The sequence below is a fragment of the Manacus candei genome, unplaced genomic scaffold (assembly GCF_025592945.1).
Source record: "Manacus candei isolate 608988 ecotype Guabito, Panama unplaced genomic scaffold, ASM2559294v1 h1tg000014l, whole genome shotgun sequence".
NCBI lineage: Eukaryota > Metazoa > Chordata > Aves > Passeriformes > Pipridae > Manacus > Manacus candei.
In genome coordinates this window covers 3,502,105-3,624,000 of record NW_026138062.1, presented here as the reverse complement: position 1 = coordinate 3,624,000, position 121,896 = coordinate 3,502,105, and the positions used below count along the sequence as shown (strand labels likewise).

The following is a 121,896-nucleotide window of genomic DNA, read 5'->3' as shown; positions in this document are numbered from 1 at the left end:
CGCTCCTCATACAGCTTCCCCTCAACACCCTTCACCACCTTCAAGGTAGAGGAATATTACCATAGTTTTGCTCATTGGATGTATTCAAACATATTTAACCACGGGGTCTCCTTGAACAGACTGGTTAGAACTGGTTTCTAATTAGCCTTAAAATATTAATTCATCACTCTGCTCATTACTTAAAAAAAAAAAAAAAAACAAAGGGATTTTCTTTTTGTCTCTTTTTCAGCCCCCTAACACCAAAAGTACGTGACTAAGTTGGAAGGGTCAGTTTCTTTCTCAAAATGTAACACATTTTTCAGTAGCAGAAATCTGAATGTTCAGTTGCTGATTCTTGTGGAAGACCTCAGGGACAAACTAAAGGAATTTAGTTGAAATTGAAGTGCAACTGCTTTTTCATTTCTTTTCTGCTCCGCTGCCCTTACATTGGGATGCTGCAGCAGTTAAGACCCACTGAGGACGGGGTAGCTGTAGCCTCACCCCTGGATGTTGCCTGGCTTTCTGGAGAGCCTGTCCAGACTTGGCAATGAATTGTGGGGTTTGTCAGATGAGGTTCCAGCCCTTCAGGCCCGCAGGGTAGGGGTTTGCTGAGATTGTGGGGGGCCAGAGGTCGCTAGGGACACACGGCCGGAGTTGTCAGTGCTCCAACAGCTCCTCTGAACCCCACCTTTAGCTTGATCTGGCAGAAGAGCACAAGCACAGTTCGATCGGCTGGAGGAAAACAGGGAATCAGAGGAGCTGCTCCTCTTTCTGGCTGAGGAATATTCCATGGTTTTTAGGGAAAGGTGTCAAACCATGTTCCAGGGACTGGGAGAAGGGGGCCAGAAGGTTACCCGGGGCCTGCGCTAGCTGCTGTGGGTGGGAGAAGAGAGTCCTTTTTGCCTTTGAACGACACTTCACGGGGACAGAAACTGCTCACGACTTCGGGCCAAAATGCGTGAAGAATGAACCCTGAGAGCCAAGTCACGCGTTTGTTTCCTCCAGAAAACCGTCCACGATAACGGTGACACGCCATGGCTCCAGCAGGCAAAAGGAAGCCGAGCAACACGATGCAAAACCAGGATTTTGGCTGCTCTGAAGCACCGCCCGGCGCTGCCCTCGTTGTTTTGCGGAGGAGACGCTCAGTAGGCAAAACACCGCGGGACCGGCCCGCACTCCCGCCGGCCCGGAGCCCCAGCTCCTCTGATGCCCTTGTGCTGCCGCTTCTGCTCCGGCCCCGGCAGGCAGCAGGACGGTACGGGCTGCGGCGGGCGGGACCGGCCCGGCCCCGGGGCGGTGCGAGCGGCGCTCGGCCCCGGCAGGGAGGGGCCGGACCGCCCCTACGCGAGGAGCCGCCGCCGTCGCGGTCGCGGCGGGAGAGGTGACAAGCCGCCGCTGCGCGGAGCCGCCTCCGCCCGGGTGGGAGAACCGGGTGTCCCCTGCTCCGCGCCCCGCTCCGAGGTAAGGCAGCCGCCCGCGCCGCCTCCAGGTCCTCCCGCGCCGCCGCCAGCCCAGCCCTGCCCCGGGGCTGCTGCGGGGCCGGGGCGCGGGGACAGCCCGTGTCCTCTCGCCGCGGGGCCGGGCCGCGCGGGGACGCGGCGGGTGCGCGGCGGTGGCGGCGGGTCCTTGTCGTGCCCGGCGCCCCGCGGAGGAGCCGCGGCGGCGATGCCGCCGGTCCCGGGGGAGCCTGACGGCGGCGGCGGCCCGCGCCGCCTCCCTGCGCGGGGAGCTGCCGCCGCTGCCCGTCCCGCCACACCTGGTCCCTCGGTCCCTCCTGCCGCCGCCGCCCCGCCGCCGAGGGCGCAGGAAGGCGCCCCGAGCCCCCAGCAGCTCGGGTGCCCCCTGCCCCCGCCGCTCGCCTCCCCTTCGTTTTCCGAGGGGAGCCGCCGCGGCGTGGGACGGGGCGGGAGGCGGCGGGCGCTGCTGCCGGGCCGTCGCGTCTGGTTCAGCGGTGATTTATGGTTTTGTTAACTCAGCATTTGGCACGGGGTGCGAGCGGGGAGAGCGGCGAGCGGGAGTCATAACTTTGTGTTACTTCTGGAAGGGAAATGGAAAGGGCCCTGTGGGGCCGTGGCCGCCCCAGCGGCTTCCTCCAAACCCTCCCTCCCCGCTCCATGCCCGCCCGCTCCAGCCCTGCGGCCGGGGGCTCGCTGCGTCCAGCCGGGAATAGCGCTGGGCACACTGGGGGTCTGGGGGGGGGCACGACACGGGATTGTCACCCGTGAAGGTGAGTGTGACAGGGGGAAAAAACTGTCAGAAATGAAATGTTTTTCTTACTACTAGTTTTGCGTGGAAACACGGTGTATTTATTCCTTGTACGTACGTGTATTTGTCTACATATACACAGAACGTACACACGTATTTTCTGAGCTATGAGAACATTGCCTATAGGCTTCTGTTTCCAGATGTTTTGCTTTCTGTTTCTTTTGGGCATATTTGTATTTCTGCTGGAAGGAGAACAGGCAGCAGTAACGTGGCTGAATATGTATTTGAACGGTAGCATGGAACAACTTGTGTGCCTTTAATTCAGCTGCAGAGGATATCCATGTGGGATTAATATACTTAAGTGATCATGTCACACTGACGTATCTTGTTCAGACTTGTAGATTTTTAAAGCAGTGTGGACTTGTAGGTAGTAGTGGAAGTGTAATTAATTTTAAACATGTGACTTGGCCTAGTACGTATGATTTTAACATGGTATTCGTACCTTGGTAAATATGCACAGATTTAACCATCTGTCCTGTATTTTCCCTTTGTGAGTGCACATACCACACTGCACAAATGAAAAAGGTACCTGTGGTAGGCTTTAGGGCCAAATACATATTTAAACTCTTCTGGGAAATGCTCTAAAGTTACTCTCGAGGAAAACATCTTTCATACAGTTTTTGAGTATGTTTAAAATAAATAAATAATAATAATAATAAAAGATGCTCCAGCATCAATTGTATCAAATATGTCAATTCGTAACTTGTATTTGGTATTAATACTATTTGCATTCATCTGGTATAGCTGATACTGCTGCTGGAAGGCATGTAATTTTTCTCGCTATGGACAAGGCCCTTTTGTGTGGCATCAATCTCATATTTTTAGAGGGTACATGAACCCCTGGGTAGACCCCTGCAGTTTTTCTCTCCCTGTGGTGAGAGAAAAGTAGTGGTGGGGTGCCAGCTAGGGTTGCTCAATTGGATGTCTTAGCAACAGAACTTCTGACACAGGCTGGAGCTCCCAGTTGGGGCACATCAGTCTTTGGCACTTGCCATAGTTGCTGGCTGGCATATGCTATGGCTGATCTACATGTGAGTGCAATTTGGAATAGCAGTGGGCCACAGTAGTGTTTTGCACTAGTGTAAGGGTGTGTTTGTCTGTCTGTGCAAGGTAACCTGCAGCACAGTGCCTGTACAGTAATGTTTTCCTGCAGCTGAAGAGATGGGCTGTTTTGTTGTGGTATCCCTGCTGTCACCACAGGAGTGGTACTTCTGCATAGTGCAGATAGGTGGGTGGATGACATAACATGTGTCACTTCAACATACTTTCCCTCTGCAACTTATCTCCTTTATTATTTACGGCCCCCTCTCTGAAGAAATGGCCTGGTTTTAGTCCACAGAAAACCTGCCAAAATCTCAAATCTTTGGCATTGGTATGTTTGGGTTTGTGATGATGAAATCTTCATTTGAGCATCATTTTCTTAAATTTGGCTTTTACAGAATAACAGTTGTCATAAGAAGATTAAAAATAAAGTCTACTTGCTGCTAACACTTGGTGGGTGAAATTTCCATCTCTTATACTCCAGATGCTCTGCAGTTTCTCTGCTGGTTGCAGAATGTCTAGAATTGTAGTGTGCAGTACTAAACAAACTACTTTTTCTTCTAATCTAAGAATTCTTAAACTGTAGTATACCTGCCATAGCAAAAGTAGTACATGAATCCTGCCACCAGTGGCACATGATTGCTATGTGGAGAACCTTCTTAGTCTTGCTTTTCCTTGGGTTAAAAGCTTGATTACAAGACACTGGAAAAAGATCTGTTAACAATTTATGTTAGGAAGGAAAAAAAGTGTATTAAATTGGTATTCCCATTGCTGCCTGATGGTGTTAGATTTTTTGCATCCTATGGGTAGTTCTTGGAATCTCAGTAACACTGCATGATTATTTTACTCCTTAAGCTGCTGAGTAAAATTATAGAACCTAATTTATTTTTAGGTTTGGCATGTCCACACTGAAACTCATGCCGTGCAAGGTGAATGAACAGTTTGCTTGTTTATATTGCCTTCACTCCCCTCACCCCCCTTTTAATAGGCACTCACAGGTCTTGCTGTAACTCTACTGGAAGGTTTCAGAATTTGGTCCAACTTGACAATAAAAATAGAAATAAAGAACCATGAACCATATTAAACTTGTTATCAAAGAAGGTATTTTTGTGCTGTCAGTCATCAGGGTAGAGATCTCACTCACATGGCTCCAGCCAGTCCTACAATCACATTTATTGCTCTTCTGTAATTTTTTTTTTCTGGCAGTTTATTGTTAGCTCTCTGTGGCTGAACTACGCAGCACAGATGTGAACATGCTCCCTTGGTCTTTGAAGAATTACAAAGTAACCTAGTTGGCTTCCAGATCACACTGTATCTTTCTTGACATCCCTCTATCTTAATTCAGACTTTTCAGTCTACTTATTATTCCTTTCCAGAGGTCTTTTAGCAATTGAATCTTTGCTGGATCACTTTTCCCCTGATGAATTATTATTTATTTCCTTAGAGGCATCCAAGAGATAAAATGACTGATGGATTATTTTTTTCCCCTCCCATTACCTTACTTCAGTATTCTCCCACGTTCATTTGCAAGCAGAGCTACTTAGAAAATGTTCATTAAAATGTCACTGAAGTGAAAGTCAGGCAGAGTGTTAATCCAAAATGCTTTTCAGTTTCAAGTCACTCATTTCTGGTGAATAAACCTTTGAAAACAAAAACAATTTCTTTCTTTTCTGCTGCTGATACTTCCCCTGTGCGTTTTGCTGTCTTGATCATTGTGGTCGGATTATTTGTGATAACTGGGTCTGACACAATTGATTCACTTGTGGCTTTGGAGAAACACAGTATCAAAACACTCAGCTAACTTTGGAATAAAAGTGTAGGGCTCAATCAACTACAGGAGAAGTAGACCTCTTCAAAAATCTTACTATTGAAGAACTCAACAGTTTCTCTTGCCTTGCAGCTACACACCAATGTTTTTAGCTCACATTAGGTGACTAATGGCGATCACGACTGTCAGGGACCATTCCTCTGCGGAGCACAAAGTAGCCCTGTTGCTGCCCAGGGCTGGGGCCACAGAGAGCTGTAAGATTGTGGGTAGGTGTTTGAGCACCGTGAAGATGCAGCCAGGATAATGGTGTGCAGCTGTGTTACTGGGGAAGGACATAACACATTCTGGAGTAATCAGATTTCTGAGATTGGAAGGCTTCATGGGCTGCCTGCAGCGCACTGGGGACGCAGATCACTCTTTGTCTAGATAGAGCTGAGGCAGCAATGCTGTTATTGAGTAGCATTTCACTATGAAAGTATAATGTCAGTGTAAAGTCCAGAAATACTTCTGACCTATGACCCGTTGGGATCATGTATCTTAAAGCAACAAAACCAGGGTCTGTCTGTCTGCAAACTCTTGACTGTTTTCCTCTGCTCACCACTGAATTCCAGGTTTAGGTTTGACTTCTCCTACTCCTCCTTGTTTGGATGGTGCTGCAGCTGTTTGTAATGAAGGGTAAATAGGTCTGTTGTGTCTCCACATTGAGAAAATTTGAGTCTGTTCTAGCTGATTAACCTGATGGTTTGACACTGATATTAGAATGCAGTGTATACAGAAATTGAGCTTTGTAGGTCTTTACAGGGGAAGGATCAAGTGATGGGGGAGCAGCTTCCCACTGCTACCTGTTTCTCCATTGCCCTTAATTTATCCAGGAAGGACCCAAACTGTTCATAATATTTTTATGGTTCCTTTTGAGGTGTCCCCCCCTCCCTGATGTGAGACAAATATTTCATGCCTGATGGTATCAAAAAGGAGGTCTGGGAGGTTGACTGTATATCAGCCCATACCTCCTCTGATAGAAAATAATTTGTAGTATGGGAAGATCCCTCTCCTCTCTTAAGTTTGATGTCCCTGGTCTATAGCACTACGCTTATTTAAGTGCGCCAACAGTTGGCTTTATTACTTATCTTTTTCATGAACAGGGGACTTGGCACTAGCCAGTGGTTGCTCAGGACAGTATATCCATGGTGAGTTTCTTCAGCAATGGTAGGACTGTCACATTTTCAAGGAGAAAGAAGACTTCCATTTTGTTAATGATTTAAGACTGGAAGGAGTATGGATTGAGTTCACAGGTCTCAGAGAGAAAAAAAAAACACCCTGTTTTAAGGTGCCACCATGTCTAAATGTACTCGACTTGAGCAGTGTAAGCTGGCTGGTGGATATGGGTGAGGCGTGTTTTTGTTTCCTGAGGGGGCTTTCCAAGTGAGCACAAGGTTTTCACAAAGTAGAGTATTTACCTGCTGTCCAGTATGTCTGTATGGACATCATAGGCCCTGATCATGGAAGGCCCTATCATAGGCTTTGATGCATAGTTATTTCAGCATTTACCTGCCATTCTCAATTTGGGAATTTCTGTCCTATGTGTGTGTATAGTGAGATACCAAAAACATCAGAGTGATTTTGGGGTGTCTTACTGCAGTAATGGTTGTCAGAAGTTGACTGTGGTTTTGATCACTACTAATGTGTGGGCCCTTACCCTGCTGTTGTTTGCAAGTGCTAAAAGATTTTGGAGTTTCTCACTCTTTGCTGAGGCTTTCTGGTTCCTAGGAAACTGGTCATGCTTTCACTTGCTCGAATGAGGCGCTGCTCTTTCCGTAACTGCAATAGTGTTGTGATATCCATAATGTTCAACTCCTCTGTCAAGCATTAGGTCAAAAATATGATCAGCTCTGCAGGTGGGACCAGATGTGACCTGTGAAGGTGCCAAGGGGACTATGAGGAAACTGGCATTTTATTAAAAAACAGAAGAATGTGAGTTTGGGGGACTTCAGCATGTTCAACCTTGTCAATATATCCATTGAAATTCCCAAGATTGATAATTCTGGGACATTTTGCTACCTTCTATTGCAAGATATTAATGCTAGCCTTCCTCAAACTGTTTGTTTATTGTAGTTTTTAAGTGAATAACTGTTAGCTTTGGCTTTTCAGGTTAATGAAATCTAATAAAAGTTCATTACTATAGGTACCTTAGATTTAATGTTTGCAAAACAGGTGAATTAAGTACTACTTCTGTCTGCTTGTGCCTGGGTTTTGGACTCTGTATTCTGAGAAGGGGGAAAAAAAGACATGGGATATATATGTCATCTAGACATCTCTGGGTGATGCAATGTACATCAGGTATTTCACTCTTGGGATTCTGTATTGCCTGTTGGCAGTTCAGAGGTATGTCTTATGTTACTCAATTCGTTCATTTAATTTCATAATGCTTTATGCTCTTTACTTCCTGTTTGTGGTGGAATGTATTTCTGCTGCTACTTGCAGCTATTAGAAAGTATCTGATTTCACTGGTTCTTTTCGTAATTCTTTGAAAAGCCCATTCCATTTTGTACCATGGCAGATGAAGTGGGCTGTGTCATTCACATTGCTGGGTGCTACAGAAGAGGGTTGTGATTCTTTTTGGAGGTGTAAGCTGTTGAATCCTGGGAATAGTTAGAACTGGATATGCCTCCTATGGGAGCAGTGGTGAGTGTGGACAGGAAGGATGAAGGCATAATGGTAAGATTAAGGCACATTCTGTCAGAAGGAGGTAGTGTTGGTGGCTTCAGTCAGTCTTTTTTTTTTTTTTTTTTTTTAAATAACCCGTCCTTGCTGTTGTGAATTAGAGGAAGGGAGAAGAAAAATCTATCCACTTCCTGAGCTGTAAAGAGGCCTCTTGACTAATGGTATGGCAATAACTGGAGGCCAGAGATGGGTGGAGCTCGGTACTCCTGCCTCACGAAGCAGCAGAGCAGTTTGGTCATCTGAATTGTGTCGATGGCCTTGGGGCTGACAGGAGGATTATTACAGCACCGTTCTTGCTTTCTAAAAGGCTTACATCATTTTTCTTTACAAATTTCAAAGATGACTGAAGTGTTTTTTCTTATGTGATACCAGCAGTTCTAAACCTGTTAGAGTTGGTCCCTGCTGCTGCTAAGTCCCTGATGGAGTTTGCTGCTGGAAACAAACTGGGATGGGGGAAAATGTCAGTCAGTGCAGAACTGTGCAGAAGGCTTTTAGGATTGAGATGATGAATTTTCTATACAGGAGGAATAACTTGAAACTGCTGTAGTTCCACTGTACTTACTTCCGCAAGTGGTTTCTTAGTTTCATGTTGCTTTCTGCATAATAGACTGAAGCAGAATAAATGGGATATCTTTAAAGATATCCCGTTTTTTGGTTGGTGGGTTGTTTGTTGTTTTTGTGGGTTTTTTTGAGCTGCCAGTACTTTGGAAGTTACCTTGTCTCAAAAGGAAATCTTAGGAGATGGCTACAATTAGAAGCATCTGCATGAAATTTTGGGTTCTTTGAAGGACCTATAAAGAACTCTTATAGATAAGCACAGGTAACTTCATTTTTTATTGTTAGGTGGCTTGGCATGTCTTTGTAAAATGGAGGTGCATTCACTACGCAAAATATCTGAGAGTACTGAAATAGAAAGGTCTAAAATTCTGTGGACATTTCTGTACAGGATCCAGAGCTTTTAACCTATCCCTTCTGTCAGCAGTACAAAGAGGAATCAAAAGAAGTAAATGCAAAACATCTGAGTGATAGTCCCTTATATATGCTGCCAGTAGTAAAGGGAAGAGAAAGCTAGAAGTCTCTCTAGTTCATCCATTATGAATTGAGCAAATGGTCACAGCTTTTGTTAAAGGCAGTTCTAGGTCAGATGAAGTCCTGTTGCCATGTCTAGATCCAGTGAGGAGCTACTTCTATGAACAGGGGTCTAGGCTGAGGGAGCTAGGCTTCTTTAGTTGGATGGAAAGTAGGGTGAGGGACAGTCCAGTAGCTGTTTACAGCTACTAGAGGATGATTATGAAGATAATAGGACCAGACTGTACTTAGTAGTGCCAGATGACAGCAAGGGACATTGACAACAAATTGTTTCTTTGGAGATTCAGGTTGGATGTTAGGAAAATCTTGTTACTAGGAGAGTAGTGCAGCACAGCAGCAGGTCATCCAGAGAACCAAGTATCTGCCCTCTGAGCTTTTCAGAACTCACCAAGGCAAAGCCACTCTTGATGATAGTTTTCTCTTGAGTCAGAGGCTGGACTAGGTAACCCCCTGAGGTTTCTTACAACCAAAGTTTCAAGTAGACTGGCTCAAGTGAAGAATTTTTTAGACAACTTTGGATTGAGCTGACCAGCTACTGTGGGATGCCTGGTGGTAAATTTAATTTCATATCCTCAATACAGCTTTTGTAGTTCATACAATAATGATTCAGTGAACTATACTGAGATTAGTATTGTTGACCAAAGTATTCATGACCTGAGGACCAGCAGAATGTTTTTGTCCACAGGTTTCTTTTGGTCTCACCTGTCCCAGAGGGAAGGGGCAGAACTCTGATGGTTAATACTGCCCAAACAGGCAAACCCGTGGGTCAGCTGAAAATAGCTTCAGGGGATGAGGTAGCACTACAATTGCCAAGAGGGCAGGTGGTCTGCAGTGAAATTTTACTTATGATCTTAAGTTCATAAGACTATATACCCCACAGCAAAAAAGCTGTGTAATCTTTATCTTTTACTTTTTCTCTGCAGACCTCTTTGCTTAGTACTACCTTAAAGTAAACCAAAGGTAGCAGATAGGATACCTTCTATTCTTGTTTTGGCTCCACTAATATGTACTAGTGGTCATATTTTATCGTTATTAGAGTTGGTATGAGGGGGGATAGCCAAATAAATGGCTTTGTCAATTTATAACACTTTTTTTTTTTTGAGAGCAAGGAAGAGGAGAGTCTGAGAAAAATTCAGAAGAGATGAAGTACACTGTGTTAGAAAGCTGGATGCTATCCCCTTACAGGCATTTCCCTACAAATAAACTCTCCCTTCCATCTTTGAATCTCTGGTGAATGAAGCCGTGTATGCATTTTGATTTTTGAGGCATTCTTTCTGTAATTTACTTAATTTTTTCTGGGATTAAATATTAATGTGCACTACTTGAAACATGCTGTCTTCAGAGGTCATGCTTTTGGATGCCATTTTATCCCACACAGTGCTTCTGCTAGAGGACCTTGTTTCTTACCCTGCATTACTCATACTTGTTTACTTATTTTTTTCAGAGTGAAAACAATTCTTGTTTCTCTTTGTATGTACAGCTACTTATTTCTTGGTTTCTGTTACATGACATTAGGGAAACTGAAGATTCATGTCCATGTATGTAGTATTATGTGGCAGAGTAATTAGGTAAAGATCCACGTGTAGTGTTTAAAAGCATTATACACCAAAGTATTTCTGACACTTCACAGTACTGAAGAGAGCAAGCTGAAACAAAGCAACCTGTTTTGAGGTACAAATGGAAATTTGGTGCAAAACTCATGACTGAATGCATGTAAGTCTGATGTTTAAAGAAAAGCTGGCTTGTATGAACACACACACAGACTTCACAAAACAGAGCTGCCTGCTAACCAAAAGACTACTTGCTTGCCAACAGTTCACTTGGCATAGCTTTCTCCTACCTGTCATCCATACTTCACAGAAAGAAATAAAACCCTGTACTTTTATAGTCCAGGCCTTCTCTTCTTGCCAAAGTAATGCTTTGTTAATTATATGGAGTCCTCTGCTCTTACATGTGCAGGTTATTAATTGCTGTAAAGGGGTGAGGGATTGAATCCTACTCTTACTGATTTTAAAAAACAAAAATTATCCAGTTGGCTCTTGTTTGCTGTAAAGTTTCCTGGAGCCTATTTTCTCTACTTACAGTGGAGATTGCTTGCTGATTTTTCCTGCTTGCCCCTGAGCATATACCCTACAGACAGGCTGTTAAGTGGCAGCTTGTAGGGAAATAGGAGGCAGCATCACCTGTTAAATAGCGTTGGGTTGTTTTACACCTGTATTGCAGTAGTGTGCAAAAACAATAGGGTAATTTTAATGAATTAGAAAGAGTGAATTGAATTATTTTTGTGCTAATCAAAGATGGGAAAATTCAAAATGTAGCTTGGTTTCAGTGGCATCTTTTCCCCTTTGGGTTTATAATGGAGTAATAAAATAGAGCTTCTGGATTTAAAGGATAATTAGAGATTCTCATTACATCACTGGTTGGAAGATGTATTATTTGGAGGCATTGCTGGATTTACATGCAGGATTTTGAATACAATTGAGGTTGATAACTGAAGCTTCATAGAAGATTTTAAAAATATTTTTTTTACCTGCAGAAAACTTAATTGGAATACATCTCTCATGTAGTTATGTGAAGTATTAATTTTGGTCATTTAGGAACATTTTGAAGGACAAATCTTGCTCCTGTTTCTTCCCAGTAGGTTGGAAATCCACAAGATAAGGGGCAGAAGTCTAATATTTGCATCCTCCACCTATGCTCCTTGAAACACAAAGAGGGTTTTACTATGCTCACGTCACTTTGTGGCTGAGGTTAGTAGGTTTTATGAAAAGGTGATTTATCAAATGGTTTCCTCCTGTTGTGGGTTTGAATAGGAACTACTCCAAATCTGAGGCCAGAACAATGGCTGTGGAGGAAATTAGTCATGGAAGGATCTGTGGAGGAAGGAGCATGTTTTTATCAGCAACAGAAGAACTTCTCAACACATGGGAGTCTTACTAAAGATGACTTATGCATCTGAGTAGTGACAATTTACACCTTTATATTGTTTCCAGTTGAGTTTTTAAGACGTAAAGGTACAACATGTTTTCTTCTTAATTTGACACATTTGGAAAATATTCTTCATAACCACTTGGTTTCAAAATACATTTTTATAAACGCTTAAGCATTTAGTGTTTATTTCAGCCAAAGTCAAAGGCTTGGGAGGCTTCCATCAGATAATTCCCTGGTTGCGGTAGATATTGTACAAACTAGGGGGGCATGAAGTCAGTTAGCAAAGAGAAGGATTTATCTTGAATTTATGATACGTGTTGCTGGCTAAATGATGCTTGTGCTTTTACCCTATGATTCCTTGTGATTTATAAAACAGATTCTGAGTAGGGTTCAGCAGCTGAAGGTAAAGGATTTCTCTTTTTTATATTTTACATTCTGCTAGATGATTTGGGAAGATTTATTCTGAAAAGAATATTTCTGAGGAAACAGTTACATTTTTGGATGGGTAAAAGTACCTAAATATATGGCATCTGAAATGGCACTAGACAATTTTATATCTGGGACATCTAGGTAGGGCTGGCAGATATAAGACATACCAGCAACCCAGTCCTTCCAGCAGTGGCCACTGGAGGCCAACAGAAATTCCCTGGGATATCTAGGAGGTACTAGATATCTGTGTTTGGATGACTGAAATTTAAATTTTAATGTTTTAACATTTCGGTATTTCAGATAAGCAAACTGCAAACACCTTTTTTACATCTGTCAGGAGAAATAATAGAATCACTTTCCTGAAAAAGCTTTTGTGCAATTCTGTGTTCTAAGAGTAAGGCAATTTAAATGCCAATTTATTTTACCTAGCTTATTATTTTGCTAGTTTATAGTACCTAGCTTACAGGTTATTTTACTGACCTTTCCTCTCCCCAGAAAGGTCCACGTCCAAAATGAAAAAGAAAATCAGGAGGAGAATCCCAGTCCAACTCCTCTTATGTTAATTTGGTGTCAATCAGTTATTCAGAGGAGGAAGGTGTGAGTGAGTGCAAGGACTGATGTTCAGTCAGGGGAAAAAAAAGCCCTGGAACATGTTCAGCATAGCTTAGAGAACAAGCTTATGTAGCTTATATAGCAACATAGCTGGAACATGCTTATGGCAAGCTGAGGATTTACACCAAAGCTGTAACTGTACATTGTCAAAATAGAGGTGTCCTTTAGCTATAGGATAATGTCTTCAGTTATTTGAAATTAATTTGAAAATCAAAAGGGCTATTGAGTGCATGTAACTAAAGTGTCTAAATATTTATATTCCTAATAAAGGTTGTTCTGTAGTAAGATTTTATCTCTTACATGTTTAATGAAGGACACGGTAGAAGAAGCCTAAGTGTGACCATCTCAGGTAACCAGTAGAGAAACACAGATGCTTTTAGGATATGATGGAATCTCTTAGAATAGCTGCTTTGGGATAGGATGAATCACAGCCCACAAATGCCTATTTCTCTTCAGTGACTATAAAGAGAGAGGGGGAGTAAAGTGACTCAGTAAAATGTAGTTGTGTATATTTGGTCAAATATAGTTCAAGCTAAATGCATGAGGCTAAAATCCAGAGGCAGCTCAGCTTTCCATGGCACCCAGTATATGTGTCTCAAACACTCAGCAACAAAAGTTTGGTTGGAGTGTACTGCAGTTCTCCTCTGGCTGATGCCTTCATCACCCTTCCTGACTAGAACCACCCTGTGAAGGAATGGTGCATGTGTACTTAGTTTTCATCCTGATGGGCAATTGGTGTCCCACTATAATAAAGTCAGGATGCAGACTGGATGTGTGTCTGAACCCATGTATTTGGATCTCACAATTTAGACATGGTTTAAATTCCTTGTGCAAGCGGCGGAAGGAGAGAGAGCATTTGGAAGTCCTCCAGGAGCCACCTTAATTTTGGTAAGATTGATTCCTAACATATAACTTGAATATTTGCTTGCTTCTATGGTGTGTTTTCATTTTATATTTCAGAATATATGATGAAAATAGAATAGTCTGGTTTCGTTTCTAAACACAATCTCCAGTTTTTCTAGATTAGGGAGATGTTGGGTTGTCTGGGTTCTTGGAAGTTAAAACAGTTGAAAAACTGGACGTAAAGTTCTTCTGATAAGCCTATTTTTAAAACCAAAATCAGACCAGCCCTTTCAGAACAACATACTTGTTTCCTGTTAGTAACTTGGAATTTTGACATTCGTCTTAATTTTTTTAATCTATAGTGATTTCTACCATCACTTCAGCTCTGATACAGAGATTGAGGTATTTTGCAAATGCCGGTATTATGCATGAGTGCCTAGTTTTAAAATCTTGGCAACTGCTTTGACTTTTCTTTATGCTGTCATTCAGACCATAGCTACCAAGGCTGAATTTTGCTCATAGTAACAGTTGTGGGAAGTTACTAAAGGAAGTGTCTATTACTGACACAGGAAATAGTTTTGCAGTTCTTTTTATCATTGCTGAACTTACCAAAATGTCACTGTTGCCATAGGTCATCTGTGCAAAGCTCAAAATCATCTATCTGTTACACTGAATGTCACTTAAATTGCTTGGTGACTTCAGTGTTAGTGTTACATATGCTCCACACTTCTTGCAAAACTCCCTTTAAATTGACAAGTTTTGTTGTTTCTGGAATTAGATCTAATCACTATGATTCAAGAGTAAAGAAGGAAAAACAACTGTGTGGGTTCTGCATTTTTCAGTTCTCCTCCTCTTTGTTACTTCCAAAAGTTATATCAACATCATTCAGAAAATTGTGCGTAATAGTCACCTTTAGCAGCATTTCCCCCTTGATTCATTAATTACAGGAGCACGTGAAGCAGAGCAGATGGCATTTTCTGAGTTGGGAATTTACCTTTGTTTGTTATTCTTTGTTGAGTTTGACATCTGAATTTCTCAGCTTCTCTAAGATGATGTTGTTTTGCAATGAAATATATAATATGGTTGTATAAATTGGCTTGAAAATTGAAATTTTGGCCTTTTTCTTTGTAACCGATGTGGAAAATGAATGGGTGCATGGGCATATCTCCACTTGGAATCAGTCACTTTGGAACAATTAACTGCTCAATGTACAGAGCAATTATTTTTAAAAATACCTTTTTCTTTAGTCCGTGAATTCATGCCTTGTTATGGCACTACTCAAGTGCCATTTTTGAGAAAGAGCATACATTTTCTCTTGAGCTTTTTGATGAGTCCTAGCTAAAAGGTCCACAAATGGGATGTGATATTTTTTTGGCATTCCCTATTGAGTTGAGGGGCTTCTGATCCTTTAGCATAAGAGGATCTAAAACATAATAACCCATAATAACAAGGATCTGTGTGGCTGCTAGTTTTGTGGTTTTGATTCAGGAATCCTAGGGATGGTATCTGGGAGCACCTCAACCCCGTTTGACTGCAGTTAAAGCTCTACAGTGGTTGAAGACCAGTGTATGTGCTGTGAAGCAGTGGCACTTGAAATAGGATTGCGGAGGCAGTGCTGAACCCTCACCTTTCGAGGGGTTGTGTTAGTGACTTGTCTTGGGTTTGGGGGGTTAGGGGTTGAGGTAACTTGCAAGTTTCCTCCCTCTTTAGAGGCAAACTAACAGACCACGGAAGATCTTGCCACATGTTGGGGTATGTGCATGTGGTCTGTGGAGAGGATGGATGGCTCCTGGTGGCTGGTGGTGCCTGTGCTGCTTACTCTTCCTTCTCTGGTTTGGGCATCATCTTCCTCTGTGTTGTAACCTCCTGCTTGACCAGATCCAGGATTTCCAGACTCTTGTCTCTTGCGTCTCCTCCTCCCTTTCCCTCTCATTGCTGTCTCTCCCCCTTCTGCCCAGCTTCATGCCATGCTTTGGCCCACCGGCCTTTTCTGACACCCCCTCTGCCGTGTGCTGGTCTCATGCATGTCCCTGGGGCACCAGCCGAAGGGTCATGAGAGCAACAGGCGAGATTGTCTTCCTGCTGTCAGCTCCAATGTCTGGTCTCTGGCAGATGGGAGCAGCAGTTACAGGGGAAATCCTGCTAATCTCCTGTAACTTGAGCCCATTACATGCTCAGTCACACTGTGGGGCTGGTGCCTTTCCAGCCGCATGCGGACGGATGGCTGAAGGAGACGGACGCTCACTGCAGAACATTTTCTGAGGTTTGCACTGTAGAGGTCAGAAACAAAAACCAAAAAGATGCCGTGAGTCAGCTGAATGCTTGCAGGTTTTAAAGCTTTGTCAAATAGGAAAATATTTTCATATGCATAGCAAAAAAGCAGCCTTGATTTTAACAAAAAAAAAAAAATCAAACCCCAAACCCAAAAAAAGCATGGGATCAGCTCTTTGCCAAATTTCAAGAATGCCCCAACATGGGCAGAGGAGCCAGAGTTCCTCAGTGAGTAAGTTACAAGGATAGCAGAGGAACATGGTTTTGTCTAGGCTAACTCAGAAATAGGCAAACTGTGTTTTGGCAGAAAAGTAAAAAAAATCCTGCAGCAGATGTCCAGCATGGAAAATTTTAACAAGGGTAGCTCGAGTTTGGCAAAGTCAAAAGAATGTGGAAAATCCCGACAAGATGCACCAAGCCATCTTAATAACGGATGGAGTTACCACCCTTGTCCCCAGGGTCTCCTGAACCCACTAGAATCAACTGTTTATGTGTTTGGGGTTTTTTGGGGGGGAGCAGAGGGTAGGGGCGTTGTTTGGGATTTTTTATATAGGGCAGAATAGAGCAGAATGGAGGGGGTGATTGAATTGAAAACAAGGGCTGGCTGGCAGGAGTCTTCTCAGCAGGAGCATGTTTCATCCGTGCCTGGAAGGGGAGGGTTTTCACAAATTGGGTGGGAGATGGTGGAGCCCAAAGGAGAGTTGTTGCTTACAGGATAGAGGAATAATGGATTTTTGGGAAGCTGTGTTTATAATATGCAAAATAGTCCATAGGAAACAATGGGGCCTTGGGACAGAGCTGCCAGTGAATGAGAGCTTTGTTTTCCTCTTGTCTATTCATATTTCTAAACTTTTAGTGGCATTTTAAACACGTTTTACACATTTTTTTGTGTAATGGTTTGAATTGCCTAAATTGCTGTCTAAAGTAGTGTTGCACTGAATCTTTATCCCCTTCTGGATAAAGACTGACTTTCAGCTTTAAGTTCCTTTCTGTATTTTTCTTAATTGCAGCTCTTATTCAATAATCCTTGGCTGCTTTGTTCTCGTGTTTTAAAACTTCAGTAAAATTTGTGGGAGAACTGATTGACAGCAGACCTTGTGTACGAAGTGTGTCGAGTTGCCCACAGCTTGACTTGAAAATGGCAACTGGTATCATAGTCCTTATGCCAGAACCTTGATACAAATGAACATTAGTTGCAAGCTAATTGCACGAACTGCAGTTTAGATGCTGCTGATGTGAATTGTCTGCTGCTGATATGAATTAAAGCACCATCATTTGGATGGTGTTTTCACTGAGAAGCATCCCATACCTGCAGTCCCCAACAACCGGTCTGAAATATTCAGTAAGATGTTACGCTTGTATTGCAGTTAATTGCAGGCGCTGCACATAAGATTATGCAGTATTAAAATGAGAATATTACTGCGTGAATTGGAGTGTGTTTTGGCTGCACGTTATGGTTTGATATATTATGGTGCACATCTTTACAGCCTAAACAGCATCATTGCAGTTTTGCAGTTTCAGAAACATTGTTTCTGCATGCATTTACAATTAACAAAAGCCTTGAAAATCCTTGTGCAAGAAAAGGTATAGCTGCTGTTGCAGTGGAGGGGAATTGTTTGTTTTTGCTGCGTATGTTATTTCATGGAGGTATCGCTTTACCTCACCAGTAAAACTCCTTCCCTGCGCGAGGGAAATTCCTGGTTCATTGGTATGGATGCATTGTTTTTACACATTAGAAGTGCTGTGTTGCTGTGTCAATCATCCCGTTAGGATCAGTTTAAGAGCAGTAGGGCTGACGAAGCTGGGTGTGATTGGCTACCATATGCTGGGAGGGCTCTGTGAGAAGGAAGGGCTGCAGTCTTTTAGCAACAGAGTTTAGGCTGTGTCTTTGCTTCATCATCTGAGGAAAAATCCCCAGATAAGGCACAAGGCTTTCTGAGGAAAAAAAAAAATATTACAGGCTGCTCATCGTTCACGTGAGAATTAGTTACCATGATGCGATGGGAAAGATATGGCTGTTTGTTTATATCAGATGTTCCTGTTGACGTTGGGAATGTGTCGAATAGACAGGGCTAAACAAGGTAGGAGGATCCTTGTCTTTTATCGAATGTTTAAAGAGTTTGCTGCAGTATGCTGCATACTGTATGTGTTGCTTGGGGGAGTCGGGGAAACAGTGCTACTCTGGTGAATAGATTCTGTTTGGGTGCAATAGGTGGACTTTATGGTAACTTGTTTTCGAAGGGTATTAATTTCCAGTGTAAATAGCTCTCTTCAGAAATAGAACATGAGTATATGCATATTAACACAAGTAAAAGAAGAAATAGGTCAGTATGTTTCAGAAATGCTGCTACCCTAATTGGATTTTTAGCTGGGTTGTTTTCTGGAAGTGCTGCCTAGCTTTAAGAAGGAGAAGGAGTCAGCCTGGAAATCTGTGAAGTTTATAGCAGCTATGTTTGAAGATTTAGCTGAATTAGACTGGCTGATCTAAATAATTCCCTATTGGAGGCTTTAACTAAAGCCAAGACTGCCTGTTTTAGACTTGAAGGGGCCATACGATGAGATTACAGTATTTTACCCTGTTGTAAAAGTATGAGCATTTTTGACTGCACTGTGATTCCTTGTGGTCTTGAAGGAAAGCTGGAAGAGTTTTTCATATTGTAGTTTAGCTGAGTGTTTCCCCTGTCCTTTCCAGGTCTTTGTCTTAGCAGCAAAACAGAACCTGTACATGAAAGGAAGGAAAACAAGGTTAATAATATGTGCTGCAATTATCTGATCTTTATACATTTTTAATGAGGGAACACACAGCTAGCAGAATAATTTAATGAGCAGGCTGGCTTTTAGAGCAATGATTTCACTGTGCTAAGGCATACCAACTTTCTTGCAGGGGAGGAGCCTCAAGGAGGAATGGTTAAGATTTATGTTAAATGCTCTTGAGAGAAGGAAGAGATGTTTAGGCAGAAGTCTGTGAAATTCTGGAAGAATAGTGTAGTTATTAGCTGTTATTATTTGTTAGATGGAAAGCAAACTTTACCATCATGTTGCAGGAGGGATCTGAGAACATTTCCTCATCCTGGGATGTGATGAAGCCTTTTCAGCTTTCTCAGACTGCCATATGCATTGATAGTGCTAGATACCTTTCAGGATTTCACCCAGTTAGAGACCTGAATTAACATGCTGACTTCAGCTGGATTATAGAAGCATCGTTTACATGTACAGTATGTAATAGAGTTTTTAGTTTTTTCTTTTTCCTAAGAGTAAAAGTTGGTGAGACAGCTAGAAAATGTTGTCATCTTATTTCTCCTGTAATAGCCATGAACCTTGCATATAGGTGTATTTATTCAAATAGGACATTGGTAGGAAAAAGAAAAGTGTATGAACTGAGGAAGACTAAAGATCAATGTCTTAAAGAGAAATTAGGTAAAAGAATGTTTTACTGCCTAGAAAACCTTTCATTGATGTAATTTTTGGGAAAGTTTCAAGACTTCTTTTATCCTAGGGATGAGTTACACTAGTTTTAAAAGTATTGCATTAAGTAGGCCCTTCTAGACCAAGTGTCCATCACCTCTCCTGTTTTTCAAGGAGAAATACAGGACAAGTGCTCAGAATGACGATGTCACCTCCTGACTCCTCACAACTGACTTTGCTCAAAGGAGGTTGATACAATTTCCCTGCTCCCTGGCCAGGTACTTGCTGAAGACCTGCAGCAAGGTTGTTGGCATGTATTCAGTTCATAAGCTGGTCATTTTTGAATGCTACATCTTCTAAATAAAATCAGCCTCATTTCTTCTGAGAATTTCAGGCTTTGCTAACGAGGAGAACACATGTCAGGATGCAGAGCATTATTATTATAAATCCATAGGATATGGATAAGTATATTTAGCTGTCTATCACTATTGATGCTTAAATACGTTGTTTGTGTGCACTCTGTTAAGCTTGTGAAGCAAAGACTAATAATTAGAAGCAAGTCAAATAATCTTTTTCAAGCTATAAAATGTGAGGCAAACAAACAATTTTTGAAAATAAAACAATTTTCACACAAAGCTTTCAGAGAAAACTTTTCAGTCTCCTGTTTTGAGGCAGTCTCTTACTTTCAAATGGTTTAAGTGGCTGTTTTTCATACCTTGGAGATCAAAATATATACAGTTATTCTTTTTATGCCTGACTACCAAAGTGCAAATTTGCATTCATCACTCAGACAAATAGTTTGAGTCAAACTACTGACAGACAATCAAGTGACAAAAGGATTTTAAAAAATACTTCCTGATTAAGGTGTATATATAGTAGTACTTTACATGGATAGGTAAGTGAACCTTCATCTTGGAGGGTAGAGGTAGTAGTAAACATTCTGTATTTACATTTATTATGTAAATAGTTGGTGTCAAAAGTGTTTTGGACCACATTCTGATACCTCTTTTCATTTAGCTTAATTGCTCTGTGGATTTCGTCAGAGCTATTAGTGTGATAACGTCTTACTGTGTGCAGTCTGTCTGTTTTCAAGGAATAATTACTTTGTTTAGAATTAGTCTCTTCATTTTTCTGAGGTAGAATTTTCTAATGAGTTACAGGTCCTGAAGTATGGTGCTTGACTATAGAGTGTTTATGAAGTCAAATCAAGTTCTTAATTTGTAAGTGTATATTTTACAGAAATGTAAGATAATTGTGTGCTACAATTTTTTTTTTTTTTTAAGCAAGAAAAATGGCTCTTAATGTTTCGTGGGATTTCAGGCACTCAGGTCTCACCTCTGCTGTGAATTCATCTTCTGTGTTGCTCACAAGTATGTTAGGAATAGTCTGTACTGTGTTTATTTGTAAAAGCTCTGTAAAATATTCAGTTTTTACAGCACTGAGAGATGAGAAAAAGACTTTGTGTTCAATTAGAATTCCTTACTAATGATTTTGCATACAGTTTTAATTTTCTAAATCATTAGACACATTGCTAAGATTTAAATTTCATGTGATAGCTATTAGTGATACCTTAATTCCTAATGTTACTAGAAATTTCTGACTTTGAGGATTTTTTTTTTCCTCTTCCAGACAAGAAACACCATTTTTTAAGCCAAATTATTTTTTCACTTTTTTTATGCATATGACTGTTACAAAATTATAGCAAAAGAGAATAAAATCACTTGCTTTAAAACTTACTAGTATGTATTTTCTTTTTAAAAGCTTTGATTGGGAAGCTAATTTGATATGTTTAATACAATGTGTTATGGTTAACTAATGTGAACCAGTGCAATGTAACTGGTCTGTAAACAGACTGAAACTATAGCCTGAGGAATATAAAACTAATTTCAAGAGAGTGTCAGTCCTGAAAACTAGTTCAAATAATAGCAGTATTAACTGCTTGACTAATTAAACTAATCTTCTTATACATTATTAGCAAATGCAGTGACAGTTGTTGGTTATTGATATACGGAGTCTTCTTTTTAAAAAGTCTTCTTTTAGAAGAAAACTTTTTGGCTCTATTTGGAATAGAGAGCACAGGAGGAGAAAGAAGTTATGCAGCCCCTTTCTAGAATCTGCCAACTTTTTAATTTCCACATTTTTTATTATTCTTTTGTAATAAGGCCGTTGAAACACCAAGCTCTCCCTCCAATAATGTCAAGTTCTTAGTTCAATATTTCAAGCATGCTAAAAAAGGAAAACTTCAGGGATGTGAAATTTGAAGAACATACCTCACAGGGGATTCAATGCAACATCCTTATAACTGACACAAAGAAATACTAATTTTTCGGGGACTGTGTGCTACTGATGATTACTAAAGCTGTTGAGAACTGCCAGTGTGCAGCTTGCTGCTTCTGCAGAAGATTTGCAGGATTCCTGGAGTCTTAGGTCTGGGAAAAGACCTGGGGGGCTTGTGATACCTGAAACTTTGCCAGTTAGAAGAGCTCTGCTGTAAACAAATTGATAAACACAGAGGTTCATACTCTTCTTTTTAAATTATTATTATTTTTCTTTTTTTTAAATTTCTTTTTTCTCCCCCCCCCTTTTTCTACCCAGATATATGTTGACAGATGCATATGCACATACATAATACATGTACACTCATAAAAATATTTTTTCATCTTCGTGATTTTTGTAAGACAGAAACAATAGCTAATAAAGACAGGGGGAGGGATTTAGTGGTACAATCGCTGCATAAAGAAATGGATCCAGAAATAGGAACAGATGGTTCATATCAGAGTCTATTAATTTTTTCTATTTAGATCAATGATTTATTTTTATCAGTTTCTGAGTGGATGATAAACAGCATTTTGGGAAGATTTGGGTGTTGCATATTGCTGAACTCATAAATAGAGACTAGGTCAGTCTGGAAGTTCATGTACTGTAAAATCTTCTCTCCTACGGGGAGTACAGTGCCTTTGACTATAGGCAGAATTAGAAAGTACGAGTAAGGAAAAATGCAGAAGTGTTTTCCCTTGGTAGTTTTATGGAAGGAGGAAGCTAGGACTTGGTTAGAGATGTTTTTTTGTTTTGTTTTGTTTTGGGTTTCTTGTGGGAATTCTGAAGGCAGCTTTTCAGTATGTTTTTTGTGTTTCATCACTTTTAAGACCTAGGCCTAACAAATAATTTAATTTTTTTTAACCCTCTAGCATTCTCTCCTATCCAGACTGAATACATTTTTCCTTGAGTTTCTGAGGAGTTTAATGTTGTTGGTGCTTTTTTACCAAAATGCTCTGTTATATATTCTTCAGATATACTGAATGGTGCAGTCCCCCACCCTCTAATTTCCTGAATCTGTCATGATTTTTGCACTTTATAGGTATTATGCGCAGTGTTTTGAACCTAGCCTAAAATTAACCTAAAATTGCCAAGTGGCAACATTTCCATTACTTTCAAGCACTCAGGATGATTTTTCAATGCAAGGTTTCAGCATGTCGGATTTGTGCCTTGACACTCTCTTTTGGCAGCTCTCTGTGGTACACTCCTCCTGAAATCAAGATGGGAAAAGTATATGCCTTGTTGGACGGAAAAGCCCAGTTTTAGTCCATTTTTATCTTTTTTTGGTATTTCTTTCCACTTTTCAGGCTGTCTGCAGTGCTGTTATCAGCAGTTATATGCATTTTTCAAGCTTAAAGCTGTACTGGTTTGTCAGCAGACACCTTTGGCTGTGCCTCTGGTGGGGCAGGGGGGCTCAGCACTGGCAGGAGTGTACCTCTGCACCCAGTTAATGATTCAGGACTTCAGCACTGTCTCACTCTTATTTACTTAAAAGGCTGCGATAACATATATGGGATTTCCCTGATGGCTGTGTTCGCCTGTGGTACCACATCCCCAGCTACAGCCTCTGTCTGCCATGAGGAGACCAATACCAGCTTTCCCACCTTCATCACCTCACCCTGTTAGCCAAAACTCAGTGGGGCCTGGGGCGCACCTCCTCCCACCGGCAAGAGTCTTTTGCAGAGAAGGATGCCGGTGCGTGGGCTGGTGGTGCTGGGGATTGCAGTGCTGCAGTCCTTATTGGCATGCTGAACATGCTCTGACAGCACGGCACGGCACTGTCCTGGAGTTCTAGTGCTTGTGTTTAAAAACTTTTTTGCTTCATGTGTATTTTTTTACAGTTCTGTTGTGTATTTTAGTTCCCCTCTGCTAACGCTGGGACAAGGTTGTTTTATTGCCCTAATTTTACGGAGGGTGTTGGGGGAGGTGGGGGGTGGAGCGTGGCTAAAAACCCCAAGATTTTCGTTGCCACATTAGAGAAGACATGAAAAGCTTTGAAAGTGGACCCACTAATGTGTTTATAAAGCCAGTGCACTTTCTCTTCTCCCTCCCCCCCACCCCTTTTTTTTTAAAGACCTCATTTAATGCTCAGGACTTTGTGCAGTGAGGCCACTTTCAAAGGCTTTAGTATCCACAGTAGCAGCTCTTTGAAGTAGAGATGCCAGCGGGGAACAAACCATCAGCTTAATCTTTGCTGTAAAAGGTCCTAAGTGGTAAGAAGCCACAACATCCATCTCTAGCGGAGAAGCTGGAGAGCAATACTTGGAACTGAATCCATCACCTGGACCTTGCCCTTGGAGCTGGAAGTCTTTGGACACTTCCATGGGGCATTAGGGGTGCAGTCCCTTTCATCTCTCTGGTTTTCCACTCTTGTTCTGTCCCAACTTCTTTCCTCAGTCTCTTGAAGAGAAGGACACAACCAAAAGGCGAGGGAATAAGGTCTGAGAATAAATGTGTTTCTGCAAGGGTTTGTTTGCCTTCCCAAGTTGGTAAATCATTCCTCTGGAATGCAGAGCAGGTGGCACAGTCGCTGGTGTTACCTGCCAGTCCTTGGGTGGCAGTGTGGCATATGTCCGTCCAGTTAGGTCAGACTAGATGGCTTCGTGGTGGCCCCAGGAGATAAAGCAGTGCCTTCATGTTCTGAATATCATCATCTGGAGGTGCCTGTCTCTCTAATGGCATGAGGACGGTGAAGGAGATCATGCTTTTTGGTCGCCAGTGATGCATTTAACTGCTCGAAGCTAGATAGGATGAGTCTGCCACCTGTGAAATCTGTTTGTTTGAAACAGGAGATGAAAGTGTTGAGTTTCTCACAGGAGGGCTTGAGGATCAGCGTGTCCCTATGGACCTGTAGCCATCTTTGGTTGCAGAACTACACTGCTTGTAAGGAGCTGCCATCCTGAGGTGGAGAAGGCAGAAGGGTAAGCTGAGGACAGCAGTGTGTGCCTTGACTGCCACATGGCTCAAGTCACCAGGGGTGAGAGGCTTACTGAGGAGGGCTTTCCTTCTCGAACATAGTAGCCAGTGTTGATTCTGATGACTATTTAAATAATCTGATTTTTAAGCCAAAAAGTTATTTTTTAACTTGTTCACGTTTTTGACCTTCAGCACATCACTTGCCATTTAACTTCACCCTCGTGCGGTTTGCTGTATGCAGAGATAGCTGTCTTTTGTGTGGCTTCCCCACTGGTAAAACACTGAGTGGCTCCCCACGTCCTAGTCAAAATCTAGTGGTTTTTGTCATCAGTCTGTATGAATTTCATATTCTTTCTGTTGTCAAAAGCCTCACTGTTGTCTCTTTGTATATGTAAGCCTTTCCGTAGTGCTGATGGTGCTATTGCTGTTCTCTTGCTCTTTTATCATTCCAGAGTTACATGCTCCATGACTATACACAGTAGTGTAGTTCTTTTCTGTTTTCCTTTGATAATGTCAAATGTTTTACTTGCTTTATGTTCCATCAACTGCTGAGTATTTTGCAGAAGTCTTCATCGAATTGCCTGTAATGTCCATATGATCTTTCCTCTGTAGCAGTGTCTTGTTTGAACCTAGTGTTGTGTATATACTATTCGTTGCTCGTCTGTTTTTCCCCTCATCTGCATTATTTTTGCCTATCATTATGTTAAACTGATGTCATTTTACCATCCAGTGTACTCATTATTATGAGATCCTTTTGTAACTCTTCCCAGTCGGCTTCTGGTATGACTTAGCAAAAATTTTATGTTAACTGCAAACTATCTTATTGTTTATGGTTATGTTGCAAAGCAGAGAAGGTAAGCTGTTGGCAAACTTAATTATGAAAATTACAGTAGATTATTAGAAGTAAAAACATATTTAATCTTGTGAGTTTGTTGGATTTGGGGGCTTTTGTAGAATTTGTTGACTCTGAACGTTTGCTCTGACTTCAGTCTTCATACTGTCTGCAAATGTTTAGCCCTTTTAGCTATCCTTTTAAAATAAATTTCTTTTAACATCCATAAGACCTATGTCATTACAGTAGCTAAGTTCCACAAAAATCATCAGGTTACAAAGATGAGATGATTCATTTGTTTTTATTTTGCTTAATTTTGAGCTTTTAGAATTTGTGTTTTCTAGCTTTTCCTTACCATTGTCAGAACTGTACTCCTTAATAAAAATTGACAGTTGCCTGTAAACACGTTTGTAGGTGATAAGGTTTTACGAAATGCACTTGATGTTTTCAGGCTTCCAGTGAAATGGACAAGAGGTAGCTGTGCTGCAGTAGGGTTCTGTAGTGGGTCATTAAACTTGAGGATTCTTGTCATATATAAGGTGGTTAGTGGTTTGGGTTTTTTTTCTTGGTTTTTGTCTTGTTTTGGTTTTTTTTTCGTTGTTCTTATTTTGGTTTGTTTGTTTCTTTTTTCTTAAATAGAAATGAAATTAAAACAGACAGTAGTAATATTCTGCTTTGATATCTCATCCCTCTGTGTCTCCAATCACCATGATATGGTTTGAAGCTGGCTCCCTGCCAAGTCTCCAAACCTTACCACAAGAAGTCCCCCCCCAAACCACAGGGAGAAGAGGGAGAAAAACAACCAAGAAAAACCGAAACGAGAGAGACAGCTAAAGCAATATATATATATCCCCATTAGTAGCCCAATATCTAGCAATTAAGAGTTAGCAAAGAAATATCTCACTACGCTCCTTGGGACAACCGAGAGTCACTCTGGAATGATCGCCGGCAACCTCCGCCTCCCAAGGTCAGCAAGGCCTTACCAGGCCTCGCTCCCCAACACGACAGACTCAACAGCAGGGAACCTGCACCTCCAAGCCACTGGAAGGAAAGAGAGCGAAGGCCTCTCCTCCTTTCTTCCTATACCCCGGCTTACGTAAAAATCGTAGGGAATACTGGGTAAATCTGGGCCCTTCCTTGGTTACAAACTGGTCACCAAGGAAGGCCCAGACCAAACTACCACACGCCGAAACAATACTTTTCACTTTACAGAAAGATAAATGTGATGATTGCTTCCCTCGAAGGTAGAATGATTACCCTGTAATAGGACTGATGAGCAAGTTTCTAGCTTTCTGATTTAAAAATACTAAAATTTCTGATTTAAAAAGATTAAAATTTTTTGTTTGTGTGGCTGTATTGACTCCAGTGCTGCAGTTAAGAAATTTAGGTTACATTGTGCCTTGTGCATCAACAGGATTGTTCTTTGATTGTTTTCCTGATGGACCTTGTTTGTTTGGTGAAAAACTTGGGACTTTAATTGTGGATTTCCATTCAGCTTTATAGAACCATAATAATTAAATTTTAAAAAAACAAACCCACTCTTCATTATGTAAATTGAGTGAACTTTTTCTATAAGAAATCCTAAAAGCATAGAGCTAGAATACCACTGCGTCTTTGTTGTCTCTTCCTTTTCTGTATTTTCAGGGAATAACAGTGCCTTTTTTATTTTTTTTGGTAGCAGACAAGCAGTTCTGCTCAGTTGCTATAAAGTGGTACCATGGTTACTACTGTTTCAGGTGATGGGCAGAGGGATAAATGTGGAGAAGGGCCTCTCAAGTAGGTTTTCAGGATTTCTAGACTCTACGCATTGTAATAAAGTGTGTATTTCTGTGAAAGCCAAATATTGGTAATATAAACTTTGCAGCCTGTAGAGTTGCAGAGGATTACTGGAGGGTATACTTTTGGGGGGGGCGGGTTAAAATTTATTTATTTATTTTGGTTTGGTTTTTATTTTCTGGTCTGTTGATTTTATGTCTCACCTGCTTTGTCCTGGAAATGTTGTATGAAATGGAAAAAAGTCCTATCAAGTGTCAGGGGCCACAGTGTGTACATAGGCTGAAGGTTAGAGGATGCTAAATCTCTTATTTACAAGCTAAACAAATATTGCATTAAGATGAGGCACATTCAACCCACACATTTAAGTCATTTTTGAAAAGTTGTTTTTGGAATAAAAATGTGTGTAAGCATAACAGCAGCAGTCCACTTCTTACATTTATACATGGACAGTTTTTTGTCTCTGAGTAGTGTTGTTAATGTTACTTATTTGACCAAATTCAAATTTTTTTTTCCTTTTTTGCTATTTATTACTTGTAACACAGCAAATTTGACATTGTCTTTAAAAATAGTGTTGTATATCAAGGTGATATCGGTACGTTGTTAAGGGAAGCTCCCGAATTATGATTTAACACAGAAATCATGCAAGACAATACATATTGTAAAGTGCAAAATAAAGTGCGACTTTAAATATCCTTTTGTGACTAAGCTTGAACTACAACAAATGAATTAAGCCTTTGAAAAGGACAAAAATGTCAAGACTTATTTTAATCAGTCCAAATTTTCCACTGCAATGTGAGCAGAAAGCTGTCTCTTGCCAAAAGCCAGTTGCTTGTGCTCGGTGTCAGATGAGTCTCCATTGCTTTGGAAGCGCTGGTGAATGCCAGGCTGTGCTTAGCAGTGCTGCTGTCCCCAGCAAGAGAAAGAAATCTCTGCAGTTAGAGGTAAGCAGAGAGAGTAGAAAAAGGTCTGAAAAAGTTCTCTGTCAAAACATTTATGGGAAACGTGTTCAGTGTTCACTGCAAAAACATTGCAATTCGTTGTGTCAAGGGATGAAAGAACTCGATTTTTCAACTTTCCTGTTGAAACACAATTTATGGTTCATTCCTGAATAACTGTGTGCTTATCCGTAATAACACTTAAGTTACAATAAAATGATTCAACCATATGAAAATAAAGTGTTGAGGTGGAATTCTTTCAATGTTGCTAAAATACTTCTACTTTCCCCCTCCAGTATTTTCACCTTTCAGTCAGAGAAGGCCTTGAGATGCTGAAATTTCCTTCAGGAAAAGTTTTCAACAACACTTGGTTGAGAGTAGGAAAGAGTTTTTTTCCTACTGCTCTATTTTCACATTAAATACCTTAGTTAAAATAGAGACACTGTAATTTAAATATTGAGAAAATTTTTTATTTAAGGCAGGGACATGACTGGGTCTGGGACATAGAAGTACTGGACTAACTCTGCCTAACCAGTTAGTATGGCTGCCTGAATCCATTCCCTTTTCAAATTATAAGCTAAGAGAAATTAAAAGGAATAGTCTGTATGCTGAAGTTGCTTTTCGAAGATACTGGCAGGGTTTTTATTGTGGTTTGGTTTGTGGGTTTTTTTCCCTTCCAGAAATATGAATGTAGTTCATGTCCCCCTTTAGTGTTGCAGACAACTGAACTATGCACATGTCAGAAAAATGATTATGAACTCATCCAATGTCCTTACTGTAGGCTAATAAACTTTCCGAGTTTGTGTCTTTGTAGCCTTTTTGTGTTTAAGTACTTTGTCTCCTTTTACTTAAAAATTAAAAAAAAGGCTATTTTCTAAAATGAAACTGAGTTAAAAAGTAACTTTCTTCAAATGGCAATGGCTGGTGAGCTTCTTGAACTGAGGGAGACATGTTACAGAAATGAAAACAACAGATCGATATGACCCATTTTTATTGGGTCAGCGCTTCTTAATTGGTGCTCAAGCAAAAAGGAAGGTCAGTAGCAGTACAGCACACCAAACCCAAAATTCATCGTCCTAGAGATCAGAAAAAAAATGTTTGCTCTGGTAGCAACATCTGCACACAGTTACTGTGCACTCCTTCCAGTTGTAACTCCATTATTTGCCTCAGGATTAAATACAAGTATTCAAGATTTCCAGGAAAACAGAAGTTCACCAGAAGTTACAAGTAGTTGGAAAAAAGCTCTTCTTTGCTTCTCTGCCACCAGTTGAAAAAACAATTTTAGAGGAAATGCATTTGCTTTCTGAATTTGTGATAGCTATTTGACAACAAAATAGTGGTTCACTAAATGCAAATTTATTTTATTCCAGAGAGAATGAATTTGCATCGTGTATTGTCAAATATAACATAGGTAGCCTCTGAAGTTTTAAATGTTGGGTTTGTTTGGATTCTGTGGTTTTTGTTGTTATTGTTGGTCGTGGTGTTTTGTGGTTTGGGGGGGGTTGCATACAAATAAATAGCATGAATTTTGGAAAAAAGGTCTCTTACTGTCATCTTCACTGTCATCTTAACTTAATTAAATATTTTCTGTATTTGCCTTGGTGGACCAAAGATAATCAGCCAGGAAGCCATGTCTGTTTACAACACGAAAAGGCAACCTACCTTCAGAAGAGAGCAATGATCAGTTAAGTACTACCTTTTTTTCTTCAGGGCCATGCCAAAAACCCCATTACTGGTTTCTTCTTGACTGACAAGAGTCTTTGAAGAAATGGCTTTTAGTGGGAGACTTCAGCTGCTGTTGTAGAAAATATTTGCACTCTGAATGTTAACCTAAAAACATTATTGAAAAAAATATAAAATTAAATTGGCTTTGAAGGTACTTGATAACTATCTGCTATTCTATAGGTTACTTTAAAGTTAGGTTGCTGTTCTTTCTTTTTAACTGCTGTAAGATATAAAGTATTCTGGCATAGGCGCTTAATCAGGCTTTGCAGTATGTCCCATGAGATATGTAAGAAGTAAAGCACTTGCATATGTTCTGCTTCACAAGGATATCTTTAGTTTTGGAAGTAAATAAAGCTGATGTTGTGTGTTGTGTGCATGCTACTAATGGAGCGAAAGGGGAATTGAATCCTTTTGATAAAATGGACTCTGATGAAGGCTTGGTTGGGCAACTCTGAGTGCTAAAGACACTATTGAGCTTTTTTCTTTGCCCTTCTGATAGCACTTTGCTGTTGTGATGTGTTGGTCCTTCCGAAATGTGTTTGAGATAGTTGTTAAATGCTTTGGGTTTGGCAGAATGTAAGAGTGCATTCTGGGCTCCTTTGGGCATAGTCTGAGGTTTTCTTGCTTCTCCGTTATATCGCTAAGGAAGTATTGTTTCTGGAAGTGTTCCTAGGTGATGCAGCTTGGGGTGCAGAAGAAGGGGTCTTGGTCTTTCTTCCTCTTGTGGTAGATTTCAAAAGTGCTTTTCTCCAAGCTCCATCTTTGCTGGAAGGAAAAGGAACATTCTCTCTTCTAGTTAATGCACTCAGAGGTAATGAAAAAGCAGTTACAACACAGGTTTTCTTAAGGGGTTTTGTAATCAGAAACCTTATTCCCCAGCTCCATTTATGGTTTTCAAATTTTTGTGAATCTCCAAAGAAGTCCTGAAATGTTTCCCTCCATATCTGCACTCCTCTCCTGAGAGTCTAGGCTTTTGTCAACAATTATGAGAACCAGTCAGCCTCCCTCTTGGTATCCTACCTGCCATGCACATGATAAAGGACATTTCTTACAGAGCAGCATTTAAAAAAGGGATTGGACAAATCCATGGAAGAAAAATCCAGTGAGACCTATTAAATACAAAGACATCAGTTACAGGTTGCTGGGAGAAAATTCATGGAAATTATCACACTCTGCCTGCCTTGGTTCTGTACTCTTCTGTGAATATCTGGTGTCAGCCATAGTTACAGACTGCGTTTTGGGCAAGATGGTATTTTTTGCTGACCTGCTCAGGTCATCCTTGTGCATTTGGTTATCCTGTTCTTAGGTAAAATGCAAATGGAGAAAAGGACACAGAAATGCAGGTATTTTATCTCAGAACAGTGATGCTGCTTAGATTCCATGCAGGGAATCTGTTCAGCAGAATGGATTTAGCACTTAAGAGGCAGTTGGAGTTAATAGCATTAGGTAGTGCTCTTGCTGCCCTCGCCTCAGGAGCTCGGTTTGGATGTGCCATGCAACTTCCTAGAACTGAGTAATTTATTGGAGTATATTATTAATAATACTGTTGGCTGTCTTAAAACACATGCAGCTTGTGATTTCAATATGTCTTAATTTACATGGAGTCCTTATTCAGACTTATCCTTATCTTTCAGTGCAAAAGAGATGCTGCTTGTCACATAAACAAATACTTCGGCAAGAGTTCTGCCTTCTTGGCTTAGTGCAAAACTGGAATAGAGAAAATAGAAAATTGACAACAGTCTGAGTTCTTTTAAATTGTGCTCCCGTGTAACATCATGTTATCGGTCCTTTGGCAGGTGAGAACAGTCATTTGATCATGCGTTCCCTCTGTCAGTCTATAAAAATTTCACAGTACATAAGCACACTTTTCTATAAATATTTTATAGTCCTAAAAAAAGTAAATACAATGCATGTCTGCAGCTGGGTGTGGGTAGAAGCTCTTAATGGACTGGGGTACCCTTTCCTGGGGAATTGGGTTTGATTAATAGCTATTATGTGCTGCACTCTGCCAAAAGCAAAACATTTGTGTCCACAAGAGGCCAAGTGATAACGTCATTGCTGCCGGGGATGATTAACTCTGCTTGCCGAGGCACAGAAACAGAAATTGCTTTTGCCCTTTTGTCAAGGTGGGAACAGAATTCTGTTTATGAAATTCATACACCTAGAGGATAAAATCAGGGTAATTTGAACTTAGAAACAGAAAGTTCTTAAGTTACAGATTGTGAAAGAAGGTACAAACCAAGAGAGGAGGAGAAGGTAAAGCGGAATAGGATGAAGATCATTGTAAAAAGAAAAAAAAAAAGAAGTTTGCTAGAAGAAGAAAAACTGTTTTCTGCAATTGCATTTTAACAGAAGCATAATAAGCATTAGTTTTTTCATCATGACTTTGAAGCACTTTGATGTTAGAAAATACTCTTGTGGGCTCCAGTCATCTACAGACCTAAAGTTCAGCAGAAATATTTCATGGTCCATTAGCAAAGTAGTATAGTGGGTTGCTGAAAAGGTCTCGGGCTGTGTCTGTTGTTTCATAGTCACCTTCCTCCTCACCTGCTTCCCCGGGGACAAAGGACATTAGTGTTATTATATTGTAAATCCAGCTTCAAAGTGAACCGGCAGGTTTTAACAAGAAGCTCATTGCCATACTGTAAATAGCGTGGGACATACTAAAAAGCCTGAACCTGGCACATTAGTGATCTCAACAAGGAAAATATGGCTCATTTAGCAAAACTGATTTGAAGGTCATGCTCAGTTTAAATAAAACAGACTGGTGTTTTCTAGTTTGTCCCCGGACTTCTGTCAGCTTAACTAAGGTAGTTAGGATCGTCTGTGAGTAAAGTATATATTTGAATCACAGTTTGCAGGTATTCATCTCTGGTTGTATAACAGGCAAAGAGAGATGTTGCAATAGTTAATCTCCAGGTCAAGCAAATAAAATAAATAATGGTTCTTTTGTAAGTCAGGACACTTTTGACTTCAGCTGGGTTCAGGTCGAATTAATACATGAACCAGGATTAGAATTTTAGTATTTTTGGCTCCTAGCCATCTGATCAAACCAGTGGGCTACTTTTCTCTGATAGGGCAGTTCTAGCTTCTTCCTTGTTTGAGTAATGCTAGTTTGCTTGATGCCAGATGGAAGCTGCTTAACATCTTAAACTGGAAAAACCTCTGAAAGTGATTAAAGAAATGTTCATAAGTTTCATTTGAAATTTATAGAAGAAAGTACATTCATCATGCTCTACTATAGTTGAATATTTTTTCTTACAAATGTTATGGTGACAGAAAGTTTTTCTGTTCATATTTGCCTTAAAAGAACGGATGATGTTTCATGGAAATCTCTCCTATTTTCTCTTGTTTCTTGAATTTAGGGAATATTATTTTCTGTGACTTCACAACAGTTCGGAGAAGAGCCAGAAGCCTGATTTTGATTTTAGTGCTGTCTTTTTACAGAACTATGCAAAGACACTACTATACTCTACTGTACATTGTCCAGTCTTACTAGATAGCTGGTATTAGGGTACATATAAAAAATATGAATATTAGAAATTGGTTTAAAGAGAAGAACACAAAGCTGATGTAATAATTGTACTCACTGATAAATGATACCTCTGTGCTATTGCATCACTTCTGGTCCTGTTTCCTATTCTGGAAAGCTGATGGAATGAGAAAAGCCTATCCACCACACAAAAATCTCTTGCATGTTTTTTCTTTAAGTTGTAATTTATTTAATGATTAACAAGCATGCCAGCTGTCACATTTGTCTGTAAAATTACTTTCTTTGTTATTTTATTTATGTTAGCATATTTTGATGCAAGATTCTCTCTGTATTGGCTAGTGGGGCACAGTGAGGCTTAAATTATCATATGATGCCTGAGAGCCAGCCCTGCTTTCCAGGTACAGGGAACGTGTCCCATGGAATATAGCATTCTAGTTAAAGGAGCTTGCAAAGCAGAGTCAGACCAACCACAAGGAGGGTGTCCTGTCATGCCTGCTCTGCTCTTTACTCCTTCAGGTGTGGGGCATGAGCAAGTGGCCATGTCTCTGTTGAGCTGGCTATCACATGTGATGCATGGTGCTTTATGCTGCTGTATTGGCTTTATTCTGCACCTGATGAGGCAGATCATAATGGATCCAGCTTTAGCCTGGGATTAAACTTGCTTTTCTCTGCAGGGGGTCTGAGGGAGGGCAAGAGAAAACTGCATAGTAGAGTCAAGGAGATGGCAGGTAGTTGGAATTTAAAGCGACAGTGGAGTGTGCTCATGGGGTTGTGGCTGTCCTTTGGTGTGCAGCTTCTTTTCTGTTTGAAGGCTATTTAAAGCTATTTAAATAGCTTTAAATTGGAATTTAAAGTTTGGAATGCTATTTAAAGCACAACAAGACATTTAGGAGTGTAAAAATGAGGTTTAGTTGAAAAACTGAAGCAAAGTCCCATCATCTTTTAGATTAAAGCACGTGCCAGTGTCTCCTAAATATATGGCTGTGTCCTGAGTGCTTTGAAAGTGGAGTCCACTGTGCAGCTGCAAACACAAGGTATGACTTAGTGGGATTTGGATGCCTTTTCCTTGCCTTAAGACTGGGGGTTTAGTAAATGTCAGTTTCAAATATCTGTATCTTAACTTGATCTGGTTATAGAAGGACTCCTACACGTTAAACTTATGCAAAGAATCTTTCCATTGTGTTTTGTCTATAAGCATAGTGAAATGCAAAGCAAGTTTCCTTTGCAAGTTATGGTCAATCACTGAAGGAGCAACAGCTTTTTGAAGGAACACAATGCTTGTCGGTAGTCTGAAGATGCACCTGGAGGAAGAGGCACATTGGTTAATCCTTGGTTTTGGATGTCCTAGGGCATCTGGAGATGGTTGTGTTTTGTCCTACATCACCTGACCCAGGAAAAAAAATCACTGATTCAAAACTAGTAAGTCCAAGCTGAAGGGAGTGGCTAAATTGAAGGTATTGTTTCTTATGGATCAGTTTATCTCCTGAACAAAAAGGGACATCATGAGAATCTGAGTTAAGTTACTATGTAGTTAAGATGTTGCTGGTTCATGAACTTACATTGTGGAGCATGAAAGTAGTAACGCTTATGACTAACCCTATCTAAGGGTAGAGAGCCTGTTTTCTGCTGCTTGCAGCTTCCAGCCAGACCTTAAAATTTTGACATGGAATCCTGGTGCATGGTGTCTGCTGAAGGGTGATTTGGGCAGCAATCTGTCAGGTTTCTGCCTTGCTAGTGACACAAAGAACATGGAACACTTTGCTTCCACAGCATAGTGAGTTTTTGTGGGTTTGGGTTGTTTGTTTGTTTGTTTTTCCTATTTATTTTCTTATTTTTAAAACAGAGCATTGTAAATGATCAAACTTGTAAAGCTAAGTCTATTTAGCACATCTCTTCTGGTTTGCTTGGAAAGAAGAGTTTATATACTTCAAACTGTATAGTCCCTCTTAGGTACAACTGAGGATTTTCTAACCTTTTAATTCTTGAGTTTCTGGTGTATTTATAGAAAAAATACATGGATCATGTTGACAAAATTTGACAGTAGGAGCAACAAATTGAGCCCCAGTGTTGGCACCTCTTACGAAGATTTTAATGTGATGAATAATAATACAGAGTGCTTAAATCTCAAAAAGTGTAAAACTTAACACCTTTTGAGTTAACTTAGTGGTTCCGCTAGATATCTGTGGTGGGACCACTGGAAGTCATCACTTGCAGAGTTGACTTTTTGAAGATGAGATCTTTACTCATTACTACATGTTATCTACTGAAGCATGAATAAAACATGTCCAGGAAGTCTCAGCTTCTCCATTAGGCAGATACTACATAATCCATTGCCACGTAACCTATCTGATAAGTAAAACTGCTGTACCAGAGCACCCCATATGTTGTAGATAGCAAGAGCTCCTATTTTCCAGCTGAGAGATTCAGCTGGTTTGTAATAGAGCAGGGCTTTGTGCTCATTTGCAATTCTTAAAGATGCTGGCTGCCTCATGTTCCTCAGAACGAGAACTTTTTCTGGGGGCTCCTTGTGTCTGTGTGCTTTGTCTAGTTTAATAATTTAAAGGATTTTTTTAAAACTGTCTACGCCTTTTTATAACTTTCTATGCCTTGCTAGCTTTCCGCAAAAGGGAAGTAATGCTTATCTGAAAAGAGGGATCTAAAGCTAAATAGTTTTTACAAATACATGTCCATGAATTTATTTAATTCAGCATACAAAAAACTGCATTCATAAGTGTGTATTCTGGAGCAATTCCATTAATCCAGATGTGTGAGAGACTGAAAATAAACAGTAATAGTTGTAAAAAAACCCAAACAATATTTGGTTTTTTATACTTACGTTGAGTACTTTCTTCAGCTTCAGTAAGAACATTTTGTATCTCAGTTGTCACTGTGTCAGTTTTGCTAGTTTGTTTAGCTCCAGGGCTTGAGTTGGGATGTTAATGATAGTAGCAACAGAACAACTAAACAAACCCCCCAAACAAACAAAAGAGCAAACCGTCTGCCTGGATAGGGAGCGGTGTTGGTACCGAGGCCTCTAGGCTGGTGAAGTTCCATTGGTTTTGGCAGGCCCACTAACTTTGGCTGATATGTTGGGACATAAATAGAAGCAGTGGAAGGAAGAGCAGAGTTTGCATTTGCTGGAGGCCCTGGTGTTCACCAGGGTGGGTGGGTTTTGCAACAGGATGAACTTTGATCTTAGTAATGGCCTGTGACCATTTTATTGAGGATTATTATTATTGTATTTTCTTATGTACATCTCATTTTAGTTCCCCTCATTTACTTCCCTGTTCACCCAAACTACTGGATTTTTTCCTGTAACCACAATCTCTTCTGCTTTCCTTTTGAAATTCCTTCTTGCTCTGCTCTCCCCCAGTGTTCACATCCTTCCTCCACCTTCCTTTCATACCCATTTTCTTTTTTACTCATTTCCTATGAAATCTCTCCCTTCCGTTCTCTTCCAGCTATTTCCTTTTCCTACCTTCCTCTCCCATTTTTTTCCTTTTCTTGAGTGCTTTCCTCATATGTTGAATTTTACTTTCCTTGACTCCTTCCATAATTTTATTTCCCAAACGTCTTTTTTCTCCCTTCTCCTTGTTTTGCTTCCCTCATGTTCAAGCTTTCAAGGTGTCATCTCTTCCTTCACCCTCCTGGTGCAGGTAATGGGCAGAGGAGGTATGACAGCTGCTTAGGATGTGGTCAAGAACCCGTAGGTCATGTGAATGGTAGGGATGAAGCACTCCAAATTATTCTAATCTGATCATGTTTGCACTTGCCTCCTGCTGAAGGCATGGCTTTCTTCAGAAGGGCCTCAGTTCTGGCACCAGTAGAAACTCCTGAAGCACTTGATGACTCTTGAGAAATCAGATAGTGCTGTTATGTTTGACAAGAAGTGAATTTTTGAGATGACCTTTTTGTACTTCCTTTTCTTTAGAAGATCTTAATATAGCAAGAAGATAAGAAATAGAATGGCACTGTATTTCACTCTTCTACCCTCCACCCTCAAATGCTTTTTGGTATGAATTCTTGCTGCAGTCTCACGAATCTCCTATGTGATCCTGCTGTGCACAATTTTTTTTTTTAAACCCTGCCTACTGCAATTTCTATATTGTGTGCTATTTGCTTTGCTGCCATGTGCGATGTCTGGTTTTTTTCAGTCTTAACACCTACTACTTGAGAAACAACTTTGTCAATTTTAGTGGTATGCAGCCCTGCAGTGTATTACTACTTGTGACTTTCAGCAGTGTGCTGTATAACATTTACCCTTCTTCCAAACTTTCAGTCTATCTCCTGCATCTGTTACTGAAAACCATTACTGACATTTCTGAATTGGAATGTGTGGCTCCAGGGAGAGTATTTTCTCTTTTACATTTAGCCAGCTAAATCATCAGCCCAACAAGCTATCAGCTCAACAAGCTCTTGTGGAGAGGCTCTCTTTGGTTTTCCTCCTCTCTTTCCTTTTCATCAGTTAGAAGTATTTTCTCACCTCTTTGTATGCTTTCAGCTTAATCTCACTCTTCATCGATGCTGTTGCACAACATTGATGGAATATTTAATTTGAGGAATTTTTAATTCATGTACTGTATGATAATTACATAGAATTATTTAAAATTGTACTAAATCTCTTACACCTCGTTATTCTTGGGTGAAGCTAGCTGAGTGTCATCTAGACCCATCTTATTGCACATTGGACTTGAAACTGAATTTTTGAGCAATTAGCATTGCATTTCCTTTATTCATGCTAGCAGTAGCAAATTTTGATGTAAGTATTGGTCACATAGTAAAACCCTTTCTGGTAGCATTGGTAAATAATAGAAAAGCCTTTTGATGTTAAGACCTAAAAGTCAGAACTGGGATCTGATCCTGAAACTGTATGTGAGTAATTCTTACTCACACTACTAGCAATGCTGACTTCAATTAAGACAGATGAATCCAAGCACAGAATGGTAATTGTTCTGGCACGGAAAAGCTGACAGTGTTTTTAGAGCTATTTTTATTGATTCATTTTAAAATCTCTCTTATTCCAGTCTGTCCCCCTTTCTTTTTTCTTGCTCAAAAATAATCTATCAACTGTTTCTGGCTGGTATCTGCAAAGTAGAAGTTGAGAAGTTGTGTTCCTTTGAAGTTGAATAGAAGGAAACACCATGTTCATGGCTTTACTGTCTGCATATAAAATAGAGTTAGTGATTAAAAATATTTATAATATCTAACTCTTTGATTTTCAGATCTGTTTATCTATGAAATACCCAAATAGCTTAAGTGCCATATTTAAGTCTTGAGTTTTGATGCTGAATGATATATCTGTAGAGCTACACAAAAATAAATTAAAGGAATATTTAGATAAAGACTACTTCATATTAGAAAGGACTCATTAGAGGATGATGACAGTGTTGAGCCTTTTCATGAAGCCTTTATGAAACAGCCTCTAGGTTAACAGGGAAACTAACTCTATTGTCTGAATATGGAAGTTTTTTTTCCCTGTAATTTTTGAATGACAGTTTTTTGTTTTGTTTTTTTTTCCCTTGAGGAATAGAGGGAGAGACAAAAAAATCTGAACAGAATACTACTATCCTCATTTCTAAGGAAGAACAAATAATGAGTAACAACTTATAATGTAGTAACACAATCTAAAGGGCCAAGGGATAAATTCATGGAAACAGGTTCTTGTATATTGTTTTGGAGTCTAAACACTTTAGATTGAATTGTTTCACAACCAGCGTGCCTAATTATTGTGTCTGCCACATTCATCTATTTAAATCATTCCAAACTTTTGGATTCCTGCCTAGAATACTACTGCAGTACATGTTTCAACTGGTTTTTCCCTAGTCTCATGTAACTTCATGAAGGAGGATGATTTTTTTTTTTTCCGAAGAAATACAAGTGAGCATTGGCTGTATGTTTATAATCTGATAAAAAGGGACGATAGGTTTCGTAATGTTGATTTGAATGAGTTGCACGTGAACTGATGCTGTATTTGTTTTGTCAGGTCAGTGACTTAAAAAGTGCCTTTGCCAAGTCACTTTTATGAGCGAGGACTGCTACGCCTGTGTTCTCAAAATCCTGTCTTTGCCAGCCAGACATTGCCTTCACCTTACACGTGGTGGAAGATACCTCAGCTGTCTCCATTTGCCAATTAGTTGATGGGAAACTGAAAGCAGAAAAAGAAGAATTATTATTATTCCTGGGACATGAACAAATGACTGCATTGCTTTTCTCGTGCAATCAATACTGGCAAGCAACCGTCAGAGAACTGCTATTCTATCAAGGAGTGCCGTTGCATTGATGGACCTTGGCTTAAAACTGGTGCATCCGTGATTACAATCAACAAACCCACGTGTTTTACGGACAGAAATGCAACTGAGCATGCATTTGCCCAGCCAAAAGTCTACAAGTGGGACTTAATGATTGATGAGTGACTGCTTGCTGATAAACTTTCTCTGCTTATTCTGCTTTGTGTGTGTTGGACATCATTAATCGTTCCCTACTGTTTTGTTTTGCATTTTTTAAACTTTCTTTTCAATTGGAATTGAAGGTTTTTTTTTTCTGATTTTTTTTCCCCCTCTCTCCTTCATTTGTTTTGGAAATTTCTTCAGCATAATTCACTTGACAGCAACTTACAAGTTCAAAATCAACTTTCCATCATGGCTTTGAATGTTACTCCAGTAAGAGACACAAAATGGCTGACGTTAGAAGTGTGCAGGCAGTTTCAGAGGGGAACTTGTTCACGCTCTGATGAAGAATGCAAATTTGCACACCCCCCTAAAAGTTGCCAGGTTGAAAATGGAAGAGTTATTGCCTGCTTTGATTCCTTAAAGGTAAGGAAAAGAAACTGCATGTGTCGTAAAAATGCTGCTACATCGTACTGAAAGTAAAATGTGAAATGATGAGTTACAACTAAACCAGGTTAATCAGAAAGTGGCTTGTTCTTGGTAAGATATATATTAAAACAAATGTTGTCTGTCATAGTGTTTGTTTATTTAAGTTTTTAAGATTTCTTTCTAAGGATTTCTTTTTTCAAGTGTCACTGTGTTGTTTACAGAAATTGCATATGACTGTGGAATACAGGATTGCTTCCAGCTGGTAGGACTATTGTATTCTCCTGAGTATGTTTTATGGATTATAATTGTTTCATGGCAAATGAAAATACACAGTGGCACAGTACTAGGCCATTCCCAGAGTCCTAATGAAACAAATCATATGTAAAGAGTGCAGATTCTTTCATTTAGATCAACAGAAATAAGAAAAGTCTATTACTTCAATTTTGACACAACTGATTGTTTACCTTTGGTTTTGGAGACTCAGATAAATTAGTAGCATTGGTAATTACATGTATGGGTAGTGCAGATAGGAGCATAAGTTTAGAATAGAGTGAAGGGATTCTCTACTTTGGAGGATATTTAGTAATTATGTTGTTAGGTCATCAGCTTCTTCTGATTTCCTAGTAACATCAGGCACACTTTGGAAAACTGTTTTAAAGATTCTGTGAAAATACTTCATGTACTGCATAAAAGAAGATTAATGACCCCATGGGATTTGAGGAGTACACAGTGTTTTTGATGACGATACATTTGTGTTCTTGTGTCAACAGAAAGAAAAAGCTTATTTGATATAAATAATTAAAGAGCAGAATTGAGCATTACAGATTTTATTTTGAAAGTTTTAGTTGTGGCTTTATCTTCTGGGCATGGGAGAATGTCTTGGCTTGCTTTTTAAATTTAGCTCTGAGGATCAAAATTTCAGTTAATAAGAACTCTTACTGTGAAAACATCACTGTGAAAGAGAAGAAAATTCAGGGTTGTTTATTTTCATTATAACTATTTTTTTTAACACAGTGCAAGATACTGTGCTAGATATCTTCCTTCTGCTTTTTCTCATTTCTTCTCTTCTTTTGAAGATTTAGAAGAAAGTATCTCAGGGGAAATGTTTGTGAGGGGGTTACGTTCTGTATGTCCTGTAAGCCAGAAGAGCACCTTTGCAGTCATGGCAGTATGTCATCAAGTGCTATTAATGACCTTAATCCATGGATTACTGCCGATAAACTGTAGCAGCTTCTTTGTAGATGTTCTCATATATTGGTTGTCTGCCAGTGGGATAATTTTTTTTTTAAACAGGCAGACTAGTGTCTGCAGCAAGTGGACAATACTCCACTTTTACAAAAAATAAGCAGGTCAGTAGAAGGTTTTATTTGTGTACTATTTTTATCTATTATAAAGACTCAGGGATGGGTTGGGAGGCAGGACACAGGTAGCAGGGCTCGATTATCCCTGGACTGGCAGGAAGATGGATCTGCTGCCACTACATCATCCTGGTTGAAGCAGTGATGCACCTGTCCTTGATGCCCAAGGACAGCACTGCTGTCCCTGGTAGCACTGACACTCACAGTGGAAGTGCCAGCTATTAAGCTTGGAGACTATTGTTCAGGGAGGGTTATTGCCTGCGAATAAAAACTGGAGTCATAGACTTAAGCTAATAATACCATGAAGAGAAATCCTGAGGGATCACAGTGGATAACTTACTGACAACCAGCATCATTACTGAGTGCAGAGAAGTCCAAAACCATGTAAAAAATGTAGTTAAAGCAAGCAGCCATGTTTTGTCCTAGTGTGGGAGGACATCTGCCCTGAGGGGCCAGCCCACTCTAGCCCAGCTCTGGTGGCTGAAGTGGTGCTGCTCTGTCCTGCTGCCCATCATCACCCTCTTCCCAGCTGGCAGAAGGGAGCATGGACCTGTGCCTTCTGTCTTGTGTCTTCTAGTTGGGTTTAATGGGTTAAATTGCTGGTAAAGATGGGATTATACCAAGAAGCCAAATTGTGGTTTGAAACAGCAGAGGTGGAGGTACAGGTTTCTTCCCACAAACCCTGCTGCCCGCATAGGGAGATCCGATAATGGGATGACAGAGCCTTCACCTGCAGCTCCTTGCTTCTAAGCATGAGTGGGAGCTGTTCGTTTTGGTGTGTTACCTGACCCTGCAGTACACAGGAAGCTGTCAGGGATCACTGAGAGTGCATGGCTCTGGGCTGTACTGACTGGTGCTCTCACAGCCATTATCTCAGTTATTTGGAAGAGTGTTTGTATGCACAGCAAGAATGTGCCTGGTTAGCTCAGTTTGTGTATTGCTGGTTGAGGGACTTAGGTCATTAGTCAAATAAACCTATTTGATGCGTAGCTTTTGGAAATACTGGTGTTAATCATACAGTTTCAGAGTAAGGCTTTGGCACTTAACAAGCGGGATACCTTTTCATGTAAATAAACAATCAGAATCGTCTAGAATTTTAGATAAAATCAGAATTTAATTTAAAAAAAAAACAAGAGCTGTTTTTCTTGCTGAACATTGAACCACAATTATTTAGCATTTATTTACATAGCATCTAGAGCATTGGAGACTTAGCCTTTTAACTGTCTTGATTTGGTGTCCCTGCTGTAAAAATAAATTATAACGAGTATGTTGAGTCTTTTTGAATAAACATCTACCCAGGGAAGACAGAAAATTTTTTGGTCTCTGATGGAGTTATTTTACATTTAGGTGGTGCCTGATAGTTAACAGCTGCTCCCTAAGAAGTCAGTCAAACACAAGATACAGCACTCTGAGACAGACTCTTCTTTACATGCTGATTGATCAAAAGAACTCCTGTTTTGGGTAGGGACATATGCTCCCCTGCATACCATCTTCTTTCCAGATTTCCAGAGCAGACAAGGGAGCATGGTATCATTATCTGCCAGCTGGATTAGGCTGCCAGAGCACCAGTATGAAGCTACAGTGACAGGACAAGAGGCGATGGGCACAAACTGAAACACAGGGGGCTCCCTCCGACCATCAGGGAACAATTTGTCACTGCGCACCAAGCACTGGCACAGGCTGCCCAGAGAGGTTGTAGGTTCTCCATCCTTGGCCATACTCAAAAACTGTCTGGAATATGGTCCTTGGACAGTTTTCTCTAGGTGACCTGCTTGAGCAAGGGGATAGACCAGATGACATTCAGAGAACTATTTTAACTATCCTGTGACTGTGTGACCAGAAGCATCTTCACACTGAGTTGCCCACAGCCTTAGGATTTTTCTAAGCTAGCAAAAGCTGGCTTCGAGACTGAAGGATATAATCCCAGCCAGGGACACCTACCTCTATGCTGTACCGTGTCCTCCTTTGTGCTCTCACTGCTGCCTTTGTGACTGTGTAGTGCCCCAGGTTGGGAACCTAAGTTGTTGCTGTAGTTGCTGCAGCAGGGAGAGGGACTGTGTGGCACAAGCAGAGCACTGAGTCACTTCTGCTGATGACAGTACTGTGGCCCTAGGCTGGGCTTCTGGAGTAACACAATTGCATCAGAATCCAAGTTTTCCTATATTAAAGAAGTATATTTGTAGGTCCAGTGGTTCCAAGTAAAAGGTCAACAGAATTTAACAGACCTTGTTTGTTTTTAACTGAGACAGGATTTTTGGCTCCCAATACCTGTCCTTGCAATACTTGACTTTTAACACAGCAAAAGTTGCAACAGCAACCCGTTGGACTGATTACAGTTTTAAGCATCCAAAATGCCATTGAAGACTGTCTGGACTCTGAATATCCTTCATCTGTGAGGTGCTCCAGGCTAGACAGAAATAGCTAAAGACTAATGAGCCTGGGTCAGATTCAGGCCAGAAACTTTCTGGTTTCAAGCCAGGTTCTGCTGCATAGGCTTCTGAGATGCAGCTCAGCGTTTGTTTCTCCCTCTTTGGTGAAAGATGGAGTCTAGTCTGTTCTGAGCAGGGCATTTTGGGGGTGAGTGTAGGTGGATCATCCCTGTGCACCCGGTGGATGATGGATGCAGCAGTCGGACAGATGCCTGCCTGTTAGCTGGCCACAACATCGCCTCCAGCAACAGGGCTCTGTCCAGCAGAAACCCCACGTGACTTGGCCAGCCAGTGTGGCCACACAGGCACACCCAAAACTGTACCAGGCAAGTGACCTTGCAGAGCTTAATGTGAGGATGAAAGTGTCTCCGGGCTAATCCGGTTGACTGTGCTTGAGGTGAATAAAGGGGAACTTTCATGGCAAGGCCCAGAGCTCTGATAGTGAATGGGAAGATACCGGGTGCTGAGGAAGCACTGCCAGAGCCAGAGCCTTGTCTGCTGCCTTAAACCCTCCTGAAACCTTTTTGGAGTCCTTACAGGCTCCCCTTTTGATGCCTTTGAAAGGGTCGGTCAAGTGACCTGGGGTCGGTCAAGTGACCTGGGGTCGGTCAAGTGACCTGTCTAACAGGAAAGTTTTAATTTCAGAAACTGCTTCATTTATATTTTTATACTTCTGCCTGGGTTCAAGTAGCTTAATTTAAAAGTGAAGAACATGGATATATAACACTTAATGTATAACATTTAGATCCCTCCAAGTTGGACACTATAAGCAAACGTGTTTTCAAGGCTTTCTTGTCCTGCTAGTAGTAAAGAACAAAATCCTTTCACAGGAATACTAATATATAACGTAATGTGTGCGGACAAGACCATGCAACACTTTGCTGTATTTGAATCAGAATTTTAAAAAGAAAAAACATTAAAATTAATGGTGATGTTTAGGAGGGGAAAGGGGAAAAGCTTGGCAGATAAGAACATATGGTCATGTGCATTTTGCTGGGAGTTAAGTCTTGTGCTCGTAGGTAAGTCTGGATTTTCAGTCCTGGTGTTATTTCTTGACTCAGATTTATAACCTTTCTGCAGGTTGTCTACTAGAAGAATATGTTGTGTAAGCTAATACAGATAACAGAGAAGGTATCTTGAAGATACTGTTGTTGCAAGTTTTATGGTGGTAACAAGGAAGCGAAAGCTTCTTTAGGGCTACAGGTAACTTTTTCTGTATTTTTCTTAGCTATTTGCTAGTGTCTAAACTCTTCAAACTCTTCTGTTTATTGAGCCAGCAGACTACTGTGAACTGTTCATTTGCATTTTCATGAAAGCCTTTTAAGACTATGCTTATCTGGTCTCATTTGGCAGCGCAAAATAAAAAGTATTTGAAAGCCGTACACAGAGACCTGCTTACCAAGTTAAAAGGATTACAGGGAAAAAAAAAAGAAATTTTAGGAATATCCACTTTGCTGAAATATCTGGAACTAAAAATAATCTGTTTAAGATGGTCTCAGCTTTATTTAGAAAAAGGAGGGGAAAAGTCTTTGTAAAGAAACAGGCTGTTTGTACAAGAGTGAGCTCAGAGCAGGTATTCATTTGCCTTCTGTGATTCCTTTTGTGGGTCTAAATGTTTTACAAATGTCAGGGACTCAGGATCATCTCACACTTGAAAGTAGATAATACCTGCTTGTATTTGGCAGGTAAGGCATTCTGGACAGACTATAGATGAGTATGGAAAGGGGATTGGCTAGTTTTGTCTACACTAGAAAGTATTTAAATGGGTGTTTATAGTGTCCTAGCTGGCTGAATTTGTGCCCATCACCTGGTTATGTGGTGTGACACTGTTCAAAGACAAGGTGAGTTCAAGTACTGTGCCTACAGCTGGTGGGAAAGAATGACCGAAATGGGCAAAGTGATTTCTCTTGGGCAGCAGAGCAGCTTATACCTTCTGGGCCCATGAATTTTGCCTACTTTGTTGCACAGTGACCCAGTTTCAGCAGAATATAGGCTGCCCTTTTCAACAGCTGTGGGCTCTGGGAATGTGGAAATTGTGGGGTGAAACCTTCCAGTGGAGGATGAAGAATCCAGATCTCACTCTTCTTGCAGAGCAAAACTTTCTTTTTCACCCACCTCTGTTTTTTCTTGTAAAAAGTCCAGTAAATTCCAGGTAGTTTGAGAACACTACCTGGCAGAAGTTTTCACGTGTCTGAGTTGCTGCAAGGTGTGGGCATGAAGAGAAAGTGTTAACCAAAGCCAGTTTTAGATGACTGAGAGTTAACTCTGTAGGCTCCATCTGTATTCAGAATATCAGTGGCCACCCTGTGGCAGTCCTAAGCCCCATTTAGACCAGTGACCAGTAATGGCCAGTAGTGGAGTTCTCGGATGTGGTCTGTAAACATGCAATAGCTTCCTGAAGTGTTCTACTGGCTCCTCGTGGTGTGCTGTCCAGGCATGATATTATACCTAATAGGTACTATAGGCATTGTACCTAATAGTGACCATCTTTCCACTGGATTTGTCCTGCTTTTTTTTTTTTTGAACCATGTACACCTCCAGCACCCACAGCATGTCACAGCAAGGACTTCCACAACTTTGTTATGTACCACGTGGAAACCAACTTCTGTTGTTCTTTCCAAACTTCCTTGTCTCATGGATGCCCCCAGTTCTTGCACTGGAAAAGCAGAAGAGAATCTCCTGTGCGTTGTCCTAAGGATGAATCTGGGTGGGTTTTTCCAACTGACACCTCTCTGGAGGAGACAGTGAGATCAAAGGAAGCCTCATGAGAGAAGGCTTATTGTTTTAAATCTGCTTTGTGAAAGGACTGTTCCCAGGACAGATATGATTCCCAAAGGCCCTGCTTTTTCAGGCTATGGCAATTTTTGGGCACAGAATAAAGTACAAGGTGTCAGATGCTACATGAAATTATGTCATCCTATTTCCTGAGACTCTATTTCTCCTATTCAACCCAACTTGTGCAACTGTGAGCAGCTGCTTAAAAGAGAGAGTTACATCCAGGCTTGTGTCCTATCACAGCTAGCCCCCTGTTTTTATCTCCGTTCAGGCAATCATGTAGACATGCAACTTGTTTGAACTGACTCAAAGGCAAGGGAAAAACTGCATTAAATGTAAGATGAAACTACAAACTACAAATTTAGGCAGCACCATCTTGCATAAATTGAGATAAAGGAAGTTTAAGAAGGGGCAATCTCTTTTTGAAGACCCCTCCCTTATTTCTGAGTTTGGGGACTCTTTAGTATTCTCTGTGTGTTCAGTCACCTGTTCTTGTTTGTTTTCTGAAAAAACTCTTTATTTTTATTTTCAAGTGTTCCCCTGTAGTCCTCCCAGCCGGCACAACACTTCCTCTTTCCTGTTTGTTTCCCTTCTGTCTATTCACGTAGCTATCTCCATGCCAGCTCTTCTGGCTTGGAAGGGTTAAAAGGGAGGTAAGATTAAAAACCAAGTAGCTGAACTGCTGGGCTGACACACTTCAAAATCCATAAGCTTGTCTTAAATTGGCAGGTGTTGTGTTACATGGTGTTTAGCTTTTTTTTTTTTAATTCTTTTTTTTTAATAATTTTTTTTTAAAAGGCTGTGGATGTTTGCTCATTGCAGAGGGGACCATGCTTCTCACTAGGGTTTGTCTCTCTTCTGAAAGGGTCACTTCTCATCTGTCTCAGAGCAAAGGCACAGCTCATCCCAGCTGCCTGTGACACTTAAGCTTCAAGAGCCCCTGTGGACTGCCAGGGCTGAGCCGAGGGCTGGGTTCTGTGGTAGAGGGGCACTAGTCATCAAGTCAGCTCAGAGGAGCAAGTCCTAACCTGCTGCCCATGTCTCTGTCCTCAAACTAGAGCTACAAAAAGCAGAGAAGTTGAACCAGCTGAAGTTCATTACAAAGCTGTTAGAAAAGCTGGGTGTCTCCTTCAAGGCCCTGTTTTGTTTCCTCATTTGTCTCTCAGCAGCAACACCAAGAACATGAAGCTCTCCTGGCTGTCACTAGTATCACCTGTCACCACCTAACCTGCCAGATATCAAAACTATACACCTTGCTCTAAGTTCCATTCTCAAAGGAGAATCTGTCTGGATACCTGATCACTGAGTTACCCAGATCCTCTGAAGTCATGTGAAGCCCCAGTTCCCCATGGTGCAGTTCAGTGGCAAAGCCTCTTAATGGTCAGAGCAGACAGTTTTCACGAGTAGATGTGTCACAGCAGCCTGTACCTCCTCTGGCCTGTTAGGGCTGCCCAGTGTGAGCAAGTGGGCACTACTAGCACTTCCTGCTGAGCAGGTCGCCTGGCCCCTGGCCTGGGGAGGAGGATGAGCACCAGGAGCAGAAACGATTGAAAGCAAAAGCAGTTAAAGAACAGTCACGGAAGGAGGTAATACAAATCTGTCTTCTTGTTCACTGAATCATGTTATCCTGAAAGACCAAAGGAATATTTAGTAGTTCCTGGGCAGTTGTCTCGCTGGGTTGAGTTAACTCTTGGAGCTTACTGCTTCCAGAAGAGACTTGTAAAGAGCATTCTGGTGTAGTCCGCCTACCCCTTCAGGTCAGATGCAGCTGCTACTTGGTTATCAGTCTAAGTTTAATTACATGAAGAAGAGCAGCAAGACAGATTAGTTAGAGCCACAGGAAACCTTGTATGAAAGGGCATGGTGTTTGGCAGATGTTCTTCAGATTTTTGGGCGCTTGGGGGTGCTTCATATCAATTCACTGTGTAGTTTTTGTTGCTGCACCAATCCATGCTCCCCTAAGCCTTATAATAACCAGTTTGTGGGTGTAGTGAAGGCAAAATTCAATCAGAGTCTCTGACTCATCCCATCACTAGGATTTTGAACACAAGAGCAATTGCTCACTGCCCACTCCTCCTCCACGCTCCCTATTAACTCAGGTCACTCACTGTTCCCACAGGCTTGCTCTCTCCAGGTCTCCCCACCTACTCCTTTATTTTTCTGGCAGGTGGTTCCTCTTTCATTCCAGGCGCTTTTTTTCCCTTGGCCCTGTGTGCGTAGCTTTCTCTCAGCTCAGGCGTCAGCTGTTCTTCCCAAGCTGTTATACTTTGACTGCATCATAAAATACAAAAGACAGGATTGTTCTGAGATGCAGAGAGCTTCCTGATGGAAAAACCTGGAAGAGACAAGATCTGTCTTCCTATTAGTCCACGTCACCCCCAGCATTGGAAAGATATTTTAAATCTAAAAATCAACACAACAAGGACTGGGGAGTTTATTTGCAAGTCTGTTTTACGACTGTACCCCTCTCCCAACTTCTGTCTCATATGAAGACTGGCACTTTATTTTTGAGGAGAGGGACTTTATTGGAAAGCTATTGCAATAAAAGGAAAGCTGGTTTTAGAGATGTTAGAACAGATCTTTGAAAGCTTGCTGTGAGGTACAAGCTCCACAACTGAAATGCAGGAGGAAATTATAAGCATCTCTTTTCTTCCACATTGATGTTTGCCTTGTGGCTGTGAGCATGCTCTGCCACTCAGGATTAGATTTCTGCAAGGTCTTGGTCACAATAAAGAAGAAGTTAAGAATGGTGAAAAGAAACTGTCTTCTTGTCTGCTTTGTTAATGAGTTGTATGGCAGGGTGTTGTGAGCAGTGCCTCAAAAGTCAGATAGCCCCAGTGCTTGAAAAGATCAAATCATGGAGCGGTAAAAACAAACAAGTAGAGAATAAGTGGAAAACTGCATGAATGCAGATGAGGAGCATAGCAGCTGTGGTGCAGCACCCTTGTGTGCACTCGGTGGTTCAAGGGGCCAAGGGAGCCATCCTGCTCCCTGTGGGCAGCTGTCACCCTGGGAGCTCATTCATTGCTCCACAGCATGGCACTGTGCAATGCCATGCTTCTGACTGGCAGGTGACCTGGTGCAGTCGCTGCAGTGTTGATGTACCCTTTTTCATGAGGCATTACAGGTTCTCAGCCCTTGCTTGCTGACAGGACTTCTTGGCTTGAATGTGAGGGGTTCTATTGTGTGCAGTGTCATGGTAGCTGCATGGATGGCCTGGGCTAGCAGTGCCTCAGATGTGCTGCTGCCACCTCATCTGCATGTCCCATAGGCCAGGCGACTTTTAAACTTTCTAAAAACTCTATTTATTTACTGTTGCTTGAAATTCATTTTGGGCCCTGAGCACTCCACAGTGAAGCTATGTGTCTGATGTTGTCAGGAGAGGAGCTTACCGAATGTCTGGTGGCGCCTGTAAAGATACACAGTGGCTGTAAGAACTGTCCAGCGGTCATTCAAAAGCTAACTGAGCTGCTGGAACCTTCTCTGTTGATTCCTCGTGAGCCAAAAAATAAAATTGAGCATGTCAGACACTATACCAAGCCCCGCTAGCTGTTATCAAACAGGCCTCTAGCCTTCAGCCACAGCCAAGTAAAACACTGAATAAAAGCCAACTTTTTAAGCTAGATATAACGTGTGAAGGTCAAGAGATGTATAATGCTTTTTTCTTTTTTTCCCTAAGATCACTTGCTTGATTAGGCCATCACTTTAAAATTAATATGTACTTATTTGTTGTGGATAGGACATAAGTCTTTGGGCTTCATTCATTGCCCAATCAGAAGCATCTGATTCTATTTAAGATTCCCTAGACTACTCTTGATGGCTTTTCAGTGACGTGTCAGTGGAGTGTGTCACGTCTGCTGGCACTATGCATCAGTCCAGGATATCCCAGAGTGCTCCAAATGGTCCTGCTGACTTCTCTGTGGCAACAGTGAAGCCCTTCTTGAGAAGTGGTGTTAGATCTTTTACTAACTGGAAACCCTGACATCAACTGCTTTGAATAAAAAGGTGGACAGTGCATTTGTCACAGTGATGACCTAGCTAAGAGGAAAGTTGGAGTATAGGTTTCCCAGGGAAAAAAACTATTTTCTGTAGCAGAAGAATGCCCTTGTGGAGATCAAGAAGGGGATGAACATTTTCAGCATGTAATTTACAGTTCACCATTAGTAACATGAACAGCTAATGCAAATTCATTGATTTGAAATAGCTGTGACCCATGTAATTGGGCTCTGTTTTGCTATCTGTGATAAAAAAGAAAATCTCTCTGGGCACAGGAATGTTATGATAGTGAACTCAGCCTATTTAAAAATAAAAAGATGGGCAACCTTTTGCAAATTTAAATTAAACAGCCACCACTGCTACTGCTTCATGAAGATTTTAAAGCTAGAAATTAACCAGAATATGCATTTGAAAAAACATGGAAGTTACAACAAAGAAATCCCGTTCCCCTGATATATAATTCTCCATTACTTTATTTGCGGATGTGAACATATGAACATATGTCAAGTGCCATCAAATACACATGTAGTCGATTTCTGATTCAAAAGGGGGAAAAATATTTGCTTTTCAAACAGAATCTCAATGGTGATTTTCCTAAAGTAGTGGATAATAATGAATGTCATGAAAATGCAGGCTATTCCTCAAATGCATTTTGCCTTACCTGTGTGCTTCAAAGCACTGGTGATACCATATATGTTAGTGTTACTAAAAATGGAGGCGTGGGATTTGCATGTGGAGAGTTGAAGGTGTGTAGATATAGCTGTGGAGATACTGTAAGCGTCCGTAAATTGCAGTGTTAGTATGAAAGTGATTGTGTGCTTCTTGATGAACGTGTTGATGCTGTTGAAGTTCTAGCCTGCCACAGTTCTCAGTATAAATCAATATAAATATTAATTTGCTGCAAAACTCTCATTCCCTCAGTGAGAGCTGTGTTAACTGATTAATATGCATGAACCAGTTTGTGTTTGAAGTGCAGGAAACATCTACGAGTCTCCTTCTTTAATTGAACCTTCTGGCTATAATTGTTTTTAGCCTGGATTCTTGAGGAAATGAAGCTTACACAGTCAGTCAGCTTCCCTGTCCTTCCATCCATGCTAACTTCTGAGCCCACTGGCCAGTTTCAACCATATTTGACAAAGAGATGACTGTCTCAAGGATAATTAAGTTCCTACAAGTTTTGTAAAAACAGGTAGCCTAATACTAGAGTGGAGAAAGAGAGAGAGTCCTATAAGCCCACCCAAATGGAGGAGAATCTTAGAGAATGCAGGCAAGAAGTGATCCTTGAAATACAGTTAACAACAAGGAATCTGAGGTTTGAGATTTGCAATCCAACGTGTAAAGCCCCTGCCTTCATTTGTGTCAATCCTTGCAGCACTACCCATTTAGTGATATTTAATGATATGCCCAGCACATTTAATGTGTTGGGCAGAGCTGTGGCACAGAGTGGCCTACAGCCATTCTCTCTTACCTTTACCCTCTGCTTGCTTGTTGAGCATAGTTTTCATTATATTTTCCATATTCAATCTTTTCAAATAGCAGATTTATCTTACTGAGTCGCTGGTATTTACCATGACTTCTTTTTCTTCAGGGAGAAGGAAATTTCCATTATAAATGCAGATTTAGGCCTTATTTTTGATGGGTGTGCAATGCAGTGAGAGGGTGATGGATGATAGGTGGAGAAGGTGACACCCCTCACTGAGGCTGGCTGTTGTCTAGAAAGCACCACAGAAATCACACAGGGAGTAAGATAGAGCAAGAGAAGGTGTAACACTCTAGAGTCTGTGGTGAAAGCTCATCTGGAAGGAGGGGGTTTGCAGTTGCCATCTCTGCTGCTAGTTTCTTGAGGCATTTTTTTCTTTAGGCAGCCACTTGAATTAAAAAAAAGAAAACTGTCCTGGAAATAAAGGTGACTACGTTTTATGTAAGAACCATATGCCATTTTATCCTGAGCTCATGGCATCTCATTTTGTTTTCAGGGCAGCAGCCCACAAGGCTCTTTCTGTGTCCTAGTGCAGGAGTAAGATGGTCTTTCGAATTACTCAAGGTTGGCCTTAGAGATATTCACTCTTACTTTCTTCACCCAAACTTGACATTGTTGCAGTATAATTAAGTTCTCCACTGTTCCGCGTGTAGGTATTTTAAACAGGTACTACTATTAAAAAAAACCAACATTTAGCCAGCTTTCCCTAAAGCACCAACAGTGCTATAAGCAGGTTTTCCTTTATCAGATATTTCAGTCTGCCAGCTGTTACAATATATATAATGTGTTTAATGAGCAAGGGAGTTTATTATTAGGTAATTGAATACGGCTGTTCTTTCTAATTAGTTATTTGCCTTTCATCCTGGACGTTGCAAAAAGATCCACTGTGATCTGTGTCAGCTGTATCATGGTGTGCTTTGATTTGCTATAAAGCAGCTGTGCATCTCAGCCAAGCTTGAGAGAATCATGGATGTGAAAGTAGCAAGGAAGATTTAATATGAAATGAGAAATGTTATCATGGGCTAATTAAGTAGCAACTGAAAGTTAATTAATTCATAACATATCTGTATACATGGCCAAATTCTATTTAGTTGGTTAACCTATTGCTATAGATGTGGAAATATCAAATGAAAAAGTGGTGCAGTAAGTTGTGCAGCATCTTTAGAGACCATAAAGAAATGGTGGCAAATTGATTTTGTTTCTGTTCAACAGAAGTTAATTAACTGATATACCTAATCAGTTTTGTTGATCCCAGCATCCTTGTGATCTTAGATGGCTTTATCACTTGAAATGATATGTGACTAGTGCAGCCTAAAAGAAGAGAGCATGACACTGGTGAGGTAGTAAACACCGGTGCCCTGCATCTCTGTAGATACCGGGAGGAAAGCACAGAGAGTACAACACAGTTTGGAAAAGTGTGCTGGGTTTTCAGACATTTCCTAGAATAAAACAGGCACATAGAAAGAGGAAAGCTGCAGACAAATGTGCTGGTGTTCCATGTAACATGAAGGAAGCTTCTTTCTAAACTCATTGTTTTCTGGTATGATAAAAACCCCAACAGGTACAGAGAGCATGGGAATACCAGTGTTGTTATGAGCATTGTTAGATGGTATTGCATGTTCTCTGGTTTGGCTGTTTAATTTAGACTGACTTGGAGAACAGCATTATCATATGGAAAAAAATTTACCCTGTAACTATAGACAAAGAAAAATTAAAAAAGCCCTTAAGTGATTTTGAACGAAGGCTGAAGCTTTTTGATATAGTATCTGCAGGATCGTTATTAAAATTTAGTTTGATTTTTTTTTACTGTGCATTTCTTATGTGGACACTGTGTCCAATTAAAACCCCAGTTTAAATAGATAACCATTATTTAGCAATATAAATACAGCAACTTTAACATGCTTTCCCTTCCACGAAGAACGTGGAGGAGATGTCCTTAAATTTTGTTTAATTTCAATTTCCTAAAGGTGATATTTTTCTCTGTTTTCTGTATAAGGCTGCATTTGTCTGACGATGCAGTACCAACCCCTTAAAAATTTATGTAAAATTTACAGTATTTGTAAATCTTAGTTATAATCTGAAATGACCATGGCTTTCTCTCAAACCAGTCTTAAAATTTGTGAATGGTAAATAGAAGATATCAATATAATATTTAAGCACACCTCTCTTGCAAAATACCTGAATCTGCCTGTTTTGAGCTGTAACAGTAATTCTTCAGTCTACAGGTCATAGTAACCACTTGCGTCATAGATAACCTTGGGTATTGGAAGATGTTTTTTTAAATGGTGGCTTTTGACATGATGTGCTGTGTTATTTGAAGTAAATTGCTTAACAACCATTGCTATTACTTTGTATTCCCCTTTGTGAAAGGGATGTAACTGGTTTTTTGTGTGGGTTTTTTTTTAACTTATACTCTCTTTTTCTTTCAGAAGGAGGGGACATTACTAAGCCGTTCAAGGTTAGCAGGGAGAGACAATACTTTCTATTAGACCTGCTGTCATAGCTGGGGAAAAAACAAACCAACTTTTGTACTCGCAAACCCTTCTTTGGGTCATATTTTTAGATATTTATAGAGTGCCTTGGAAATACAGAGTGTGCCTGTCAATACTCATAAAAAAAAAAGAGTATTTTAAAATATCTGGAAGAGGCTGCATCTCTGACACAGCTTATGCACCTAAGAGTCCATGAATGCGTAGATCACATACATATATATAGATACACACATGAAATATTTAGCACATGCTATGAACTAGAGGGGTGGGCCCAGAATGCTTTGGATGTGGAGTCACTCCTGCAGGGCAGTGGCAATTTGCCCATGGGTTCTTGACACCCAAAAAACTGGCAGAGTAGGGTGAAGCAGTAGAATTAAGAGGAATTGAGTGCACTGTAGATTGCTTCTGCAGCTCAGAGAAGAGATCCATCCCGAAAATTACGAAGGGACCTTTGTCTTCCTCGAGCAGCTTGGTGGTTGAAGTGGAATCCAGTGCTCAGGGGAAAAACAAGTCATTAATTTAGGTCCCCTGAATGTAGCACCTAAAGTCAGGTCTCCCTTTTGAACTTTTGTCCCAGTTGTTTAATTTGGGCTCCCCAAAGTGGAGGCAGATTGCATGAGAGCCCTTTGAGCAAGGGACCTAGTCACCTCACAGCGCACCCACAGCACGGTGCTACCCTGAGGGCTTTACAGAGAGCAGGTTACAAGTGCCAGTTTTCACTGGAAGAGACTAACGTTTACCTCCCACAGGGAGTGAGACTTCATTTCCAGCTTTTTTAAAAATAAGGCGTGCCAGAGATTCTCAAAATCTATCAAGCACACAGTGGTTTTGTTTTCACACTAGAATATCTACTGATACTTTATCTAATCTTCTCTGTTAACTTTTGAGTGGGAAAGTGTGCTCTTCTATTGAGGTTTTCTCTAGTCATCAAAACTGACTCTTGAAAGATATAAGGCAACATGTGAATACACTTTTTCCTCACCTTTTTTAATTTTTACCTGTAATACAGCTCTTCAGTGTGAGCTTGGAGGCTCAAAAATCCAATGAGGTTGATTTTTTTATTATTTTTTAAGTAATTATGACATATATATGATATATATATCATATCTATTTATATATATATGTGCTGCTCAGCAAAAGTTTTCCTTTAAGCGTCACTCTGCATTGTTTTACACTTTACTGAGACTGCAGGCACCTGAGCCCACTCGAGTGCTTTGCTTATTAGTGCTCTATTGAGCAAGACTTTCAGTTACTTTTTTGCCTTGGTCTTCACCAGTGAGTGCTCCAGCCACACCACCAGAGTCTCAGAAGGCAAAGGCAGGGACTGGGAGACCCACTGATGCAGAAGCTCAGGTTCAAGACTATGTAAGGAACCTGATGAGATGTATAAGTCCGTGAACCTGATGAGATGCATCTGTGGGTTCTGAGGGAGCTGGCAGGCAAGTTTGTAAGCCACTGTCCATCATTTTTGAGAAGTAGTGGCAGTCTGGTGAAGGTGCCACTGACTGGAAAAGGGGAACCACAACCCCCATTTTTAAAAAGGGAAAAAAGGAAGAGAAGACCCAGGGAAATACAGTCCAATCAGTCTCACTTCTGTGCCCGGCAGGGTCATGGAGCAGAGCCTCCTGGAAACTATGAGTGGAAAATAAGGAGGTGATTGGTGAAAGCCAATCTGACTTCACTAAAGGCAAATCATGACTGACGAATCTTGTGACCTTCTGCCATGGAGTTACAGCATTGGTGGATAAGGGATGAGCAGTTGATGTCATCTACCTGGACTTGTGCAAAGCATTTGGCACTGTTCTGCATGGCATCCTTGTCTCTAAATTGGAGAGACGTGGATTTGATGGATGGACTACTTAGTAAAAAAGGAATTGGCTAGGTGGTCGCACTAAAAAGAGTTGCAGTCAATGGCTCAGTGTCCAAGTGGGGACAAGTAGAGTTCCTCAGGGGTTGGTATTGTGATCGGTGTTGTTTAACATCTTTGTTGGTGACATGGACAGTGGGATTGAATGCACCCTTCAGCAAGTTTGCAGGTGACACCAAGCTGTGTGTGCAGAACACTCTGGAGGGAAGAGATGCCATCCAGAGGGACCTTGACAGGCTTGAGAGGTGGGTCTGTGTGACCCTCATGAAGTTCAACAAGGCCAAGTGCAAGGTTCTACCCCTGAGTTGGGGCACTGCCACACACGGATACAAGCTGGGCAGCAAATGGATTGAGACCAGCCCTGAGGAGAAGGACTTGAGGGTGTTGGTTGATGAGAAGCTCAACATGACCCAGCAATACTTGCTTGCAGCCCAGAAAGCCAACCATGAAACCCTACCTGGAGTACTGCTTCCAGCTCTGGATTTCCCAAGATAAAAAAGACATGGACCTGTTGGAGTGAGTCCAGAGGAGGGCCACAAAGAGCCTCTCCTAAGACAGGCTGAGAGAGTTGGGATTGTTCAGCCCGGAAAAGAAAAGGCTCAAAGGAGACCTTAGAGTGGCCTAAAGGGAGCCTAAAAGAAAGCTGGAAGAGAGACTATTTACAAGGGTCTGTAGTGATAGGACAAGGGGTGATGGCTTCAAACTGAAAGAGGGCAGATTTAGATTAGATATTAGGAAGAAATTCTTTACCCTGAGGGTAGTGAGACAATGGAACAGGTGGCCCAAAGAAGATGTTGATACCCCATCCCTGAAAGAGTTCAAGGCCAGGTTGGATGGGGCTTAGAGCAACCTGGTCTAGTGGAAGGTGTCCCTGCCCATGACAGGGGTGTTGGAACTAGATGATCTTTGAGTTCCCTTCCAACCCAAACCCAATTCCCTTCAAACACAGTTCTATCATTCTGTGATTCTGTTTTATCTATGCCTATTTTATTCATGAAATAGAAGATAGGTTTGAGGGATTTCCATACTGATTTTTATCATAGGCAATCATGTAACCTCCTTGCTAAAGTTATTTACTAATCTCCATACTAAACATGTGGGGTTTTTTGTGAGGATTTTTTTACTTACATCAGAAGACTTTACTGTAGTGTCTCTTCTCATGTGCATTCTTCTCATTTCCAGTGTGGACTTATTCACTGCCAGTTCACCTCCATTGAGCTGAATGCCACTGTTATTCTACAGCTGATACAACCACGTTCCTGCTTCCCATCACCCGTTCCTGCAACCACAGCTTCTTCTGGGACATTCACTGGAAACAGTCATACTCCTCCTTAGTCTTTGTTTTACTCAGTCAAAAAAGCCCTCCATGCTCAGTTTCTCTTTTTGTTAGACAGGCTTTCCTCTCCTTGTGTCACCTTGGCAGGCCTTGCCCATGCCTGCTTCTGGTCAGATCCAACTTATTTGGACACTGGTGACCAGAAACACGTGTAGCATTGCAAGTAGGGAGTTACCACAGGAGAGGAAGAGGCCTTGCCACAGCACCTTGCCTTTAGTAGGCAATCCTTATTTGATACATTCTTGAGGCTGTAATTGCTTTTTCCATGGTTTGTCACACCTGTATCTCCACTGTCAATCAGTAGTTGATAAAGCATCCATGATGTTCTCTTCTGCTGCGGCCAGTTCCATCTCCAGGTTATAGCCGAACACCTTCCGATCTGTGTCTGCACTGATGTATGGGGTTCATGTCACTGGCTAGAAGTACTCTGTTCTTTCATGATAGTTTTCATTCTCCAATTTCCAGTTCGTCATCTGCTGTCATACCCTGATGCTTCTCTCTTCCTATTCCCAAGTAAGCAAGAATCATCACCACTTTTCATTAGCTCGTCTGGAGCTTCTGAAAAACACGGATCTGGTGTCCCAGAGATATGAAGCTTAACAGTGTAATCAAAGCAGTTGTTTCTGCACCTGTGACATCTGAGCCGATGTCCCAATGGATGACTTTTCCTGCAACTGATCCCATATCCAACTAGTCGTAAACCTCCAGCTGATTTCATGGAGCACTTCACTGTTCCCACACTTTCTGTACTTTTCTAAGTGCAGTCTGTTTTGCCTGTTTCCAGTACAGTACCTCAATGGTATTTCCCCTACCTGGGAAATTAAAGTGCAACAGGCTTTCCCTCTGACTGAGGTATATACTTTTTGAAGCTGTATTTATAAATCCATTAATTTAAATACTTTGGGAGCTCTCAGCTATGGTATCACAACATGAATTCCTACCTGTACATTTCTTTAAGGACCCTTTCACAGGAGAAAAGCCATTGACACTCATAGTCAAGTGTTCTTCAAAATTATCTGACCAGTGGTGTGCATCAGTATGTACTTACACTGTTTCTGTGAACAGCAAGTGAGTTTCTGGTTTTTTTCTTGCTCCTGAGGGCTTCTTTAGAAAAAAAGAAAGAAAAATGGAAATCTATAAGATTTATCTTCCTCTCGTTTCTCTTTTTATTTTGAAAGGAATGTTTCATGCTTTTGTAATGTGTGTGTGTGTTGGACTCTGTTTTCTTTTGCTTTTTTCCTCTCTTCTGTCAAAATTCCATCTCTGTTTTCCGTCAAGGATATGTGAAAAATATTTTCAATATATACCATTAAATAGTTTTCTTGTTCTTATACTACTCCCTAGGCATCTGCTGCTGACTGCTTTTGGAAACAGGATACTGGGCTAGATGGACCTTGCTCTAACGCAGTACAGCTGTTTTATTTTCTTAAATGCTGAATCATTCATCAAAAAAAGTGACTTTTATTTATTTACTTGTATGCAGCTGCAGTGGCTCTTGAAAAGCAGAGTCTGTGGTTTGCTCTTGAGAATATGAAGACAAATTCAGAGGTGTACAACAGCTCATCTAAGTAATTACTGAAGTGTTCCTAATTGTAACCTTCTGTTGAGTACAGAAGCAATGAGCGTGTGTTGCAATGAAGTGTGCAACTTGCAGAAAGTCTCGATGTTTGAGAAGAGCTGGAGACTGCAACAGCAGGGAAAGAGAGGAGCTACCCCAGATTGCGTTCTGGAGGGAAATAAAGGGTCCCAGAGGGGAACAAAATCTGCACCAGCCTTGATAGCTCTTGTTGCCACTGCTCAGGAAGGGGAATAGGAGAGAACTGAGCGTGGGGAGGTGTCCAGATTCCATAATACCATATCAAAATTGTAGGTGGTAAATGTTTTATTAAATAGTTTAGCAAAACATTAAGGTCCCACAGCTAGAACCTTTCACATCTTCTTTTTGAAACTTCTGTTTTAATATAAATTTTGATCCTTAAATATAATAAAAAATTAGTAGATGTTTTTATTGTTGTTTGGTTCTTAAGAAGTAGACAGAGAAATGTGAGCTCTGTTGCCTTGTAGTGTTCATTCTTTTGGTATTCCAAATTCATATACCACTGAACTCAATAACAGGTTGTGGTATGCTGCAGAGAGCCCAAATGTGGCAGAGAATCATAGAAATACTGTTATTAGTGACACTGAACTGATGAAAATGGTCTTATAATGATAGCTTGAGAAACTTAGGAATCTTTTAGGATTCCTAGCTATTAATTTTACCTGTTTACGTGGCCATATGTAAATATGAAAGTTTTCTTGATATGAGGATTTGTGTTCATAGATTTTCAACCAATTTCTACATTTGGACATCAAAGTTAGATGTTTACTTTATTTTCACTGTACTTTTACCCATTTTATCATCATAATTGATTTTGTAATGCAGTACATTATCATCTGATTTAATTATTTTCCACAAGGTTAGTTTTTCACTTACTGAAGTTTTATTGTTTGATGCATTCACCTTCTACCTCTATGTTCTTTTATATTTTTTCGAAAGGAGCTAGAAGTTTTGTAAACCTTCACCCTTTTTTAATGTTATAAATTGTCAGAGCATTTACAGATACTGGGCTTTGTTGACTTGTTGCTCAGGAGTTAGTTGAAGTTGGCTGAATGTCTGTCCTAAATACTTCCTGGCTGTGGTGCTTGGAATAGCAGTTTTCACTTCTCCGGTGATGGTGAACTAGCCAACAGGCAATATATTTTTATCTGACTCTACTGTCCTTGAAGTACTTTCATTTTAAGGAACGCCTACGTGTATTTTTATTTCAGGTTTAAACAAAGAAAAATTAAACTTCTGGATTATGAATTTATTTTTTCTGAACTATAGGGCAGATAAGGAGACGTAGGAATATCAGTGTTAGCCCTTGATTTGTTTGTAAACATGATAAGAAGACAAGACCGGATGCAGTTTGTTTTGTATATAAATTACCTTTCTAAACAGAAGATGATGTTTATCTGAAGACCGTTAAATAGGTGCTTATGTGTAGCTAATTATCTGAACACAGAAGTTCAGGCTGGCTCACCTTTCGTCTTGTGGGATCTGCCAGTGCTAAGGTGAGGGAGGTTGGGTTAGGTTGGATAGGGTTCTTTGCTGGCTTTTTTGCTGGTTCCTCAGAGATGGGCATTAGTTTGCAGACACCACCGGCTAGCCCACACCTCCAGGTGCAGCTACTCAGAGCCATCCTGGATAATCCCTCTGTCTTGTGAGAAGAGGGAGTGAGAGCATTGAATATCTGTGCGGTGTCAAACAGCTGAGGGATTCTACCAACTTGCTACTTGGATCAAACCTGTTTGGGCCATGGAGAAATTTCACTAAATCTCATTCCCCGACTGGCAAATGCTCAATTACCTGTACTCTTCTACAACCTTAGGGGGTTTGTGGGGTTTCTAAGGGTGTTGGAGAGCAGTGGTAACTAACATGTTTCTGCCATAGTAGGGTTGTCATTGTCCACTTAGCTGCAGTCAGAGATCTGAAAAATACTTCACTGTACATCTAGGGTCTAGTGTGTATGTGTGAGTTTGTTTTTAATAACATGCATAAAAGGTAGACTCATGTTTTTGAGATCTTTATAGGTTATCAAGTCTTTGTGTGTCTGCAAGAAGTACATGATAAATTGGCAGACAGCTGTTTGATATATAAATTGTTGTCTAGTACTCAAATAGCTTAACATTTTCCAGCGTGATCAGATGCGTCTGAAATTGTTCAGCTTTACTCCAGGAGAGCTTCTGTTCCTCATTAATTCTAGTACTCCATGAGAAATTAACAAGTTTGTGTAAGGCTTTGCATTTCCAAAGAGCCATATTTAATTACCTAGTGATTGGCCTTTATGTTGGCGTTTTTATTAAATGCTGAGAAAAGTTCTTTGTATCAGACTCGCTGATGTTTTGGCATTGTTTTGCTGTAGTCTCCTAACTGGTAATTCCACTTGTTAAACTGGGTTGGCTTTTGCAATCTCCTTTGTTGTGGGATTCTCCCTTGCTTTCCCCAGTACATTCCAGAAATTGTTTGCTTGCAGGCAACTCTATTTATAAGCTTGTTTCATTTCTCTTTGATGTTTGAAAAGGTTTTTCATAGCTCTTACCTTTTCTTTAGTTTCTATGATATGCTAATCAAATGTTCTTTTGCTAGTTAAAACTGAACATTTTATTTGTTAAATACAGCCAACCAAGGGAGTCCTTCGGTCATGCATCCCCATTCTTAGCTATTTCTCTGTTTCATTGTTCTCAGGATTAGAGCATGGGAAAACTAATAAAGCATGATCTGCAGTATGGTGGATGGCTGTACATATGATGAACCCTTTACTGAGGCCTTCATACCTTTAAAATTCACTGTGTTTTTTCTTCTTAAAGCAGAGTTGGCATTTAAAGCTAATTTGTAATTTTCTATTCACTGAAACTTTAAGACTGGGACTACCATTGCTGAGAAGAGTTTGGATAAACACTTGCTGAAGAAACGTTGGGCTTTCAATGTGGGATGGTAAAGTAAAATAAATAAAAAGCCTGGTGACACCTACTGGAGGAGAAATTTTCTTTAAAAATGTTAACAGTACTTCTGTAATCTTAATGTCAATTTAAAATTAATTAAAAGACATTTTCCCCATTGGCAGTTTATTCCTTTCTACAGAAGTTACTTGTCAAGGAAGATTGAGATTATTTACTATATTCCACAAAATCTTCAGTAGAAGGGCAAGATGCTTCTAACCAGTCTGCTTTTAAGGTATCTAAAAAATCTACAAAAACAAACGGAACTCAATAATTGTAAGGCTAATAATGATGTGCTTGGGTTGCATTCACGTTTAACTCCTTTCCAAAGCAATCTCTGTGTCAGAGGCCCTATTTTTAGAGGTACAAAGGTACTCTTATAAAAATATAACTGTTTCTATGTGGTCTGCCTGTGTATATAATCTGTATATCCTGTAGCTGTGGCTTGCCTACCAATGAGGGGAAATAAGCACAGCCCTTCCAGATTCCTGTGTCGTTTACCTGTGTGCTTGCGCTCTATTCAGCAGTGCCTTGGGTCAGAGCTTTGCTCTTGTATGAAAATGCTCCCTCTGGCTCACAGGTCTTCTAGAGGATCCCTAATGAGTTTTATGTTGCCATACTGTGTTTTTTGGTATGCTGATACTTACCCTACAGAGCAGCTCGTGTGCCCCAAGACTGACCTGAAGACATGAAAATATCTTTGAAAATAGATCTTTTTTTGGCTTTCATTGCTTTGTTTATTTACTAAGTAGTATAGCATAGGGATTTAATAGCCTGAAGAGTGATACTTTGTAGGTTGCCTTGTGAATGGATAGTAGGAGGTTAACGATAACTTACATGATACTACAGAATCAGGAACTGTATCTTTTGGGCATGATTTTAGATTAAATTTAACAAAAAACCCTAGTTCTAGTCTTTGTCTTGCTGAAATGGCAATATAGCTTTTAGTGCTACATATGCCAGCCTTCATGCAGTCACTTTTGTTTGAGAGTCCCTCTCTGTTCTGTACTTGAAACCCATGATGAATTATGCTAGCTACTACAGGCTGATTAAAATGGTTATCATGTTTTAAAATGTTTTTCATATGTTAGTGTTAAATTTGTAGAATTGTCTGAACTTCCTCCTGCCTCTCTCCATCCAGACTCTGAATCCCCAGTGATTAAACAAGGGAGTTGACTAAACCTTGTCTAGTTTCTGGTTAGTGATCTCATATTTTGACTATTTCTCTTGATGAATGATACTCATGCATCACAAATTTTCTTCACTGGAATGCAGCAGGATGGGGAAAAACCACTGAATTGGCCATTTAAATACTTCTTTTCCAGACTGTCCAGGCTTTTTGAAAATCTGAATCAGGATGGTTTCAATTACAATTAGCATTTCTGAGCGTACTGCATTTTAACCTGTATATCCTTTAAGTTGAATTTGACATGCCACGGCAGTTGTAATCACTTTATGATGTGCATATCAGACAAATAAAAATATAAAATAAAAGCAAATACTTAATGGTTCCTGGCTGTGAAAGCATCACTCTCGTGAAAAGCATGAGCTCATTATGCATTTTTTTCTTCCATAAAACTTTGTTTTTGTTTGTAGAGTTTTAGTTTAATATGTTCTTCAGTCTTGTGACATTTATGAAGCATATTTAAACCAAAGTCCTGCAATGTAGCTGTGATGAATGGTTCTCCTGGGAATGATAAAGACATGGTTCAGCCGTGCTGCCAGGCCAGGTGATTGGCTGGGTACTTTCTCAAAGTCTGCATGCAGTTTAGAGGCCTTGCTGTTTGTGATCTTCTTCTCCTTCCTGCTCCAGAGAGGAAAGTTCTCAGCACTTCTGGACTCTCCATTTGTCCTCTGGAGCAGAGAGGGAGAAGGTTGTATAATTTTCTCCTAGAGTTTCTCACTGCATCATTGTTGCCATTTGGCATAAAAAGCAGCGATGGAAGCCTCGGCTGTAGGTTTGGCTTCTGACCGCATCCTGCTTCTTCCCCCTTGGCACCCAAACAAAAGGAAGCATTTGACAAAAAGATGTTTGATGGGAATCTCTTGTCTTGTAACTGCTGCTCAGATAAGGTGCAGCCAGTGAAAACACTTTACCCACAAAGGAAAGTCATAAATTATGTGGTACTTTGGTTCCTGTTTGGAGAACAGTATGTCAGACCCTGAGTTAGTTTCTCCTGAGAAACAAATGAGTGTGGTGCCAAACCTGTAAAAACTTCCAAGAGACAGACACTCAGAGCTATCTGTTTGTCACTGTTGCAGGGGAGCCTGCCGGTCTCCTGTAGAAACTTTAGGGGAAAGGAAAAACAAGTCACAAAACTGGTTCCTTTAACCATACTTGGTCTCCTTTTATTCTGTGCAGAGTGGGAATAATGCTGTCTAGTATCACAAGAACAAATCCATTAATAAATCCATTAATAAATCCACTAATAATTTTAATGGAGCCATTTGTAATGTGATCCTGTAGAACCAGCCCTATGCATAGGCCCAGAAGGGAGTGAGTAGCTTGCATTCAGGCCAGGAGATAGATGAACATGTGTTAGAGTATTATTACCAACTGACTGTCAGCGTTAAAAGAAATACCAGACTGCCTATTTGCTGTCTGGGAAAGAAGGCTGTGTAAAATAGTACATTAGTAGAAAAATAGTAGATAGTGGTCATATCATTGAGGTTGGTATCACTGCATCTACTCATGACACTGATAAAAACAGGTACCATGGATTGGAATACACTGACAGTGTCATTGCAATATCATAAATGGTAGGGAGTCTAGTGTGTGAGTTCCCCCCAAAGTGGATATATGGCTTAGAAAACCTAGAGGAAGTATTTTAATTTAAAATTAACCCAAAATTTTATTTAGTCAGCACAGAATCTGTCTTAAGGAAGATAATAATTTTCTGCTCCTTCAACACAGTTTTGAGAAGGTATAAGCACTCTCAAGACCACAATCCCATATTCTAGTTTTGGAATGAATATATCATTTAGGGAAGTTAATAAGACATCCTAATGTATCTTATCTTTTCTCATAAACTGACTTATTTGCCTAATTCCATAAGCTACCATTTGAGATAAATGTAACTGCATTATATTTCTTGTATTTTTGCTAGATCTTCTGGAAGCTTCCTAATACCAGGTGGAAGGGGATGGATAGCCCTTCAGCAAAAAGAAAAGGGTTTTTTTGGCTTACTGGGATGCCAGGGCTTCATTCATTCCTCTTCCTTGAATTTCTGGACCTTTTCCACTCTTCTCCCTCCCCTTTTTTTTAACCTGACTTAGTTTGTTGATTTTGTGAGTATTCTCACTGGTAACTCTTATGTCCTCCTGCTTCAGGGCAGGGGTCTCACTACCCCTCTTGCTGATAATGCTGGTTTCCCTGTTCTCTGAAGAGGAAAATTCAAAGTGTGTTACTCTGCAAAAAAAGATATAAACTAAAATTTTTCACTGATGTTAAGAAACCAATTCCCAGAAGAGGAGGAGCATGCTCTGGATACAGAAAAGGTGGGGAAAGATGACCTGTTTACCCTTTGCTTTTCAGGTCAGGCACAGTTGGTTGTTCTCTGTAAGCAGCCCCATAGTGATATGGTGTATTTTCATCTCAATAATTTGTTTGCTGCTTCTCAGGAGTTATATAAAGTAAAGGGGATTTTATGTGTGATTCTTCCTTGAAAATGCATATCTATTAATTTTTAGGAGTTTTTTCTGTAATTCCTGCTTTTTAGTGCAATTCCAAATACATGGCGTTTCTAAAACACCGAGAAGTTTCTGTTTGTTTTCAGCAACTTTCCGGTCAGCTGAGAGCTGGTGTCAAACTCCAGCCCTTGCTGGCTAGTCCTGGGAGCAAAGCCGATGATTTATTAATAACGCAGCTGCGGTTCCAGCGCTGCTGCTGAGAGCGGATAAACACTCCTCCTCTGCAGAGGGACAAGATTGTGTACTTTTCACCTCTGCAGTTACGTAAGGTGTCCTCGATGATTTATGTATTTAACTCGGCCCTTCCTTTTTCCTTTTGTTGGCAAGATGATTGACCGAGAAAGTGTGAAATCTGCAACAGGGAAGAGGCCCAGGAAGCCCCAGCTGGACTGGGAGCCCCAGAACACGGACGGGTGCAGAGTAGCCTGGCCAGGGTGAAAGCATCCCCATGAGAAGCAGCAGAGGAACTCTGAGTGGCACATCAGGTCACCCCCATAGCAGTTCATAGCTACTGGACATCCAGCTCAAGACCTGGGGACTGTGACACACTGGTGTCCAAGGTGACTTGTTCAAGGTGTGTTAGGTCTGCCCTTCTCTGTAGTACACCAGTGGGGTCCCATGGTACATAATGGACTTGCTGCATCATGCTGATGACCTTTTCCATATGGTGGGACTCTTCCAAATAATGAGTCTTTTCCAAATCTCCTTTAATGCACTGCAACTCTCAAATGAAACATCTTCTCAAGGCTCCCTTGGCCAGGTGAATTTCAGTAGGAAGCTTATGTGGCCAGTTTTGCAGCACTCTCCTCTCGCTTTCTTTCTGATCCAGTCAACCAGGCTCCTCACTGCTAAGGCACGTCTCCTGCTCTTTTTTGAAGACATACAGCTGATGTTATGTCTTTTCCTGAAGCATTCTGGTGTGTCATTGAGGGGACTGTTGCCAGCATACCAGCCTGTTGCCTGGTCCTTGCTGGGCTGTTCACCCTTTGGGCTCACGGACACCCCTGCAGCAAAGACCTCTCATTACTCACTCTTTCTTTTCTAACCTGGTTATGGTAGAGAACATGTGGTATGGACATTAGAGCATATATTCTATGTGCTGAGCCACAGTGATTTTCCTTTACAGGCCACCAAAAGGTGTCTCAGGGCTTGACTGTCAGTTCTAAAGTTGTCTTTGCTTACCTTTTCACTGCAAAGTGGTGTTTCCAAACCAAAGGAGTTTAATCTCAGTCCTATTCATATGGGCAAGCTTGCATTAAAGTCAGAATACTTGATGGCTTTTTATGGGAATTGTAAAGGAGACTCTGAGGTAAGAGGTAGGTCAGGAAGTGGTGCCACACCCTGCCCATCTTCTTGTTCGGTCTTTTGCCATTATGCTACACTGCTGTTGCCTTTTCTCTTGCCAGCTGACCTGCAGTCAAACAACTTTACTGGCATTACTTCTGGAATAGTTATTTTTGTCTACTCTGGAGATATTGAGAAAATTTGAAGAAAATTGCCTCTTCCGAAGGTCTTATCTTCTTTTATATTTCAGTTAGATTTAATGGTGGAGTATGTTTTTTACCAGCAGAAATCTGTGTCACCTTGACTTACAGTGTGGTCCCACCTGCAATTTTACACAGCTGTCATCTGTCTTCTACGAAAACACTCGATCCTTGAGATGAGCAGGTGTGTTAAAGCTGCCCAGCCGTCAGTTAACTGTGTGTAATGCTGTATTGTGAGACTCTATAAAGGTCTTAGACGTTTTTTCTATAATGCAGGAATCCGTGAATGCGTTGACTTCTCTGACTGGGCAGAGTTGGAGGGCTTAGATCACTGTTCTGCTATTGAAACCCATCTTGAGTCCCATGCTTGGCTGCATCTAGTCCTCCCACAGGAGGAGCTGTGTGTTTGTTGGAGCCCTACACCCTGCAACGAGTCTCACCACCCATGTAATAGAAATCAGACATTTCAGGAATTTTATCTACACAAAGTCATGTTTCCCTCTGCTTTATTTATGTTCATTCCATAGGGTTTTTCCCCCTATACTGCGTGTCGGCTGCCTCTTGTTCCATGAAAATTGTCTGTGTGCATTAGAGTAAAGATTTATTTCAAGGGTTGTCCATAGTTGCTTGTGATGTGCCGGTAGACAAACTTGAAGCTAAGATAAAAATAACTGGTTGATTTTGAGTGCCAGTATGTGGGGGAAATGGGAAAAGAAAAATAAAAGGAGCTACGTAATTGAGGAAGAAATAATCTTTATTGCCCTATTATTCTCAAATTATTTTCAAGGCAGTAAACACAGAAATAAAATAAATTGATATTAGTTTAAACTGTTGTTTCTCTGTCTGATTTTTCTTTTCTTATTTGTTAGGATAATCTCAAGGATGTTCGTCAAACGACTTACAATTTCATAAATGTCTTTTTTTTTGGCATCTGCAATATCTGCTTGAGTTCTTTCTCTTCTGAGCAATTTAATATTGAGTACACTCCCCTTGATATTCCAAGGCAAATTATTAAACCATTCTCTATAGCTATGCTCAACATTTGTTTGAAAGAGCATCTTGAGAGACTCAGAGCTCTTTGTGCATTGCAAATGTGCTCTTCAGTAGAACATTTTGTCTTTTTCCATTTAAATAAATATCTTCTATTAAGTCTTTAGTGGTAAGACTCTTATATCATTTAGACATTCCATCTTTTTGTAAGACTTCCATTTTTGTTCAATATTTTTCTATTTTTTTCTGTCAGTTACAGGCAGTTCTTGTTCTCTAACTTTATGAATAAAATGATTCATTTTTATTTTACCAGCTTTCAGTTTCTTGCAAAAAAAATTGAAGTCATTAAAAGAGTAGCTAATGGGTTTTCTTAGCTTATTGGAAACAGAATCAGACTGAAGTCACCTGAGAGTTTTTTGCCTTCTTTTCCATTTCTGCTTTAGAAAGTGAATTTGCCTTCTACTTTTCTTGAAACGGAAGTGTGTAGGTGCGTATAAATATGTATGCAAGCTCACTAACTTCAGTGGGTGGACTTGCAAGGTGGCCTTGGAAATACAGAACTAAATTCTCAGCAAAGTTTTTAAGTTGTTTTTGTTGGTGACTTTTGTTTGTGTCTTTTTCCAGGAAAACAGATCCAAGAGCTGAACTATTTCAAATGTAATATAAGAGATGCTTGTGTTTTTATGAAGTACATTTTTTCCTTCAGGTCTTTGTGTTTATAAAATGTATGGCAAATAGTGAAGTCTGAGGTATTCGAACTCTCCATCAAAAGCTCAATGTTTCTATTGCTAGTAAAGTTTGGTCCTTTTGAAATTATTTTTGCATTTCACAAATAGTTCAAACATGTCTCATTTGCAAGATAAGAGGTCTGATCTATGTTTCTTTCTATAAAATTAGATACAATTTTGCTTATTCTAGAGGAATTATGTTTTGATAAGCATGCTTATTTGCAAGTCAGCATACTCTAGATGTGAAATTATGCAAAATTTTAAAAAAATTTGAAAGTTTTTGTTATGCCTTAAGGAAGAAATAAAATGCTAAGTTATATTTTTTTTAAATCTATGACTAGTCATTCTTAAGGCTTAACTAAATCCCCTAAGTCTTTGCACATATGCATAACTCTAGAAGCATGTGTAGTCCTACAGATTGTGTGAGATGGTGCATGGTCACAGAAAGTACAAAGGGAATACTTTAATGGAGCTGTGATGTCTGGTTTTTTGCTTTCTGAGAGAAGTTAGGAAGCAGATTGACCTGCATAGGAAAATTGAATTCATGGATTGTGATGTTAGATGGAAAATACTTTTTAACTCAGTCCAAACTGAAGTCTTAGGGTTTTCCATGAATGATGAAAGTGCTGCTAATGATTGAGCTCTCATGTACTAAAATATATAGGGTAATGTATACATGCATGTCCTGTAGAACAAGAGGAATCATCCCTCTCTGCATATGAATACACAGTCAGTGTTTTCCTTAGTGGGGTTTTTTTTCCCTTTTTGGTATTTCTGCATTTGAAAAATAACTTTTGAACGGGATGTTTTGGGGTGGTAGAGTTAGTGTGGCTGTCAATGCACAGGAACAGAAGCTTAAGTACCTCAAAATACCTGCCGTCCCATTGACTGGGTCTGTTTTTAGCCTCAGGGAGTGCAGGATTATTGGAATTGAGAAGTTCCTGATTTATGCAATGGTGAAATTGTTAAATAGATTGGGTGAGGCCACACACGTTGCCAACCAGCGTTTGCTGAGGGACTGCTCTGGATGAATCCCAAAGGAGAAGAAACAGTTTTTGCTCTTGTCAGAAACTCTTCCAGAGAAGTATTTACAACTTAGGTACCTCCACCGCTGCTGACATTGCTGTCTCTGTGTCTATTCTTGCCATATGCTGCCACCACCCCAGACAGCAGCCTGTGCTAGCTCTTGCTCTGCCGAGGTTTGAACAGTATGTAATATGTTCAGGTATCTAATATCAACACCAAGCAGGTGATGTCTAGCTAAACAGCATGCCCACAGTTGCAAGTTTATTAAAATGTGTTCTGATCTTTACAGGCATGTGCAAGTTTGCTGATGCAGCATAATGCAGAAAATTGCAATATTTTTTTCCAGTAGGAGGGGTAGTTGTGGCATCAGGTGATTTTTACTTTTTAAAAATTTGTGTGTGTGTATGTGTGTGTCTTTTCTAATTCCAGCAGATGTTTGGATCTTAGAATGTCTAGCTGGAAACCAGAAAACCCTTTTTCCTTTGTATAACCGGTTACTCAGATGCCTTCTAAAACCATTCATGTCTTGGAAGTCATATACTTCCCCCCCCCCCCCTTAGACTGCATATTTAATCCTGAGAGATCATACAATTTCATCTACATTTGTTAATTTTAGCTTGTTTTCTTAAGGAAACAGGTTTTGCGTAATTGCACTATCTGTATTTTTGCCAGCACCATCCTCTCACCCTAATAACTTTTGAACATCCTAGCCAATTTCAAGCAAAGTTGCTAGAAGCAGACATCTCAAAGACATATCTTAAAGTTCTTACTGGTTATGCAAAAATCAGTGTCTGGGTACAAGAGAGAGATCCAAAGTACTACCCTATTAAGGAAAAGGCTGGAGTGGGCACTAAGCCACACCCAAGTGTGGTCTGCCAGCCACATTCACATCTTGGCTGGCTCTTCAGGACATGCAAGTCTCAAGCGAGTTATATTTATCGTATGAGTTGTTTCCTGGTCTATAGTTAGGAGGGGTGGGAGGGTGTTCTGGGGGAGAAGGAAGGATGGAGGTGGGGTACAGTAGGAAGCTGGGAGTTTTTGGAGAACAGAGGTGGGTAGAGGGAGCTGGAAACACCCTGGGGAGCGAGGTTCAGAACAAGAGACAAACATCTGCAAGGCAGCAGGCCTTCCTGTTTCTGCTTCTCATCAGATAACCTGTCTTTTAAAGGTGATGGGATGTCCTGTGTCATATGTTAGGTCGTGCTGTGAGGTAGGGGAGGCATGCTGTATTATTGCCTGCTAATAGCATCAATATATTGCCTGAAATCAGTACCTGAGTGAAATCGTTATGAATGCTTTAATTGATTCTTGGCTTAAGAAATAAAAGAAACATTGTTTTGCCTTTTTTTTTTCTATTCAAACATTTCTGTGAAAGATGAAGGTAATTTTGGTAAGTAAAAGCTAACTCATTATTAGGCATAAGGAATTCCCAAGCCTGGATGAATTATTATTATTGTTGTTACTATTAGAGCAATAGTAAAATACTGAAGAAAGCTGTGTATTTATAAAATATTCAAGACAGAGACATGGCTGTACAACTTGTAGACAGGAAATGGGTTCGTAGTATGTTAATATGCAAAGTTATGGGGTGTTACTTCTGAACTTAACTCATTTTGCTTATCTTAAAATTCAAAGCACGTACCTAGCTTTTTAATATACTCTAGTCTGTGGGCTGTCTTGTGCGATTGATCTTAGACAAACTATCTATTGTTCTTAATAGAAAAACTTATTGATTTAAAAAAAAAAAGTTAGTGGTGTGACATGGCTTGTGAAGGAATGTGTTTTTGAAATTAAGCCAGTCAGGTAGCAGCTCCCAAGACCATTGCCCTGGCAGAAGCAGAGCTTCTCCTTGCCATGCCCAAGTAATGGGCACTGAAGCCCTTTGAGTCCCCAGATCCTTGATGCACCCTTTCCCTTTCCCACTGCTTCACTGGAATGAAGCCTGTGGCACAGCCCAACACGAGCCACAACATGTTTCCAGTCTGGATAATTAGCAGTAGAAAAGTAATTTTTTTGCTAAAACTTTCCATTACCCAACTGAAATGTGGTGCTGTGCATTAGGCTAGCTGTAGACCACAAAGGCAGAGAAATGAAAGATCAGAGTTAGGTTCCATCCTTCCAGGATGAGGGGAGTAACAGACTGCTCGGAATTTAATCTGATGTCTGTTCATTGTTACTATCCATTGCAGGTAAGGAGGCAGCTCACTGAAAGTTAATTTTTCATGTGAACTCCCATGGGAAGTGCACAACCACTTATGATGTGCTTGTTGATAACCTTCACTTCATGGATGACAAGAGTTTCTAGGGGCCCAGTTTCAAACCAATCTGTCTGTGCCCTCAGTTTCAGGACTCTAATTTGTATCTGGGAGCAGGTGAAAAGTTGTAAGAAGCAATTATTTTTCCCTGCCACCTGCCCTGTCCTACTGAGTTTGTGCCATCGTGCGCCAGAGGGACTCAATGTCTGCGGAGCAGCTCTTAAACTGCAGTAGTTTTAAAAGCTGGGATGAACCTCTCTCCAGAGGCTTGATACTGATGCACCCTAAAGTTAAAGTACTCAGCTTTGTCTCATCTGTGATCATGTGACCTGCTAGCATAGTAGTTTTTTGCAATAATCCGAAGTGGACTCTTATTGATATTGACCCAAGCAATGTGTTGAATATACCTGTGTGTTGTGTACAGTTCTGCTGTTTGGTTGATATGTGCTGACATGTCCATTGGACTTCATATTTGACTTTCTAATAAACAAAAAAAAAAATCAGGATCCCGTTTGATTGAAATAATACTACAAGTTTGAATTTTTGTTTGTGCAGTGATTAGTAGTTGGGACATGAAGCATTTGGGAAAAAAGGAATGAAAATGCTTATAGGCGTTTTCCTGCTACCATTGTAGGTCCAAAAAGTAAAAGCTGATCTTAGAATTTATTTAATTTTGATAGTGAGGGCTGGATTAATCTCCTCACTATTTTCAGTGCTCATTCCACTGCAGTTTATTTTGGGTCATTTAATTTCAACAAGGCTTGATCTGTTTAGAGGGCTTTCTATAGCAGCATAGCAGGACCACACAGCTCTTTTATAGTACGTACGTTCATTGCTAACTGGGAGCTCAAAAAGCTAGTAAACGAGGCACAGACTTGAATAAGGTTAGAGAGGACACTACATTTTTGTATGGTTGGATTATTTAGAAAGTTTTCAGAAATAACCAATCTTTTGTGCACTGTGAGTTGCTTTGCAGATCTTGAAGTGGTGGTATACAGTAGTTGTGTGCTTTCAGAGGTAAGACTGGAGGCACTCTTCAGGTTTGAGGTACTTCAGAAGCCACTGTGGTGGAGAGTTGTTCTCAATCCTCATTTAAGGAGCATTTTAGTTTCGACAGGTAGATATTTCCATCAGGTACAGTAGTTTGATGTGATTTTGCTGTTTTAATTTTTAGATTTGCTGTATGAACCATTCATGTACAAAATAGATTAAGGTAGAATAGATCTCAGTTAAAAATGTCTGAATCAGTTAGCCTCATCAGCCAACACAGAAGTGTATGGTCATTGCCTGCGCTGAGCCTTCCCCAGTTTAACATTATGAAGGCAAAGGCCTTGTCCCTGCCAAATGAAAGAGCCAGCCTTCTTTTGTGTCCATCAAATCATGACTATTTCTGGTTCTGCTCATGCCAGCTGACAAAATAACATTACTTTTGTGGACTTCATTAAACCAGGTAGCATTAGTGATTTACTCAACAGAAGGAAAGGCGTGATGTCCTGAAAGTGGCTGCATCTATACTAACAGGTTAAAACAGCACTGAGACCATTGTTCCTGAGCATTGAGACCATTGTTTTTTCTTAAATTTTTAACTTTCTTGATGTTTTCTGGCCTCTGCTGTTTGGTATACTCCCAAGCAGTGGCCAGGGGCAGTTCAGGAAAGGGCTGTTCTCTATAGTTAAATAGCGTGGAAATAGCTGTTTGCATTCCTGTTAGCCTCAATGCACGAGAACCTTCCTGAACACGTTTAACTCATTCCTGTACAGCTAGTTATTACATCCTTATAGCAGATCAGAGGCAGAATCAGCAGTGTTTTGGTGTCTAAGTAAAAAGTGTGAAACTGTTGTTTGGGGACATTCAAAGCCTACTGAAAGGTCTGTAGCTGTATGTGTGTGGGCATGCATACACAGAGCCAGTGTATGTCTGTACTGTGTGATGTTCTTGTATAGGGATCTTGATGCTTTTTTGGCTATAGGAGGATATTCCTGCTTTGCTATGGATAGTAAAGCCAATGAATCGAAAGTCTAAAAAGCATTTCTTAAAAACATCTCAATTTGGAAACTTACCTTATACAAGTTGAGTGTATCAAATGCATTTTGACTAACGCTCTAGGTCCTCTGGTTACAGCTCTTAAAATTCTGTGATTGTTTGTGAGCCTTGTCATCAAGGAGCTTCTGATCTCAGCAGGTCCTGCCCTGCAGCTGCAAAACCTCCTGATGCACCCTGCAATTTACTTTTCTGAGGGAAAATGTATCAGTGCGTCTTATGCCACTCTACCTGCATTTGTGGTCAAGCATACACAGCTTGTAGAGCTGTCCATCTCCTCCAACACAAGCCACCTCAGAGATGACAGCCCACCTATATTTTTGTTGTCTCTTATTACCTCATTACTGTCTAAAAATTCCTACTTTCATGTTGATTGGGAGCTTTCCTTTTGCTGTGTACCTTCAGATTTAGCTCCATGCACTGCTTCTAAATTTAGTCTGTAAAAGTACCAGCTTTACCTCTTTTATACTTGAATGGAAATAGTTCAAACTTGTGCTTATGTAATAAAAACAGGAGGCTAGAAGGCAGTGAACTGGAATAAGGGTGGACGTATGAGAGAAGACAAGCAGAGTGGCCACTTTAGATCCTTACTGCCATGAACACACACAATTATTTTTAATATGATGTACTTAAAAGCTGCATTACTCTAAAAGAAGGTTTCAATTTGTTATTCATAATGTAATGTAATTTATAAAAAAACTTTTATGTTGCAATAACACCAGATACTCTAACAAAGATGCTATGAAAGGCAGTTCAGGTAGTCTGGATAATTCTCAGAGCATTAATTCTATGGTAGTGACCTGTACTTAACAATGAAAATGCTGATTCAAAGCCTTTCTGTTTTGTTTGGGTTTTTTACCTGTGGCTAATAGCCTAAATGATCAATCAGAGGTGGTGGGCTGAGGCAGAGCTCAAGGCCATCCGCTCCTCCCAGTCTGCTACAGGACAGTTCACGGGACACACCCTGCGTTTCATTAGCTCTTGCTTAGTTTATAGTATCATATTTTGCTCGCAGGCATTAAACTATCATCAAAAGCAGCAGGCCGATTAATGTGACTTCTTTTTCCAGGGTCGTTGTACAAGGGAGAACTGCAAGTACCTTCATCCACCAACACATTTAAAAACTCAACTGGAAATCAATGGCAGGAACAACTTAATCCAGCAAAAAACTGCAGCAGCAATGCTTGCCCAGCAAATGCAGTTCATGTTTCCAGGGACACCGCTACAGCCAGTGGTAAGTGTATTTCTCTGATGGTGTTAATGGTAAGTAAAGTTGAAGACTATATTGACCTGCAAAAGTTCTCTAAACTAGTAGCAATAAAAATAGTCCCTGTCTGTTGACTTAAGGAATTGCCGAGATGCTAGAGATATGTGCATTTATATTTGCATTTGAAGATAAAATGGAGTGTTGCTGTAGATTTGATTTATATTTCTTTTATCCCAAAACAATTTGCAATTTTTTTCCTCTTTTCCGCCTTCATTCAGTTCATGACAGGTTTGCAAGGCTTTTCCCTATAATCTTTCTGGAGGTGAAAATTTGAATAACAACAATAATTTGCTAGTAAGTCATTTGAGTAGAAATGCCAGGTTTCTCAGGAGTCTATGGGTTTGAATGGCTTTAAATATTATTTAGTGCCAATACCAGGAACCAAGGTTAATGTCATTCTGGATAGCATTTTCTTACTCTGTTGGAGTCTGAAGTGTCCCAGGATAAACAGAGAACTGGTGGTGTGTGCACATCACAAACTCAGTGATTTTGTCTCAAGATGATGCTCATGGTGCCTGGGACACTTCTAATCCAGAAGGTGGCATGGAACTCGAGTCTTGCATACATGAGCAGCATCAGTTGCTCTGGGCTGCCCTTGCAGTTGGGCTTCTCACTGTAGCAGACTTCCAAAGCATGGTTTGGCACGTAATCTGAATTAAACTTTGCACACATGGCTGCTGCTGATGTTTTTTCAATCTAAATGCCTAGTGTAAGGCATCCCACTGGAGTGGGATTTCTTTTCCAATTTGAGGCATCTGGAGTGTTGGCATCAACTTCTGTGTTGGACTTGCAAGGTCCATTTATAGTTTATCAAAAGACATAGGCACTCCTAATTACCATTTGCTTGGCTTTTTTCAAACATCTGCATTTGGTTTTCTAAGTGCCTTTGTCTTTCCATGGGCTACTGCAGAAGTCAAGTGTAAGCATTTCAGAAACAGATGTCTGTATTTGGTCACAGGAAGCTCACCCCAGATGCCTTTTTCAAATGTGTTTTTGTACTTGAAACATCTGCTGTCAGGTGTGATTGGGAATTGGGTGTCAGGACTCCTTGAATTTCACATGTTCATCAGATTGTATCTTGGTTATGTTTGCCTAATGTGTTTTGATATTTTGTGGGTTTTTACTGCTTGAGTTTTCATCCGAAAAAGTTTTGATGAATCAATAGATTCCACTGCTTAGTATTATGAGAAGAATTGAAGTGGAAAATTATACTTTTTTCTTCTTGCCCGTTTCGTCATTTGAACTTTACAATTTCATTGACGTAATGTCTTCTGTACTGATTACTGTGATAAAAATGCCAGGTTTTATTTCTCTGTCTTGCATAAATTGCCAGATTAAGATGACTCAGCCTTGACCAAATGGATAAAAAATGAAAGAAAATTCTATAGAAGTTATTTGACATGTGGATTTATTCATAAAATTATATCTGATACAAAGCTGTTATTTGTATTTCACATAACACATATTGTCCTCAACATAGTTGGGCCATTGTTTCATATAAATGTTCATTATTACGCCCTTAAGAATTTAACTCACATTTGACATATAAACTGGGTTGCTTGATATCAAGCAGTTTTGATCACTGATAAAACCAGAGCATCATACATTTTTAACTCTCTAGGGCTGGTAGATGCCATTTCCATACAGTTGTTTATCCTGGCTAATCTGTGTGCTCAAAACATCTTTGTACTAAGTTACCTTCACTTACAATTTAGTAATTGGTTCCAAAGGAAAAAAGAAACCCCAAACAAATTGAAACCCAAAACAAAACAGAAAAAAACCCCACCCTTCTAGCTCCTTTGCTGTCTCTTGCATATTTTTACATATTGTATATCCTGCAGGCCACCTAAATGAGAAGGCACTCCTCCCTTGTTAAAAACTGGTTTGACGTCTTAGTATTTTGCTGTTATGTTTCTAGCTGCTGGCTTATTTGGAAACTTAATTTCTGACAAAGCTAATCTGAGATGTGTCCTGTTTTTCTGCATGGTTTTTTCTCATTTATGATTATAGCTTCATTCTCTGGGGTAAACATCAGCTCTGCAGAACTAAAGCACTTTCCAGGTCTGAGTGTGATCTGACCATGGTGATGTTCTGCCTCCACCCCCTGTGGAGCTGGTGGTAACAAACCCACTATTCTGCCTCATCAGGGCTGCGTTTTAGCATCACACAAGTGTTCTTTCTTCTGGTCATGACTTCACTGACTCACTGTAGGAAGGCATGAAACAAGATTTTTAGACCCATATCATTTCCTCCAATCAAAGTTTTTCATATGATGAACTCTAGCAAAGCCTGAATAATCCCTTTCTAAATATTGTGTCCAGCTGAGATTATAGTATTTATTCTGCCTGCCACTGGTGACAGCTGAGCACACAAACATTTGCAAAGGTGAGTTTTTTAAATGTATGAGCCACAGTAACATATTGCAGGAGGTGGCAAAATACAGTATGCAAACAGATGGAAGTTATATGCCAAAGACCTCATTGTGTATACTCTTATTAGAAATATGACTTTAATATAGTTAATAACGCTTCACCTATGAAATCTGGTACTTTGAAAAATAACCTGTTTTCCCAAGGAAAACAGGTATTGAGAAAAAGCAAAAGTCTATGTTATTTCTACATTTAGATGTGTAAATAAGCCTGCAATGTAAGCTGGACCTCCACAGAGATTCAGGTTAAAAGTATGGCTTCCTTTGCATCAGGAGACTCTTTTCCAATAATAGTGTTAAAAAGGCAGTTCTTCGTGTGCTGCTCCAGTGTGTTACATGATTAAAAGAAGAGTATGCTGTGTGTTTTGCCAGCTGTTTGAAATTTTTTCATTAAGAAAATGAATCAGTGCCAGAAAGAACAAGCAAAAGACAACTAGTAAGCTATTGATTAAGGGCCTTTTTTTTCATCTTGGTCTGTGTTTTCCTTTTGCAGCCCACATTTCCAGTGGGTCCCACAATAGGAACGAACACGGCTATTAGCTTTGCTCCTTACCTAACGCCAGTAACACCGGGAGTTGGCTTAGTCCCGACTGAGATCCTACCCACACCGCCTGTCATTGTTCCTGGAAGTCCACCGGTTTCAGTCCCCAGTTCAACTGCTACCCAGAAGCTCCTCAGGACTGATAAACTGGAGGTACTGTAGACACCACTGTGACTAGAAATACATCCTCTGTTAGGCTGTGTGAAAGATCCCAGAGAGAAAAGCTGTTGGTTTAAATCTAGGCTTAAATTTAGTTGCTACAGGTAAAAAAATTTGTAACCAGGCAGGATTTCTGCACTTGCAGCCAGTGGTAATTAAACACTGTTATTTTTAAGGTAGTACATTTGCTTAAATTTAATAGACACCAACATGAATTTTCATCTTTTTTAAAGTTCATTACCTCCAAAATACCTCAGGTATACATGCCTTGATGAAATATCTAACAAGCATATTTTTCATTTCAGTATTAATTCTGTCTTGATTTTTCTGCACTGATAGTAAGGGAATTTTGTAACCTTATGGATCAGTATTAGGGGAGTGGTGTAGCCCTTCATGCTTCAGCTGCAAATAGACATGTTGAATGTTACCAACCTTGCAGCAGGTGGAAGGGACAAGCCCCCAGTTATGTGCAGAGCGTCCCAGGTGTTGATGGATCTCTGCATGGCTGGACTCAGTGGAATCTATGAGATCCAAGGACATAAGAAGGCCAAATGACTTGCAGAAATGAATGTCCTTTCCCAACAGCCTAAGCACTAGTCTCTACAGCACATTTCTTCCTAGGAAAAGAAGTTCATTCTCCTCATATTTGAAAATTATTTTTAAGAAGGCTCTCAGTTCTGTTTGCAGACTCCATAAAAAATACAGTGCATCTGACATGTATCTTCCCTGAGTTTCAGCAAGAGGAACTCCTTCCCTACCAGTCAGCCTGCAAGAATATAAAGTGTAGTTAGAAAGGGATGAAATATTTTGTCATTCCCAGCTAGTTTTGCAGGGGTAGTTACTTCAGTAAGTATCCTTTCCAGCTGTTTTCTAAACCGGAAAAAGGAAAGGCACTTGTGAATTCTTCTGTTGCATGTCAAGTTTATTTAGCCACTGTACTGCAGAGCTACCCGAGGAGCCAAGAACGTAAGGGTAAAATAGATGCATTTCCCTCTCCCACCAGAAGATGAAGGGTTTAATAAATTGAATTTTCTGTAAAACTTGAACTAACTGGGGAAAGCGGCAAATCTGTCTTTTGGGGGCACGGGGCTCTCCTTGCCCTTTCATCTTGCACGGAGCTCTACCCCTGCAACATGTGTTGTTTTGCACGTAGGTGTGCAGGGAGTTCCAGCGGGGAAACTGTGCACGTGGAGAGACTGATTGCCGCTTTGCGCATCCAGCAGACAGCACAATGATTGACACAAACGACAACACCGTAACCGTGTGTATGGATTACATAAAAGGTCGTTGCATGAGGGAGAAATGCAAGTATTTTCACCCTCCTGCACATTTGCAGGCCAAAATCAAAGCGGCGCAACACCAAGCCAACCAGGCTGCAGTGGCAGCCCAGGCAGCTGCGGCAGCTGCGACTGTGATGGTAAGTGCTGGCATATATGGCTGCCTTTTTTTGATGCCTATTTTGCTTGAATTTGATGCTATTTGCTTATACTTTCTTTTCTCTTTTGCCTCTTTTGGTAAAATTTTTCTTTTTTTTTTTTATTTTGGTAAAAGATACGAATTTTTAAAACTATTATTATTGCTTGATGGGAGGAAGCACTTTTTTTTCTTTATGCCCTTAATTTAATGCTGTATTTCTATTCAAGACAGTGAAGCAAATGACACTCTATACCACTTCTGTTCTCTGCCTTGATTATATATAAAATTTGCCCCTAGTATCTCCAAACAGAAACAAAACTGATAAGGTTCAGTGTTCCCAGGAGAACAGGGACACATATGCTGTTTTAGCTCTTTGATGACAGATATACATGTGGAAATTTGGAAGAAAAGGAAAGAGAGAGCATTTGCCTTGGAGATCAGTAGTAGAACAGAAACCTCCACTGAGATTCAACACACTCCACCTTAGCAGTCAGACAGTTAAATAGCTGGCCACCGTGGTCTCACCGTTTCGGAGTGGAGAAAAACTAGCACACTGCTCTATTCTACCATTAGTGCCTGTCTGAGGATGAGAAAGAACTGCCCTCTGTAGATACAAAACTATCCCAAAAGATGAAAAAGTGTTGCCTGTATCTTTTTGAACTTTGGTTAGATGAATCTCATGGCTAGAGACTTCTTGCCTCTCCCACTGTCATGGGCCAGTTACTTGAATCATGGGGTTTAAAAGTAGTAAAGTAAAAGGGAAATCATTAAGAAAAAACATTGTAGCTACACTCAGAAGAAAACAGATTGAGGGCTTTTATTTTCCGATATTTTAACCTCTTACTTAAAACTGTTCAGACAAGTCAACCCATCCATTTACCAGTATTGGATCCCTCTTATAGTTGCTACCAGGAAAGTTGATAAATTTAGATTGGTATTGATAAAGTTAAATAAATCAAGCATGCAAGATCTGAATTGGGAGACAAAACTGCTGGCAGCAAATCGAAGAATCATTGTCCTCGTTGCTGGCAGTGGACGAATAATTAAGCAGATGTGGTTTGTGGACTTGTGGGCAGTGCATACAATAGTTATAGACAATACAGTTATTCTCTGGGTAAAAAGCTTACCAGAAACACAATACAGTACAGTATATAACTACCCCAAGCTATTGTATTTAGCCAATAGCAAAGACCAGACTTTTTTGAGGGACAAAGGGTAAGTTATGCGAGAACATAAACCACCAAACAGAATAATATTTCTTAAGTTTTAATATTTTTTCTCTAATACTCTAACAGTCTCTGTTTCAAATTGGATGATTTTTAGTTAAAGTTTCCTGTGCTTGCAGAAATTGAATACCATCTGGAAATTAAAGCAAAGAAGGTTGGGTTTGTATTCTGATTAGCTTCTGTTGTGCAATATTTATTGTTCATTTAGAGAGTGTGGTATTTCTAGGCACTATACTGAAGAAGAAAGGAGAGAGATGAGTGGATTATGGGGTTTTTTTGCACTTCAGTAATGGTTGTATATATATTCTGTTATTTTAAATAAGCCTTAACTGGAGTTGCATTAGCCTCAAAGCAAGATGAAGCATCATTGGAAACACAGAATTGAAATATTAGCAGTCTAATGTCACTGGAGAAGGCAGCTGAACAGAGTAACTTTTTGCAGAAAAAATTGTACAAAATATTCTAATGGCACATTTAGGCTAGCAGACAAGATTCTTTGCAATTCAACTATTTTTTGCTTAATATAGACTTGAAATAATCAGATAAAGTGAATGAAAAATCACCAGAATGCCAATAACAACAAAAAAGTGGTAGAAATGGCCTTACATGACTGCAAGGCCACCCAAGAATGACTAAGAATACTCAGTTGGATCTGGAGAGCAAAAGGGAAAAATACATATGCTTGCCTATAGGGTTCACTTGCAGGTTGCTCACAGGTTGAAATTGTGTCCAAGAGGTTTTCCTTCCCAGGGGAGCCCAAGGTACTTATATAGATGGGAGTTGTGCATAGATAGGCCTGGAGCACTGTAGGCAAAGCTGGTAAGACTGTTGGAGGTCGATGAGTTCTGCATTCTGCCACTTTTCAGAACGTGCACTATCTGCGTTTCTGTACACTAAGGGTTAGAAATTTGTACTCAGATATACTAGGTCACCTAATCATGTAAAAAGAAAGGGGGAAGCCACCGTAAAAGAGGTACACATATAGGTTAAATGTGAAAATGCATTAGAAGAGAGTGTTACCTGTCATTGTGCTTGTGGAACTCCACATATTCATATGGTGCTTCAGAGAGCATAAAACATCACTGAAGACTGTACAGCCTAAATGAAAATGTGAATTCATAGTTGGTATTGGAAGGGACCTCTGGAGATCACCTAGCTCATTTCCCCTGCTCAAGCAGGGTGAGCTAGAGTAGATTGCCCAGTACATGCCTGTTTGGCTTAATAATGCCTCCAAGGATGGAGACTCCACAACTTCTCCTGACAACCTGCTCCATGCTACCAGTAAAAAGAAATACTTCCTTTATATAAAATCTTACATTTGAATGGAATTTCTTGTATCGACATTTGTTCCCTGCCCCATCTTTACCCTGCTGTCAGGTATTTGTATACATTGATGAGGTTTCGCCCTGTATCTTCTCCAGGCTAAAAGGTCTCTATTCTGTCAACCTTTCCCCAGGTAAGAGGTGCTCCAGGTCCCTTCATCATTTTTTGGGCTCTTTATGGGACTGTTTTCTAGTGTGTCCATACCTTTCTTGTGCTGGGGTGCCCAGACTTGGACATAGCACTCCATATGTGGCCTCACTAGTGCTGAGTAGAGGGGAGGGATCACCTCTCTGCACCTGTTGGTGATGCTCTTCCTAATGCAGCCCAGCATGCTGTCAGCTGCCTTTGCTGTGAGGGCACATTGCTGTCTTGGTGTCCACCAAGGTCTTGAGGGTCTTTTCTACCAAACCTTGGTGGCCGACAGTGTGTATTGGTGCTTGGGGCTGTTCCTCTCCAGGTATGAGACTTGGTATTTCTCTTTGTTGAACTTAGTGAAGTTCCTCTGTGCCCGTTTCTCCAGACTTTCTAGGTCCCTCTATGTGGCAGCACATCTATCTTCTGTATCAACCACTCCTCCGAGTTTTAGAGCACTGGAAGTCCACCTGTTTCCCATTTAACCCATACTAAATATGGCTGTCTATGAGGATGAAGTGGTGTTGAAAACCTTTTTGAAGTCAAGAGAAAGAACATCCATTGATCTCACTTCACCCACCAAGCCAGTCTCATCTTAGAAGGCTTTTAAGCACAATTTCCCTTTCACAAATATATGCTGACTACTTCCCATCACCATCTTGGCTTTCATATGTTTGCAGATGGCTTTCAGGAGGATTTGCTCGATTGCTTTCCCAGAGATGAGGTGAGGTTGACCAACCTGTGAGTCCTCAGACCTTCCTTCCTGCTCTTTTTGAAGATAGGAATACCATTTACTTTCTTGCAATCGTCGGGAACTTCCCCCAGTCGGTGGGATCTTTCAAAGATAATTAAGAGTAACTTTGCAGTGGCATTGGCCAACTCCCTCAGCACCCATCTGTTAGTGCATTCTGTTAGTTCCTATGGATTTGTGTACATCCGGCTTGTTTATATGTGCTCTAGCCTGATCATCCTCCTCCAAGGATAAATCTTCACTTCAGACTTTCCTACTGGTCTCCCACTGTCCTGAAGACAAGTCTTGCCAGTAAAGATGGAGATGGAAAGGATTGTCAGAACCTCAGCCTTCTCAATGTCCTGTGTCACCAGGTTGCCTGCCCCATTCAGCAGTGGAAACACATTTTCTCTAGTCTTCCTTTTGTTGCCGATGCACTTGGAGAAGCCCTTCTTGTTGGCTTTCACATCTCTTGCCAGATTCAACTCCAGGTGATCTTTGACTCTCCTGACATATCCCTGCATGTTCAGGCTGTGTCCCAGTTCCTCCTGAGCCATCTGTCCCTGCTCCTACCCCTTGTGTGCTTTCTTTCTCGTGTTTGAATTTAATCAGGAGCTCCTTGCATATCCATGGAGGCCACTGCTGTGTGGATCTTACTTGTATTCCAGGAGACATTATAATTTGCCAACGTGACATATGGCAGACAAATACTATGCCTTGGATCTTTGATAATTTTTATTATTATCTTTATTTCCTTTCCATAGCCTTTTTCTCTCCAGCCTGTAGCTATTGATTTTTTTGGTTGTTAGTTATGTAGGAGATCAAATGTTAAGAAGGAGATAACCTGATGGAACAGAAAGAGGCAAAGGAAATTTTACTATCAGGATGAAATAAAAGAAAATATGACTGTAGGGGAGAAAAATGAGCAGTTTGAAAGCCTGAAAAGAGTGGGAGACTATGTGGAAACGAGGTTGATGAGTAGGCTTAGAAACAGATCAAGTTAAAGCCTTTGGGTTGAGAAAACTGTGAGACTGAACTTGCTGTGAAAGTTGAGGGGAGAGCCAGCAAAAAACTTCAAAGTAGGGAGATGAGGTTAAGAAGAGCATGGAGAAAAATTGGAGAAAGGCGATAGTAAACAGATAATAAGTTCACAAGTGAGATTAGATAAGATCTGCATTTGGATAATAAATGTAATTAACTGAAATGCTTTACTCTTAGTGATGTTGATTTGAATTCGTGGACTTCATCATTGCATAATGCTGAATTCAGTTGTACTGCTTCACCTCTGTGTAGACTTGGGTCTGTGCTGAAGGCAGAGTGGATCTGAGGCTGTGCCCCATACAGGCAGAGTGATGCCTCTCAGTGGTACCTGTGGCAGGTATCACACCTTGGCTGCACAGTGCCCTGCTTAGACAGAAGTCTGTCCAGATCCTAATTTTGTACCAGGTGTTTCTTGTTATGTCTGGGTCTTGGACACAGACAGATGAGCAGATCCTACAGATCAGGGTATGTAATCCAGAAAAGGGCCAAAGGAGAGATGCAGATAATGTTGAGAAGACTCATGCAACAGAGACAGGAACAAGGAATAAGCAAAATGAGGACTATTCTGCAAAATACCCTGTTGACACTAGCTAACCTTGTGACCACAAGCTCTATGCAGGCATTTTGTGCCTTGTCCTTTTTTTCCCCCCCACTTTTGTTCCCTATTTCCACATACTGATTTCAAGGTCGACATAATCCGTATATTCTAAAAAGAGCTAAATACCAGCCTGTGTTTAAAAAACAAAAGCAAAAATTTTGATTTCTAAATAAATTTTTCTTTTCTTTCTAAATGTTTTTAAGAATTGTTTAAGTTATAAAACTTGAAAGTAATATTTTATATGAGAAAGATTTTTACAGAATGCCATCATATCAGCCATAAGTTTGATCTTATTATGAAAATATACATAAATGTATATGCCTATGTACTATGCCTAGATACTTTCTTTTAAAAAATTAATAATGCTGGACTAATATCGTAACTCTTAGGTTAATGTTCACTTATGAACAGGGAGCATTATTTTTACTCCCTGCTCCTGACCTGAAGCTAGTACTGAAGATTGTAGCAAAATTTAGAAAGTGTGTTTTCAAGTAGATTTTCCATTCTGAAAGCCTTTTTTCCCTCTCAATGTAATGTGGTAAGTTACAAGGAAAAAAATCTACAAAAATGACCCAGCTATAGGAGGAAAAAAAAGGAATTAATGATAAGTTAGTGTAACTAGACGTTGGCAAAGGAGAGCCTCTCATTTTGAATCCCAAATCCATTCAATGATTCACTTCTCTAAATTAAAATACCTTTGGCCTTGTAAGCACTGATTTTAATAGCATTCATAATACGTTACAACTTTCACTAGTGCTTTACATTTGAAAATGTAGCCTCCCAAATCAATTTTGCCACTTTGAAATGTGACTTAACTAACTTATCAGGAATTCCTATAGGCGTATCCTTAAAACTTTTTGCATCTCTGTGAAGTGTTTATATGATGCTTAATAGTGTCTGCAAGCTGCTGTTTTACTCAACTTTCCTGAATTTCAAACATCTATATTTTACTCTCTTATATGCTTTTAACTAAGGTATAGTAGATGCATTTTTGCTTCGGTACTAATTCAAAATGTAATATTCATTTCTTTAGAAGACATTTTTGTTGTTGTGCATGCCTAGTGTTTTGTATGTTGTATATTGCATTCAGAATATTTTTTTCCTTCTCACCTATCCACAAATGCAATGCCGTTCCCATGATGCACCTCTGCTTGCTGTTTACCTGTATGTTAATTCGCTTGACTCCCATTGGCCCACTGCCATCATGTGCTCGCTGCCTGTTATTAAAAGACTCAGTCGACTGCCAAAGCAATGAAGCGACCTCTCGAAGCAACTGTAGACCTGGTACTTTGACCTTTCACCTTTTGCTTTGCATGTAGCTTTTTTTTTTTGTTTTGTTTTGTTTTTGGTTTTTGGGTTTTTTTTCCTTCAGAGAAGCAACTAATGAAATTTGTATCGCTTTACTTTTCGAACATCAACCGGAAATGATTTCACATACTCGTTAATTTACCGGAAGCTCTATTTATCCATCTCATTCTCATACGTAATAAACCGCAGACTATTTAGTTTGGTTCCTAACACAGTTTCATCTTTTTTAAATCTCTCATGAAAAGTTGAATTGAGATAAAACTGCTTTTGTAATTAAAAACGTGTAACGTAATCCATTAATCTGTATAATAATAGGAAATGATATTTAAATTAAAAAAAAAAAGAAAATACTTGGCAATGAAACACAAGTGGTTTTTTCTCCCTGTAATATTTGAAAACCTACTTAAAGGCAATGCCATTTTCGTTGCTTTAAAGCAAACGTTTCTTTTCAGTAGTTGTGCTGCTACAGTTTTAGGTTAATAGTACCATGCTTTTGCTATCAATAACAAAATTTCACTCATTTTACATTGCTGTGCTTTGAGTTAATATGCATGGCAAGGCATCTTTAGCTGCTTTAAAAAATACTAAGTTTTCATATTTGTATATATGTTACAGACAACGTCTTAAAAATGGCGTCATTTTAACTAACTTTCTTATTTACAGGCCTTTCCTCCTGGTGTTCTTCACCCTTTACCAAAGAGACAAGCACTTGAAAAAAGCAATGGTGCCAGTGCCGTTTTCAATCCCAGTGTCTTGCACTATCAACAGGCTCTTGCCAATGCTCAGTTGCAGCAACATGCAGCGTTTATCCCAACAGGTATGTTGTACCCACATTGAACCAATATTGTGTTCCTTAGGTAGCTCCAAGTCAGGCAGTTGCACTTAACTGCTCCCTGCCCCACTTCAGGTGAAGTCTGCACAGATAATTACATGTTATTTTAATTCCTCTTGCACAGGATGACAATTCAAGGAGAAACTTCAGCATGCCGTTAAGCTGCATTTTTGCACATTCACAGCCTTGCTCATCATTATCCAGAGTTTGCCCCTTTTTTGCCTACCTTAAATTGGCTGGATTTTGACTCGTATCTGCCAGCACTCACCTAGATGACAAGAGGGCAAAGTTCCGCTAACAAAAACGCTGGGAAAAGCATCACACTCCAGAGATGCCACAGCATCCTCCTGCTCCCTTGGCTGCTGTTGTGCAGCCGTGGGGATTGCCCCAGCTGCACACGAGCAGCCTGAGAAGGGGAACACCAGCCATAACCTTCCAGTCAATACTGGCAAAACACATTGCTTCCTGTAACTGCACTAAAGGGCTTTGAGGCATCAGATGCATTTTTGTGGTTCTCGTTTTGGAACACCACCAGAACTTTTCCTAGCATTTGCAGCTCATAGCTGGGGTTACACTTCCTCATAAGGATGATCTGAAGATGAGTGAATGCAGTTTACATTTCAGTGCTCATAACTCTGTAAAAATCAGAGCACCATGGCTGGTGGCAGAGCTTCTCTTTAACACTGTGAGAAAAGGAATGTGCTAGGTGCTTGTGTAAACAGTAACAACATAACCCTTTAAATTATGTCAGTCACCCCCACTCCAAACTTCCCACAGGTAAATATCCTGCCTAAGGAATTCTGCAATTTCATTCAGAATTGACTAATAATATATTTTAGTATCAGAATGTTATCCAGTGTGAACTTCCAGAATGATTTAAAACTACGTGTTTACAAATGCGTTTGACATTTCAGCAATGTTATTTTAGTTTATAGAAAGAATGTCGGTAAAACAAGGAATGAAACACAACACATGATGATTTCCCAATCTATCAGCATTCCCATATGTTTTTAAAGATAAAAAGCAAACACAGATGGCTTTGACTTCATGGAATTTTTCTATAAGGCCTCAGTAACAACCTTGGAGCCTGCCCCCGTATTTGTAATAGTAAGTTATAGCATGCTGTATTTTTAGCACATTGGTGCACTAGAATATCTGTGGCAGAAAACACATTGACATTTATGGGAGTGTTTGGGGAAAAAAAAAAACAAACGTGAGACTGCCTATTTGGACATGAATGGAAGACTGCCCTGTGCTTACAAACATGCCGAAATTTCCACAAATTTATTTTACATTGAAACCCTGAGAATTTGTAGCACAATAGGTGTTTTTCCTTCTTAAGCACTCCCTTTTGGGGCTTATTGCTATTATTTGCAATTTGCAAGGACTTCAAATTAACTATGGAAAATACAGCAGTTTAAACCTTTTTCAGTGAAAGAGCATTTGGATATTTTCCAGACTTTTGGAGTGTTCATGCTTCCTTAAGTAGCTCACTTTTTGTACTTTTATTGTGTGTCCCTCTTTCCAGCTAATGGTTGTAATTATAGTTTTATCTGACAAATTTCTGATGGTAAGAAGTGTGGATCTTGGAAGTAAACCTTACAGGCCAGGTTGTTGGCAAGCCCCAAAACAAGTGCATGAAAAAAAAAAAAAAGAAACAGAAGCATAACATAACAGATGGAGCCCAAGCCCCAGAGTAGAAAACCTTTCTCAAAAGTGATGAACCTCCTGGTCTTCTCAAACACCATCAGCACCTAGAAAGGATATTAGAGAGAGAAGTGGGGTATGGGACAAGGTTAGGAAAGGGAAACCCCCTCTAGATGAGTGGGTGTCATGAGTTTTCCATTAAAGATGCTGCACTGATATTCCCACGTTTCCTGGGAAGGTTGGATTTGGCGGGTGTAAGGACTGTCATGCCACCCAGGTCTAAGGAGCAATGCATGACATTATCTGTTGCATTTTAAATGATTATGTGGTATTTTCTAAACTGGTATAATTTTCAAACGTGTTCCGTGTGTGTGTGTGTGTGTGTGTGTGTGTGTGTGTGTGTGTGTATGTGTATTAAATTTTAAAACAAGTTTTGCTGCTGGAATATATATAAAACTTAATTGTTTTATATAACTCCTCTGCTTTCTTAACCACTGGCTCCCCTAACAAAAAGTGTGGGGCTTGACTTAGCATGGCTTACCTCCAAAGTTCTGCACTTTGTTTGTTTTACATCAGTTTGATTGCTTTGTCACCTTCTCCTTATTGTTTGGTGAACGATCTTAAAAACAAGAGATCTTTTCTCTCTTTCCATTGCTGTTTGTTAGTGTTTCTATAGCCTCTAGAGGAGGAACTTTGTGTATTCTCTGGGAACTGTTCTTGGGTAAGGTCATTCATAGTTACGCCAGTACTGCAGAGTCCTGTAAGGTGCTGTGGTAGTAATTAAGCAGGAATACAGGAAGCATATTCGGCTTTGTGTCAAATATGCATGTATCTGGGACCAGTCTCCTTCCCTGCATACCTTCACCAGCTTGCTGTATGTACTCTACTGAATATGCTGATGTTTTTTTCCATTTGGTCTTTTCCAGAAAGGTTAAGCATTCCAGGCAAGCAGTGCTTCCACACTCTGAGGTGCACTGGGAGCCTTCTGCTGCAATGTTACACACTTTGAGGTGTTTAGCTTGGGGAATTGTCAAAGTAGTGTTTATTTTCTTCAGAAGCACCGCTCCACCTCCAATTGTGTTAAGAATGGGTACATTAACATCAAACGCAAATTTGGCAAAGCCCCTGCAGAATAATATTGTCTTAATTTCATTTTAACTTCTTTCTCTGATGCATGTCAGAAAGTTGGTGAATGTTGATCTGCGCAATATTGAGCTGTCTGAATTATGCAATGAGTTCTAAAATTCCCAAATACCATGACCTTTAATCAAAGATGTTTCTATAAACAAAAACTTGTTGCTACAAAAGTACTATGTGAAGTGATAAAATTAATAAGTAAAAAAGTTTATGAAGTATCCTGAATATGCACAGAAATATGCCAAAAATCACACAGTATATTTAGGATTTTAGTAAGAACACAATCACCTTTTTGTGTTAAAGCAAACCTATGAATGACCTTACAGTTTCATTTAACTAACTTACTTCTCTGTGGTTATGCTTGAATCTCAGTTTGAATGTTAACTCTAAACGGCTAACCTGTTTCTTCCCTTTATCCACTTTTTTCACCTATCATTGCATGACACGCAGGGTCAGTTTTGTGCATGACACCCGCTACCAGTATTGGTAGGTTCCAAATTTCTTTATTGATCTCTTTTTCATACTGTATATGATGTATATTCACTTGTTTCAAAAATCCTAGGCAAGATTTAGACACTGACTAGAATTAAAGGTTCGCTTGTCCTTCTGGTTGACTTCGCAGAGTGTTTAGATTTGTAGATGAAAGCTGCAGTTTAGACGTGATATCACCTGCTATAACAACTACACTGCAAAAGCATAATACCATGAATTCCAGTCTGCTTTTCAGTTTTCAAAGTTTTATTTCTCTTTATATTTTATATTGGCTAGTACTATAAAATCATAAAATACTGGAAAAAGCCAGCAAATTTTCATCAGTGTTTTAAAGTTTCATAGTGGTGTGCCTATTTCTCCTTTGCTGTGTGTTAGAAAGTTTTATCAGCGTTTCCCAGAAATGCCTACTTTGATCCAGAGAGGTTCTGTTGAAACTCGTGATCTGAATCTCACTCCTCCTTTAAATATATTTGCAGCTTGAAATTAACATTTTGGGCATGCAAGGGTGAAGTCCAATGCAACAGCCTCTAAGAGGCTATAGCCCTATCCCAGTGATTTTACTTTTGGGGTTTTTTGGGCCTACTCAGATAAAATGGTTAAAATATCAAGCCTTAAAACATCAAGTTAATAATTCCCCCATGAAGATGCTGATTAAAATTCATTTTTAAAATGAGCAAAAGCAGTGACTTTCACAAAATCGATCTTGCTTTTTTAGATCAAACAAAATAGTATTTATATCAGGAAAATTATCATCATCCCTCTCCTGATTTTTGCCTCAAAGCAGATGGTAATTTAACTCTGATAAAGTCAAACAGTTACGCAGTGCTAGTAGGAAAAAATGCGTAAATTGGATTATAAAGGAAGACAGTGAGTATCTGGCTTACTTCAAAATGAAGTTACATGAAAATAATTAATTTTTAATTGTGTTTAAAAATTAAGATAAACATTGATCAGTTTTCTTCCCAGTTCAAACCACTGTGCCTTTTTGTAGTAGAATTTTATTTTGAAGTGATTTCTATCTGTACTGGGGTAAAACAAATAACCCATGTAACAATACGCAGGTAACGGGCTATTTTGGTAAAGGCCTCATTTGTGCAAGTAATCTTCTTCTTAGAGACAACAGTCACATTTTCAGTGGTCCTTACTCTTTTTTTTTCTGGGAATCGCTGATTGTGTTGACAACCTTCCTTTAATTGTACTTGTAATAAGCTATTTTCCCCTTTTTTTTATTTCTCCGCCACGCTTTCTCGCTTTGCACTGTGATTGCATGCCATCTGCCGGTTTAACCCATGATGATGGCTTGCCGCTCTTGATATTCACCATGCCAAAAATACCACTTCTCTTACCATAATGCTGCACCCTCCTGTTCATTGCTTCCATGGTTCCCCTCCTGAAAGTACCCATGATGCACAACGCTACGGCCGCCACTGTCTCTGCAGCAACAACTCCTGCAACAAGTGTTCCCTTCGCCGCAACAGCCACAGCAAATCAGGTTTGCTCCTTTTAAAGCTTTCTTTCACAAGATCCTGAACTCTAAATGAGTGCTGAGATTTTTATTTTAATTTTTTTTTTAACAAAAAAAATTCTCCCGGAGAATTTTTTTTTATTTCTGTGTTTACCCCATCAAATTTTCGTTTATTTTTAAGTCGTTTATAGCAAGTGTTTGTGGGACAGGTTGCACTTATTTAGAGTTAACATTTGTTGCAAATAATGATGTAGCTGTGTTTTGTGTTGCGATGTTTGTACCTAATTATTGTGTAATTAACCCAGCTGGAGTTAGAATCACCGTAGTACTGGACTACTTACAAAAGTTTATTATTAACACCTAAGTTCAAAAGGAAGATCATCCCAGATTTCAAACATTCAGGTGTGTTCATGTAGCCTTCTCCATGAGGTGTGTGGAAGTGACTAATTTGTAAGCATGGAAGCTGTCAAAAATGACAACCAGGACAAGGCAGCTGGAAAAAAATTAAAAGAAAAAAATTGAATGTTTTCTATAAATGCTAGTGATCTAAACAGCACTCAAGATATTTATGACTATGCTTGCTTTCTGTTTGAAAGTGTATCTTTAACCTGGTAATTATATTTCCCCAAGGAAGGATGTTATTAGAAAGAACCCTGAGGGTTATTGGCTGAGGCAGGCTAGGAAAGATGATACTTTCTCCTCTTCTTCTGCAGTTTATGTTAATAACAGTTTTCATTTTGGTAAGGATTCCCCCTCCTCCTGTATGACCTGATTCCCACGGAAGACATATCTGTTGGAACCCATAGTGCGTAGCTTTGACTCCTCTGTTGGGGCTGTAGAGATTTCCACCCTAATGCACCTGGCATCTCTCAGGGAAAGGATTTGCACAGCTGTTGGGTCGCTCTGGCTTTTCCGTTGCTTTGGAACCATACTCCAGCACTTCCACCTGAGAGGTGTTTTCCCTCAGGTTCTGAGAGGTCAGATTGAAGAGGAAGCAAGCACATTTGCTCACCAAGAGAAAGCAAAGGGCTGTGTCCCCATCACCTTTCCTTGTGTTGCTCCTGGACAGACCAATAAGCTGTTGCAGACCCAGTGGATATTCTCACCTGTTGATTCATTCCCCTCCACTTGCCAAGGGCTTAGAAAGAAATCAGTGAAAACGTTTTGCTTAATAATGTTATACCAGCAGGTTTATTTTTTTTTTACTGTCATTCCCAAAACTATTTGAGTATCCCGTGGAAAAATAGAAGTTGTTGCAAGAGTTTATTTATAATAATTTATGAAAAATATACTACCTCTGAAATACACCCTACTTCCTTGAAGAAACACAAACCAGTACGTTTTCTCTTTTTTTTTTTTTTAAAGTTCATTTGCCAACATTGTGGCATTTGTGCTTCTAGCGTTTTCACCAAAAGTGTTGCTGTTTTGTGCGTACTTTTCTGAAGCTAGCTTGTAAAAAATGCTTGAAAGTGCAGCAGGCAAATGGTGTATTTCATGGTTCTTTCCAGAACAGTGTCTGCAGCAGAACAGTTTTTGGTGGTATCCAGTGTAGTTTTGTGGTCCCAAAGTGGTGACAAAGGGGCTTGAAGATGCCAAGGGACTATGAGAAAATGGGGTGGTTTGGGCAGGGTTTCAGCTAGGGACCCTCTCCAGCACAGAAATGCAGCTGGGGCAGGTCCACCACCCGCACTCCTGAGTGCCAGAGGGGCCAACTGTGGCTGAAGGTAGAATGTATGTATGCCTACAAAAGGACCAGTAAGCAGTCTTTTTTTTCAGTTAATAGGAACACTTTCACACAAGTAACTAGTGCCACAAAGACATAGGTGTGCCTTAATGCAATTTCTCATCTAGCAGGATGGCAGGCAGAGCCCCTCCTTTCCCAGTGCAGATTTTGTTTGCGTTGGACTATTAGAACATTTTAAATTTAACAGCACTTATAGAAACTGTCTGTTTTTTTAGTGGTATATATTTGTGTGTGTGTGTATACATACAACTCCATGCTGAAATTAATGGATGGTTTAACAGGAGGATGGGTTTTCACTTGTTTAACTTCAGCCATTTGGAAGTTTGGCATTCAGTCCATCTGCTTTTCTAGAAGTCTGTATGGGGGCAGGGTAAAATTGCCCTGGAGGGTCCTGCCTCTTTCTCTTGCCTGTGGAAGGAGTGTGGGTATGTTACCAAAGCTCTGCACTGCTGCCTGTGGAGGAAATGAGTCCCACTCTGGCAGCTGTTCTCATTGGCTTCTGTAGCACGCGCCGTCGCTGTCTTTTTTTCTCACTCTTGTTTTTGTGTTAGTCATTGTGAGTCTTTAAAAGCTACTGTAGAAAAACAATGTATTTCAAACTAGGGTAAGTAGTTAGTAGTTACTTCTTCTTTATAAGAGACAAAACTCCCAAATTTTCTGTTTATTTACAGCCTCCTAAGATTGGAGACAAACCTACAACACTAGGAAAGGTCTCATAGTAACTCTGTGGTCCTAACTCTCAGTATTTTTTTAGCCCAAGAAACACAACAGGAGTAGGTTATTAACTTGGTAATTAAGATGACTTTGTTCATGATCATAATGTTCTTTGTGTCCTCTGGTATGGTACTCCCAAGTATTTAATTTTACAACCTGAAGACTTCAACCTGTCCCATTTCAGCTCCCACAACTTCTACTCACAATGCTAGGCATGAAAAGAAGGTTTTAGCAGGGCTTAATCATTTAGCTTAGTATAATTTGGCTTAGTATTTTGACATGGGGAAAAATGTCTGGTCTTCCTTGGATTGACTGTGATGATCCTGGTGTCCTTGAAGCACCAGTGGAAAGGAAAAGTCGACATCCCAAAAGTTAGAGTCAGCTAATGGCTGGAAAAGCCTAAAAACTCTGTTGGGTCCAGTAAATTATTTAGTATGTGCTGTCAGCTTGTATTTTGAAAAAAAAAAGAACTCTGTCTCATGTCTTCTGTACGTCCTTTCTTTCAGAAAATAACACAGATAGCAGCTCAAAATGTATCTGCATTGACACACGCACAGTCAGTCATGCTTGGCCAGCAACTCTGGGCATTGTGTGTTCAATGTATGGCACAAGGCACATGAGGAGATTGTGTAGGATTAAAGGCTGTACTGTAGTACATCTGTACAGGGTGACATCAGTTAAGAATACATGGAAAATTGGGAGGAATCCCTTGCTTTTCCTGACTTACAAAGGGTAGGTTTTAAACCAAAATAATTTTCTTGCAGTGTACTTCAGAGGGCAAGAGCATCGCTTTGGCTCAGTGCAATGGAAACAGGATGCAGCAAAAATGCTGCAAACCCTGTTTTACAAAGCCTGATTAAAACCTGACTATGTTAATATAGGCACTGGTGGTCATGCTGTTCACTGTGTGAGGACATCCCTTGAGGGAGTGTCCCCGCTTACTCTTATCTGCCAGGCTGTGGTGAGAGGATATGGAGGGGGTGGACTTCAGCTCTTCAGTGAAAGGCAGGTGGGCTTCCAAAGGTATGTGAGGAGTCCAGGAGCATGTCTGGTCAGAGGTGAGAGGCCCTTCCCCTTTTCCTTCTTCCCCCCTTCACAGTTGCTCCAGCCATTCCCTTTAGAATGGGGCTTGAAACCTCAGCTGCTTAAATGTGCTTCAGAGGTAGATCCTTAATGACCTTCTGTTCAGGTGTTTTGGGATGCTGACAGCATTTTCTAGGAGCAAAGTTCCAAGTAGTGTGAAATGATCATGAGAAGCAGTGTTAGGGCATGTATATGGAGGGTTTGGTCCTAGCTCCCTCTAGTGCATGCATGTGGACAGAGTTATGTGAAAGTCTTATTTAAATATTAATATGGTCTTTATGTGTAAATATATACTTCAAAGAACTTTACCAAAGCTTTTAATTGTTACTTCTGTAGCTAGTGGACTAGCAATACTCCAGCAAGCAAAGAAACTTACCTGCTCAGCTTCTCCCACAGGTAGAATCACAGAATCATTTATGTTGGAAAAGACCTCTAAGATCGTAGAGTCCACCGTTAACCCAGGACTGCCAAGTCCACCACTAAACCATGTTCCAAAGTGCAGCACATTTTTAAATACCTCCAGGGATGGTGAATCCACCATCACCAGCCAGTGGTGAATCCACTTTGGACAGCCTGTTCCAGTATTTTAACAACCCTTTCCATGAAGAAACTGTCTAATATCGAGTCTAAGTCTTCCCTGGTGCAACTTGAGGCCATTTTCTGTCATCCTATCACTTGTTACTTGGGAGAAGAGACCAACCTCCACCTTGCTGTAACCTCCATTCACGTAGTTGTAGAGGGAAAGAGTAGTGTTTATTGATGATTTTGGGCCAAGAATGTACAGTGCTGTAATTTCAGGATGATAGAAAAGACATAGATCTTAAGGAAAATTATTTGGAAGTTAGTTTCTCTTCTTGTTTTACTATTTGCTTTGTAAGCAAGTACAGGATTAGAAACTTAGGGAAAGATTAAGTAGAGCCCTCTTGGAGGGGATGTTCATGTTAATGCAAATGCAGAAAGATGTGACTTCTCTACCCTGCACACCAAAGATGGTTTAACAGAGGATGATTTATCCTAACATTATTTGAGAGAGGTGTTATTCTGAATTTTGGGGTTGAAGTTCAATTTTAAATAATGGCAACACCTGCTTGGGAGGGCTTTAAATTTCTAAGTAGAAAGCCTTACTACCGTTTCATTTATATGTATGCCTTGGTGAGTCCTGCAAGAATTAAAACGTTAGGGCTTAGCCCAGAATTAAGACACTTAAGTGTTGGTGTCTGAGTGTCGGTGTCTACATGCAAGATACAAGTTTAAGTACTCATTGTAGACTGTGAAGTTTATCGGCCCAGTCAGATGAAGTCTAGAAAGCAGTCTGGCTTGTCCTTCAGAAGTCTCACAGGGCTTGGTTCAGTTGCCTAAACATGTTTCTAGTGACGTTTAAGATTATCCTAAGATAACCTTGGATGTCTAGGTTATCCAAGACATTTTCACAAGCTTGGCAGATGCAATACAGGACCTACAGGCAAATATGCACACTTACTTCTGAACTGGCAGCTGGGTGACAGGCAGGAGACCTTAGCCAAAATGGTACTAAAACCCTGGTGAGCAGATGACCTGAGCGTGCATTGGGTGATCACATGAAGGGATCTGCAGGCTTTGTTGGCTTACTGACTAGGTTTTATTACCTCACTGAGTGTCACAGGGGGTTAAGACAGCAATGTTTCTGTGTCCTAATCTGTGTCCTCAAGCTCAGTTGGTGCTTGCTTAGTTCCTGGTTATTAGATGACAATTACAAAATTCCAAATGATTCCAAATGATGTGAGTCTTGCTCACATTACATCAGTTCAGAACAGTACATGGCTTTATATTCTGTAGCAATGAAAATGGACCAGAGACTGACAGCATTAAAATAGCATTACAGAGAATGCTGCTTAAAGATGTTATTTAGTGACAACAGGTATTATGACCTTTTACCAGGAAGGAAAAATTAAAGGAGAGATCCAATAGAAGAGGGAAACATTCATAAGCTGTGTCTGAAAAGAAATATAAGATCAACAGGCTGTCTCATGCTAAGGCTTGTGATTATCTGGCACAGCTGTTTTAAATTATGCATCAGCATTCTCACTGAATTAGGTGGCAATTATGCAGATATTAATTATGAAATTATTCAGTAGCCTTCAGTTTTGTCAAAATCTGTTAGAACACAATGAAGCAAAAATAAAAATAGTTATGTTTGAGAAAAGGAAAATTAAAATATTTGCCCCAGCAAAAACTAGTTAACATATTGTAAAATACAAACATCCCAAATTTTTGCAATTCGAGGTACTGTATGTGGGTGACTCCCTCGGGAGGGAGCAGAGCCAGCACGTGCAGCAGCAGAACACCTCTCCTTGCCAAGGTGCCTGCAAAGGCAGCACCACTCCCAAGGGAGGCAGATTCTTCTTAGGCTGAAATGTTGGCCCCTACTCAAGTGGATCTCTCCTTCTGTGTAAAGCAGAAGTGCCAGTTGCTCCCTCTTGCAAATATTGCCTGGTGTTCCCCAAAAGGGCTTCCTCTCCAGTCTACCTCTCTAACCCTGGGAGGCCTTCTGGCAGGGCAGAGGGTTGCCCATAGCACTGCTGACAGGCTTTTACTCACTGTTCCCTTTGTTTCTCATGGAAACCTGCTGTACTTGTAAATGCAGAGAAGAGTAGCAACATACTGAGAAAATGAATTGAAAAATCTGGTAGACAGTAGCAAATGGATTTTTTTTTTGTCCTTTAAAAGCAAGCTTTTGAAAAGGAACGTGGGAAAGGAAAACAAATGTAAGAACTTTACAAATAAGAGCCTATACAAATTCTTATTAGTGGTTTGAAAATCTTTAATTGCAGTTTCTGAAAGAATGGGGCAACAGGTAGGAAAGCGCTTCTGCTGGGAATACTGAAGAATCTAAAGAATTTTTGTCTTTTTATGACTGAAAGTTTTGGTCTAAAAATTTCATAAAATCTCAAGATAAATACTTCTGTCATGGTTTGAACTTCTTTAGAAAATTTTGTTCAAACAACAGAAAGGATGATTTGAATCTGACGTTAAAAAGTCCAAAAAAGGAGACAGAGGAACAGGTTCCTTTCTGAGACACATTTTCTGAGGGAATGCTTGCAGGGAGCCAGCCTGTGGCAGAATTGGGCCTAGGAAGCCCATCTATGGTGCCTTGGCATGTGGAATGCAGTACTGGACATCTTACCTTGTACCTGTACCAAGATGGAGAAACCAAACTTAAACTGCTTACTGCCTCTTTCATGCTAGACAACCAGGAATCACAAGCCTCAATTCCATCAAGTTATCTTGTCTGACACTGAGTTATAGGTAAGTAGCTGTAACTTGCAGAATTAACAGTTTGCAGACTCAAGAGAGAGTTTCCAATCTTAAAGCCCACAAGAAAACTTTATTTTCTTAAACTGTAAGTTGGAAAGGAAGCAAAGCCAAAAGATTACCCTGGAAAATGCAAGGGAACTGTATTTTAGTCTCATGCAAACTTCAACCAAGTCTTTGTTTTACTTTTAATAATAGCTTTTGGTCTCTGATAGTGTGTTGTTTCTCTGTAGATGTTGCAGACTTCTGTGGGCTTGCATACAGAATTTTAGATCACGTGCTTATATGCAAGAAGCCAGTTGGAAGAAATGGAAAAATCTCTGATTTGTTTTTAGAAATTCTCCCATCATACCTCTCTCCCTAGTGTAGGATTAAGACCTGACTACTTCTGATAGCCTGCTAGATGGCAGTGTCACACAACATCAGCAGTAAGCAAAGGCAAACACTTCTTAGTTTAATATAAAAAAAATTCAAAACAGATTTCCCTTTCCTGTTCTAGACTTTTAGCTTTCATATCATTGAAATTTTTAAAAAAAGTGTTGATTACTGATATGATAACTTCCTTTTGTTTTCTTGCTTTCAATTATTCAATAAATGATAATTTGACAAGTGGAATAGAAGTCTTTTGGGGCATGTATTTATTATTTAAACATAGGAAAATTTTTCTAAGGTCATCTAATTTTGTAGGCATTTGAGTTTGTTTCATGGTGCATACACACAGCTCATGTGAGTCTGTGTTTTTCCATCATAAAATTTTAACAACATAGAGCAGTGCAAAGCTCCAGATGTACTTGTTTGGGATTTTGTTCTCTGAAATAATTGCATCTGCACATCTCTAGTTTCTCCAGTTATTTCCCCTTGAATCAAACAAAGACCATATTTTTATCTCAGTGTATGATTTATTTCCTACCAGAAATGCCAGTCTTTGGCTTTGAGTGTGCAGGAGGCTGCCCATGTAACCACAGTAGAAACATCTATATATTTATTAATTTGTTGGTTGGTTGGTTGTATCTGTCGTGACTTTCAGCTGAAGGCAGAAATTTGTTAACTTACCTGACTTCATTTTTTATGCAGTGTTATCTTCCATGACACACACTAACATGTATATCTGTTTATGTGAGAGCATTCAGATAGAAGAAAATTAAGGACGTGATAAGTAGTCAAAAGTCAGGAAGGTTAAGATTTCCTTGGAGAAGTTATAAATATAGTGAGTTTTATAAAACTGACGCAAGTGTTATAAGCAGGGTGTCTGATAAGTAACCTTGATGAACATAAATTGGGTACCTTTCTGTGTTTAAGTTCCGGATGTTGCAGTGGTCTGTTTCTTGCTTGGAAGGAAGTCTGAACTGGAATGCCAGGTTTTGGGAGAGGAGGACTTTCAGGATGGTGGTAACTGCAATGGAACCTGCAGAAGTGCTACCCGCGCTCTGTGTGCAGTGGTACATTTGCCTAAAAGGGATGCTGTAGTGGAAGCCTCATCTTGCATGATTTGGGCATGCACGGTGTGTAAGAGGAAAATGCAAAGCAGGTTTCGTTAAAAGGGAAAAAAAGCTAGGTGAGGATGCCTAGGAAAATGCAGGGTCAGAGAAGTAACACCCCTCTAAGAGGAATATGGGCACTTTCACAGATAATGCACAACTTGTGCTTGGCCTTTCACTCATTTGTGCTCTCAGTTCCTCTGCATAAGCCTTTTCTGGAAGTTTCTAAAATTCAAGAAGAGAAGGAAAATGACCTAAAAGTAGGAAGTGCAAAACACAGATGATTGCAGTACCTTGGACCTGTTGAAAGGTAAAATTGAGTAGCTGTTCAAAACAGTCACTGTATGGGTGCTCCCAGAATAATATAGCAGTGGTTTTCTCATTTCTATGTAGTCTATCTGCTGCCTGTGCAATTATTTAAAAATAGATTTTGATAGAATATATTAGAGTATGTTATGATCAATTTTTAGCACTGCATTATTTATTACTTTAAAGAAGAATAAATAAAGCCAGATTGCTTTCATTTTTAAAACAACTAATCCTGTTTCTCCAGAGTAAGTAAATACGTATTAAGTTGAACTTAAATATTATACATTATTACTTGAGTAAATACCTACTGAAGCTCATAAGTGAGCTAAGGGATTGGCAGCACAAGTGGCTTTAGACTCTCTTTCAGGACTTGGTGAATAATAAATGAGAAGAATGATGCTGCTGAACCCTTGAGCTCTTTGGAATCCCCATAATTGCCTTGATCTTTTTTTTAGATCATCATGAAGAGTTGGGATTCAGACAAGGTCTTTGTCAGCTTTATGACACCCTGATGGCCAACAGCTTGTACCTGATGGAATGAAAATGTGCTAGCAAATGTGTCCACTTCAGCATGGACATCTGACCGTCAGCCTTTTCCAGAGGCTTATTATCAGCACATGGGACAGGCAGAACTGGGCACTCTCAGATTTAGAGAAGAAAAGAGAGGATGGAGCAGGACACCAGAATTACCATGTGAGGGTATGGGCTATGAGAAAGCCAAGTAAAAAGGACCTTCAACCCTCAAGAAACACCTGATGCCCCCCATGTTAGGCACTGTATGGGCAGGTAACCAAAGAGGTCATCTGTGGTTGAGGCATCTTGCCCTTTATATACAAATCAGAGGTCACCTTATTGATGAGCAAAGTAGACCAATATATTGGGGTTGCATTGGTTTAACTGAGAAACAATAAGATAAAACCTCCTTCACCCGTGGATGGGTAGAGGACCATGGTTAGTGAGAGAAACAAAGCACATATACATTAAATGATAATATGCTGGAAATGAGAATGAAGTTTATGGCCATCAAGAGCAAAGGAAAGAAGCCAGACTGCATTTAATGCGAGTGAGAGTTGGAGCCAGCTCAGCTGTTAGCCAGTCGAGGACAGGGACAAAACCTATCCTTTGGGAGAGTGTCAGTGGGAGTCCTGAGGTGAGGGATTGGAACGTTTGGGATGGTGCTCCATGGAGATGCTGCTGCAGAAGCTATGGGAAAAGGAGCTGATAAAGACCATCTGTAAAGCTAAGTAAAAATTAAGTATGCCCAGGCATAACTGATACAATAGAGATTACTCTCAGTAAGTCTCTGAACATTTACTCATCTTTTTTTCACTTCTAATTTAAAAAACAAAACAAAACAAAAAACCAAGCCATCCTAATTTATTTTGAAGAAACAGGGCACATACCACAAAAGAACATTCTAAGAGTAAATGAAAAATAAAGAGCTGGAAGCATTTCCCAAAGGCATGAGGAAATATAAATAGTCTTCGGTTCCATGTCACAGGGAAGAAATACTTGGTGTTAGATTTATTTTTAGAAAGCAGGAGAAGTTATGAGGCAGCCTGATATGAGCCGGCTGTCTGAAAATATCTGTTGTTTTTAATGTATACCCCAGATATATCTGACCAGTCTGCTACTTGTGTGAAAAACATGAGAACAGAAAATGTCCCTGTGGAAGGATTCATCTGTCCCGATGCAGGTGTCCAAAAGTTAAATACCTCAGTGTGAACTGTTCACCACAAACTCTTACATTCGGTAGAGGGGAAAATGGCATCAGGAGCTGATAATCTGTCTCATGCTAAAATCAATTGCCTGAGGTAGGCTAGGAAGATGTAAAATGGGTGACCAGCTGAGGCATTCATGTCTGAAATCATCTGAGATGAATCTTGTCTACAAGAAACTCCTATTACTACTACACTGCTTTTAAAATGGAAGGCTGAGCAGTCCAAAATGTTTACTATGTATTTTTGGAGGGATAAGTGCTTTGCAATGCAGAGGTCAAATACTATCTTAATGCCCCTTAAAATATATTAAGGCTTATAGAGCACAGTGTGATTTAGAGTAATAATTTCAAAACTTCTGAAAGAGAAATGTGTCAGAGGTAGATGCAAAGTCATGTTTTCTGGCTGATCCACTGTGACAGGTCTTTAGTTGAACAAGAGTTCATGCACAATGATTCATGCAGAATGGTAAATTTTCTGTATTCATCGTTGTATAATAAATCTGGAACTGGAAAATGAATTTAACTCAGAGAGAATAAAGCTTTGTGAATTGTAGCTTCAAAGCAGAAAATCTCAAGTCAAACAGTGTTCTTGAAATTCCTAGTACCTAGTCATGATTCTCAGTAATTTGGTTAATTCAATGAACTGTTATCAAATAAAGCAGTAACCTGGGCATCGAAAAGAGTTTACAAAGGTGGAATTTCCACCTTAATTTAACAGACTCTCAATTTGTCTTTCTAAGTCTTGAGTCAATGACTGATCACAGCCACCTTTGGTGCATCTGAGGAAATCCCAGGCTGACATAGATTTGTCTGCTGACTACCATGTGCTGGTAGTCAGTGAGAAGCTGAAACCATTGGCAGTAACATCTCTCTTGGTTGTCATTCCCTTGGATGACACTGCAGAATTGTTACCATCCTTAGGAGCAATCCTATCTGGATTTAGGGATTTTCTGTGTTGCACAGAATGACCAGTGTGATCCCTCAGACGTCCTGAAGGTAAAGGTTTAAAAGAGCCATGCTCTGGTAGACAAGAAAGAAAGTCTTGGCATTTAGGAGCTGAAAATGCCACCTCTAAAGAGATGGAAAACTTGGAAGAGCAAATGCTTCTTGGTGGCTAGAAAGCAGCTTGCAGAAATTTAGGTTCACTCTATGTGTTACTAGTTTCAGTGAGGTCTGGTAACTATCATTGGCACAATTTTAGTAATTTTAGTCTAAAGGGTAGCCAGCTTTCTGCCACTTTAAACAGGTACCAAGCAAGAAGGCAACAGAGAAGGTACCCTATATCTGTGATTACCTCCAAAAAATGCCATTTCCTGTTATTAAATCTTCTGTGCATTACTGCTGCAGACTGTAAGAGCCAGGCCATTCTGCTTATGCTGGAAATAGTGTTCTTATTAGATCTCTCAGTGCAGCAGCAGAAGGTATGTTTTCTGGCACGTCTGTATCCACACCTGTGGGTCTTACAGAGCATGAGAAAATGCTTTCCCATGCTTGACCTGTAGACCTTTGTACATGGAACAATGCACACTCATTGTATAGTCTTGTTTTTTAGGGGTTTATGCTTATATATACTATGGTAAAAGTGTCAATACATTATATCCCGTTGCTGTGGAGTATAATGATATAATAGTATGGCAAATATGACATACATACATTTGAGATGTAATTCTTCAAAGCATAGTGAACATGAAGCTGGTTGAACCTACTTACAAGTAACGAGGGAATGCAGACTCTGTAGTAAGTGTTTGCAGGCATGTTCCTTCACCAGTATAATTCTTTACAGCTTCTTTTTCAGCATGCAAGTGATGGAGCAATTAGCAGCGATGCAGACTTAGATAGCCTCTGTCTTCCATCACAGTTTATTACTTTGTTTGTAGATTAAACAGAAGAGGTTCCAATGTGTTTTCCATGTAAAGTAGTTTAGCATTTTATGTTTCTCTGTCAGACACAGTTGCAGAAGCTGATGCCTGTGTATGTAGCTATGGCAGAGTTGTGATATCTTTTAAGAAGTAGGGTGTGAACATATAATTAAAGACTATGGGAGATGTTTTACACTTTGTGGCTAAGGTTAAAAAAGTAATGTAGCTCCTCAGTTCTGTGACTGCACTGGAGAAGCTTGTTCTGAAGGAGAGACTTGAGGCTTTTTTCCTAGGAGGACTCCTACGTGTACTAGAAATAGTCGGGTGCAACATGCCCTAGTTACATCCCCTGTCGAGGACTGTGTGGTGGGAACAAGCCAGATCTGTAGCCACTGGCAGTGGGAGAAGCATGGCAGTGAGGGCTCCAGCTGCTTCTCTGGCACCCACAACCCATAAACAGGACATGCTCGCACACAAAAGGAAAGTGTTTACATCATCTTTGCTGTTTCCTGAGTTTTGACAGGAGGAGAGAAACAGCAGGAATAGGGTCACAGCAGTGAAGTCCTTATCCTGGGCTTTGCCACTGCCACTCACCAGGGCAGGGAAGAGAAGGGATCCCTGCTCTTTCACACTGCCGAGGACCCCTCTGTCCTGCCTTGCACACAGCAGGGTGAGTGGCACTTGGGTTAATGACAGTGCCAGGAATAGTCCTGCCATTTTCCCATGAAACAGCCTGAGATTAGGCCCTCTGCATTCACTGTCACAGATTTTGGGGGAATTGGGAACATCAGTCTTGTGGGACTATTTGACCAAAGAAGACTTGGCATAAGGGGCAGTTATCTGTCTCCCTTTATAGGGAGAAGAAAAGCTATAGGAAAATGCAAGTTTATCCCCTCAAAAGTTGGCAGACAGTGTAGTCAGCTGCAGTGTCTGAAATTCTGGGGCTTTTTAGACTGAGTAGGTTTCAGGTTATGTCCCATTAAATGAGACCTTAGGAACCTTTAAATACACTTGTGTGATTATGGCTAACCCAGTATAGCTAAAGCTGCTTTATTAATTACATTGACATGTTGGGTTGTAACATGCTAAAAATATCAGTCCTGAAAATCTTGGTCACTTCTTATTTTCAGCACGGCTGCGTTCCTTGTACATACTGTCAAACCACCGTGCTGGAGCTGGACGAGAGTTACCACAGACAGGGCTTTATTATTTGAGCAAAGGTATTTCTTTGTTATTTCAATAGGAAACAGAAGATAGGCGATAAGCTAACAAGCTCACAATGGGTGGAAGTTCATTAAAAATATATGTCCTTGTTGTGTGTATGATGTATTTAGATGTTAAGCCCTTTGGAGCAGCAGGTGTTTGTACCGTGTCATTACAATGGGTCCTCGCGTGTCACCAGATTTTCAGTGCTGATGGTAATCAAAGATGGCTTTTTGGCATGCTGGCAAGTTCAGCAGGGTCAGGGAGACAGTAGTTGTGTACAGAGAGCAAGGCAGTGGAGTTGTGAGGTGTAGGGAGGTTGACTGGGCAGGGGACTAGAACAAGTGCCTTGCACAGAGGCAAACCTGTTTCTTTTTGGAGGTCTGTATGTCAGAGGTAGTATGTTGCTGAAATTACTTTCAAAACACCTTTTTATTTTCCCCCCTTTTAATATAAATATTGCATTAAGCAGTGATCTAGCTTTGTAATGCACAAGTAGGTCAAAGTACTGTCATGACTGCTTTGCATACCACCTACAAATACAGCTTAAAAATGCATCGAGTGCCAAATTAAACAGTAAGAGCAGGCAATACACTCTTAATTTCTTGACTTGTGCTTAAGTCTGGAGCAGAAGTTAGCAATGGTGTGATAAAATATCACACCGCTGGCTTTTGATATCACTTTCACTGACAGACATTCCAGGCAGGTGATGGAAATCTGGATGATTTTCCAATACTGTGAGCAAGTGGAGTTGGTTGCTGGGCCCATCATGCATTGAACCTTCACAGTGTTGGAAACACAAGAATTTACACCTGTAAAATGGTTGCTCCACCCTCTGTTTGTGACACCATGGAGGTAAAGCAGCAAGGTTAGTGACTAGTTAGGCACATAGAAGTACCATTATGGTCATGCCCTGGATTCCCTGGCATAAGAAAGTGTGAGAAAACCTTTCAAGTTCTCTGATCTGAAGATAATTTTTTTAGGAAATAAGCAGCTGCTAAAAATGCATTGAAAAGACACTTTAGCTTTGTGAAAACATCTAGTCTAGTACATCTATACATTGGAATGGGCTGCCCAGGGAGGTGGTGGAGTCACCATCCGTGGAGGTATTTAAGAAGAGATGTGGCACTTAGTGCCATGATCTAGTTGACAGGGTGGCGTTGGATCAAGGGTTGGACTCGATGATCTCAGAGGTCTTTTCCAACCTGTTTGATTCTATGATTCTGAGATCTTTTTGCTTGTTAGTGGTGAGGGGCCCTGCCTCCACTGTTTTGCCAGTCATTTTCTGTCTTTCTGGGAGCATGGTAGGAGTTGGAGAATTGCCCCAGGCAATGGTGCACTTCTGAGCTTCTTTGGGAGGCACAGGGCTGCTTCCACCTCCACTGATAGCCAGGGTGCTGATGATGCACACCCTGCCTATGGCCAGGCCCTTCTTTTGTGGCTTCAGCACTGCCTCCAGTATTTTGACACATAAAATGCCCCCTCTGCATGTTCTTACGCACGTGCGGACCAATGTGCAGGGGAGGATGACTAGGTTTGTGAAATGCAAGCGCCTCCCAGGCAGCATGAGAATAGAGGATGCTGTCCTGTGTGAGCTGCACCTGAGCTTAGTTAGTCCAACACTGGCCATCTGGGCAAACTGCACTCCCCGTGTCCCCTAAAAGCGCGATCACGCTTTCCTTTCTCTTAACAGATAATCCTGAAATAGCCAGCAGGAGCGGAACAGAGTGTCACGAAGCCTCCCTGCGGACGGCCAAGCACGGCTACTGTACATACTACCCTGTCTCCTCCTCTCTAGAGTTGCCACAAACTGCATGCTAAGTCAAGAATTTGTTCTTATGGACAAATCAAAAACTCAAAAAAGCTAGTGCTGCTATGTCATATATGAATATTAAATATGGTATGCTTACTATACTCCAACCTAAAATAGTTAACTACCTGATACCAGCTGTGATGTTTCAAGACATAAAGGGTAACATTTAGTTTTAAAGGTTTTCTAAGCATAGTTTAATTCTCGCAAATATTGTCTTTTCTCCATAACTACAACTAACGGAAATGGTCCAGATAAGTTCGTCTCATGAGATTCAGTGCTTATGAATCTTTCGAGCTCAGCAATAATTGCATTGTATTGGCTAAAAACTTACCCCAGTTGCAGGTTTAATTTTCACCCAAACTATGATTGGGGGTTTTCTTCTCGGTTAAAAAAAAAATCTTGGTTTTGCTCCCCTGATGAGTTGATTCCAAGACAGAGGAAGTGAAACGCAGCCCAGTGTCCTGCACATCATCCTGTCAATCTGATATTTTTAGCAAGAAGTCCAAAGGAAAGCACAAATTCTTTAGATGCACATGGTTGGTGTTTGACTTGTATGGAGAAGTTGCATTTGAATCATAGCAGAATAGCAGAAGAAAATTTAAAAAATTTTGCACAGTATGAACCTTCATACCCCTTTCAATCCCCAAAAGAACAAAGTCTTGAGAATATTATTTTACAAGTATATTTATAATGTTTTTAAAAGAGACTTTGCAGAAGTGCCTAAATTTTGTCACATCAGACTTGATGAAAGTGAGCCTGATGCCAACAGTCAAATCTCACTGGACATGAATAATCTTTGAAACTCATAGTCAGGTTACCAAAAAGATCCAAGCTGTTAAGAAGTAACTTCTAGAAGTGTAAAATCAAGCAAAACAAAACAAGACCAAACTAACAAAAGAAAAGGTGAAAAAGAAGGCTGTAGATGAGATTGTATGATACTCTAATTTAATTAAAATTCAGTTGAGTCACTGAAACTTCATAGGTGACTTTAATCTAGACTATTAACTGAACACTAAGAATGTAGAATGAGATTCAGTTTAATAAATCATTACTGTATTTGCATTTTTTTAATTGGATTATAAGATTGTAACCAGATTAGAGTGGAGAAAAAAATAGTTCTTCTAATTGTTTTTCTTTAAAAACATATTTTATGTCACAAAAGTATGAAGATATCTTTAATACAATTATATACATGTTATATATACATACATACATATATATGGATGAAGCAGATTTTAATGTTGTTTACTTTTTTAAATACTTTGTTGATTTACAAGGTAATTATATATGTATAATTAAACTTTCATTTGTTTGATTTGAGATTTGTTTCAAGCACTATTGTACCAAATATTTCATATTTCACATTTTATATGTTGCACATGTATCACATAAATGACATAGTTTTTAAATTATTGTTTAAAAAACAAGACAGCTGTTATAAGTGGATATTATGTATAATTGTTTGCAGCATAAGTTTTCTATGTGGACATTATTAGTGATTGCAGTATTTTAACTTAACCTCTTCAGATTGATTGTAAACTATTTTAAACTTTGGCAGCACTGCCTGTTCTGAACGACTGAAGGCACTAACCATATTATTATTTGTCTAGGAAATTATTTTCCAGGCTAAATCTTGTTTGTCCGGTGTCTAATTACTATCTATTTATATATAAAGCTGGAGATTTGATCATCCGAAAGGAAAAAAATAATCATAATTCGGTTGTAAAATTAACATAGTGCTTGTAACGTTGCGTTAGTTTTAATTTGTGGAAAAATAATGTATCTTAACTTGTTACTTTAGCAGTTAAGGTATCACCATTATATACTATTAAAACACTAATATTTGTAGACTTTCTCAGTCCTTATAACTAGGTAGTTGACACTGCAACTTGCCTATATCTGTCAAAGTTGTTTTTATTTTTTTATAATAGTTAATTTAGGCATTTGGGTAGCTTATTGTATAATACTAAATGGTAAATTATCCATGTTGTTTAAATATTTTATGTAGATAACTCTTCAAGACATCATTTTGTGTGAACTTTTTATGTTTCAAAATAACTGTTAATCTATGTTTTTTACAATTAATCCAATATTTTTTGCCCATGGATGACGAAGCTTCAGATACATCAGGTCTTTCATCCAGATAAACTGACAGACAAAAGAGAAAATGTATTTTTAATAAGAGATCCACTTTCCGACTTTATGACTTTGTAATATTCCTGAAAACTGTACAAGTACAAACCTATGCTAACAGTAAGGAGGCAATTACAGAGATGTGCAAATACGTGTACAACAGATTCTGCATTTTATTTATTTATAAAGTAATTTTATAGACTATTTCAAAATTTGGGAAGATCTAAAACTATTTTTCTGTATAAATATTATTTGCCAAAACTTTGTTTATATTTTAAAAAAAAAGTCTAATGAAAATTATTAAATTTTAAATGCTTTGTTTAATTAAAAAAAAATACAACAAATATAACCCCCTAAAAGAACCATGAGATGGGCCAACACGGAGACAGTGAATACTGTAGCTGAGACATGGTTTCAAGTAACTTGAGATGTCTCAGTGTTTATTTTCTTCAAAGGATACAACACCTCACCAAAATACCTTTTTGTTTGCCTCTCTCATCCGGCATAATTGATGACATGTACAATGAATATTTCGGTAATAGTTAAAAGAAACCCCTTCATTCGCTCTTTTTCAGCATATATAATTACTAGTGGTCTGTTAAATAGCCATTTTATTTCTGTTGTGACGTTAAATTCATTCACCCAATGTACAACCACTGAAATAAAAAGAAGCATTTTAAAATGAGAGCGGACCCAGGGCAATCCTTTCTTGTGGTGCGGCTCTGGGAAGAGGCGCCTGGGGTAACAAAAAACAGCCAAAAGAAAGTGGAGAAGTTTTTACAAAAGTATATATACTTTTTATTTTATTCTGTTGTATTTTAGTTTTTCCCTAATAGCGTGTTCAAGTAACAAATCCTTAAGCGTAGTCCCTGGGTTCAGGACACATGCAGATGCTGCATGAAGAAGCATATACCCTTATCCTGCCAGAGATGGTGTGCCGAGGATGCCATGCTGCACGGCTTCAGCCTCAGACAGTCGTTTTGTGCCCTTTCTGCCCACAGGCTAGTGCTGGTGTGCAGGCAGGCAGTGGTTATCTCACCGGTGTGGCTCACACTTGCCTCACTATCGGGGGATTTTTTTGGCGCCATGTCCTCTGCATCTTCTTTCCTACATCTTGGAGAGTATTACACCAACAAATAATCCCCTGTTACCTGCTAGTTCCTCAGGAGAGAGCAGCATCACAGGGGAGTTGTGTGCCCAAGGGCAGACATCACATGGCAAGCTAGTGACAGAGGAGGGATTAAAACCTCTGGCTTGCAGCTCTGTGCTTTCTTTACACTGCCTTCTCTTGTGTATTTTTTTAAATGCTTTAAAGAAAGGAAATACAATTCAACAGAATCAAGAAGAGTTTGTGTCATAAAGTTACCTACATTTCATAAGCATGAGACTGGTTGGAAAGGAGTCCAAGGTCACAAGTGATGTGGAAAACCACCAGGTCAACCCGTTTATTTGGATGTATCACAGACGTACTGAGCCAGAAGCCTGCTGAGAACGAGCGTGTGGGATGGAGAGGAGAAACAGGATGACTTGCAGGGACAAGGAAAGACTGGAGCATTAGAGGGCTGCAAGGGCATTGTAGAGTAGAAGCAGCAAATGATTAAAATTCAACTCCTAATGACTCAGGAGCGGGAAACCTGTCTATTCATGCTTTCTTATGTTAAACCCCACCCTGGACAGTTGTCAGCTGCCAAGAAGGGTCAGGACATGTCAGTTTTCTTGTCTAAAAGCTGTTTTGTTTCTTGTCAACTTTGGCACTTCTTTGGCAGTGGAGAAGTGCTCATGGGAGCCATGAGCTTTCAGGAGCCACACCAAACCCGCAAAGTCTGTACCTCTCCGTGTGCAGAGCATACCCCCTTCAGATAATGTCAGGGTTTCCAAAATGAAGCAAGATACTTCTAGAGAAAAGCCTTCTGAAACCTTTGGTTGTACCCCTGCCACACATGTCCTCATGGACAGTCTGTGGCCAGAGCTTTGGTGCCAAAAGCTGCTCCCTTGCAGGGAGCAGTTCCTCACTCCAGGCCGAGGGCTGCAGCAGTGTCACATTGCTCAACATCAGCTGTCACTGGAGCAGACTGGACAGGTCCACACTCACAGCACTTGGCCCTGCATCTCCCCTGGCCCCATGTGGTGTAGCCATGACCATAAGACATTATTTTCTATGTTCTTCTTGGTTGTCAGTTCAAGAGTCTTAAGAAATCTGATGTCTGGGGTGTTTTCGCAGTCCACTGGAATTAATAGCATGAAACAAAAGGGGATGTGACATTTGAGGGATCGGAGCCTGCTGGGAGGAAGGAAGCAAAGGAAGCCAAACTGGTTGAGTCTTGTTCATGCTTCATTTTGGGAGTGAATCTTGAGCAAGTTACCGAAACAGCACCTGGGTTTTGTTTCAGAAAGAGTTGCTTCACTCCAGAAGAGAGCCCAGAAACAACCCAACATTTCTATTCTGTGGGTGATGACAGAAAAAAATGCTTGAGGGCAAGGCTGCTCAACAGTGTGGGCATTGAATCTTCTGCTAGTAACATTTATTACATGAATTCATGGGACCCAAAAAAATACCTTGTCTGGAATTGCTAAAAATCTTCCTTGGCATCTGATCATATGGTCATCTGAGCATACCATGCTCTTTATGCCTGCAGTCAGTTCTCTAGCCAAGCCTATTGTCCAGTAGCCTGCCTTTTTAATGTCCTGTAATTTACAGTTCTGGAGGCTTTTTCATGGGTCAAGATTATGTTTATTGCTGGAGTGGGAGTGTGTGAGAGCAAAATCATCTTGGCTGTTGCATTAAAGCAGTTACTATTGCTGGTATGTAATGTACTGAGCAAATAGGTACGGAATATATCTGTGAATGAATAAATTATGGAAATGTCTTGTAAATTGTTATTCTTCTAATTCTGTAATTATAGAAACCATAGAAATTGTACAAAATAAATGACACGTTTCATTACATGAAAATACCTTCTGCTGTAGCAGTGAAAAAACTCAACACTAGGAAATGTGAAAGGAAGATATCAATGTGAGCTGCTTATACAATGCTGGGTTGCAGTTGCATTATTTCCTCCACAGCTTCTTACAAGGTGAGGAAAAGACACTTGGCTTTATGATTTAGGAAAATCACTACAGGAAAGACGCCCTGCTCCTCTCATCTTCAAAGAGCTGGATTTGGATACTACTTTTAAGGAAAACAAATTCTGGTGAGTGTCCTCCTTAGTCTTAATTGTCACAAAACAGTCAGGGTGTGGCCTGCATGGTGGGTGGTTCCTCAGAGGGTCACCAGACCAAATAGATGCGGTGGTGACGAGGGTGACCACAGCAGTGTGAGGTTCACCTTGTAGGAACAAGCCCCCAAGGGCTGTTCGTGCAGGTGCATGTCTTTGCCTGGAGCTGTGTTTGCATTTGCCATGACTGCCTGTCTTTTTCATACAGGGGTAAAATGGAGGAAATGCTTTTACTTCCTTATTTTACAGTTGTAGCCATCCCACTGAATGCCACTGGAGCACATTCGGAGATACTAAAGTTGGTAGCTGACAGCACAGCTCGGGACTGCGAGCGAGCAAGTTTTTCACACTTGGAAAGCTGTTAGGGTGGGATCCAGCTTTCTCTCTGTAGGTGTCGAGTCTCAAATCAGACACTGCAGAGTACCCACTTGGCTAGAGCTGCTGCTATGGAGCAACACAGGTCTGGATGGGTATGTTAACCCAAGACTGCCAGCCCCATGCATGTGTCTCAGATACTCTACAACACTTTAGATGGGTTCAGTCAACGAATCCCACCTGTTTTCACAAAGAACAATGGTTCTGATAGATTTTAAAACACTGTCATGCACAAGAAATCATAGAATCATGAGACTGGCTTAGATGATCTAATAGTTAAAACCCCTGCTTTTCTCTGTAGATATTTGGAGTACGTTCAGCTTGCATATTTAAGCTTTTTCTCTCCTACCATATACTCAGAATTTTTTTTCATGTCACCTAATATGCCCCTGTGCTCATGGAAGTAAAATTAAAAGAGTTCATAGAATTCTTGAGAAACTTGTGCAAATTGACAACAGGAATTCAAACTGTTATCTGTTACCATGTTGTAGGGAGGAATGAAGAAATATGGTAACACTTTAGCATGCAGTATTTCTTCAGGCTTAACCTTCACATGGGCTTAATTCAATTATTATGCCAATGAAGGTGTGATGTTGTCAGTATAACTTAGGTTGAATGCAGTTGCAATGGGATAGACTGTCCCTGTATGCAAATAAATTGTTCTGCTTAACATGTGAAATGACTGTACCTTACTCTATTCAATTTAGTTAGGTTGGTTTAATTTCTCTGAGTCTTGATAACAAGCTGTCCCTGAACAGGCGTTAGGTAGAGCCTACACGTTCATTTCTAGGTTTAAGATAAATGATGAAAGGCAAGAGTCCCATTTTGTGTCCTTAAGTCAAATGTGCTCAAAAGACAAGCTACATAAGCAAGTACAAGTAAATGAGGATTCACATGGAAAAAAAGTGGTCAGCCTTAAGCAGATCTCAGTAGACTTTCTAACTCCAGGATGGGATAGAAAGCATTTTGCCTTTCTATTGACCTTAAAAGTGATTACTTTATACTCATTCTAGAGGAAATAAATGAAGTTGAACTCTTCTCATAGAAAATCAGTGCTGTCCTCCAAGGGTCTGAACTTCCTAAGATCAATCACTGGAGTAAGTCCCTGGGTTGATGGTACTGTCTGTTCTTCATCTGTCATCTCGGAATCCATGGTAAGTGCTTATGGGCAGCAGTAGAAGCATACTGGAAACTCCTGCTGTGGCCCATGGACTTTTCGTTTTATTTCCTTTTAACTCAATCATGGGAGAGGCTGGACTTACTCAAATCCAGTTTTATTTGGAGTTGCAGGTATGTAGGGCGACTTTTGTTTGTTGTTTTTCTCCCCAACTTATTTGTTAGATTGATCACTCTGGGGTCCCCAACAAAAGAAGGATGTGGACCTGTTGGAATGAGTCCAAGGGAGGGCCACGAAGATCATGAGAGGGCAGGAGCACCTCTCCTGTGAAGACAGGCTAATAGAGTTGGGGCTGTTCAGCTGGGGAAGAGAAGGCTCCAGGGAGACCTCCTAGCAGCCTTTCAGTACCTAAAGGAGGCCCATAAGAAAGATGGGGACAGACATTTTAGCAGGGCCTCTTCCAATAGGACAAGGTATAATGGTCTTAAACTAAAAGAGGGTAGATTTAGATTAGATATAAGACAGAAGTTTTTACAGTGAGGGTAACAAAAAACTGGAACAGGTTGCCTAGAGAAGTTGTGGATGCCCCATCTCTGGAAACATTCAAGGCCAGGTTGAACAGGGCTCTGAGCAACCTAGTCAAGTTGAAGATGCCCCTGCCCATGGAAGGGGTTTGGACTAGATGACCTTTAAAAATCCCTTTCAGGCCAAGCCATTCTATGATTCTATACAGAGAGCCTATAAAGCAAATGAAACCAAATTAAATCCAGTTGTCAGCCAACTTGGCCCTTTCTTACTTGCAGCCACTCTGTCAGATGTAGCACAGTATGGATTGCCTGAACAGTGACAGTAGTTTTCTTCTGAGCATCCTTTTCTGTGTGCAGGCAGAACAGAAATATGCTACTACCACACAAAATTCAGGCCTTTTGCATTCAGCTGCAGGCTTCCTGTATAAGCAAATGGAGAGAGAGCGTGACTGAGGCTTTGCTGGAGGACAACAACATTCAACTTCTAGGCAGGATTCCCTCTTCTGAAGCCTTTCCAGCCCTGCTGCCTATGGAAATGCCTAATGTGAGCCCTCCATCAAGCTGGGGCACACAGCAAGGTGCCATGCATTCACATTCCTGCCTCCAGATCTTTCTTGCTCTGTCTTTCCCCCGAGCTTCTCTTCTAAGCATATATGCATCATGGGAACCCCATGCCACCTGCCAGCTTCTCCGCCTTTATTTTTGTCTGAGAGTGGTTGCTTTTTTTAAAGCATCTTGTTCCCCTTTTCTTCCTTTCATTCTAGAAATGACATAGGCTTTTATACCATCATATGGTTGAGGAGCACGTCGTGGTCCTTGCACCATTGCAGCGCTTTAACAGGTGCAATGAATTGATTTATCTTGCCATCACAGACTGAGCACACTGCCTGAAAGGTGAGGAGATGATTTGTAAGTGACCTGTTTTACAGTAATCAAATACCTTTCCCCACCACTACATATGTACATTAATATGAATCCTTTACTGTTTAAAGAAACTTCAGGGGGAAAATGTCCTCTTGCTACTTATGAGTAAAGCATTAGCCAATCCTGTCCTAATTTGTGGACAGAGGCCTGATTCTGCTCGTCTTTCTTAGGAGACCCTTAGATCCAAATTAAGAGCCATGCTGCACTTGAGTACACAGAGAAGTTCCTTGCAAGGTTATGAAAGCCTGTGTGAGTCACTTAAAGTTGGAATGACCAGATGGACTTCATGGCTAAAGCAGGAAACCACAACAGTCTAAGCATTTAAAGCATTGTTTAATTATGGATTTGTTTTGCATGGAAGGTAGAGTGGTCTGAACCTTCATGGAGAGTATCTGACTCTCATGCAAGCAATGTCTCACCTGCTCTGTCCAACATTTTATGGTCAGGGAGAAGAGAGACGGAGCTGGCTGCAATCCAGGCTGGCTGCAAACAAATCCCCACTTCAGCAGCAGAAGCAGCTCCCTGATTATAATTACTTGACCAGAGAAATTTTCCAGTCTCTCCCAGTGAATGCTGTCCACAGGAAAGGTTTTGATGAGAGCTCATGGGTATGGTGGAAACCCAATGGAAAGCAGAAGGTGTAGAGCAGCAAGGGGACATCATGCAGTGAGGAGCCAGCTGGTGGAAACTAAGTGCAGTATAATTATCCTCTTATTTGCCTCTCACCTCCATTTACATCAGATGTTCACTCTAAAAGGTGTTCCACCACTTCTTGGTGGAAAGGACTTTCTTTTAGACCTGGCATTTTTGAGTTTTACATCCTTTCTTGTTTGTTTCTCTCCCTTTGTTTTAATTTTAGCCATAATGCAGATGATCTGCTGCCATACAAGACCAGCCTTCAGGCTTTGGTGAATGCAGCAGATAATTACTCCTGAAGAGGAACGTATCAGAGGAACTGCTTTCAAATCCAAGTTTCCTGTGCAATATAATCATTCCTATTTAAATAAAGGGCTCCAGCAGTGCTACTCAGCAACACTTTGTCTCTATACAAAGTGAGGGTTGTTTCCTCTTGACACAGCTTTTTCTGTTCTTCTCAGAAAATGACTCCATTAGAATCAAATGTTAGTCCATCAAAGTGCCTAAAATCAATTATCATTTTATATTCAATGGAATCCTTACTTTCTAAAAAATATCACAATGAAACTGCTCTATTGTCCTTCCCCTTATTGTTACTATTATTACCTCATGAATACTGCAGAGAGAAACAGCTGCCTCTCCTTTAGTTTTCAGCTTCTAAGACTTAGCTGGATGTGGCTTCATGCTCCAGGAGTCCATAGAATCAAGGTAATTTGCAATAAGACTGATAAAGAAAATGGCCCTGATAAGATGTGGTATTTGTAGAACTTGGATTTAGCTTGCTCAGCAATGCAAATACGTCCCAAGGTGAATTTTATCTAGAAATGCATGTTGCAGCATTGTGGTGTCAGAAGCTCACATTAATGGGGCTGATGCCCATTTGAAACATCCAGACTTTGTAGTGGGGCCTCTCTGCAGCAAGACCTGCGGCAGCTGAATTTCACTGGGATTAGAAATTTGTTACTGGAGCTGGATGCGCAGCTGCAAGGAGTAGACTCGGGCTGAGTTACTTGAGCAGGGTATTAGGATAAGCTAGTGTGTGGATTTATGGAGACTGCCTATGCTCTGCAGGAGCTGTGGGTAGCTGCTCTGCAGTGAAAACTGTTCTGGTTGTCAGAAATGAAAGCATCTCATCTTTTTAAACATTTTTTTTTTTTCAGGATCCCAAGGTGTCTGCCTGTCTGTGGCAATCACCACAGGTTGGCTGTGAACAAGCCATAGAAGGTCTTCTCAGGTGCCTGGTGCTTTGTCCACCAGACAGATTACTAGATTTACTACAGGAACATCCTACAGCCTCCTGGCAGAGCTGCAGGCAATGGGAAGGCCCAGAGGAGAAGACTCAGAGGCACAGCTGGGGGGATGTGTCTTTATCCTGAGCAGTCCAACACATCCCTGTGGCAGAAACTTAACAGCCTCACCAGCTATCCTGTTCCTGCACATGCAAATTAGGATCACTGTAAATAAATAAAACCTGAAGTCCCCTAACCTTTGGCATCAGAAGTAGCAGGGCCCCTCTGGGAAGCTAGAAAGAAAGTCTGTTGTCTCTACAGTAAGTTCTGTTGGCTTCTCCTTGTTGGGATTTCTGCTGCCAGATCTCTGGTGGAGAGCGCTGACTGCCCTGTAGCCATCCCCTTCTGCCGTGTTTCCTCCTTTAAAAATATGGGGGAATTGGAGCAAATGCAAAGACAGAAATATAGAAATGTCTATTTCTACCACACTTGGAAAACATCCTTTGGGGGTACCTGGGGGAGCGAGTAGGTTTTACAGGGCCCGTTCAGCCAGCTGAGTTACATGGGAGTCTCCTCAGCTGCAGCCCCTTAAGGAGCCTGAGGCTTTTTTTGAATCAGTAAAATTAAGAAGACTGGGGGTTTGGGAGGCTGATTAGCTCCCACAGGGCATTTACAGATCTTGGAGGCAGCTGAGGTTAGACAAAGCTTGCCTGCAACACACCTGCCTGTTTCTGCTCTCCTTGGCTGTTGACGGCACCTGCTCTGCTACTGTCACTGACAGCCACAGTGCTGTCGAAGCTCCATCCCCTTCAGAAGAGAGACCTGGCTGGATTTGTGTGCCTTAGGCCCTCATTCTTGCAGCCATCCTGCTAACTTAATGCTGGTGACACAGGCTCACGTCCAGCTGTTCGCTCAGCTTCAACCCAGCCCCCTAGCAATTGCTCCTCAGCCTTTCCCAGTGTCTCTCCACACGCCTTACCTACACAGGCACAGGGCTTGGCTCACTGCATCTTTCCTGTGTTAAAGAAAGCCCAAGACTCTTTTAGAGTCTGTTTAGAGGCAAACTTCGTATTTGTTTTGATGAAATGAAAATAGCTGGAGGTTTACGATGATAGCAGCCTGCAGATATGCCTGCTGGTACAGCAAACCTGCTGCGGGGAGGAACGGCTCTGTGCCTCTGCTACTGCTGCCAGGAACATCCCAGGCACCTCAGATTGCTGCCTGTTTTCCACATAAAGCCCATTCTTCAGGCATTTACATTCCTAACAATTTAGCCTGCTCAGTTCTGTCCCTGTGTGTCCATCCACCCACCCATTGCAGATGGGCACAATTGCACAGGTAGAGCTGGTGGGGATTATTTGTTTGTCCTGACCCTAAGGAAACATCTGTGTGGGCACAGCGGGCGGGCTGCAGCGCTGCAAGAGCAGCACCTCACCCCTTCAGGCTTAGCCTCTGGAGGACTTAGACAATACATGAACATTGTTGCTGCCGTTCTGCGTTTCTCCGCCTCCTTCTGTGTCACTCCAAAGGCAAGTGAGGGGCTCGGAGAAACAAAGTTTTCTTGTCGTGCTAGAGATTCCCCAGAAGTGCTTGCCCCCCTACTGAGTAATGAAAACCCCCTGCCACTGCCTCTTTTGTCCACCAAAAAAAAAAAGTGCATTTTTTAGCATGGCAGTGAGGAGACAGCTTCTCTATTTATCAGTTTCTTCATCTGCAAGACAAAAATGGCAAAACCCAGGTGGCGAGTTTGCTAGGGAGAAGTGCAGAGCTGCTGAAGGCTCCCCTCCACTGCTGCTGCTTCACACGATGCTGCTTAAATCAGGCAGTGACACATAAGCATGGAGCCAGGACTGTACCAAAAGCATTATTTATTTTGACCCTGGCAGGTTAAAGACTGGTATTTACACAGTGGTCCCACAAATCCTGGAAGTCATCTCCTTGGGTCACATAAACTAGCGCAGCTTTAAGATACTGGAGTTCGTGCCAATTTATAGCGGCTGAGACACTGGTTGAAGGCTTTCAAGTCTGTGGAAAACGTTGCAGCAAAGATTGTTCTTGGTTTTTAATTTCATTTATATGTTCTTAAATACAGACACACACACACACATATACACACACAGTACTTAGACAATATATGCAAATTAAATTATCACTTTTTAAAATACTACACCAGCACACTTTTAATAATTTCAAAACTTTGCTTGTAAGAGTACTTTATGAAAAGCCAGTCCTTAACTAGATAGGTGGTGGATGATTTGTATGGTTAAGAGGACATTACAGGGCCACAGCGACCGGTAATTTTGCTGTTCATATCTCCCTCTGTGTAAGGAAAAACATGTTACCTGATAGAAATGTATTTTCTCTAAACCGGCATGATGCATGCCAGCACAATAGCTACACATATAACCACAGCTAACACACACACGCACCCACCCCACCTTCAAATGAGATGGAGCTCCAGTACCCAGACTACAGCCCCGTAGAAAGCAGGGGGACACACATTTATTCCCTCTGGACACAACACAGACACACCAGGGTGCATCGCCACACTCCCCACACATGGAGTTAGCCCTAATATGAGCTGCAGCCATGCCTACACCAAAGTGGAGATGAATAGGTATAGTGCTGTTCTGGATATATCACCACCTGATACGTAGCACTTTTGTTCATGGCTGATCTGGACCTACCACTGGCTTGGTTTTTCTTTCTCCCACATTAACCTGCAGCTATTTTTTCTTGTGAAGAATTATTTTGGAGCCCTAAATGATTATTTTCTGGGTTTTGTTCCAACTTTTAAAATCCTTGAGGGACACAGATGCCCTACTGTAGCCCATTAGAGACTGCATCCAGAAAGCTATACAGGATAACATTTCTCAAACACCCGAATGACTTAGGAGCTCTTGAACAACCTTCACAGATGATTTAGGTACCAAAGACCAAGAGCCACAGAGGGGTACTGCAGGAGACCCCTCCACACCAGGACTGTGCAGAAATATCCCTTACCCCATGCTCTCCCAGCTCGAATTTGCAGTGATTTATTGCCAGCTGTCATCCACCAAGCAGGTCTTATTTCCTTTTGGACCACCAATTTCCATGATTCCTCCTTGGGTACTTATGTGGTGCCCAGATTATCTGCTGCCTGCATATGATCCGATGCCCTCCCAGCTGAAACTACTGAGAATGGCCCATTAAAATGTTTTTAACTTAAATGAATGACTGACATAAAGCAAGGGATCATCTGAGCAGCCTCCAGCAGACACTGCCCCTGCCTTCAGATGTCCTTGCATCCAATTGGTGTGAGAAGCATTGATGGGGGCCAGGATCAGCAGGAAGCCTGACCAAAGAGCACTGTGACCACATGGCACCGACCTCCACAAAACCGCTTACTCCCTTAGTATGGTGCAAGCACCACTGCATTGCTTCAGGTCCCAAAACAGAATATTTGGAGCAAGCACAGGGAGTCTGGATCCTGTGGCCCCAGGTCATTAGACTCTGGGTAGTCTCCCACAGGGATAACATAGGTCTCTGTGGCCTCTGTATTTACTTTGGATGCTTGTATCCTCATCCAGAGACAGCAGTAAACACAACCCGGGATTTTTTCAAGATCTCTCCTTTGCATGGATGCAAATCAAGAATTTCACTTGTAAGCAATCTTTAGGTTTGATGCAAGAGTGGATTTGATGAAACAGCAATGCAAATTTTAGGAAGTAGAAGTAAATATAAGGAAGTTATACTGCAACACATATTATTAGGCTTTTTTATTAAACAATTATATTTTACTAACAGCTGCCAGGATGGGATGTAGTTGTTGGGGTGAATTACGTTCCAGCTCATGAAAAAGCTGAGTCATCATAATTTTTACCTAAAGGTTGGGGGTTTTTTCACTCTTACAGTGATAGGATAAGGGGGAACAGCTTTAAACTAAAAGAGGAGAGATTTTTGGTTAGATATTAGGAAGAAATTCGTTACTGTGAGGATAGTGAGGCAGTGGAATGCGTTGCCCAGAAGTTGCGGACGCCCCATCCCTGGAAGCATTCAAGGCCAGGCTGGACAGACCCTGAGCAACCTGATTGAGTGAGTGGCATCCCTGCCCATGGCAGAGGGATTGAATCTAGATAATTTTTAAGGTCCTTTCCAACAAAAACCATTCTATGA

The 121,896-nt window shown here is 40.5% G+C and overlaps 1 protein-coding gene across 9 annotated transcripts; it reads left to right on the top strand.

The window, feature by feature from the left end:
* The first annotated feature begins 1,313 nt into the window (after nt 1-1,313).
* On the top strand, nt 1,314-110,403 carry MBNL2 (muscleblind like splicing regulator 2). Of its 9 annotated transcripts, XM_051780630.1 has the most exons (12): nt 1,314-1,440; nt 31,489-31,650; nt 34,294-34,381; nt 39,331-40,159; nt 75,699-75,863; nt 78,818-79,018; nt 80,178-80,441; nt 86,721-86,774; nt 87,462-87,615; nt 90,865-90,900; nt 92,304-92,398; nt 107,466-110,403. In XM_051780630.1, the coding sequence occupies exons 4-12, from the start codon at nt 39,986-39,988 to the stop codon at nt 107,478-107,480; spliced, it is 1,158 nt and encodes a 385-aa protein (XP_051636590.1). In that variant the 5' UTR covers nt 1,314-1,440; nt 31,489-31,650; nt 34,294-34,381; nt 39,331-39,985; the 3' UTR covers nt 107,481-110,403. The 9 variants fall into 9 exon arrangements, with proteins under 9 accessions (XP_051636590.1, XP_051636594.1, XP_051636593.1 ...); XM_051780634.1 differs by lacking the exon at nt 86,721-86,774; XM_051780633.1 differs by lacking the exon at nt 90,865-90,900.
* Nucleotides 110,404-121,896: the final 11,493 nt, after the last annotated feature.

What these genes read in the sequence shown, in the direction of transcription:
- MBNL2 (XM_051780630.1), top strand. Translation starts at nt 39,986, where the DNA reads ATGGCTTTGAATGTTACTCCAGTAAGAGACACAAAATGGCTGACGTTA. An exon ending in TGCAGCGTTTATCCCAACAG is followed by an intron (nt 87,616 to 90,864) that starts GTATGTTGTACC and finishes CATGACACGCAG; the next exon opens with GGTCAGTTTTGTGCATGACA. An exon ending in GACACCCGCTACCAGTATTG is followed by an intron (nt 90,901 to 92,303) that starts GTAGGTTCCAAA and finishes CCCTCCTGAAAG; the next exon opens with TACCCATGATGCACAACGCT.